This window comes from Nerophis lumbriciformis, linkage group LG09 (assembly GCF_033978685.3).
Source record: "Nerophis lumbriciformis linkage group LG09, RoL_Nlum_v2.1, whole genome shotgun sequence".
Taxonomy (NCBI): Eukaryota; Metazoa; Chordata; class Actinopteri; order Syngnathiformes; family Syngnathidae; genus Nerophis; species Nerophis lumbriciformis.
In genome coordinates, this window is record NC_084556.2 from 37,964,858 (window position 1) to 38,101,909 (window position 137,052).

Below are 137,052 nucleotides of genomic sequence, written 5' to 3' on the forward strand. Positions count from 1 at the left end.
CAACAGTATCAATATTAGTAACAATTTCAACATAGCAGTGATTAAAAATCCCTCATTGACATTATCATTAGATATTTATTAAAAAAATAATAAAAAAAGAACAATAGTGTCAAAGTGGCTTTCACTTGCATCACATCTCATAAGCTTGACAACACACTGTGTCCAATATTTTCACAAAGATAAAATAAGTCATATTTTTGGTTCATTTAATAGTTAAAACACATTTACATTATTGCAATCAGTTGATAAAACATTGTCCTTTACAATTATAAAAGCTTTTTACAAAAATCTACTACTCTACTTGCATGTCAGCAGACTGGGGTAGATCCTGCTTAAATCCTATGTATGAATGAATAGAGAATTGTTTTGAATCGGAAAAATATCGTTTTTGAATCGAGAATCGCGTTGAATCGGAAAAATCGATTTATAATCGAATCGTGACCCCAAGAATCGATATTGAATCGAATCGTGGGACACCCAAAGATTCGCAGCCCTAATACACATGCACATACAGGTAAAAGCCAGTAAATTAGAATATTTTGAAAAACTTGATTTATTTCAGTAATTGCATTCAAAAGGTGTAACTTGTACATTATATTTATTCATTGCACACAGACTGATGCATTCAAATGTTTATTTCATTTAATTTTGATGATTTGAAGTGGCAACAAATGAAAATCCAAAATTCCGTGTGTCACAAAATTTGAATATTACTTAAGGCTAATACAAAAAAGGGATTTTTAGAAATGTTGGCCAACTGAAAAGTATGAAAATGAAAAATATGAGCATGTACAATACTCAATACTTGGTTGGAGCTCCTTTTGCCTCAATTACTGCGTTAATGCGGCGTGGCATGGAGTCGATGAGTTTCTGGCACTGCTCAGGTGTTATGAGAGCCCAGGTTGCTCTGATAGTGGCCTTCAACTCTTCTGCGTTTTTGGGTCTGCCATTCTGCATCTTCCTTTTCACAATACCCCACAGATTTTCTATGGGGCTAAGGTCAGGGGAGTTGGCGGGCCAATTTAGAACAGAAATACCATGGTCCGTAAACCAGACACGGGTAGATTTTGCGCTGTGTGCAGGCGCCAAGTCCTGTTGGAACTTGAAATCTCCATCTCCATAGAGCAGGTCAGCAGCAGGAAGCATGAAGTGCTCTAAAACTTGCTGGTAGACGGCTGCGTTGACCCTGGATCTCAGGAAACAGAGTGGACCGACACCAGCAGATGACATGGCACCCCAAACCATCACCCAACCATGCAAATTTTGCATTTCCTTTGGAAATCGAGGTCCCAGAGTCTGGAGGAAGACAGGAGAGGCACAGGATCCACGTTGCCTGAAGTCTAGTGTAAAGTTTCCACCATCAGTGATGGTTTGGGGTGCCATGTCATCTGCTGGTGTCGGTCCACTCTGTTTCCTGAGATCCAGGGTCAACGCAGCCGTCTACCAGCAAGTTTTAGAGCACTTCATGCTTCCTGCTGCTGACCTGCTCTATGGAGATGGAGATTTCAAGTTCCAACAGGACTTAGCGCCTGCACACAGCGCAAAATCTACCCATGCCTGGTTTACGGACCATGGTATTTCTGTTCTAAATTGGCCCGCCAACTCCCCTGACCATAGCCCCATAGAAAATCTGTGGGGTATTGTGAAAAGGAAGATGCAGAATGCCAGACCCAAAAACGCAGAAGAGTTGAAGGCCACTATCAGAGCAACCTGGGCTCTCATAACACCTGAGCAGTGCCAGAAACTCATCGACTCCATGCCACGCCGCATTAACGCAGTAATTGAGGCAAAAGGAGCTCCAACCAAGTATTGAGTATTGTACATGCTCATATTTTTCATTTTCATACTTTTCAGTTGGCCAACATTTCTAAAAATCCCTTTTTTGTATTAGCCTTAAGTAATATTCTAATTTTGTGACACACGGAATTTTGGATTTTCATTTGTTGCCACTTCAAATCATCAAAATTAAATGAAATAAACATTTGAATGCATCAGTCTGTGTGCAATGAATAAATATAATGTACAAGGTACACCTTTTGAATGCAATTACTGAAATAAATCAAGTTTTTCAAAATATTCTAATTTACTGGCTTTTACCTGTATATACACACTCATGCATACACACATACATACATACATACTCATACAAACAAACAAGCGTCAGGCAACACAAATCATTCAGTCCTGTAGTAGAATATCAACCTTTCTTTATAAAAGCATGTTACATGGTAAAAATGGTGCTGGTTTGGGGATGCCAAGCACCAATTAATTAAATTGCATGGTGCATGTGCGTGCTATCAAAAGACTTATATTGTAATAAATTACAGTATTGGGAGAACTACATTTGGAAAAAAAACAAAAAAAAGTCAGTGGATTTTACGGTAAAAAACTGGCAATTCAGTTGCAAGATTTTGGTAACTGGTACCATTTTTCAATTTACAGTAATTCGGTGTAAAAAACACCATAGATTTTCTGGTAAAATTATGTTGACTGAGCTCCCAGGTTCTTACAGTAAAATCTAGAAATTTATTTTTTAATTTTTTTGGGGAGAGAAGATAACAGAGAATTTTCATATATTTTACTGGGGAGAGACGTTAATGTGTCTTGTCCCTCCATGCTTGCATCTGAAATAGTCAATAGGCTTCACCAGGAGATGAGCATGATCATGACTTTATCAAAGTACAGTAATCAATTAAGGTTTTACGATCATTTTAATTTGAAAGAGTAACACTAACTGAGGGAGGTTTTACCATGGTTTATCAGTCATATCGGTAATCAATACACCTCTAAAGTGGACCAACTAATCAAGTCCTGGTCCACATTACTAAAAAGTGCCCGCTTATGTCGTCATACAATATGAGAGTGAAAGAGGTCCTTGCTATGAAAAAAAGTCTGTTTATGTTGACGTGTTGTAGTATTGTTTACTCCATTTGAGTGTGTAAAAATGTATATTTTTGTATGTTTTAACGGAGAACGACGGTAATGTGTCTCATATTCATGTTAGCATTCAAGCCAGTGGTTCTCAAACTTTTTTCGCCAAGTAACCACCTCAGAAAACACTTGGCTCTCCAAGTACCACCATAGTGACCAACATTGAAATACAGTAGCATAGTAGGCCAAAGTATTCATCAAAAACATGGCAGAGGTTGTATTTAATAAGTATATTGTTGGCCTCTGTAACATTACACACAGTTTGAAGATGTTTGAATATAGGAAAATCAAACACTTAGTCAAGTGTTCCTTGGGCGTACCACTAGATGGAGCCCGCGTACCACTAGTGGGACAGGAACCCCAGTTTGAGAATCACTGATTTCAGCTAGTTAGAGCGCTAGCTTGCTTCATCAGTAGATGAGCAGTATCACTGCTCTGTGAGTTGACCGAAGTGTGCAATAACGGTTTTACGATCATTTGGATTTGAAAGGGTATTACTGTTGCAGGTTTTACCGGATTTGCCATTGATAACGGAAATCTTTACATCCCAAATATGGACCAACTCAAGTCCTGATCCACCATGTTCCTCCCATGACTAAAAAGTGCCCGCTTAAGTCGACATACTGTACATGTTCGGCAGCTTAAGTTGACATACAGCGTGAGAGTCAAAGAGGTCATTTCTATGAAAAATTGTCCATTTATGTTCACGTGCTATTAACTTTATTAACGTGTTTAGGTATGTTTATTTGACACTAATTTGGTGATAAAGCCACCGTAAATTTTACAGTAAAATTCTGGCGAGTGAGCTGTCGCTTTTTTTTTTTACCGTAAAATCGACTGATTTTGTTTACAGTGAAGATAACAGTGAACTTCCATACGTTTGAATGGCAAAAGACGGTAATGTGTCTTGTATTCATTCTAGCTCGTTAACGTATATGTTATAGACATAATATAATATATCTGTATATATATTATTCTGTACACATATTATGTATATATTTGTATATATGTTAGATTTTGTATCGCTATATTAGTCCATTTAGACCTGCATTGTCCTTTCCATCCTTACACTTTCCATCATTGTAACTGAGCTACTATGTTGAACAATTTCCCTTGTGGATCATTAAAGTTTGTATAAGTCTAAGTCTAAGTCTAACGCACTAACCTGTTTCTGCAGGAGATGGGCAGTATCACCGATCCGTGAGTTTATCAAAGTGTGCAATCATGATTTTTATGATCATTTTGAAAGGGTAATACTAAAACTGTTGGAGGTTCTACCGCGGTTTATCATTGATAACGGTAATCGTTACACCATGTTCTTCCTACTAAAAAAATTGCCGGCTCAAATCAAGTCAAAAACTTAATTTCTCTGAAAAACGGTCTATTTACTGTGACGCGTTGTAGTATTGTTGACTTCATTTGAGTGTTCAAATGTTCTAATGAGGAAAGACGTTAATGTGTCTTGTATCCATGCTACAGTAGCATCTAAGCTAGTTAACGTGCTAGCTTGCTACACCAGGGGATAAGCGGTATCACCGCTCTGTGAGTTTAACAAAGTGCGGTTATCAATTAAAACCATACGATAAATGGAATTTTAATGGGTAATACCAACGGTCGGAAGAATTACCGCGGATTGTCGGTAACAACCTGCTCTATTACCTGCTCGGTGGCTTTGTGGTTTGAGTGTCCGCTCTGAGAATGAAAGATCATGAGTTCAAAACGAGTCATACCAAAGACTATAAAAATGGGACCCATTACCTCCCTGCTTGGCACTCAGCATCAAGGGTTGGAATTGGGCGTTAAATCACCAAAATAATTCCCGAGCGCGGCCATCGCTGCTGCTCACTGCTCCCCTCACCTCCCAAGAGCTGGAACAAGGGGATGGGTCAAATGCAGAGGGTAATTTCACCAGACCTCGTGTGTGTGTGACTATCGTTGGTACTTTAACTTTAACGCAATCGTTAGCCTAAGCCGTTTTTTCTGTTAGCATCAAACACTTATTTCACTCAATCAGGTACATTTATAACCTTTATTTCATGTCTTTTTACATTCTTTTCCCTTCGTTAAAATAAAGCCACCATAGTTGATAACGTAAAGCTAATGCCATCAGCAGGGGATGAAATAGTTGCTATGAGCGTACACCGCGAAAAGTCAGTGTTCAAAATCAAGGAAAAAAAATACAAAAATGAGGGGTATTTTATTTGAACTAAGCAAAATGATCTGCCAATAGAACAAGAAAATTTGGCTTGTCAAGACTTTCCAAAACAAGTCAAATTAGCTAACCTCAGTGAACCCAAAAATACCTTAAAATAAGTATATTCTCACTAATAACAAGTTCACTTTTCTTAGTAGAAAAAAAAGAGACCTTTTTGCTCAATATGTTGAAAAATATTCTTAAATTAAGTAAATGCTAGTGCCACTATTTTGACATAATGATATGCGCTCTGCATTATGTAACACGGGTGGGAAATAAGCCATATTTCCTCTTATGGCATCTCCTCATATTACCTGCGCCGTTTCCACGTTTAATCTCGCGAGTTTAACACACGCGCTCACGTGACCCGCTGCAGCCAATCGCGCTCTATAAAATCCAGCATTCCAAGATGGCTGCCAGGTGCGGTGGCTAAGCCTGGGGACATATGAAGCCGGTGCTGAACATCAGGGACGTGTTGCGACGAGAGAGTCTATCGATGATAAGATATTAAGCCGAGTTGGCCAGGTCCCTAAGTCTTGGATGGCGAGCTGTAGATAGGCCTCGAGCCTGAGCCCAAGGATCTCCACCTCTCAACCCCTGAATTCCACCTGCTCTGGTCGGCCCGGTAGGCGGCTTATAGCCGAACCCCTTGCCTCACACCTCATTGCTCTGCGGCCCTTTGCACTATCTCATACACACCGTGCCCATAAACTGAACTCTCACTACAAACTGCCATACCCACAACCCCAAACCGTGTGGCTGTATGAACTCTGAATGCGCATATGGACTGCGATCAGTCTCATATGACCTTTTAAGAACTTTTGATACTACCTGTTATGAATTACCTGAACCCTTGCTGTTTTTTTCTTTTGTTTTGAATGGCCATTCCTATCAATGTATGTCCACTATTTGTTGCACTATACATATTTAAATAACACCAGTATAATTTAAAGCATTTAATAGTGTCTGTCCTACTCTCTCCGAGTCGTAATCTAGACTTCTGATTAGCCCAAATATTGAGAACGTCTACTATAATAGCTAACGTACCTGTTACAATTACATTTCTAGAAACCAGCGAACTTATACTAAAAACTAGTTTATTGTTCTTAATGGAAAGGCAACAAGGCAACCGCTTGTTACTCTCGGGGTCTCCTAGCCGCTCAGGCAAATGACATTGTCTAAAAATGCATTTTTCCATCGATAACATGACATCATCGCGCCAAGTGCATGCTCTTTCAGTCAATTAGTGCACATATATACAGCCCGGCCCCCGGCCAAAACATTTTTAATTGTAATTTTAAAGAATTTATCTGAATGTGCATGAACTATTTCTGTTCAAAATTGTTTGAAATGTTAAATGTTTAAATATTAATTGTCAGTTTACTGTACTGTGCCAACTGTACTACTATATGAGTACGTATGTTCTATTGTTTCATTGAAAATAAAACAGCAAAGTCCATTTGGCTGTCATCTGTTTTAATTATGAGACACAATTGTGTCAAAATCATGTTGTTTTTTTTTAATGCTTGAAATAAGAAATTATTACTTTAAAAAAGTACTTTTATACTTGTGAGTGTTGATGACACAGCTTTGCAACAGTTGATATTCTAGTTTCAAGCATGTTTTACTCAATATAGGTCATAAAATCTCAGCAACAAGCTGTAATATCTTACTGATAAAACAAGTAAAACACTCTAACATAAAATCTGCTTAGTGAGAAAAAGTATCTTATTAGACAGAAAATAAGCAAATATCACCCTTATTTGAGATATTTAATCTTAATTACATTTCAGTTTTTGCAGTGTAGGGAAGTGTAGTGTGAGTATGGTAGAAGTATAAAGCACACACAGGATGTCCTACCAATATCAACGCACCATCACATTAGCATCAGCAAGTTGGGAGGTTTATTCATGTCTTAGCAGCAAGTTTGAATGTCGGTGAACAAAGACATACACTCTTCAGGGATGAAAGAAACAATGTCTGCACATTATTATTATTTTCCTGGGTCACAGTTTGTGCTGTCTCTCCAACTTTTGTTCTCATGGCGGAAAGAGAACAAAAAGTCTCTTGCATGTTGCGTGGAAGCGACGGAGAGCGACCATGTGGCACTGTGGAGTGATCGCATCCGGGGGTGAAAGCGCCGGGCGCTACGGGCCACGTCTTGCAATGGCAGCCTCGCTCTGGCTTCTCCCTGTCAACAACTACTTCCACCGCTCGTTCATGGCACTTATGTTCAAAGAGTGACAGGGAAATAAACATTCACATCACAAAATATGCTCGTTGCGCTCATTTGAAGGCAAGCACAGTCGTTACATTCCTGGTGGAACACAATACCGCGGCATCGGAACGTACCTTTTGGTCTTTTCGAAAGAAAGGAAGACTCTGAATTTGGATGTACAATATTTCCAAGGTGCGATGGGATCAAAGAGAACACTTTGGATGAAGAAGTATGTTTAACCCATAAGAAGCCAACACTTTCAATGTGTTCTGTACAACTTTGTGCTTGACTTGAACTCATCGAGGCAATGAGTGACGTACAGTTGGAACGGAGGATTCATATGGCTCCGTTTGTCGCGGTTTACCCGACACATGAAACGTGACAAATTGGGGGAGCGCACTATCCACTTTAGCCGCCAGATGGCAGTAGAGTGTTGAATGTATTCAAATTTGTTTTGCGGCAATTCCAACGTGGCGATTTCCATCATTTTCAGCTGACTGCATTGCAAAATGATTAACCGCGGACCTTCCTCTCACGCGAGATCCACTGGGAAACGTGGCCATATGAATCCCTTCCATACTGTAGAAGAAACAAAATAACAAACTAGCTTATCTCCTTGCCTACCATCTTTTTAAAACCATTTTAACAATTGAAATTAGGGGCGGGGGAATATGACAGATTATTTGATTAATTACGATTGGGACGAGGCTAAATCCATGGACAAACGTCCAAATATCGATTACTTAAAGGGGCTGTTTGGAATATTTATGCGTCTTCCTACAGGGCGCTAACGCTCCAATGAGTTTTAAGCATTATATACCGCCCTTTTACAGCTTTTAATACATACTGTAGCTAATGAAGTACATTATGTAGATTTGTATTATGATTGTTTGTATAGTCTGTTGCAACAACAAAAACTGCAAATCGTTAGTTACCAAACAAATTCCTAGGGCCAACGATCTATTTTTATTCAGTATATAATTAGCGGTTGCAAAAAATATATAGAGACTGGAAAATTCTGTACTGTATGTTCCGGTAAACCACTAAAGGTAACACAAAGGTGGGGTTATTGTTGTATTTTTTGGTAAATTTCTTTTTTTACTTTGAGCAAGTTGCAAAACAGCTCGTTTCAGTATGTGAAATAAAGTATTATAAAGATTAGGGATGTCCGATAATGGCATTTTTCCGATATCCCGATATTGTCCAACTCTTAATTACCGATACTGATATCGACCGATACCGATATCAACCGATACCGTTATATACAGTCTTGGAATCAACACATTATTATGCCTAATTTGGACAACCAGGTTTTGAAAAAAATAAAAAATAAAATAAGATAAATAAATTAAAAACATTTTCTTAAATAAAAAAGAAAGTAAAACAATATAAAAACAGTTACATAGAAAATAGTAATTTATGAAAATGAGTCAAATTAACTGTTAAAGGTTAGTACTATTAGTGGACCAGCAGCACGCACAATCATGTGTGCTTACGGACTGTATCCCTTGCAGACTGTATTGATATATATTGAAATATAATGTAGGAACCAGAATATTAATAACAGAAAGAAACAACCCTTTTGTGTGAATGAGTGTAAATGAGGGAGGGAGGTTTTTTGGGTTAGTGTACTAATTGTAAGTGTATCTTGTGTTTTTTATGTTGATTTAATAAAAAAAATAAAATAAAAAAATAAAAAACGATACCGATAATTAAAAAAAACGATACCAATAATTTCCGATATTACATTTTAAAGCATTTATTGGCAGGCCGATATTATCGGGACATCTCTAATAAAGATGGTTCTAAAATGTGGAACCAGCACGTAGAGAAAAAACACAGGCAGTAGTAGAGGAGAAATCATCATATATAATACTAATAATACAACTATCCCTCGTTTGTTGCTGTTAATTGGCTCCGGGCCTGACAGTAGTTAATTTCCACAAATTAGAAATTGTTATTTATAAATCGAATACAGCTAGTAGGGTTGTACCGATACCAAAATGTATTTCGATACTTTTCGATGCTTTTCTAAATAAAAAAAATGGCATTATTGGCTTTATTTTAACGAAAAATCTTAGGGTACATTAAACATATGTTTCTTATTGCAATCCAAGAACAATATTGTCCTTAAATAAAATAGTGAACATACAAGACAACTTGTCTTTCAGTAGTAAGTAAGCAAACAAAGGCTCCTAATTTAATCTGCTGACATACGCAGTAACATATTGTGTCATTTATCATTCTATTATTTTGTCAAAATTATGAAGGACAAGCAGTAGAAAATGAATGATTAATCTACTTGATCATTTACTGTTAATATCTGGTTATTTTCTGTTTTAACATGTTCTATCTACACTTCTGTAAAAATGTAATAATCACTTATTCTTCTGTTGTTTGGATAATTTCCATTAGTTTTGGATGATACCACAAATTTAGGTATCGATCCAATACCAAGTAGTTACAGGATCATACATTGGTCATAAAGTCCTCGTGTGTCCAGGGACATATTTACTGAGTTTATAAACATAATATGAATTTTAAAAAAAGGAAAAAATGTTTTTTTATTATAAAAAATATCGTAATCATTGTATTATTGACTGGATACACTCTTGTACGTGGTATCATTATAGTGGATGTCAAGTGTAGATTTACCAATGGCGTTTGTTTACATTGTGAAGCGCCAGCTTGTTTGCGGTGACGCCGGTGAGCTGTTGTATCCTTCTACGGTGTGTAGTGAAGCATGTTTAGCTAGTCCTCATCCTGCAGTGATAATAATACTTGTAAGAAACTTACTTTATTTATCGCCATGGAGGCGAGGATTAGTGATTTAAAAATAGCTAAAACACTGCCGACTAGATAAGCACGTTAGCCGCTAGCTAGCTAGCCATGTCTTAAAGCATCTCTTCCTGAGGGCGTTTCAGTGTTATAACTTCACCTTTATCGTTAGTTTTTAAGCCAAAATGCGTCCGTTCTCACTTTTCTGTCTACACACTGTTTCTGTGTGTAAGTACTCTGTGATTGTGCGCTGCCGAACATGCTCCTCTGCTCGTAAAACCAGCAATGTCACGACGGCGTGCCGTTATGCCCGTTAAAAAAAAAAAAAGAGAGAACCGGTACTTTTTATGATTCATCAGTATCGCAGTACTTTACTATACTGGTATACCGTACAACCCTAATAGCTAGAGCATAAAAACCCTGTTTACGACCTTGTAAATATGTTTCTAACATTATGAGTTCCCTTTAGAGATGAAATAACACCCACATATTCACCTTTACACCCCTTTAATCCAGTACAGTAATGCTGCCTGAGGCTGAGCCAATCAGTGGCCCAGACTCTGAACAACTTGCTCTAATTGGTTTGATTGACTACTTTGGTATTGATATTTTTACTTGTGTGCTTTGAAAATGTTTGATTTAGGTCAACAATACATAGAATATGCTTCAATTTAATCTGCGATAGAGCAAAGCCACAAACTCTGACACATGACGTGGCAATAGACAACATACTAATTCAAGATTCCCTGAATCGTAATCAAATCATGAAATGCCCAAATATTTCCACCTCTATTTGTAATTAATAAGTTGTCAAATATGACAGTTCAACAATCCATCCATCCATTTTCTACAGCTTGTCCCTCTCGGGGTCAAATAAACCATTTTTACTATATCTCAATTTATACAAAACAAGCTACAGTAGTACCTCACTTTTCACAAGGACCACTTTTCCCTGTGATTTGATTTGATAAAATGTTTGCCCGTTTTTTTGTATGTCATCTTGGGTATCGTACGACCAAACATTACGCACGCCAAAGTAATTTGTTTGCCCGTGGAATACAGCGCCCAAACAAAAAATCCCAGTCTTTGTACTTTTACAACTACAAAATAACCCTTATTGAAGCCAAAAAATATAAATATATGCGGGTTGTAAGACACAGTACTGTTGTGGACTTATCGAGTCACGACAGTGTGACGTGTCGTGCTGAAAAGTTCTGCGTTGCATATATGTGATTGCATCAGTTGATGTAAATAAAGCGATGTAACAAATAATAATGGACATAAAAACGCAAGAAGGCGAGAAAGAACTCGTAACAAAGTACAAAGGTCATGAAAAGTAAATGTTCATTCATCCAATTCATTTCTCATTTATATGTATTTCCTTTGTTTCCTGCAAGTACTGTAAAACTATAATTATATCTCCATAAAATGTGTTTTGTCATATTTTTGCATGTCTGGAATAGATAAGTTGTATTTCCATTTTTTATTTTTTATTTTAATTGCTTCAGTTCAGTTTTAGACATACTTTTTTGAGCAGGTTACTGACTAAAAGCCAGTCACCACTGAACAATGTAACATTAGTTTGACGTGAATTGGTAATATTTTAAGAAAAGAAATGTGTAGCCACCATCGTTTCACTTTCAAAGGCTGTGGCTTCTAACGGGTTAAAAGGACGTCTCCATCTGTAACTGCAATTTTTGCCTGAAATTCACAATCATTAGGAAAGACAAGAACACACATCTTTTTGCATTTTTAATGCATTCTAATTTGCAAATAAAAGTCCGCTTACAACAGAGTCAATGAGAGGTCCTCTAAAATAACCATCCAAAAAGCGCCAACAATACTCCATTTACCCAAGCATCAGTGATATTGTTATTAAGCGCTAAAGCAGACAAACTATTTTTTAGTGGCGCCATGATTACAGAGAGCTAATTAGCTTTTGCTGCTGTGTTGGCATCATCAACTGGTGAGCTGCTGCCTTGCCTCGGATTTTGGGGAAAGTTTATTCTAGATTAGAAATGAGGGACATAATCCGACAGGTTGGTTAACTTTGACAGCCAATTTAGACCCGGAGAAGGCGAGATAGACACAAAAAGACGCTTGGTTCCAGCTCCCTTTTTTTTTTCTTTGCAAGGATTATGAGTCATTCTTCCTCTAAACAAGAAGAACATCCTATTAGTCGACATCCTAATGACAGCAGACATTGTACAGTAAGTGATGTTTTATTATGTTTGTTGTCTCTCATGAAGTCTGCAGTGAGTAATAATCAGTGATGATGTTGAAGGAAAAAGCAAACGTTGTGATGCGTTTGTAAAATGATGCTTAAAATGATCAAACTACCTAAATATTAATTATTATGAATGTGCATGTTACTACATTGCATATATACACCTACAGCATGTAAATAAAACTCTAATGGTGTCATGTCTGTTGATCATGTTTTTGTTTTAGTCCTGTTCGGTTTTGTTTTTGGACTCTTTGTGCACTCTTGTTTGTTTTGTCACCATAGCAACCCATTAGTTTTCACCTGTCATGGCACGCACCTGTCTCACGCTTTGCACTCGCACACCTGTCACTAATCATGTCACTGCTATTTAAGACTGTCTGTTTCTGCTGATCGGCCTGGTGACATTATCTATCCATCCATAATACCTCTGCTACCCATGAGATTCTTGTTTATTATAGTTCATGCCATGCCACAGTAAGTGTTTTTGTTTCATGTTCATAGTTAATTGCCTTTGTGCTAGTCTTTTGTTTTCATAAGTCATGTTTGTTCTCCGCCATTGTGTGCGCCTTTTGTTTGCTTCCTTTTTTTGTAGTTTGTTAGTGTTTAAATAAAGATGTACTTACATTCACGCCTTGCCCGCGCCAACTTTCCTTTGCATTCCGGGAAAACAACACCCAAAGGACCACGTACTGACAAATGGAGGTGCTTGGATGTTTTTTTAAGCACTTTATATGCAGAATAGAGGCTCCATTGTAAGCGGACTTTTGCTCACATTTATTTACTATTTAGAATGCATAAAAAAAGAAAAACAAGTGTTCCTGTTTCACATAAGGATGGGCAACATTCCAAAAAAAGTGCAGTTCCCCTTTAGTTTTCTAATGTCCACAAACATGTAAAACAATGAACGGGTCGGTTCGTCTCACAGAATTTAATCATTTATTGATGTGCGCGTGTTCTTAATACGCACATTTAGCACAAGTTCCTATTTGGGCGTGGGGGAAAGAACATAAGAACATAAGAATATAAAAATACAAGCATATTTAAGTATGTCCTGTTGCTCTTCCCTGGTAAAAATGGCTCAATACAACTAGATTTCAGTGTACTTATATATGCTATGTTACTCATTAGTGACTTCTAATTTGCGTATTTCCTTTAAATGTCATAAACATTAATATATCGCAGTGACGGTTGTTTTTAATTGACTTAAAAGTGGATTAATAGTACAAAGGTTTTACTTTTACCCATTTTACGTCAGAGTACTGTTTTATTAGAGCACAGGGTTTCTGGATATACATACAAAGATAAGTATATACAATTCATGACTTGAACCACAGCAGATTTGCATTACAACTCGCTGTTGGTATTTGAGAATCAGGTTGGACTTCAAAATAAAAGACGCAACAGTCGTACAGAACTCTTCAGACGCCATAGTGTGAACATGTCAGCGCTTGGAAAATGAATAATAATAAAGATAGATAAGGGGGGGGTTTGGGGGTCGGGGGGCGTTTTGCTCATGGTTCATCCGGCAGAGAAAAGGAAGATGGAAGACAATCTTTGTGAGTCGTGGACCATGACTGCAAAATGTCTCCTTTGCACTAAATTATTGCAATTCCCCAAAATGATTTTCAGAACATAAAAAAAGGTTCAACAAGTGCACTAATAGACTATTTCATGCAGTGTTCAGCTTCCTGTCGTGTGTACAAAGGCATTGTGTCAAATCGTTTATCTCATCCTTTTCACGGAGAGCTCTCTTTTTTTTTCATTTTCTTTTTTTTTTACATGGATCAAAAGAATGTTGAATGACATCCAAAAAGCTAGGTGGGTAACACCAGCGTTCTGGTACATTAGCCACTTTTCCACCACACAAAATGTTTCTATTTCCTTGGAAAAAAAAAAAAAGCACGTTTCCACCAAAAAAAAAATCACCCAGTGATCACCCACATTTCAGGTAGTAACAACTATATTTTCCAGAAGTTTCCAAAACTTTGGTAGGTAGGGTTGTCAACTTACTAACCGATAAATATGGGACACCAGATTGTCTTCACCTCTATTTTTTTGTTGTCTTTTTTAGTTTGTGACTCAAACCTGAGTGTCATTAATAGTAATGATAATAATAATGGATTTGATTTTTATAGCACTTTTCAAGACACTCAAAACATTTTTACAGTGACTGAAGACCCATTATTCATTCAGTCCACATTCACACATTGTTGGTGGTAAGCTAAATTGACTGCCAATTTGCGCTTACGGCCTCTCTGACCACCACCAAACATTCACTAGTCTACATGGCACAAAGAGCAATGTGGGTGAATGCCTTGCCCAAGGACACAACGACCGCGACTAGGATGGCGGAAGCTGGAATCGAACAAGGAACCCTCAAGTTGCTGGATGGCCACTCAACCATCTGAGCCACGCTGCCCCTAGATGTTAGATGCATGCTTTGGAGTAACACCAATATTTTGTGTTATTTTGTGGGCTTTGTACCGAGGATGTCGTTGTGGCTTGTTCAGCCCTTTGAGACACTTGTGATTTAGGGCTATATAAATAAACATTGATTGATTGATTTTGTATTTGTTATTATGTTTATTTTTTGTTGAATTATTGCAGTGTGCTTAAGTGGAATCCTGATTCTCCCATGCTCTAGAGCAGTGGTTCTTAACCTGGGTTCGATTGAACCCTAGGGGTTCGGTGAGTCGGGCTCAGGGGTTCGGCGGAGGTCAAGACACACCCACAAAACATCTCCCTATCAACGTATTACGGATACGGCAACAGCAGAAGTCACACTAATTTGCAGGTGTGTAATTTGTTGTGAGTTTATGCACTGTGTTGGTTTTGTTCTTTGAACAAGGTGATGTTCATGCACGGTTCATTTTGTGCACCAGTAAAAAAAACATGGTAACACTTAAGTATGGGGAACATATTCACCATTAATTAGTTGCTTATTAACATGCAAATTAGTAACATATTGGCTCTTAACTAGTCATTATTAAGTACTTATGAATGGCCTTATTATAACTCTAACCCTCTAACCCTGGCCCTAACCCTATAACCCTAACCCTAACCAAATAACTCTAAATTAAGTCTTTGTTACTTAGAACATGTTCCCCTAGTGTCCAAAAAACTCTAAATTAAGTCTCCCGAGGGTCCAGCCTTTGACTGATATTTTTTACTCTTCCCCCCTTTCCTAATATCACCTTTTTCCCACCTTTTTAAGGAGCGCCGTAAGTGGCTGATCCGTTGGCGGTCCCGTCTTGTCTCCCTGTAACGTATGTCTGCTCTTAGTGGGACTGTGCCGAAAATGTAATTTCAGTTCTTATGTGTCTTGTACATGTTAAAGAATGGACAATAATAATTAATAAAGCATCCTGAATCCTGTTACTTAGAATATGTTCCCCATACTAAAGTGTTACCAAAAACATATATTCTTGTCTTCCATCCATCCATCCATTTTCTACCGCTTATTCCCTTTGGGGTCGCGGGGGGCGCTGGAGCCTATCTCAACTACAATCGGGCAGAAGGCGGGGTACACCCTGGACAAGTCGCCACCTCTATAACTTTGTCTTGAATTTCAAAAAAACATTTTATTTTTCACTAAAGAAGGGTTCGGTGAATGCACATATGACCTCCAACAAGGTTAAGAACCACTGCTCTAGAGTCATGTAGCTGTCTCCCACCCCTCCGAATCCTCCGGCGGACCTTTACGTGCATCCCCATGAAAAAATATTTTTAGCAGATGAGTGATTTTAAAATAAAAAAATCAATATTCCAAACATGAATAATGTAGATTCTGAAATAAATTAAATGCGGTAAATTGTAGTGAAGTCTGTTTGCTGCTAGTCTGATGTCGTAGTTTACTAGCTACAACTTGTGAGAAGAGCTATTTCCAAATAAAAACAACATTCTAAACATTGCTAATGTAAATTCTAAAAGTAGATTACTTGTCTGATTGTTTATTAACTGTAGTAAATTGTTGTAAAGTCCGATCACTGTTAGTCTGACATGGTAGTTTTGTTGTAGCTACAGCCCGGTTAGCTCGCTCGTATGACAAGCGATTTAGAAAATACTCATTCAAAACATAGCCAATGTAAATTCTGAAAGTAGATTAGTCATCTAATAAGTCATGAAGTGTAGTAAATTGTAGCGTAGTACATTTGTTCCTCATCTTACATCGTACTTTACGAGCTAGAGGTGTGTTAGCTAGCTCGTACAAAGAGATACGTCAAAATAAAGCAACATTCAAATTATGGCTATATTTATGTTGAGTAGCAAGTGATTGAATACCTGATAATACATGAGTGTTATTACTATGACAACCAATAATGCTTATAATGACTTACGTTTATGTGCTTTCCGATAGCCACCTCTTCGTAACATTCCCTTTTGATGGCTATACACCCTTTGGCACTTAGATTTTCCTTTTACCTTAGAAGACACCACTTGTTTGACATGAATGCGCAAAACTCAGGGTGAAGGATTGGTATTTGCTATTAGCATCAATGCTATGAGGCTAAATATCCATCCATCCATCCATTTTCTACCGCTTATTCCCTTCGGGGTCGCGGGGGGCGCTGGAGCCTATCTCAGCTACAATCGGGCGGAAGGCGGGATACACCCTGGACTAGTCGCCACCTCATCGCAGGGCCAACACAGCATTCACACTCACATTCACACACTAGGGCCAATTTTAGTGTTGCCAATCAACCTATCCCCAGGTGCATTTTATTTATTTCTGTACTAAATGAGTCATCTTCGGAACTGAAATGAAATAAACTAGGGGTGTCAACCTTAACGCGTTAACACATGTGATTAATACAAATACATTATCGCGTTATCAAATATGAATGATGATTAATCACTTCCGGGTTGAGGCTTAGGCCATGTCTACACTAAGTCGTTTAACCCCTTAAACTAATAATTATTTAGCCTAAGCCCCGTTTCAGCCACACTAAACCAGCATTTAAGGTCCCCCTCCTCGGACAAATTTTACACGGCTAAAAGCGCTGTGTATTTCTTGAATCTCCGGCACTTAGCTTTGTATGGACTCATTGATGGTTTACAAACTGAGTTCGGAGAGGAAGTGACGCCAGAAAGACTGCGCCCACACAGGAAGTGATGTCAGAAAGAACATTGCCAGCTTCATAATAAAGCGGTTTCGTAACTCGGAGGTAACCACTGGAAATATGGAGGCGAGTCATCCAGACATGCCCGTGTTTCTCCTTATTCTACATGTACAGACGCTTGTGGAAATCACACATGAATACCTTAAGAGAAAGCGATTGCAGCTATTTGGGATACAACACTTCTCAGACAGCAAGAGAACTTTCGAATGTCAGCTGTGATTCTACTTAGCGAAAAACTTTGTCCATTTGTCAAAGGAGTGTCAACGAGAATGCGAGCTCCCGTGGATGTGATAAAAAAGGTAGCGTGTGCTTTGTATTACCTGGCCATCGAGAGAAGACTACGGAAAACGGCGATTGCTTTTGGACTGGCAAAGCAGACTGTATCAGTTATTGTCCACCATGTATGTCGCGGACTCAACGCCTAGGTCCAGAGTATATAAAGTCACCAAAATGAATGGACAATGAAGGTGAAGGCAAAAGAGTGAGGAGTGTCCTGACCAGATATCTAGATCCCTAGTTTGATTGATGTAAAATGTTCTTTATCACATTGTTTACGTGTCTAATAAAGGTTTTATTAATTTATGATGGCTCAGGTGTGATTCACTACAATAGGGCTCCAAAGCACACTGGATTCCAGTTCATTGAAATACCACAACACTGGATATTGTTCAGATAAGTTTAATTTAAGAACTTGCACACAAAGCAACACTGGATGTGACTATGACGTGCGCATTTTCCGCGCATGCGTACTACGTTGTGTTGCGCCGGCGGACGGAGGGGGGGAGGGGGTCTTAAACGGTGGCATTGTTGTGTGTGGACAAGGATAAGGTTAGGTGGGATTTACCTGGATAACCTTATCCGGCTTAGTGTAAACGGGGCCTTAACCCAGAAAACGCACGCATTTGTGACGCAGTCTGTGATCAAAACAGAACTTTGGATAAAACTAAGGTAACTTGTCGGTATTGCAGCTACAAACGTTCTTCTCATCGGCTCACATCAAGTTTAAAATACCATCTTAAAGCGAAACATGCACTCGAAGATGGTGTTGTCAATTCCTCTTGAAAACTTATTTTGTAAACAGCAACTGGCGACAAATCTTGTGACTTTTCCCGGGGATATTGGAGACTTTGTTGTGTCTTGTAGACTCTGAGGTGAAAGCAAGCAGCAGTCAGCATCCTAACTACATGCTAGCATGAATGCTAGTGACCGACAAGAAGCAGAAGAGAACGCAACGCTAGCAAAGTCTGCTGATTCAATGTTGTCAACAAAAGTAGCACAGTTAAGTTAAACACATGCCTTTGCTAAACGGGCAGTCACCGCATGCAGGACATCTAACATCTGTGAAGACCAAGTCCTGCAAGAAGATGTCATTCGTATCACCACGGCCGATCTGTCGTACAATACTTTGGAGAGGCACAATTACAGCAAGGATAAACCAACTGTGCTACACAAACAAGAGCATCAAGTTGCAACTACAGACTGAATGTGAATTTATTTTGCTTCCTGGAGAACGTTGGACATCTGTATGTAATCACAACGAGCTGGAGTTGCATTGAACCAAAATAAACAAATAAAATAAGAGATCAGGATTGTCATCTGAAAAGGTACAAAAACTTGTTTTAAAAACTGCTTAAACTAAAGAAGAGTAAATGGTGCACTATGTTAAGTTGTTTATGAGTGCGTTTGCCACATTATTGATTAGTAACTGTACCTTGTTTGCAAGATTATTGCAAACTGCAAAGACTCCCAAAATGTGCAATTAATTTTTACTACACTTATTTTGAGCAAATCAATGACTTGCAGTTCTGTAAAACATTTAAAAAGCATTCCTGTATGACAATCTGACTAGCAAATAGCATTTGTTTAAATTGTATCTATGCAAGCAAATGATAACCCCTGATTAATGATGATTAATCACAAGTTTAGAGTGTTAATAATCTGATTAAAAAAATGAATCACTTGACAGCTCTAAAATAAACATCCATCCATCCATTTTCTACCACTTGTCCCGTTCGGGGTCACGGGGGATGCTGGAGCCTATCTCAGCTGCATTCGGGCGGAAGGCAGGGTACAATACACCCTGGACAAGTCGCCACCTCATCACAGGGCCAACATAATAATAATAATGGATTAGATTTATACAGCGCTTTTCTATAGACTGGACAATCAAGGCTATCATAGAGAACTGAGAACCCATCATTCATTCACTCCACATTCACATCTTAGTGGTGGTAAGCTACATTTGTAGCCACAGCTGACCTGGGGTGGACTGACAGAAGCGTGACTGCCAATTTGCCACCAAACATTCATACACATTAATACACCACTGGGAGCAAGGGTGAAGCGTCCCAATGCCTGTTCTCTTCCTTGTGTGATAAGACATCTTTCTGAATGTTATGCACATCGTCGAAAGGCTAGCTTTGTGTTTCATTTGCTTCCTTTAGTAAAAAAAAAAAATAGATTACCCAATGTGTTTATATACATTTTGTTGGGGTATGTAGTTTCTTAATGGGGGTAAGATGTTCCCAATAAGCGTACATGTTATTCATGTTAGCATTTAAGCTAGGTAACCAGCCATTCGCAACACTATCTTGCTTCTCCTGTGAGTGTATTAAACTAAGGTGAACAATAACGGTTTTACAATAGCTTTAATATAAAAAGATAATGTGATGTAAAAAAAATGTATGTATCCTTGTGTTTGCCATTACAGACTGCAGTATTACTGTGAAATGCACATTCTGTGAAAAGCAGATGCCCATTGTCTTAAACTTTCCTCTGGTGTTGCGTCATATGCTCTCCCCCCACCAAACTGTGCCTACTCCCCCTCTCCCACCTTGTATTCAATGTAAAAGAGCAAAGCGCTCCTTCCTCAGCGTGCATTTCTTCCATACTTGCTAAGAATGTGACCTGTGCCTTTTGAACTGCTTGAGCTTTTCAAATAAACCTAAACGAGACAATTTGTTTGACTACTTGATTAGAAAATTTCCAATTCATTAATACTAAAAAAAACACCAAAAAAAACACAGTTAATCTTTAATAGCAATAATCATTACATCCCCTATCTTAACCATTAACTGTGTCATGAGTTTAACTTAATGAAATATTGTGGCCAATTGGTGTGACCAAAGAAAAAAATATATCACTCCACTTCAATTTAAAGACACCATAGGCCATTCCAGAAGGTTAATAATAAATAGGTTTGTGCTTTTCCTATTTACCATTATTCTCTTTTTGACTAATTTCCCTTGATCAACCTTTTCTAACATTCAACACAACACAATAATACAACTATGTATGAATACTGCATGCATATATAATATTGTATCGATATCTGTATTGGCCAATACTCTCGGGCATCCCTAATCGGCTGTACTTTCTTAATGGGACAAGACTAATTTGCGTCCTGTCCCTAATATGGGGGTGAGAATGCTTGCTGGTGGAAACGCAAACGACAAAAATGACAAAGATTACACACAAAAAAGTAATCAATGTTTGGTGGAAAAGGGGCTACAAATCTATAATTTCCATGTGGTGGGATTCCAAGTTTTAAAGATTGAGTATTTTTTTATTTATTTTTTTTGACGTTTCTAAGGTGCAAGACAGGGTAAGCTCATGTGCGTGGGAAATCATATCAAATAATTCAGGTTCACATTTGCAACTACTTTGTGTTTTGTTTGCTTTCATCTCTCACTATTAGAGAGAAGAACATAAAAAAGTATATTGCTTCAAAAGTTTTTTTTTTTTTTAAGTCATTATTGTGAACTTCCTTAGACAGACAGACATGGCATCAGTCATTTTAACATACGGAAAGATGGATCCAAGAGAATAGAGGCCACAGCCTCCATCGTTGCCTCCACTTACCAGCAGGTGGCGCAATGCAAGCACTGATGCGCTGCCACAGGTGAAGGGGAGGCGAGACGAGTTAGTCACAGTTCGAATAGTCTCGTCCGTGGACTGTGGCCTCGGTGTGCCTCAACTCTTGGACTGAGGCTCTGCAAACATGCTCCTCATTCATACAACCACGTACAGCAATTGTCAGTAAAACTCAACCCAAGATCTTCATTTGCTCCTCCCAGATGTGCTGGAGCCCCCCGCCCCGCCCTCCAACTTGTCAGCGATTTCTGACGTGTCTAACTTGTCGGAGCCGTCCCCTTTCTCTGACCTCTCCTTTTCAGACCTCTCTTCGCCGACCATCTCCGATCTCTCCGACCTGGCGTCCGCGTCCCCCTCGGACTTTTCTTTCCTCTCCGAGCAGTCGCCATCCATGGCGGAGGTGACGGGCTTATCCCACACGACCATGGCCTCGTGCTCAGCTATGCAGGTAGTGATGCTGGAAGTCCAAGCCTTCAGATCCTCCTACACAGAGCAGCAAGACCCGGTAATGACACAGTACACATGTATGGTTTTACTGGACAGTCTATCACTTTTAAAGTATGGTTTATTGTAACAGAGACAATTTTTATTTAGTTTTTTGGCAAAAATAGCATTACATCAAGGTTATGAATGCATTTGTATTTTAACTCAGTACAAATGTGGCTTACTACTGTAGAATCTATCATTGCGGTGCAAACATCTCATGCCCTGTCTGCATTAAGCCGGATAACTCCTTAAACAAATAATTATTTAGCCTAAGCCCCGTTTCAGCCACACTAAACCATCGTTTAAGGGCCTCCTGTATTTCTTGAATCTCTGGCTCTTAGCTTTGTATGGACTCATCGATCGTTTACAAACTAGAAGTGACGTCAGAAAGGACGCGCCACAGCCAGCTTCATAACAGACGCTTGTAGAAATCACACATGAAAACCTTAAAAGAAAGAAACGTGCGATTGCAGCTATTTTGGATACAACACATCTCATACGGCAACATGGCAATGTTGAGCGACGGTTTTGGATAAGGCCTGGAAGAAGGCAGCCTGGTGGGATATGTTTCTCAACGAGTGTGTTGTGCCACAGGAACGGCAAGAGAACTTTGGAATGTCCAGGTCGGCTGTGATTCTACTCAGCGAAATACGTTGTCTATTTGTCGAAGGGGAGACGACGAGAATGCGGGCTCCCGTGGACGAGGGAAAACTACGGAAAACAGCGAATGCATTTGGACTGGCAAAGCAGGCTATCAGTTATTGTCCGCGATGTATGTCGAGCGATTACTCGACGTCTGGTTTTGTACTCCATAACTATTTGTGAAGCCATGAAGTGGTTGCGACCGTCAAGTACGACCGCCAATTTCAGCCTACAAGCAAAATGTCCTGACCAGATATCTAGAACCCTAGATTGATTGTTGTAAAATGTTCTTTATCACATTGTTTACTTGCACACGTCCATTAAAGATATGATTCATGTATGATGGCTCAGGTGTGATTCACTTCAATAGTCTAACAGCTGCTGATGGTGAGGCAAGCAAGTTTTACTGTTGATAGAAATGTGGCAATAGACTACTTTGAAACACAGGGTAAGGATACACTTCCAGGTCAGAGATAACTATTGAGATAGATAGATATCTACATATATCCATATTTAAGAGTTATTTCTTTCAATAGTCATGTTTGAAATAAGTAGTGTTTTCTCTTTGTGCTCTTTCTATTTTTTCTCCATCTCATGACCGATTGTACACTTTGAATTACCTTGGGCTTGGAATGTGGGAAGTGGAAGTACTCCTTTTTCTTACCTTATCCTGTCTCTTCTCAGAGTAGAACAATTGACTTGTGTATTACTTCTGGAGGGTGGGGGCGAGGGACATATTGAAGAACACAGCTCTTCGGTAAGGTTTTCAGATCAACTTGGCTACGCAATTGAATGTGTTGTCCTAGGCTGGTCTCTTCAAAGCTTTGAAAATAAATTACAAAATACCTATTCTGTTCTGGTGATAATTCAAACTCAGCTTATATGTCATCAAAAGAACTTGGGATTGACCAGTAACTTAAATTCCCTTGGAGGAACATCTGGTCCAAGTGCAACACTACACACGCATTTTTTTTCCCGCATGCGTACGAGGTCATGTTGCGCCTCCGGACGGAGGGGGAGGGAGTCTTAAACGGTGGTATTGTGTGTGTGTGGACAAGGATAGAGTTAGGTGGGATATAGCCTGGATAACCTTAGCGTAGAAGGGGTCTCAGAAACATCCCAAAACAGGAAGTTTACACTTCCATGTTTGACAGTAGGGATGCTGTTGTTGGACTCATATTCACCATTTTGGGTCAGTTACTGTGCTCCAAACTCCTTTGACATCATTAAACATTTCCTCCCATTGAATTCTGGGCTGCTCCCTCACCTTTCTCACAAGCATCCTTACACTCCAGAGCGAGAATTGTTATCTTGTATTTTTTCCATTCATGACTTATTACACGTGGGCTCTTTCTCACCAAGCTTCTTTCTGATTGTCTTATTCCAGTCTTGTGTAGGTCTACAATAGTGTCCCTTTGACAGCTCTTGAAGGAGAGGTTTGATGGGAGGTTTTTGTGACAGGTCTCTTTTATCCACCTGAGTTGAGATGAAGAGCTGCAATGCCCCGATCCAATATTGATATCAAGTTTGATATCAGCAAAAAATCGGATTCTATGGCTCGCATCTAAATATCTCCTATACAATCAGTCCTGCAGCATGTTTACTTGTGCAAAGTTGGACAGCCAGTTAAAATCTAAATGTCCTCCAATAAATACACACGGTTGGTCTTTTTCTTGTATTTTAGTCAAGTCAGTTACAAAAGGTAAACATGGTAGGATATAGGCTACTAGCAGCAAGCAGCTACACGACAGCTAAGCACACAATAGCACACAAGCTAGACATACGTAGTAAGTGTCCTTAGTTGAATAATATTGCTGTCCAAAACAGCACATTTGTTATTACAAAAAAGTATCAAACAATTACAGTTGCATACAATTTACAGATACAAAGTCTCCAGCGCAGAAGTGTTTTAGAAAGTATACTGTAACAAACGTGTCCGCATTATTCAACTTACTGCACCATGAGCTATCCTTAATAAATTGCTATGGTCACAATGTGTCACCACAAAAAAACAACTAATTGCCACTCCACTTTAACTTAAAGACAGCATAAGTCCATTCCAGACGGTTATTAATACATAGCTTAGTGTTGTTCATACCTACCATTAATTGTTCTCTGTTTGACTAATTTCATTTGATCAAGCCTTTTCAACATTCCACACCACAAAATCATAAAAGTCTGTATGATTCTTGCTGATACCGTATCGGATCAATATCGATTCCAGGCTATACTCTAGGACACTCATATTAAGGAGTATTTTCTTATAGGGACAGGACAAATTTCTGTGCTTCATAAACAAATAACGGGTCTGTTGGGGTCCCAATGCTTGCTGGTTCTCAAACTAATACTAATGAATAACTTTGATTTGATTTTATCATCGGGATTTTTTAAAAATAAGATCCTGTCTCATTCTGTTACAATAAACAATCCATACAAGTTATAGACTGTTTATAGCTTCGTAAATAGTTAACTCAACCAAATCAGCATGGGTGCGGATATTTCTTTACAAGTTCATGGAAATGTTGGTGGAAAATAATTAATAATGAAAAAAATACTAAAAACAAATATTAAATATAATAATATATTATAATAATATCTATATTTTTTTATGTTGTAATGCTTGCACAACTCCACTTTGACACTAATTCATAAAATGTTCTTACCTCGTCTTTTGCATGAAATACAAAGTTATTTCCGTCGTTGACTCTGTTCAAGAGAAAATAAGTAGTGCTTAGTTTCTCATGCAATAACAATCATAGAACTAATTCATTTGTCACTCATTTACTACACACTGTAATAATAGGCTGGTGAAGGCACAATCATACAGATCTTACTGAAGAATGAAGACATTCTTCTTCTTCTTGTACCCCAAAGAAGGATCGAATGAGCATTCGGAAAGGTCAACAGAAGGCTCTCCGTTGTATGTTGTGTTGTGGTTTCTGGCGTCCTTATAGAAGGTCAGCTTGCCCTCTTTCAGCACACAATAGACATTCAACCAGGATTTGCTAGAAAGGAAATAATGAAGGTTAGAAGTACAGCTGAAACGATTCCTCGAGTAACTCGAGTAATTCGATTACAAAATATATTCCAGGAATTCTCGCTGCCTTGAGGCGTCGTTAATTTTTTGTTTTTTTTACGGCATTTTGCCTTGTTTAGTAGTCAAAATTCACGTTTCGCACAGACTGTTTAGGTATTGCACAGCGTGTTTACGTCACAGATCATACGCCCTCTGCACTGCACAACACCGCTCCTTTAAATACGCTTGAGTTTAGTAAACTTTTTCGCAGGCATAACTGGTTATGGCAGACGCCGCAGAAAGCAGTGGACAAGAGACATAGCAAAATGAGGGAATTAAGAAGCGTCAAAAGTTGTCTAAGGTGTGGGAACACTTCACACTAAAATGGAAGTAAAACGCGGTCGTATGCAAAGATTGCTAAGTGGCGCTCGCATACCACAATAGCACAAGTTCGATGCTGCAGCACCTGTCAAGAAAGTATCCAATTGAGGGACGTCCAGAAGCGAGGTAAGTCATCTATTATCAAATGTAAACGCAAAAGTTGTGTTGGTAAAATAAATATTATTCATTATGATAACCAGGATGTGTTCTTTCACTCCCGCGAAGTCATCAAATGCCGCCAAAAGGTGTTGAAAACTAACAATGCTATCCGAGCTGTCATGTTCAATTAGCCTTTCATTAGTAACCACGCGAAAGTAGTCGTGCAAAGTTATTCGGGTTATTCAAGTCATGCAATCACATGCTACTTGGATAGCTTGCACTTGCATCCACTATAGTCTTTATAGCATAGGCGCCGATCTACATTTCTGCCAGTGGGTGCTTGCACGGGCGATAAATCTGACGCTACTTTTCTGAGCATGCACAGTTTTTGCTTGGTGGTAAATCACCATTGGTTGCACATTTCAAATGCAGTATTGAAGGCACTACCTAGTCCACTTTTTATGTTTGGTATAATGAAAACTGTTATTATTGTTTTAAGAATATAGTTTTATTTTAACTTTCTCAGGGAATATTAATTTTGAACTAATTTTGTATATATGTGTTTTCATCTCAAACATGATGGCAAAATGAACATTGATTACTATTTTGCATGCAAAAAATACAATAAACTGTATTGCATTCTTAAAACTTAAAACTGTTGTCGTCATTATTAAGTGGTTTGTCTTTTTATATTGTTTATGAAAACATCTCAGCGGATTTGCGTGGAGAAACCACCATTTAATCTGCACTGTATAATAATCATCAAAAACGCACGAGGGACAAGAACTTAGTTAATGCGGTCACACCACACAGCACATAGGGCTGTGAGCGCACCTGTTTTTATTAGCACACACAAATTGGCACAATCAACCACGGACGCATTTCAGCTGTGCGTGTCAGCCTTCAATAATGAAAACAGGCGTTTAGGAAATAAAAGACAATTAGGCCAAACGCAATAATTGAGGGCACATCTTAACATGTATAATTAAACCTTAATTAAGCAAAAAATATTGCTCCGGCCCGGCTGCACCAAATAATAATATAAATCCATTTAATAAAGTCAAAATACAAATAAGGCAACAAGAGAAGTATCCCACACTTCTCTTTTGTAAACTAAATTTGTGCAGCCGATATGGGCATTTACAGCAACAATGTGATTTTCCTGAGAAGCTGGACAGGACCAAAAAAAAGAGAATGAAAGAAAAAGAAAGCAAAAATATGATTTATTCGATTACTCGATTAATCAATCGGGATATTCGATAGAATACTCAATTACTAAAATATTCGATAGCTGCAGCTCTAGTTAGAAGTCAATATGTGTCTTGAGTTAACTTTTTCGGGTTGCAGAGGATCCAGCATTTATTTGCCAATGCAAGGGATGTTCCACCAAGGAAAAACTATACAATGTCGGTAAATATATGCTGAGATATTCAGAACAGCCACAGTTTTGTGTTATAGGTGACAAAGCAGATAGTTATTAATAGTACATAGGAATGTAATGTTACCAAAATCTCACAGTATGATATTATCACGGTATTTAGGCCACGGTACTTTGTGGTATATGTCCAAAAAAGTGTTTAGGATAACACACTTACTGTAATTGAACACAAAAAAAATGCTTAAATGTTATTTATTACTACAAACATGCATTTTTATGTGCAAATAATTGTGCAGGAACAGCCACTGTTTCAAGAAAATATAAAAAAAGAATTACAATTGAGTGATTTTAAAGTGTCAATGTAACATCCAGTGTAAAACAATAATGTTCACTTTAGTGTCTTTCAACTTTTACTTTCTGACAAGCAGTGTCCTCCACAGTGGACATGTTTATATCAGTTTGGAAAATGCTGTTTCTCAGAAAAGTTAACTAACAATTTAACTTTTATTAATGTAAAACCCTGAGAAACTGATGTTTGGCCTCACTGGCTTCAAATATATTTTCTGGGTGACAGTTTATGAGGTGGCGACTTGTCTAAGGTGTACGCTGCCTTGTCCAGGGTGTACGCTGCCTTCTGCCCGAGTGCAGTTTTTTAGTTTCCTCATATTTACCGCAGTGTACAATTTTTTGGGGGGTGTGATTACCTCTGTGTGGTTCAATGTGACCGGCTGGATCTGTGTTGGCTTGGAAACACTCAAAAGGAAAGTGGCATACTTGGCTTTACAGAACGCTGACTTTCTTACCTCCGCCAAAAAGGTTATGTTTTCGCCAGGGTTTGTTCGTTTGTTTGTTGGCAACATAACTTTGTAAGTTATGAATACATTTCGATGACATTTTCAATAAATGTCCAAAAAACTATTTCTCTCATCCTATGAACACACTTCCTGCTTACAGCGTTTCACGCCCGCCACCTTGTATGTACCAGAGGATTCTGGGAGATATATTGTATTTTCAGCGCCCCAAAAAAACGATAAACTAAGTTTTTGTTTGATACCATCACCGATCACTGCAATCCTGTCAATGGGAGAGGACACAAGGAAAAAGGGTAAATGTAAATGTGGAATTTGTGAATGTGAAGTGAATGACTGATGGATGAATTGGTTTTGAGTGTCCAGAAAAGTGCTATTTTAAATAGCACTTTCAAAATCTAATAATATATATGTATATCTATTTTTGGCCATGTTGCCCAGCCCTATGTTAAACCACTAAAGACGTAAGCTTGTGGGTGGTGTTTTTTTGGTTTATAAAATATAACTTTGTGCAATTTGCAATTAGCCCCTTTAACATACTCAGTAGTTCAACTACCTTTGTTCTGGCGCTCCTTTCTGTGGATGTGACGCCCCCAGCAGGTAGTGCAAGGTAACGTATTTGGAAACTGCGCGCAAGGGCAGCATTTCCGTAAAGCGAGTTGATGTTAGTGAATATGCACAAATCAACCGTAAACTGCAGGGGTGCTCACACTTTTTCTGCAGGCGAGCTACTTTTCAATTGATCAAGTCGTGGGGGTCTACCTCATTCATATATATAATTTATATTTACTTATTTATGAAATATATGTTTTTGTTAACAAGTTAAAGGTGTTTAATGATAATGCAAGCATGTTTAACACATATAGTTAATATTGTTAAAAAATTAAAGGTGTTTAATGTTAATACAAGTATGTTTAATACATATAGTTAATATTGTTAACAAGTTAAAGGTGTTTAAAGATAATGCAAGCATGTTTAACACATATAGTTAATATTGTTAACAAGTTAAAGGTGTTTAATGATAATACAAGCATGTTTAACACATAGTTAATATTCTTAATAAATTAAAGGTGTTTAATGATAATACAAGAATGATTAATACATATAGTTAATATTGTTAACAACTTAAAGGTGTTTAAAGATAATACAAGCATGTTTAACACATATAGTTAATATTGTTAACAAGTTAAAGGTGTTTAAAGATAATACAAGCATGTTTAAGACATATAGTTAATATTGTTAACAAGTTAAAGGTGTTTAAAGATAATACAATCATGTTTAACACATATAGATTCTTTCTTTCATGAAGACAAGAATATAAGTTGGTGTATTACCTGATTCTGATGACTTGCATTGATTGGACAGTGGTGCTGATAATGTCCGCATTTTCAAATGGAGGAGAAAAAAAGTCCTCCTTTCTGTCCAATACCACATGAAAGTGGTTGGTTTTTGGCATCTTATTTGTCCAGCTTCCGTACTCCTTTGTATACACTTTACAAGAAATACATTGCCGGCAAACTCCGTAGCTTGCTAGCTTGTGCACGCCAGCTTTCTGAGACTCTTATTTTGTTAGCGCAACTGTGCAACTGTGCAGTCGGTCTTTGGAGTTTTGACGACAGGTACGGCGCCAGAGTGTGTTGAAATAAAGTGTTTCTCGTCTTCCAGTCTGTAATTTTAATTAGCTGGCAGCAGCCAGCGTCATCTCAGAAGACCCTCGGGTGCCGTGAATGTCAATCAAGTGACGAAAGTGACGTCATAGTGAAGATTTATGATGGCTCATTTTTAGGACTATTTTTTTAATGCCTAGCTGGTGATCGACTGACACACCCTCCGAGATCGACCGGTAGCTTGTGATCGACGTAATGAGCACCCCTGGTATACTGTATATATTGGCACAAATATCCAATATCCAACTGCTTCTGGCCCTGGTACCCCACAAATATTTAGAACTGCTCGTCAAAAAGTTTAGCCACCTCTGTTCTAATTCCTAAAACGTTTGTTCTTATTGAGAATGTAAACTAAGCCTGAAAGTTCCTGACTCAGCACGCCAACGTGTATAAGAAATGGGTGTATTGGGGACTGCTGTACCTGGTGGGGCTCCTCTGTTGACCTTCAAGATCAGAGGTTGTAGCCTTTTTGCGGTACAGGAAGCCTTCGTTGTGTGCAGTGTGTGAAGGTGGCTGAGGTGTCGTTGGGGCACCGGTAGCAGGAGCTGAGCGAGAGCGACGATTTTCTTCGGGCTCCTTTGGACGGGGCCTCCTGCGTGGTTTGGGTCGGTCTCGGGCACGAGGGCGTCCATCAAAACGAGTCACCGGTGCAGAGAGGCTGCTTGGAGGCCGATAGGGCTCTCCTCTGGCCTGACGTTTAGAGTTTTAGAAAATGAGACATGACGAAAGTTGCAAATCATTCACTCCAGGTCACTGTGGGAGACAACTTACATGTGCTGCTTCTCTCTCCTGGACTTGTTCCACGATCTCCGCCATAGTAGATCTCTTATCCCTGCAGTGACAGAGGGCATGAGTCACCTATATGAACTGGTTCTTTATTTTCCTTCATTATATACAATTGTTTGATCAAAACAAAATAAATTGTAGACAATGACTAAACAAAAGTAAACACTACTATCCACTACTACAGATCCTCGACTCTCTGCTCCTATACTCTCCAACCGGCCGAGACAGACAACAAAACTTAGGTATTGTTCAAAGCTTCTCCTCGAGAGGGAGTTTTTCCTTGACTCTGTCACCAAATATATCAAATGGAGTAAAGACATTTAGAGGACCAACAAACTTGAGCAGGCTCGATGGAAAATCTTGGTCAAGTTTTTGGGGGACATAAGTGGGATTGGGCAACAAACTGTCCATACCCCATTGAGGGATTGCTATGATTAACACGCATCATGCATCGGGACGGCGTTGCTCAGATGGTAGAGCGGCTGTGCCAGCAACTTGAGGGTTCCAGGTTCGATTCCAGCTTCCGCCATTGGGCAAGACACTTCAACCCCCTTTCTACCAATGCCACTCACATTGGTGAATAAATGTGTATGAATGTTTCGTTGTGGTCGGAGGGGCCGTAGGTGCAAATTGGCTGCCATGCTTCTGTCAGTCTACCCTAGGCTACAAATTTAGCTTACCACCATTACGGATTGAATTAATGATGGGTTCTCAGTTCTCCGTGAAGTGCTTTGAGTGTCTAGAAAAAGTGCCATATAAATCTGATCCGTTTTTATTGGTGGTGTTGTTATTGTGTTTAAAAAATAACAGGGGCAAAAAGAAACACAATTCATGGCAAATTGTTTCTTCATTAAGTAACAAAGTCTACTACTGGCCTGGCATGCATCGATACAGTTAAAGCATTTTGAACCTATCCAGTGTTTAGCTGTATTATGTTAGACATGTTCGCCTACCCTGATCGTTTGTCTGAGCCCTCTTTAACAGAGCCCTCCAGGTCACTCGAGTCCTGTCGTTGAAGTCTCTGCTTGCCATTCCCCTCCTGCTCACTGGATGACTGTCGCTCCAGGCGTCTTCGGTACCGCTCCTGACGCACAATCAGCGGTAGCTCATTTAGCCTGGCTTGGATCTCCTGTTCACTGGAAGTCTGTCTACCCAATTTGTACTCCCTCTCTCGTCGCAGATGGTCCATCTGAGGGTCTGAGCGGCTGCCACGGGGATCCCTCTGGAGACGGCCGTGGAGGAGCTCCAGTCCCGACTCCGGCCCCATCATGTCTGCCTTCGGGATATCGCCATACTGCTCCCGCTGTACTCGACTGGCTTCTAAGAGTGGATTTACAGCCTTGTGGATGTGATTGATCCTGGGTTGCATGAAGTCAGCTTTCAAGTGTTGCCATGCATAGGCCATTTTTGGGTCCATGATTCCACCACTTGGTGCTAGGAAACCAGAACTGCCTAAACTTCCACTGCTATAATGGTTTTGTGCAAGATAGCCTGAGCTACCCATTCCTCCAGTGCTTTGATAATTCTGCGCTAAGAATCCAGAACTCCCTAAATTAGGCTGCGAGGCAAGATATCCTGAACTCCCCAAATTGGGCTGCTGTCCCAAGTACCCAGAACTCCCTATGTTTTGTGGTTGTGTTAAGTACCCCGAACTTCCCATATTTTGTGGATGTGTCAAGTAAGCTGAACCTCCCACGTTTTGTTGCATCAAATAGGCAGAACTTCCCACATTCTGCTGAGGAAGAAACCCAGGATTTCCCATCCCTCCACCACCTTGCTCCTGAGTCAGGTTACCTGAACTTCCTAACCTGCTACTGCCTGGATGGCTTTGCATTGAGTAGCCAGAACCACCCACACAGCCAGCAGACAGTCCAAAGTACCCAGAGCTCTCAGCACTGTCAGTTATTTGATTGTTTATCCCAAGGTAATTTGATGTGTCCGAGCCTCCACCATGGCACGGCAACGCTGAAAAAGCAGAGTCACTTCCACCCCCAATAGCCGGGTGGTTCATCCCAAAATATGAGGAGCTTGCTAACTTTCCACTACACTGTGGCTCCAGGCTGTGATGGCCTGATCCATTTATGATCGGGTTGTAGCTGGAAAGCGTTGAGGACACTCTCTGGGTTACATTGGTGGCACCCAGTTCCACACTGGTCTGTAAGGGTGTGGACTCTATTTGGGCCTGTACCGTCTGCCTCATGAACATTGAAGTGGATGAAGGACTGGATGGAGTCAGACATGATATTGGGAACATCCTTCGACTGGAGAGTGGGGTCTTTTTCTCTTCCTCTTTTTTCTTCTCAGCCTGGAAAAATAAATTCAAAACAATCAAAAGCAAAAAAAAAACATTCAGGAGAACACAGCACAAAAGCAAGCAAGATATGCTTGATGCAGTGCAATTACAGTGGTAGCTCAACTTACGACATATTTGAAATACGAGCTGTCTCTCGACTTGTTGTTATGGTTTAAGTTGTGAGCATAATTTGAGTTTTGAGTATGTTGTCTGCCCCTGCCATTTAGTTAAAATTAAAAAAAAATACAGTTATGATCCACCCCACCACTAGCTAGCACAGCGAATGCCGGGACGAACCCCGCAAGATCTGACCCATAACATCCGGTCTTAAAAGCAAACATCGAACTGAAGAAAGTAACACAATGACTGTGCAGCCAACCTGCGACGGAGCAATGCAGTCAGCATCTACTGAAACACAGCCACCTCCAAAAGGCGGGCATCCCTTAACAAGAGTATGGAGAAGCTACTGTTGGTGTTTGCAAATTTAAAGAGACATCACAGAAAGTCTGTTCTCAAGCACGGATTAAATTGAGTCCAACTAATTTCAATCAGCGAGACTGACTTAAGATACAGGTTTTTTGAGATACGAGCTCGTTCCTTGAACCAATTGACCTGGTAAGTTAAGTCACCATTGTATTGGGTATATTTTGTCAATGCAATCAGTTTTGTTGACAGATGAACATGAACAACAAACAAGGTGCAATGGATAAAACAATCATGAATCATGAGACAGCTTTCAAGCCTCTAATGATGCAAAGAGCTGGTATAGGCCAATGCCTGCTGAGCAACACCAACATCCTAAGATCACTTTTTTTTCCATGGCAGCATGAAAATGCCACTCCAGCAAACTCATTAAACATTTAGCTACAGTCAAGCTTACTGCAGAAAGCTGGCGGAGAGAGCTGAAGCGTTCTTTCCAGGTTACAGCAGCCTTGCGAAAGGCTTCATGGCGAAGGATGAGCTGCTCAACCTCATCAGTTTGGGCCTGGGCTTCTCCTCCCTCTGGCTGCTTGGAGGTGATCAGAGGCTCCTTGCCTTTCAGCCAGGCTTCTGCCTTCACGGTCTCCTGGGCAAACTGGAACCTCTCATGTCCTTAAGAATACAAGAGACCAACAGATGGTTTACACATGATGTATCCACGCATGGCTCTACAACTTAATTGTAGACGTTTGTCACATAGACTATGAAAACAAAAAGGTTACTTTTTTAACAGTAGCTGTGTCTCAATTCGGCGCTGCATCCTTTGCAGTGTGCATTTGTGGGGTTCTGACGTCATCGCGGTGCGCGAAGGCTGTGCCAGTTCAAAAAAGTTCCAAGTGGCCTTCAAATCCGGCCGACAAATGTGTCCTTTTCTCGCTTTAGCAAAAAGGTTGCATCCGTGTACACTTTGTGTCCTTTCATATCCCGAAATCCTTTGTGTGCTCAACTCTAAAAAAATATTTTCAACATGGCGATGCTTTGCAGAGCAACTTTAAAATGTAAGTATAGCTTTATTTATTTATTTATTTAAAATTACTAAAAGCAGACATGTCAAGCTGGGGTGTTAGTAGTGATATGCATTTGTGTACGAGACCTCGGCTATCGTAATGTTGAGCGACCTCCATGCTCTGCCCCTCTCTTTACCCCAAAGGAGATCCAGATATCCGGCCATTGCAGACAGCTTGGTGCCAAGAGCTTGTATTCAACATTCGGAAGTAAAGCCTTACATCTTTTTAGTTTACTTTTTTAGACCGCAAGAAGTTGACTTCATTATGTTGTATAAATGTGTGGCTGAAATAATGAAGTATTGTAAATGTGTGCATCAATGTACCAATATTAGTTATTGCTGTTTTTTGTGTACATTTGCATGTTATTTGAAAAAGTTTACTTCTATTCATGATTATTGTGGTTTTGTGTTTTTTTTTTGTTTTTTTTTGTCCTGCCCAGCTACTCAGGCAAATCATATTGTTCATGTATATGCCCATATTTGCTCTACAGATTTACTTTACAAAAGAGAAGTGTGAGATACTTCTCTTGTTGCCTTAATGGTATTTGACTTTATTAAAGGGCTACTGAAACCCACTACTACCGACCACGCAGTCTGATAGTTTATACATCAATGATGAAATCTTAATATTGCAACACATGCCAATACGGCCGGATTAGCTTACTAAAGTGCAATTTTAAAATTTGCGCGAAATATCCTGCTGAAAACGTCTCGGTATGATGACGCCTGCGCGTGACGTCACGGATTGTAGAGGACATTTTGGGACAGCATGGTAGCCAGCTATTAAGTCGTCTGTTTTCATCGCAAAATTCCACAGTATTTTGGACATCTGTGTTGGTGAATCTTTTGCAATTTGTTCAATGAACAATGGAGACAGCAAAGAAGAAAGCTGTAGGTGGGAAGCGGTGTATTGCGGCAGGTGTTGTGCCGGATAACGCACCCCCGCCGTAGAATGCATCCCTTGACAGTTGTGCCGGATAACACAGCCGGTGTTTCATTGTTTACATTCCCGGAAGATGACAGTCAAGCTTTACCATTGGCCTGTGGAGAACTGGGACAACAGAGACTCTTACCAAGAGGACTTTGAGTTGAATGTGCAGACGCTGTACCGTGAGTACGCATGCAGCTGCGGCTTCCAAACATTTGATCGCTTGCCCGTACGTGCGTGCCGCTAAGTGCATGTCACGTACGTAACTTTGGGGACTTTGGGGAAATATATGTGCTGTATGAACTTTGGGGAGGTGAACGGTACTTTGGGCTGTGGGATTGAGTGTGTTGTGCAGGTGTTTGAGTTGTATTGGCGGGTTATATGGACGGGAAGGGGGAGGTGTTTGTTATGCGGGATTAATTTGTGGCATTTTAAATATAAGCCTGGTTGTGTTGTGGCTAATAGAGTCTTGTGTTTATTTACTGTTTTAGTCATTCCCAGCTGAATATCAGGTCCCACCCGCCTCTCACAGCATCTTCCCTATCTGAATCGCTCCCACTGCTCTCCAGTCCTTCACTCTCACTTTCCTCATCCACGAATCTTTCATCCTCGCTCAAATTAATGGGGAAATCGTCGCTTTCTCAGTCCGAATCGCTCTCGCTGCTGGTGGCCATGATTGTAAACAATGTGCAGATGTGAGGAGCTCCACAACCTGTGACGTCACGCGCATATCGTCTGCTACTTCTGGTACAGGCAAGGCTTTTTTATCAGCGACCAAAAGTTGCGAACTTTATCGTCGATGTTTTCTACTAAATCCTATCAGCAAAAATATGGCAATATCGCAAAATGATCAAGTATGACACATAGAATGGACCTGCTATCCCCGTTTGAATAAGAAAATCGCATTTCAGTAGGCCTTTAAATGGATTTATATTAATGTTTGGCACAGCCGGACCGGAGCAGGAGGGGATAGAAAGAGAAAAAAAGACACAGGGGGACATTTGGGGGACAAAAGGGGGATAAGACAGAGAGACGACAACAACAACAGAACAGCATCAGCAAATACGATATGTACAAATATGATATGCAAAGTCATAGCAAAGAAGCAGTTAGTGAAGTAAATATTAATAACACAGAAATGACAATGAACATTATTGCAATACAAATGGAGCAATGAAAATACCAACAAAAATAGCACTATTGATAATGAATAATAACAATAATTACCTCTATTAGCAACAATACATATATGTAATGATAACTTGAATTACAAAAGAAAGCAGATAAATGGAGGGGAAGAAAGAGAAGCAAACTGTATTAACCTTATAGATTGTAATAGTAACAATAGGTTAAGCTTTGTCAGTGTGTCGTGTTTTACCCAGTTTCCCCTAGGGGAACAACATTAATATATAATTGATGAAACGTGATTATATTCATGAGTGTATGTATGCATATGTGCTTGTATTTGTACAGTATGTGTGTATGTATGTTTGTACAGTGAATGTGTTAATGGATGTATGTACTGTGAGTGTGTATGTATGTACTGTATTTGTGTGTGTATGTATGTGTCTATTAGGGTTTACGGTATACTGGTACTAGTAAAGTACCGCGATATTAATGAACCATAAACGGTACTATACCTCCTCTAAAAAGTACCGGTTCCCCCTTTCTTTTCTTTTTTTATTAACGGGCATAACGGCGCACCATTGTCACGTCCAGACATTGCTGGTTTTACAAGCAGAAGAGCATGTTCCGCAGCACACATTCACGAAATGCTTACAAGTAGATACAGTGTGCAGACAGAAAAGGAGAATGGGCGCATTTTAGCTTAAAAAAATAACGATAAAGGTTAAACTATAACACTGAAACGCTGCTCGGCAAGAGGTGATTTAAAACATGGTTAGTCAGTCGGCAGTGCTTTAGCTTCTGCTAAATCACTAATCCTCGCCTCCATGGCGACAAATAAAGTATGTTTCTTACAAGTATCATCCCTACAGGACGAGGAATAGCTAAACATGCTTCACTACACACCGTAGGATACAATAGCTCACCGGCATCACCGCTAACAAGCTAGAGCTCCTCAATGTAAACAAATGCCATGGGTGGATCTACACCTGACATCCACTGTAATGATACCAAGTACAAGAGCGTATCTAGTCGATACTACAATGATTGCATTTTTTATCATCAAAAAATCTTTTTTCCTTTTTTTTTAAATGTATTTTATGTTTATGAACTCAAGAAATATGTCCCTGGACACAGAAGAACTTTACATATGAACAATGTATGATCCTGTAACTACTTGGTATCGGATTGATACCCAAATTGGTGGTATAATCCAAAAATAATGTCAACCATGTTTATTACATTTTAAAATAAGTGTAGATAGAACAGAAAATAAGCAGATATTAACAGTAAATGACCAAGTAGATTAATAATGCATTTTGTACAGCTTGTCCCTCATAATCCTGACAAAATATATGAATAAGAAATGACCCAATATGTTACTGCAGCCTAATTGGTAGCCTTTATTTGCTTACTTACTACTAAAAGACAAGCTGTTTCGTATGTTTACTATTGGGACGGTATAGCTCGGGTGGTAGAGCGGCCGTGCCAGCAATTTGAGGGTTGCAGGTTCGATCCCCGCTTCTGCCATCCTAGTCACTGCCGTTGTGTCCTTGGACAAGACACTTTACCCAACTGCTCCCACTGCCACCCACACTGGTTTAAATGTAACTTAGATATTGGGTTTCACAATGTAAAGCGCTTTGAATCACTTGAGAAAAAGCGCTATATAAATATAATTCACTTCACTACTATTTTATTTAGGGACAAAATTGTTCTTCAGTTGAAATAACAAATATATGTTTAATGGACCGTAAGATTTTGTGTTAAAATAAAGCCAATAATGCCTTTTTGTATCGAAAAGTATCAAAAAGTACTGGTACCAAAATATTGGTATCGGGACAACTCTTGTACCTATGTATGTAGATAAGTACAAATGTGTGCGTGTATGTAGGTATTAATGAATGAATATATGTATGTGTGTATATATGTATGAATAATTGGGTGTATGTGAGTATGTATGTACAATATATTTGTCTCCTAGTGCGTGCGGGAACCAAAGTACGGCCCCAGCCACCCAGAGAGCCCAACCCAAAACAGCAGGTGCAGTGCCCAAGGAACAAGGGACCACTGGCCCCACACAGCCAGGCCGGCCAGCGACAGGAACCTCAGGGCCAGCGGCAGGCCATAGACAGACGCGCCCAGCAGAGGACAAGGCACGGGAGAAGCAGGGGACAGCCAGCCCCCAAGCCGACGAGAGACCACACCCCACGCAGGCAGAAAGATGGGACGCCTCACCCCGAGGAGCCCAGAGGCTCCTCACAATTAAGATCTTGTGTTAAGCTTTTCTGTTTTTGTTTGTTTTTGTTGCTGTGTAGAATAATCAAAGAGGACTACAGAGTAAAAAGAAATGACACAAAACACGTATATACCAGTTTGGATGATCATTTAAAAACAAAGTACTTTTATAACCTTTTCAAATTAATAAACTCATGTGCTGAAACTGCAGTTGTTGTGATTTATTTCCTATGCCTTCGTTGCAAATATTTATATGATAATAATAATATTATGCTATCCCAATATTTACTGTTACTGGCTATAATGAAAGCAATTTGACGCGATTAGAAAAGTACACCAGTTGTGAATCACATATTATTAAAGTAAGAGCTCAACGGCAGCGGTGACGGTAGATCGTAGCCGCTTCGTCTGAAAGAAGGTAAATGACCAAGTGAACACAAAAAATGATTTGACATTGTTATCTTAAGCTTGTCATTATTTAACCTCGCGCAAGTGAGCAGCAGATACGTGACGTAAATGTAAGGGCGGGGACAACAGACGTAAGCAGGAAGTCTCCCGTAGGCTAGACTGTCCCAATTCGTATCGCTCCAGCCGCTGCTGGAGGACTCTCGCCAGGACCCACATGGGCTGGGTCCTTGGAAGGAAGCAGCCCCCGAATTGAGGCACAGTTAGTGTGTTCTATTAAACTACTCACTGCGTTGTAACTTCTCCTGGTGTTTGTCCCATTTTTCAACCAGATCCTTTTGTTTGGCCAAAAGACTGTCCAATTTATCTCTAATCTGCAGCCATGACCCACCCCAAAAAAACAATTAGATAATTTAAGATTGATTTTCATGTTTTTAAAAATTGTGTCGCTCTTTCGCCAGACCTCCTCTGTTGCAGGGTTCCCAGCAGCTATTAGGATCTTGCCGAGATCTGCACACTGCTGAATGGTCTTGCTGCGGCCATCTATTTTGACTTTCAGCTCGTGGTGTTGCTTATTCATGACCTCCAGAGCAGTCAGATCTCTGAAAAAGATACATAGTGAGTTTCACTTTACACAAATCATTACAAACACAAACTAAATCTGCAATGTATGGACAAACATATCGGGGCCCCTGGAATTTAATGAGTTTCTACCAGAGTTTATAGTCTGAGAAATATTGCATATTTGATAGGAGTGTGCCGTTACAACATTTTCACTTCCGATACAATGCTGATGGAGTATCGGCCGACACCGATATTGCTCCAATACGATATCAGCACAAATCATACCTAATTGTATTATTGTTAGAAACGTATTGAACAAATAAACGGACTCAAACAGAGAAAAATGGTAGGTATGAAAACACTAACCTATTGGGGTGGAAATTGTTTTTTTGACGATACCTCGTGGCCACGATAATTAAGTTAAGAACGTGATGGAGTAAGTTGAATGACACGTACACGTTTGTTACTGGATACTATCCTATACACTTCTGCATCTGTAAGTAACAATGAAGCTTTTCAGCTGTTCAGCAAATATTTCTTGAGTATCTTAAAGAACTGTGGTAGTAAAGCTTTAGGCCTGAAGTTTCCATTTTACACATTTTTATGTTTTTTTTTGTTTTCTTGTTTAACTGTACATTTAGAATGTGCCACGGCCTAAAAAAAGAGTTTACCAGGCCGCACTTTGTACACACCTGGATTGGCTAAAACTGAACATTTTAATAGAAGTTGTCTTTGTACATGTCACTTCACTCAAGTCAAGGCGACAAAGCAGTTGAACTTCACCCTGTGTAATAATCCAAATCTCTACCCCAAAGATTGCCTCATTCCACAGGGAAGAGTGGCCACTAACCAGTTGTTTTGTCACTGGTATTGGTAATAACTATGTTTATGTTTACCCGTCACATCTGGCTACAACAGCAACAACTGTAATATTGTGACCACCACACACACTCACAAACACACACACATGCACACACACACAAAATACTTAAAAAGGGAAGTCCAGTTGCCTATTTTTTTGTGGATTACCACAACCTGGATGAATGAGAATCTACAAGGACCATCCATATCTGTTCACAAGCCTTTTACAGGAGGGCAGGTGTCTTACCTGGGCTCGTCCCATCTGATCTGGCCCATAATGCCTTCCATCCACATGAGGTTTTCACGCACCACTGAGAAGAACTGCACTTTGTCTGTGACTGAGGTGACCTGGACACGACTGGCCTCACAGGAGCTCAGCAGTTCCTTCCAGGCTTCCATCACTTCGTGCTCTTTCAGCATAATTGCCTCGGCCTTCTCACCAGCATAAATAGTACGCAGCTGCGCGGCATTCTCCTGTAGCTGTCGTACCTGCACCGACACAGAATTAAATTGCGTTCACAATCATGGCTAAATGCGTATCAATTAATAACAACTCATTTGGAGCTACAGCTATTACAAGGTTTGACTATCAATATAAACCTAAGTAGTATAATACACCAGTCAGTAAGGGGGCTAGCGGGAGACTGAGGTGGGTAGCAGGGGCTGGGGGGCATCTAAAGGTCAGTGGGCAGGGTGAATACTACCCTCCCAGAAAGGGGGTCAACAAGAGATGTCACACTCAGTGGGCGGTGCCTAACCCAGAAGTTGGTATATGTCAACATCCGGCCGCCATTTTTCTTTGTAGTTTTAATCAAAAGAACCACCGTTTGTTTTGTTGTTCGGAAATATGTCCTGATGATTTACAATTCTCACACCTGGAAGTTGGTAAACACCACTTACTCAGAACTTAGTCTAAAAGTTCACTGCATCCAACACCGTCCCAATTAATCAAAATTATGTTGAGATAGACTCTTGTTTACACAAAAGTAAACAAGAGTCTTGGACCATATTATATTGTTGGTCGACTACTTAAATTCTGTGCAGAAGAACAGAGCTCAGTTTTTACATCTATTTTTAACCATTCTTAAGAAACACAGCAAGTCCCCAAAGTCTGGAAAGATGCTATAATTGTCCCAGTCCCTAAATTCAGTCGTCCTAACATTTTAAATGATTTTAGATTTAAGGCCCTGACCTCTCTGCCAATGCAAACCCTTTAAAGGCTGGTACGATCAGAACCAATCAGAAAAAATATTGAACAAGCTCTTGATCCACTGCAGTTTGCTTCTAGGTCTAAAAGAGGAGTGGAGGACGCCACACTCACTCTGCTTCATTTGCTTTTGAAACACCTGGAGGCAAATGGGTGTCATGCCCATCTTTTATTTTAATGACTTTTCATCTGCTTTTAATACGATTCAACCCCACATTTTAATTAATCGTCTTTTAGAACATTTTAACTTACCGTATTTTTCGGACTATAAGTCACAGTTTTTTTCATAGTTTGGCCGGGGGTGAGACTTATACTCAGGGGCGACTTATGTGTGAAATTATTAACACATTACCGTAAAATATCAAATAATATTATTTAGCTCATTCACGTAGGAGACTAGGCGTATAAGATTTCATGGGATTTAGCGATTAGGAGTGACAGATTGTTTGGTAAACGTATAGCATGTTCTGTATGTTATAGTTATTTGAATGACTCTTACCATAATATGTTACGTTAACATACCAGACACGTTCTCAGTTGGTTATTTATGCCTCATATAACGTACACTTATTCAGCCTGTTGTTCACTATTCTTTATTTATTTTAAATTGCCTTTCAAATGTCTATTCTTAGTGTTGGGTTTTATCAAATACATTTCCCCCAAAAATGCGACTTATACTCCAGTGCGACTTACCGTATATATGTTTTTTTCCTTCTTTATTATGCATTTTCGGCCGGTGCGACTTATACTCCGGAGCGACTTATACTCCGGAGCGACTTATACTCCGAAAAATACGGTAAGTAATAAGCTTGTGGGCTGGATTTTAGACTTTTTAACAAACACAACGCAAGGAGTCAGAGTCGACTGGCTCCCCCCAAGGATGTGTGCTCTCGCCAATGCTTCTTATTCTTTACACAAATGTGTCGGATCACTTTTAGAAATCGGACTATTTTAAAGTATGCAGATGACACAGGAATTGTCAGTCTCCTTCAGGGCCATCAGAACACACATGGGTCTACTGTTGATGATTGTGTCAAGTGGTGTGATGCTTCATGTCTACAAGTGAACAATCTTAAAACACAATTTATGATTATTGATTTTAGAAGGCAGGCAGGAATTACTTATGAGGGAACCAATATTATTGCAATCCTATAAATATATTTGGACCATTATTGACAATACTTAGAATTTTAAGGATAACGGTGATGCTGTATGCAAAAGGTGTCAGGAGCAGCGTATTCAATGGAAATTATAATTTCTTCATGTTGACAAAACCATGATGACTTTGAATTTTTATTGAATCGGCTTTATCTTTTTGTCTGGTGTTATGGTTTGAAGAGCTGCCTCTGATGAACAGAAACCGATTAAGCCAAAAAAATCAAATAATACTTATTTATTTGTATCTATTTATTAACTCATGGTAGTTTTTATCTTTACTGTCTTTTATTAACTTTTACTTTGCTTCTTTTTATTGTTCATGTGACTTTTTCTTTCTTCTTTTCCTGGTCCTGGTTCAAGGCAGCCTGCTGAGTACTTTGTCTTGTTTGTCATGTTGTGATCTGTTTAATGTCAATACCTGTGTTTATTTTAAATATAAAGACATATTCCATTGTCCTGTATCTTACACTACAAAACAAATCTGTCTTTGGGTACAAATAAAGTGACCTCTCTACCTAACCGGTACCCATTTTGATTTGTAGTGTTTAAGGGATCCACCATTTTGTTTGTAGTTCCTATATCTGAAATACAGCTCGGGGTGATTTATAATGCTTAATCCACCCTCTTAAATGCCATCCATCCATCCATTTTCTACCTTTCGGGGTCGCGGGGGGTGTATTTTTAGATTTGATTTAAGTGGTTTATAATTCTTAATTCATTATTTAAGTTAAATAGTACTTCACAGCATTATTTCATAGAATGTGTATGCCAATAACACAGGTCAAAATTAGGGATGTCCGATAATGCCTTTTTGCCGATATCCGATATTCCGATATTGTCCAACTCTTTAATTACCGATACCGATATCAACCGATACCGATATCAACCGATATATGCAGTCGTGGAATTAACACATTATTATGCCTAATTTGGACAACCAGGTATGGTGAAGATAAGGTCCTTTTTAAAAAAATTAATTAAATAAGATAAATAAATTAAAAACATTTTCTTGAATAAAAAAGAAAGTAAAACAAAATAAAAACAGTTACATTGAAACTAGTAATTAATGAAAATTAGTAAAATGAACTGTTAAAGGTTAGTACTATTAGTGGACCAGCAGCACGCACAATCATGTGTGCTTACGGACTGTATCCCTTGCAGACTGTATTGATATATATTGATATATAATGTAGGAACCAGAATATTAATAACAAAAAGAGACAACCCTTTTGTGTGAATGAGTGTAAATGGGGGAGGGGTTTTTTTTGGGTTGGTGCACTAATTGTAAGTGTATCTTGTGTTTTTTATGTTGATTTAATAAAAAACAACAAAACAAAACAAAAAAAAAAACGATACCGATAATTAAAAAAAACCCGATACCGATAATTTCCGATATTACATTTTAACGCATTTATCCGCCGATAATATTGGCAGGCCGATATTATCGGACATCCCTAGTCAAAATAGTTTGCCATGACAAAGCCTGTATTATCTTATTTTAGAGATCTAAAGGGGAACTGCACTTTTTCACAATTTTCGTTCACAATTATTATGAAAGACATAGCGACAATGTATTTTTTATTTTTTTTGGCATTTTCGTCAACAAATGCAATCAAAAGTCCGTTTCCAAAGCTGATTATGGGAGCCGCTCTATTCTGCCTATAAAGCCCTTAAAAACATCCAAACACCTCCATTAAGTATTTATATACCCGCTGTAAGTGTATATGTAATGTAGTAACAGGCACATTTATAATAACATTTCATATTTACGTATTTTGATCATTTTAAGCATACGGCGCAATAATTTTGAAAACGCATCGCGAGGTTTGCTTTTTTTTTTTTAACAACATCACTGATTATTACTCACTGCAGACTTTATGAGAGACAACAAACATAATAAAACATCACTTACTGTACAAGGTCTGCTGTCATTATGATGCCAATTGATAGAATCTTGTTATTTTCCCGTTTAGATGAATGACTCATAATCCTCGCGAAGAAAAGGGGAGTGGAACCAAGCGTCTTTTCGTGTCGTCCTCGCCATTCCCGGGTCTAAATTGGCTGTCAAAGTGTACCAACTTCTCGGATTACATCATCAATCTTCTACTATCCAGGTGAGAGGCATGATTTATGATCTAGAATAAAGTTTGACGAGCAAGGAAACGAGGAAGCAAGTTACCACTCGATGATGCAAACATAGGCACACAAGCTCGTGATCACGACGCTGCTTTAAAAAGTTTGTCTGCGTTAGCTTTTACAACAACAATATTACTAATACTTGGTTAATATTCAAGTCACGAAATTTAAATGGAGTATTGATGTCGGTTTTTGGATAGTTATTTATTGGGTTATATGGAGGGAATAGAGGACCTTTCATTGGCTCCGCTGTAAGCGGACTTTTATTAACGAGTTAGAATGTTTTTTTCTTTTTTTAAAGTCTTTCACATTTATTGTGAACGATAGACAAGATTCCCAAAAAAAAGCAGTTCCCCTTTAGGTTAGCTTTAGCTGCCTTGTATTATTAAGGCTGTTTTTGTAACTAACATATTTGAGTTCTACTAGATGGGCTCCCTTTATTTTAAAAGCATTATTTTGTCTGTTTTAACTTATGTAACAGTTTAGGTACTGTTTTCTTATTTTAAAAGCATTTTGTTGTCTACTTGTGTCTTAAATAATAGTATACTTACTGTTTTCTTTATTTTAAAAGCATTATATTGTTTTGTAGTTCTTTTTTTACCTGCTTTGAATTGAATTTGAATTATAAATATTAATCCAATCTTCTTGAAGAAATTGTTTAATTGTTATTTCTAAATGCACTCCTTTTAAAGTTAGTACTCAGTTTGAATTAATTGACAATATATTAATATTTCTTAGTACACTCCTTTTAGATTCTTACTCTATCTCTTTTAATAGATGTATAACTCAATACGATCCTTCACTATTCACAACATTTGCCGAAAGTTTCATTAAAATTTGTTCATAACCTTTTTGAGTTATTTTGCTAACTAACAGCAATGGCATAACCTCCTGGCATAGGTAACAACAACAACAAAAACAAGAAGAAAAAAATCCTTAAAACTTTGCTACTTTTTGAAAAAGCATGCATTTTAGGCAGCAACAATCACAAAACAGGCAGGGAAATCCTTTTGGGACTGATATACAAATGCTGTCATTTTACTCAAGGACTCACACCGCACTGTCTTTGGCATGATGCCCGACACTTCCACCTCAAGCCTCGCCGGTGGCACGTATCTATTCTCTTTACTTACCTTTTGACCTGACTTTATCATGTGCATTATTGATCATGCCATGTTTTTGACTTGTTCGACTGTCTTTCTATTTAATTGTCATTACAAATTCCCTGTCAACTGTCCTTCCGGGACCTCTTATCAAAAACAGCAGGAACACCACCTTTAGTTTCCATTAAGCAGAAGAAGACAGTTGGTAGTTTAATAATAACGAGCATAATCAGGTGTGTGTTTTATTGAGTACTGCCCTCTGAGAGTACATAGGGAGCTGCATGATTGCGTCTGACTTGCCTGTGTAACTAAGAGTTGAAGGGCATGCTCAAAAGAGTGCATTAGTCTCTGCAGGGTGGCTGGATTGGAGATGTTGGCTTGGCACGCCCTCACTTCTGGCAGCTGCTTTACCTTCCCTGCGATCTGAGCCAAAACCTGCAACACCAGACACTCGTCATCACTTTAAAAATAGAAGCATCACGTTACATCCAGTCCATCAACTATTTCATAAGATACGCCTGAATCTCAGGCGGTTATGTACCACGTACAGTACATTGATAGTTATCTACAGATTGCACCTCTTTGCAGTCAGTGAAGAACTTGTGTAATTGTTTGGAGGCTGTCAGCATCTGTCTGCGGGTCTCCATCAGCTCCAGGAGGTCTGCCCAGGACTCGTTCAGTCCGTCCTTCCACTCGGCGATGGTGGCTGCATCCGAATGACCGCAGTCGATCATTTCATTCACCATTTTGTTCACCTGCTCCATCCGCCGCTGACCAATGTTGTTTGTTTGCGAGGCAAATTTGGTGAATTTCTCCTGGAGAATCTGAAAAAAAAAAATGTTTTAGAAGAGGATATTATTTTAAACCTTGGGTTTCATAACACGGGGATCGTTCTGTGCTATTTGCATCCCCATGTACAGTATAAATGCACAATACAATTAAAGTGTGTTCCATATTTAGGGCCCGAGCAGCAAAACACCCTATTGGGCCCTATTGTAATTAACAATACAATTTAAAAGATCGTTTTTAAATATCTTGAACGCTGGAAAAAAATAGTTTTCCTCTACCCGCTTTTCAGAATGTTGCCATGAAATATAATAAATGTATTTTTTAACATATTTGTGTTACTCCTCATCTCAACTACAACTACTAAGTTTATTTTCCTAAAAAAAAAAACTAACAATCTAGTTAAAATTCCCTGGGTTTTCCCTCAGTCATTTTACCCGATCACAATATAAAAGATATGGAATATTCAACAAGTCACATGTTTCTACAGGAAGTTGCATTGTTCACAGCCTCTGTAGGCTAAAAGTAAGTAGACTCATTTATTTTACTGTATATTCAAGGATATTTCAGCAATGACTTTGGGGGTTAAATGTTTAATTTCCATCCATCCATTTTCTACCGCTTGTCTCGTTCGGGGTCGCGGTTGGTGTTTGATTTGTTTAAGTTTAAAATCCTCTACTGTTACTTTCAATCATTTTACTGAAATGAATAATTTTCTACTTGGGAACCTTGTATAAAAAAAAAAAATCACGTTGCCTGAGGTGGTCCAATACACATTTTGAATAGTTCGATATGTGAATTATTAGATTTAGAGTCAAATATATAAAAAAAAGAAGTTTATTTTGTGAAAATTGTTGGAATAGGTTCCCGCCCAGAATTTGCGTAGTCACAGTCGCACCAATTCAACAAATTCAACCAATCTGTAAGGAACTCGCATGGCTGCAGTTTTTGTGACCCCAAGATGCAAGAACCAGGAGAGCAAAGAGGAGGTAAGATGAGTTTTAATCTCATATAATAGAAAATGAAGCAGTCTTGCATACAAAGGTTCCAAACATAGAATGATCCTCAAGCACTGAGGAGTGCTCGAGACAAGGCATAAATAGAAACCTATGCTGATTGGCAGCAGGTGTGGACCGGCTGCCAATCAACGGCAGGTGAGGAAAAAAACAGTGCTCCGTGGAACAAACAGGAAATAGAACAAAATAAGAGCACTGACGGGAAGTAAATACAAAAACAAGGAAACAAACAGAAATGAAGTGACCGATCGTCACACAATCCCCGAGAATAATGCTCGGCCTCACAACATTTTTGCCAATCATCGTAAATTTTTCCAATCAAATTTGTCTCTGTAATTTAAACTTATGTTTGTTTCTTGTGTAGACAAAGCAGGAACTACAATATAACAATAAATCAATTCTTTATCGCTCAAACGACAGAATTGTTGTCCTGCCGCTTTGCTCAGACTTTCTTCTGGTTCCTGTCTACAGCGTTAAGCCTTCTGGGTAATGTAGTTGTGGAAGGGGTTTGTGATCAGCACACTGTTGGAGTAAAGGTCAGCGCCTCTGTCCAGGGTGCTGAAAACAGAGCACCATCAGACGGCGGCTGGCAGATGATTAGTTTGCGCAGGTGGTACGTGTTAAACTAATCATCTGTTGTCTTTAACAGTGAGCGGCCGGGTGCAGGAAGGGAGGAAGTTGGGAGAGAGACTGAAAAGTCAAAAGAAAAGCAGAGTATTTGATGGTGGTGTTGGAAAACATTAATAAACCTATTGAAAACTCTATGCGCTTGGTCACTTTGACGTGCATCTGTGGAACCGCAAGACAGCGACTTCTACAGTAGTATATAAACATTTACTCATTAGTTTACATGTATTTATGTTATTATTTATTTATTCAGGGTAAGACAGTTAAGAACAGAATTACATTTGCAATGCTGACCTAGTAAAAAGGCGGAATTTACTTGATAGAAATGTTAACGTGTGATGATAATCTCCTTGACTCTCATTTACGGACAAAAATCTGCGCTATAGCGCTAGTTTGTGCTCTCAACAGTTCACAAATGCTCCTAACATGCAGGGGTTAATGTGATGGAACATAAATGAATGTTTAAGATATAAATACGCTTTTTAAGCATAAAACATGTCTGCAACTTGTCGGCAACAGAGCAGACAGCGGACAATAAGGAAGTCTTTGGTGGTGTTTTGTCCAATAATCATAATTATTTATTATTATTATTACTAGTTATGATCAATTAAAACAGTAGAATCATTTGATAATGAGCTCTGAGTATGTGCTTGTACTGCTATCTAGTGTCTACTTTTATATCTGAGTGGTAGAAAATTAGTAAAATATAAATGCGGTATTTGTTTTCGAATATCTTTTTTAATCCTGTGCTTTTTGAGGTTAATGTTACGAAAACCCCTAAAGCCTCGATAAAATAAATCTTGAAATCATAAGTTGATTCAATTTTAAGCCTTAAAACATTGCTAGTTTTGCCTCAACTTTCTGAAAAAGCTGCAACTAATTTAGGTATTTTAGGCAGCAACAATCACAAAAAAATCCATGAAAATCTTGAATTTACTGATCTACCGTATTTTTCGGAGTACAAGTCGCTCCGGAGTATAAGTCGCATCGGCCGAAAATGCATAATAAAGAAGGAAAAAAACATATATAAGTCGCATTTTTGGGGGAAATTTATTTGATAAAACCCAACACCAAGAATAGACATTTGAAAGGCAATTTAAAATAAATAAAGAATAGTGAACAACAGGCTGAATAAGTGTACGTTATATGAGGCATAAATAACCAACTGAGAACGTGCCTGGTATGTTAACGTAAAATATTATGGTAAGAGTCATTCAAATAACTATAACATATAGAACATGCTATACGTTTACCAAACAATCTGTCACTCCTAATCGCTAAATCCCATGAAATCTTATACGTCTAGTCTCTTACGTGAATGAGCTAAATAATATTATTTGATAATTTACGGTAATGTGTTAATAATTTCACACATAAGTCGCTCCTGAGTATAAGTCGTACCCCCGGCCAAACTATGAAAAAAACTGCGACTTATAGTCCGAAAAATACGGTATATTTGCATCACCCTGCTAGTGACGTACAATAGGATATTGGCGTATAACCAATGTGTATAAATGCATTAAACCTATATTCAGTTTTGAAATGTACATCTGTTAACGCAACCACTTGATCACATCAAACAGTGGTGATAACATTGGCCAATGTTTCTCAAACTGTGGTACAGGCTCCATCTCGTGGTACTAAGAATCACTTGATTTAAGTAGTGTTTTATTTTGCTTTATTCAAACACAGTGTTACTGTTCAAACAGTTACAGTGGCCAACAATATTAAATATACTTGTTTTTTAAAACTTTTGCCTTGCTTTTAATGAATACTTAGGCCTACTACACTACTCTAATATCGGCCATTATGGTAGTACTTGGAGAGCCAATTGATTTTCTGAAAAGGTACTTGGTGAAAAAGGTTTGAGAACCACTGACATAGAGGATTAACATCATTAAAGTTGGGAATGGGACGTCTGAAAGGTAATAGTAATGTTATTTGTTTAAAAAAAATTACAATAAAGAATTTGCGCCAGCCAACATGTCTGAAAAGGAGCAGGAAGAGCTTATTTAATCCGATTGCTTTTCCATGTCCCAGCAATCACTGATAATCCGTTCACTTCCTGTCTTTAATAATAGATCAATTAATGAATAGAATAGAATTCCAATGAATAAGGAGATGAAAGATAAATGAACCATGAATAAATAAATAGAGTAGTAAAAACCGACAAACATGGTATAATGTATAATTAAATGCAGGGTAAGGACTAATCAATAACTTTAAAAGCATGCAGGACAAATGAAATCAGAAACTGTGGTTCTCCGCGTTTTATCTTCTTCCATATCTCTTGTAAACATGCATGTTTGTACTGTTTTTTATATTAACTGCCTCATATTAATACAAAATTATTCCAGTTCTTTGCTGAGAGCCTTCCATAAATTTACTCCACATGTTATGCTAAATTTGTCATTCATGTTTTATGTTTTTCTCCATATTGCTCCTTTTTTTGTTGAAAAACAAAACAATGTTCCGCTCTTTTAGTTATTGTACGGTCTCAGTGGATCGCAGATTTTAATATGTATTTTTATATCCAGTCCCTCGCCACGTAGCGCTTGGAATTTTAAGAATTTGACTCTCTTGGTTTTCAAAATGTATTTATCCAAAAAAATAATCTGTTTCACGTTTCACTATAGACTATTATTTGTCTAAAATGTACATATTCAAGCAATCTGCAGTGACGTGCAGTCAGGGGAGGCAGGTGAGGCGGGGCCTCACGTGCCATCATGGAAAGAAAAAAAATGTAAAAAGAAAAAAAAGAAAAGAAAATTGTTATATGTATCCAGTGATTATACTATAAAGTTATTTTCCATTTAACTTCACCAGTTTTAGATTATTTTTATTCAAAATCGCTGAATTTTCACATTTGCCGTTCAAATACTGAGAAGAGACGGTGCGGTGATCAGCAGCCAGTTGAGGCACGTCACTCAGTTGAGCCTCACCATGGATTGCGCAATGACTCGGCTAACTGCTGGCCTGCTGTGCAGTGAGACCGTATTGCTATATGAATTATATTATACATTTCCATAGTTTAGATAGCTAGCTAATGTACAGTGTATTTTGTCAACAACTGTATGTGTGTAACGTATTTCTTGTGCTGAGCAATCATAAAACGGCTGCGAAGATGCACTGGCTGAGGCTCGCAGTAATCCCGCCTCCTGGTGGCAGAGGGCGCTAGTGATCCCAGAGATCATTCTTGCTACTATTCGGCTGCAGAAGAAGTGACAACAAGCAGCAACAGTTAGCAGCGATCGTGTATTTTTTCCTCTCGCCTGGTCTATTAACATGGAGGATTACATATCTAAAATAAAACAGTTTTCTAAACTGGACTTTCAATCGAAGCAGGAGGTAATAATTAAAGGAAGATCTCCATCGAGACAGAGAGAATTTTAAAACTGAAGAAAGATAAGGAAGACTTCTATAAACAAGTTATTGATGCTTTTGTTCAGAAGGAGCGGTGCATGAACTTCATTTATAAGTAAAGGTAAGACCATAATAACGTTGTTTTTTTTATTAAATGCGCTTTTTTGTGTGCTACAGTTTGTATGTGTAAAGTTAAAGTTAAGTTAAAGTACCAATGATTGTCACACACACTAGGTGTGGTGAAATTTGTCCTCTGCATTTGACCCATCCCCTTGATCACCCCCTGGGAGGTGAGGGGAGCAGTGGGCAGCAGCGGCACCGCGCCCGGGAATCATTTTTGGTGATTTAACCCCCAATTCCAACCCTTGATGCTGAGTGCCAAGCAGGGAAGAATGCTGGTATGAGCTTTTAAACATAACCCGTTAACTGCTGCCAATCAAATGGTGAATAAGATACTCTTTAGGGTTCATATGTTAGTAAATCTGACTGTGATGAAGTCAGTGCCTCACCAATCATGAACCTCACCGCACGTCACTGCTGTACTGTATTACACAGCAGACATTTAAAACGTTTCAATATTTTCACAGGGTTAGTGATTGTTTGAGAAGTGTGTATGTGTGTGCGTGCGTGTGTGTGTGTATTTATATCCATGTACAGTAAGGGCCTGATTTACTAAGATCTTTATAACACCAGCTAAACAGCAAGTACAAACTATAAAATGTATTGTACTGTTCGTGAGTGTAACGAGTGTGATCTCCTAAGACTGTGTACAATTGGAAAGTGGTCTAGACAGCCTTTTTTAAATTGAGATTTATACGTGTACTACTGGCCTTATGTGCCCTCCACATGCATGTTATTATGCTCTCCAACATGTGCGCAACGTTGTTGAACTAGCAGCAAATATCTACATGGAATCTGTACACCTTTTCTGCAGTATAGAATCGCCATCCATAGAAAACAGAAACTATTTTTAGCACGCTGCAGGGAGGCTAATGACCATCACAACAACAGCGCATTCATGCGTCTGGAATGATTCAAACGCAAGAAAATGCCTATTGAAATACGACGTCCATTGCACCGGTCGCTCGGGGGGTGGGGGGGGTCCCCCACATCTGCGGTCCCCTCCAAGGTTTCTCATTGTCATCCCATTGGGTTGAGTTTTTTCTTGCTCCGATGTGGGATCTGAGCCGAGGATGTCGTTGTGACTTGTGCAGCCCTTTGAGACACTTGTGATTTAGTGCTATATAAGTGAACTTTGATTGATTGATTAAATGATTATAAATATGTATCCCCCCCCCCCAAAAAAAATAAACGGCATTAAAAAAAAGCCAGCAGACACCAAAACGCATCAATTGAATTTGTTTTAATCACTCCATTAAGTAATTCAGCCGCTATAAAGTTATAAAATGATATTGCTGAATAGACAACACCGCTAATATATTTCAAACATATTGAAATTCAATGATTTGGTGCATTTGCAAACAGCTAAAATTATGCACAAAGCAAACTATAACCTGCTACCTAAGAATATACAACAATTATTCTCAACAAAAGAGGAGAAATGTATCCTTAGAGAGAAATCTAATTTGAAACATGTGTATGCTCGTACAACACTTAAAACCTTTATCATATCAGTACGTGGAATTAAATTATGGAATGGATTAAGCAAAGAAGTTAAACAATGTACTAATATGATCCAATTTAAGAGGCTGTTCAAACTACGAGTGTTTGCAAAGTACAAGGAAGAAACATTTTGATAAACATCTTGAACCTGATCAAAAATTAGATATTATTCATCTCATATATGAACCATTACTGACTTAACTGTTATTAAGCGATCTGTTGTATTCATTGATGTAAAATGTGTTATAAAATGAGGACAGGAAGTGAATATGTGCTAGTAAATTACTATGTAATGGAAAAGGGGTAGGATTAAATAAGCTTGGCTTCTTGCTACTCCTTTTCGAACATGTTGTAAAGAGAAATGTAAATATATATATATATATATATATATATATATATATATATATATATATAAATACCGTATTTTGCGGACTATAAGTCGCAGTTTTTTTCATAGTTTGGCCGGGGGTGCGACTTATACTCAAGAGCGACTTATGTGTAAAATTATTAACACATTACCGTAAAATATCAAATAATATTATTTTGCTCATTCACGTAAGAGACTAGACGTATAAGATTTCATGGGATTTAGTGATTAGGAGTGACAGATTGTTTGGTAAACGTATAGCATGTTCTATATGTTATAGTTATTTGAATGACTCTTACCATAATATGTTACGTTAACATACCAGGCACGTTCTCAGTTGGTTATTTATGCCTCATATAAAGTACACTTATTCAGCCTGTTGTTCACTATTCTTTATTTATTTTAAATTGCCTTTCAAATGTCTATTCTTGGTGTTGGGTTCTATCAAATAAATCTACCCAAAAAATGCGACTTATACTCCAGTGCGACTTATATATGTTTTTTCCCTTCTTTATTATGCATTTTTGGCCGGTGCGACTTATACTCCGGAGCGACTTATACTCTGAAAAATACGGTGTGTGTATATATATATATATATATATATATATATATATATATATATATATATATATATATATATATATATACATATATATATATATATATATATATAACTTGTATTTGCATGCAAGTTTGAAATAAATTTAAACCAAACAACAGCTGGGGCAATTAACAATCAAGCGATGTGATTGGATAAGTGGACTGGGGGTTGCTATTTATACATATACCAGCAGGAGGCAGAGAGAAGGAAAAGGCAGAAAAGGGTGTCGCGATGGAGGAGCAGGGACACGCTGCACGAGAGGACTGGACAAGCGGGAGTGACGTGCAGGGACGCAGAAGGGGTCGAGAGTCTGACGCGGAGCAACGCACTGGAGTGACGACGCACGGCAGACAGACAGCAGGCGGCCTGGACGAGCACATGGCAACGGGAGATGTCGGCTCAACGCTCGCAATACGCTAAGTAAAGGAAAGCAAAATAATTCTGTGCCTGGTGGGCGTGTTTGTTTACGACAAGCTGTCGCCTACTGCTCAGTGAGTGCACCCTTCTGCTCTCCTCACAGCGGCGCAGGAAAGACTGGAGCAGGAGTTGCAGGGCCGTAGCCAGGCTAAAAGAGGTCGAGGAGCACGGCCACCCTCTGGACTCCTCTTCCCCCCCAGCAAAGTAAGGCAGCTGGAACAAATCCGGTGGCTTACATTGGACGGAAAGAGCTGAGAACTATTTTAGGTTGATTTTTGTCTTTTATTGTATATTTTTTAATTGTTTTTATTCATTTTTAACCATCCCGTTAAATCCTGGAATTAAATAATCCAAACATCAGTTTGTATCATTTTCTTAACAGTGGAACTTTGCCTTTTAATTGCTGGTAGACATAAAAACAACTTCGCCTTGCACGACGTGTTTTATGGTGTTTGTGTGTTTTTGGTTGGCATGCTGAAAATACACACGAGAACACAACATCTAAAAGTAAAATAAACACAATTTTAACACCAGGTTGTACAATTACAGTATTAAATAGGAACATTATGATCAGGGTTTTAATAACTCTAGTATCGATCATACCCTTGGTATCGACACCATCAATTTATGAATCGACTCATCCGCCATTATGTGTCCTGCCTTACTTTCGGTGTGTAACATGTTTAACCTTGTCCTCCAGTGATAATGTAACTTGATAATGATACTTAAGATATTAAGAAATACAGTTTATTTGCCGCAATGTAAGCGGCTCCACACTCTATATCAAGACACACAATTAGCTGTTCGCTTGACAGCCGGGTGAGAAAAATGTTGTCAGCCAGAGGGGATCAATGTTTGTTATTAGAATAAAAAGTATCAATTGGATCACATCCTTTTTCAGAAAAATTGGCCGATATTCATCGGTGGTAGATCAATCAACACATCTATTGTTATAAGAATGTAACCTTTTATGGTACCTTTATCTTTTCATTGACTGTATGTACTAATCGTTTTAAAAACACTGGTATATATTAGACTTTTTTTTATGTTTGCCCTGATTTCTAATTACTTTAAAGCAGGGGTCCCCAAACTTTTTGACTCGGGGGCCGCATTGGGTTAAAAAAATTTGGCCGGGGGCTGGGCTGTATATATATGTGTATATATATATATATATATGTATATATATATATATATATTGTCGGAGGCAGATATTTACATATATCCAAATTTAAGTTGTACTTCTTCCATTTCTTTGTCATATTTGAAAACAGCTCGTGTTTTCCATTTCTTCTCTTGATGCTCTGTCAGCAAGTATACTGTGTGTGTTAACCTTGAGTTCTTTGGAATGTGTTTTGACTAGCATTTGTTTTGTCTACAGAGATGGGACGAGAGAGAGGGTGGTGGGATCGGGAGGACAGACCATTTTGGGAGGCGCAATAGAATGTTCTAGGGTTAGACTGGTCTCAATCAATGTATATTGGCAAAGCTTTGAGAATATACAACAAAATACCTATTCTGTCTCTGGTGGTTTTTCAACTCAGCTTTAAGTGTCGGAAAGAACTTGGGAGCGAATTGTGACTTGAATTCCCTGGGAGGAACAACTGGTCCAAAACGCAGCAATATATATATATATATATATATACATTGTCTTTATATTCCAGCGAGTTAATCCGTTTTGTCATTTAACATCAATTAACATTAATGTTCATCAACATTTAACATTGTCCCGTTATCGATGGGAAAATTCATTTTTAGACAATATGATTCGCCTGAGAGTAACAAGCGGTAGAAAATGGATTAGAAAGGAAAGATAAAAATATAATAATAATAATAAAAAAAAATAAAATAAAAATAAATTTACTTGGGACTTCCCGTGGGCCGGATTTTGGATGCTGGGGGGCCGGATCTGGCCCGCATGCCGTAGTTTGAGGACCCCTGCTTTACAGAGTAACAAAATGTGCATTGCTCTGAGCACTGACCGTAACATCCTCCAGGTCATGGCCGAGATCGGTAGAACTTGCCACCGCCTCACATTCAGTGATCCATTTCTCCAATTCCTCCACCTCCTTGTTGAGCTGATAAAGCCAATACTGCTGCTCCAGCTTGGTCTTTCTGTGCTCCACCATGTCCTTCAGGGACACATACAGACGGTCTATGTGGGACTGCTGCTTGGTGATCTGCTCACTGAGAAAAGAAGAGAATAATGTGTACTATACTGTACTGTGTACATACATTGCCACCTCTGTTACCGTATGATTCGATTTTTGAATTAAATATTTATCATAACGTTGCGCTTGTTTTCATATACAGACTTGGTTCTCACACGGAAAAACATAGCACACAACAATCTAGCCCAGGGGTGTCAAACTCAAATACCTAGTGGGCCAAAATTTAAAACTGAACAAAGCCGCGGCCAAGGTTGAATAAATGAACCTTTAACGTACTCTACGAGCTATCGTCACGTCCACTTTTCATCCATTCTAACATCGTTCAGACCGAATCACAAGATATGTGCGGCTTCTGTACGCACACACGAGTGAATGCAACGCATACTTTATCAACAGCGATACAGGTTACACTGAGGGTGCCAGTATAAAAAACTTAACACTGTTAGAAATATACGCCACACTGTGAATCCACACCAAACAAGAATGACAAACACATTTCGGGAGAACATCCGCACCGTAACACAACATAAACACAACAGAACAAATATCCAGAATCCTTTGCAGCACTAACTCTTCCGGGACGCTACAAAATACACCCCCGCTACCACCAAACCCCCCACCACACACACACACACACACACACCTTGTAGCGTCAAGGAAGAGTTAGTGCTGCAAAGGGTTCTGGTTTGGTGTGGATTCACAGTGTAGCGTATATTTCTAACAGTGTTAAAGTTTATTCGGCTCCCCTCAGTGTAACCTGTATCGCTGTTGAAGTATGCGTTGCATTCTAATGTGTGTGCGTGCAGAAGCCACACATGTTATGTGACTGGACCAGCACTCGTTGGGCTGGCTGGCGTTTGGAAGACTCCCGGGAGGATCGGCGGGCCAGCTTTAGTGTTAATTTGATATCGCCTCAAGGGCCAAATGAAATTACACAGCGGGCCAAATTTGGCAAAGAATCCAACGCGTCCGTGATTCAGCTTCTGCACATTTTTTTATCGAATATGACTACAAATTATCTACCATGGGGGCCAAGAAAGTTGAATTACCTGCATTTTGGTAAAGAAGGTGAGAAACACTTTTGAATTAGTGGCCTAGTGGTTAGAGTGTCCGCCCTGAGATCGGTAGGTTGTGAGTTCAAACCCCAGCTGAGTCATACCAAAGACTATAAAAATGGGACCCATTACCTCCCTGCTTGGCACTCAGCATCAAGGGTTGGAATTGGGGGTTAAATCACCAAAAATGACTCCCGTGCGCGGCCACCGCTGCTGCCCACTGCTCCCCTCACCTCCCAGGGGGTGATCAAGGGTGATGGGTCAAATGCAGAGAATAATTTCGCCACACCTAGTGTGTGTGTGACAATCATTAGTACTTTAACTTTAACTTTAACTAGGGGCGGCATAGCTCGGTTGGTAGAGTGGCCGTGCCAGCAACTTGAGGGTTCCAGGTTCGATTCCCGCTTCCGTCATCCTAGTCACTGCCGTTGTGTCCTTGGGCAAGACACTTTACCCACCTGCTACCAGTGCCACCCACACTGGTTTAAATGTAACTTAGATATTGGGTTTCACTATGTAAAAGCGCTTTGAGTCACTAGAGAAAAGCGCTATATAAATATAATTCACTTCACAACTTTAATTCAAGAAAGAACTTGTAGCAAAGTACAAAGATGATGTCTACCCTTCCCTTGTCCCTCTAAGCTCAACGCTGTCTTTGCCAGCAATAGTCTTCAATAAAGGTAAAAGTGAGTCTAAATGTTAATTATTCTATTTTTCAACTTATATCTGTTTCGCATTGTTTACTGTATGTAAACCCACATTAATTCTCGATATAATGTGTTCCTTGTTATATGTTTGGGCGTTTGGAACAGTTTAATTGATTTTGCATATTTTTTGAATCCGAAAATTGTTACGTTTTTTGTACAATTTATTTTTCTGACCTTTTGGAACAGATTACTAACGTAAACCAAGGTAACACTCTATGCCATATAATGTTATCCATATAATTTCCATTGTTTCCCTTATTCTGGGCAAGAGACTATAGCTAGTTTATTTATAGGCTATTTTCTTTAGTAAATGTGTTTTCTATATTGTTTGAATACTTTTTAACATTTTCTGAAGTGAAACTTGCTGAATTTGAAATTGTTTCCCCTTTGAATCCCTCAAAAAACTGAGGAACATGGTGCACGCTTGTTTCTGTTTTAACACACACCACAGCTTTCCTGTAATATTTCTCATTTTTACACGACCATTTTTCTAATCTTGCACCTTTCGCCGTCCCTTGCTGGCCCCAACAGCATTTGTTCAATGTACCCACTTGGTATGACATCAAAGTTAACCTCTTAAACCCTGGGACATTTTGCTTGAAATCTACATAATTAAAATAAATAATATTATACTGACAGTTAGCCTAGCTACTGGGACTCCAAATATGACATTTGTTTTACAATAGTGACATTTTGTTTTCAAAAAATTAATGGAGTTAGTTTGGTGCTCATTTTTGTCTGACACGATGAAGCTATAGGTGCTAAATGCTGACTTAGCAGTAGTTAGGGTTGCCAACCGTCCCTTGAAAAAGAAAATCGGCCGGTATTTAGAAACAACAGTATGGGTCCCGTATGAAACTGAAAAGGGACACACATTGTTTCGTATCACTGTGAGAATCGAAAAAAGTCTATAAAATGTCAAAGGATTCTGTGTACAACAGCTTTCCACAGGCTAAGCCAATTGATATATGTGTGTTTAATTGCTCACCTGTGAAACTCATAGCTGTTCCACTTCCACCTCTGGACTTTTTATAAAGTTAAAGTTAAAAGTTAAAGTACCAATGATTGTCACACACACACTAGGTGTGGCGAGATTATTCTCTGCATTTGACCCATCACCCTTGATCACCCCCTGGGAGGTGAGGGGAGCAGTGGGCAGCAGCGGTGGCCGCGCCCGGGAATCATTTTGGTGATTTAACCACCAATTCCAACCCTTGATGCTGAGTGCCAAGCAGGGAGGTAATGGGTCCCATTTTTATAGTCTTTGGTATGACTCGGCCGTGGTTTGAACTCACAACCTACCGATCTCAGGGCGGACACTCTAACCACTAGGCCACTAATTCAAAAGTGTTTCTCACCTGTATGTATTCCCTTTCGCTTAGCTGTCACTCTGTCTCAACTAGGGGACAGTTAGCTAGCTAAATTACTGGCTAGCTAGGGTTATTCAATGTTAACAACATTAAACATCCACCTAGCTGCTGGTTTTCTAGCTAAAAAATATTATATATATATATATATTTTTTTTTTACCAAAGTGACATTTGTTTGTAGAAAAATAAAGAAATGGAGTTAGTTTGGAGCTGTTTTTGTGCGACAGGGTATACAAGTGACTATCACGTCCACGGGATACAAGCTAACTTAATATTGATGGGAATTCCGGCTTTAAAAGACAATAAAAACACTTTTGATCAGGAGCCGGCCCTCTCCATCGCAAACCGGCTTCTGTCGTTGACTTCAAAGACCCTCTAATCCAGCTGTCCATCACAACCGACCCATCACTATAACTTAGCAGTAGTTAGGGTTTCCAACCGTCCCTTGAAAAACTAAATCGTACCGTAATCGGAAACAGAAGTACACTACAAGAGGACACACTGTGTCCCATATTACAGTTCTAGATCCACTCGACGTCCATTGCACCGGTCACCCGGGAGAGGGCGGTAGGGGGCACATCTGCGGTCCCCTCCAAGGTGTCTCATTGTCATCCCATTGGGTTGAGTTTTTCCTTGCCCTGATGTGGGATCTGAACCGAGGATGTCGTTGTGGCTTGTGCAGCCCTTTGAGACACTCGTGATTTAGGGCTATATAAGTCAACTTTGATTGATTGATTGAAAATAAAAAAAATAGTAAATTGTAAAATATCAATGTATACCATTTACAACAGTCTGCCGCAGGCTAAGCCAATTAATGTCAGTTAAGTAGCTATTAGCTAGAGTTATCCGCCTAGCTGCTGGTCTTTTAACTCCAAATTACTTTTCACCGCAGTAACATTTTTTCTTTTGAAGAAACGATTATTAATTATTATCAAAAGTGAGTTTGCAGCTCTAGACAAAACAATTTTCTAAAGGTTTGTTTGTCATCCTCCTATGCAAAACTACGGCGTCCTGCTTGATAGTTGAACAGAGAGCGTGGTGATGAGTCATGTCACACCTCTCTGGGTGTCCGAGCTCCAGCAGGTGCTGGCATTGCTGGGATAGCATGCCCACAGTCTCTGCATATGTTTCCACAGTTTGCTCCAGAGCCAGGTGGGTTTTCAACAGCTGCAGGGTGCTCGCCTCATCCTAAAAGGGATAAGAAGTGAGTTTCTACTGTGTCTCGGAGTGAACCTTCGCAAGTCAGGATTGTCCCTACCGTGCCTTTTTCTTCATTGACCTGCTGGAGCTTCTGACCTGCCAGCCAGGACTCCACTTTGACTGCCTCGCTGTAGTACTGTTGAGCCTGCAGCGCTGCATCCAGGATCACAGACCGCCTTTCCAGTTCCATCTGAAACACCTCCCACAGCTGCCGCACATGGCCAGCTCCTTCGCGCACAAACTCCACCTCAGGAGTGCGCAGCGATGCGATGATTCCCGCTCTGTCCAGAACCTCCTCAACACGAGCTCGCCGACCTGCCAACTCCCTCTGAAGAGTCTAAAAGACCAACCAAAGTAAGTTCCTGTACTTCGCAAGGTTAGCGTCATTGTTTACTATGTTTTTGCACATACTTACCTGGTTCTTTTTTACATGCTGATGTACACTCTGGAGGTTACTTCCGTATTCTTTGCAAGATGCCAGGGGAAGTCTTTCTTGAATCCACAGCTATAAAGTAATCATAGTTAATGCAGTAAATGTGTGCTGAGGAAATAAGTATTTGATCCCCTGCTAATTGTGTAAGTGTACAGCTCCACTAATGGACATTGGAGTGTTACTTTCAAAGGCAAAATTAAAGTATTGCTAGAAACACAATTTTATATGGGACTTTATTGTATTATATGTATAGTACATGTTCCAAAAAGAAAAAAGCATAAAACACCACCAGAATTAGAGATATTACAAGTCAAAGTGATGAAGCTTAGTGTTACGCTCATGACTTGGTGTAACTAAACATTACCCTATAACAGTGGTTCTCAACCTTTTTTGAGTGATGTACCCCCTGTGAAATTGTTTGTAATTCAAGTACCCCCTAATCAGAGCAAAGCATTTTTGGTTGAAAAAAAGAGATAAAGAAGTAAAATACAGCACTATGTCATCAGTTTCTGATTTATTAAATTGTATGACAGTGCAAAATATTGTTCATTTGTAGTGGTCTTTTTTGAACTATTTGGAAAAAAAGATAGGTTTTTATTTATATTTACAAAGGATTTTTGAATTGTTGCTATTTTTAGAATATTTAAAACAAATCTCACGTACCCCTTGGCATACCTTCAAGTACCCCCAGGGGTACGCGTACCCCCATTTGAGAACCACTGCCCTATAAGATGAAGGCAATTGCATTTTATTGATATTTGAAATGTATTCAATGTTTATAAATGAATATTTAAATATACTAAATGTAAAAAAGGGAATAAACATTCAAAATAAGATCATTAAATGAAATCTAGTTTGGTTACGCCATCATGAGCGCAACACAAGGTTGTAAAAGTTTCAACTACAATTCTAAATAAGATGTCAAAAGCAAACTGAAATCAAATACACACAGCTTAAGGATTGATCAATACCTATATAAATTTAGTAATACATAAATATGATGATTTATCAAAATATAAAATAAATATACCCAAACAGAACGCTCATGGTGGTTACACCAAAAAGTAACGCTATGAATCACGTTTTTCCAAGTTTTTGGGGCATTTTTATGCTATTTCCAAGCATCTCCTTTTTATCATCGTTGATTTTAAATGGTCAAACTAATGCATATTATACAAACCCCGTTTCCATATGAGTTGGGGAATTGTGTTAGATGTAAATATAAACGGAATACAATGATTTGCAAATCATTTTCAAACCATATTCAGTTGAATATGCTACAAAGACAACATATTTGATGTTCAAACTGATAAACATTTTTTTTTTTTGCAAATAATCATTAACTTTAGAATTTGATGCAATAAATGGCAATAAATACTGATAAAGTTGAGGAATGCTCATCAAAGACTTATTTGGAACATCCCACAGGTGAAGAGGCAAATTGGGAACAGGTGGGTGCCATGATAAATGATAAATTAAATGATAAATGGGTTGTACTTGTATAGCGCTTTTCTACCTTCAAGGTACTCAAAGCGCTTTGACACTACTTCCACATTTACCCATTCACACACACATTCACACACTGATGGAGGGAGCTGCCATGCAAGGCGCTACCAGCACCCATCAACAAATAATGTTGATGGGTGGAAAAAAGGAAAAAAAAATCGACAACATTCTTCTCGGGACCATTTTTCAACCTGAGGTAGTTTACCTGGTTGATCCTGCCAGTAGCATATGCTTGTCTCAAAGTTAACTATTGATTGGGTATTTATACCCAATCAATACTATTGATTGGGTATAAAAGTAGATTCCATGAAATGCTCAGTCATTCACAAACAAGGATGGGGCGAGGGTCACCACTTTGTCAAGAAATGCGTGAGCAAATTGTTGAACAGTTTAAGAAAAACCTTTCTCAACCAGCTATTGCAAGGAATTTAGGGATTTCACCATCTACGGTCCGTAATATCATCAAAGGGTTCAGAGAATCTGGAGAAATCACTGCACGTAAGTAGCTAAGCCCGTGACCTTCGATCCCTCAGGCTGTACTGCATCAACAAGCGACATCAGTGTGTAAAGGATATCACTACATGGGATCAGGAACACTTCAGAAAACCACTGTCAGTAACTACAGTTGGTCGCTACATCTGTAAGTGCAAGTTAAAAGTCTCCTATGCAAGGCGAAAACCGTTTATCAACAACACCCAGAAATGCCGTCGGCTTCGCTCATCTAAGATGGACTGATACAAAGTGGAAAAGTGTTCTGTGGTCTGACGAGTCCACATTTCAAATTGTTTTTGGAAACTGTGGACGTCGTGTTCTCCGGACCAAAGAGGAAAAGAACCATCCGGATTGTTATAGGCGCAAAGTTGAAAAGCCAGTATCTGTGATGGTATGGGGGTGTATTAGTGCCCAAGACATGGGTAACTTACACATGTCTGTGAAGGCACCATTAATGCTGAAAAGTACATACAGGTTTTGGAGCAACATATGTTGCCATCCAAGCAACGTTACCATGGACACCCCTGCTTATTTCAGCAAGACAATGCCAAGCCACGTGTTACATCAACATGGCTTCATAGTAGAAGAGTGCGGGTACTAGACTGGCCTGCCTGTAGTCCAGACCTGTCTCCCATTGAAAATGTGTGGCGCATTATGAAGCCTAAAATACCACAACGGAGACCCCCGGACTGTTGAACAACTTAAGCTGTACATCAAGCTAGAATGGGAAAGAATTCCACCTGAGAAGCTTAAAAAATGTGTCTCCTCAGTTCCCAAACGTTCACTGAGTGTTGTTAAAAGGAAAGGCCATGTAACACAGTGGTGAACATGCCCTTTCCCAACTACTTTGGCACGTGTTGCAGCCATGAAATTCTAAGTTAATTATTATTTGCAAAAAAAAAATTAAGTTTATGAGTTTGAACACCAAATATCTTGTCTTTGTAGTGCATTCAATTGAATATGGGTTGAAAAGGATTTGCAAATCATTGTATTCTGTTTATATTTACATCTAACACAATTTCCCAACTCATATGGAAACAGGGTTTGTATATACATGCCCTAGTAAACAAAAAAATATTTATTTTGATTGTTACATTTTGAAGTACATTTGTGCAGGTGGGTGCGAATGTACCCATTACCAGAGCTGTACACGTAACTTTACCCCCTCACAGTAGGGATGGAAGGTACTAGAAGGTCCCCCAAAGCTAATTCTAATCCGTTTTTCTAAGAATCTACCAACTTCAACCCATGCAGGCACTTAAGGGTTCCAGGAAGTTCCCGAAAGAACCCAAGTGGTCTCAATGATAAATTGGGTTACCCAAAAAGGTATGAAAATGTTTAGGGGTAAATCCATTTTGGGGTCATTTGGGACCATTTGGAGTCTTCTGGGACCTTTATGGTAAATAGAGTCCTTTTTGCGGTACTTTTGGGACCTTCACATATGTTAGTCTATTGACTGTTTCCAGTAAAAGGAGACAGGCCCCAATTTCCTTTGGAACAACTTTTAGTAAAAAAAAAAAAAAAAGAAAAAAAAAAGAAAAAAAGAAGTGCCCCTTCTAATTTTAAGTCTGATAGAGTTGTCTTTCCCTCACTTTAAACAGTCAAACATTTTATAGAATGTTTTATTTTAAAATCTGAAAAATAAACATTAAATAAAGTTTGGAAATTAATGGGTATATGATTGAGTGAATTAAAGACCCCCACAGGCCAATTCTAAGCATTTCTCCAACTAAACCATATTTTGTATTCGGATGAAAAACTAATTTCACTCAATCTATCCATCCATCCATCCATTTTCTACCGCTTATCCCTTTCTGGGTCACGGGGGGTGCTGGAGCCTATCTCAGCTGCATTCGGGCAGAAGGCGGGGTACACCCTGAACAAGTCACCACCTCATCTCAGGGCCAACACCGATAGACAACATTCACACTCACATTCACACACTAGGGCCAATTTAGTGTTGTCAATCAACCTATCCCCAGGTGCATGTCTTTGGAGGTGGGAGGAAGCCGGAGTACCCGGAGGGAACCCCCGCAGTCACAGGGAGAACATGCAAACTCCACACAGAAAGATCCCGAGCGCAGGATCGAACCCATGACCTTCGTATTGTGAGGCAGACGCACTAACCCCTCTTCCACCGTGCTGCCTCGCTCAATCTAATAGGAATTCATTCATAAACTTCATGTTTTTTTTGGGGGGGGGTTTGTTTTTAAATCCAGTCTGTTTCTATGTTACTTATTACGCCGTACATTGAACAGGCATATGAGGAAATTGAAGAGAACATTTTAAAACTGGAAGAACACTCCACCAGGCCCTACCTCCCAAAAGTAAAAATGTATGAAATCCAGACTGTGATCCGGATCACCCTCAAAATGTAATCACTTATCCCATTTCTGACATTTCCTGGAATTTTCATCAAAATCTGCCCAGAATTTCTTTAAACTATCTATAGCGGTATGAAAGAAATGGAGTGAAGCCTTTTGTCAGTCGTCCACGGTCTTTTTTCTCTGTGGGTGGAGGCGGGGCTGCAAGCACACACACAGATGTTCAACCTTGTAACATAAACGTAATGATTGTTTCTTATTGCATTTCTGACATTTCCTGAACGTCAGAGTAGACCCTCTTGTCAGTCATCCACTGTCTTTGTCCCTTTGGGTGGAGACGGGGCCACGACCAAACACACACACAGAAGACGAAGCACGTAATGCAAACGTAAGATCATTTAGAATAGATTATCCAGATCAGCCCCAAAATATAGTGATTTGTTCCTTATTTCATTTCAGGCATTTTTTGAAAGGCCGATGAAAATCTGCTCTGAGCTTTTTAAGCGATATGTAGCGGAATGAGAGAAACAGACTGAACTCTCTCGTCAGTCATCCACTCCCATTGTCTATGTGGGACCGCAAGCATACACAGTCGCAGAAATTGAAGATTAAAACATAAACATAAGGTCACGTAGTAGAAATAATCTGGATCACCCACAAAATCCTTAACAGGGGGTCCGTGACCCCTTGGTCGTCCGCAGAGGTACTGCAAATTGTTTTGCTTGATTAGGCTTTTTTTCATTATTTTTCTTTATATTCCCCCACGATATTTCCAAAAATTAAAATGTCTTTAAATCGACATCCACATTGTTCCATGTAGTTTTGAAATGGCAGTGACATGACCACTGTACCTTGCAGGTTTAAAATAAAAACATGAATAAATCATCACATTGTCCTAATCATCTTAGCATTCAAGATAGCTTGTGATTACCGCTCTAGGTCCCAGCTAGCCATTAGCGGCGCTATACTGTATTATTTAGCATTTATTTAGCCTGCTCTGCCTTGTGGTCAGAGTGTCCGCCCGGGCACTCACCATCAAGGGTTGGAATTGGGGGGTTAAATCACCAAAATGATTCCTGAGCACGGCCACCGCTGCTGCTCACTGCTCCCCTCACCTCCCAAGGGGTGGGATGACGGCATGAATCAAATCCAGAGGGTAATTTCACCACACCTAGTGTGTGTGTGACTATCAATGGTACTTTAACTTTACTTTTTTTTAACTTTTATTCGAATGTTTTAGTATTGCACAATAAGGACCAGTTTAATTTAGAACACAATGTATACAGGATATATAAGTAGGGGGTCACCGCTCCATCTTGCCATCAGTTTGGGGGTCCTTAGCCTGAAAAACGTTAAAGACCACTGTAATCAGTTGTTCCTTATCACATTTTCTGAAGATTTCATGAAAATCTGACCATAACATTTTTAGCTATTTTGCTAGCTAGCTAACTAACCAACTAACTGGCAGACAGACAGACAAACCAACGGAAATGACACAACCTCCTGGCGGAGGTATTAGAAGAGAAACTAACCATCTCATCCTCCAGGTCCTGGGCGACTTGGTGCATCTCTTTGGAGGCCAGCAAGATGCGGCGTCTCTCCTTCAGCGGTTCAATCAGGCGCACAATGCGGGTCTCCACCACGCCTGACTGCTCACCACCCTCCTTGTCGCCCGCCATTACACCTCGCTGCTGGGGAAGGCAAACCCCCGGCAAGCTGCCCAGTTCCTCCACATCCTTGTAAAGGTCCCTAAACTGAGACTCCATGGCCTGCATAAGATGGACAGAGGGAGGGTCGTGTCAGAATTATGTCATTAGTGATTAGTTAAACAAGAAACAAGCAGCATGAATATTGTATACATGACCAGTTTATGAAACACTCCCATTGATCTCGGCTTGGGACCAGCACTAGAGAGGTCCAATGGATAGGTATTGAGGACCATGCTGAGAATCGAACCCAACACTGACTGCATGAAAAGCAGCGCTACTCTAGTAATGCAAAAACAGGTTCCTCCTGAGTATTTTTGTGAAGAAGAAACCCTACTTTTAGTTCATTACTGTCATGTCTGTGTGGTCATGTTTTGTTTTAGTCATGTTCGGTTTTGTTTTTGGACTCTTTATGCACTTTTGTTTGTTTTGTCACCATAGCAACCCATTAGTTTTCACCTGTCCTCATGTCACGCTTTGCACTCGCACACCTGTCACTGATCATGTCACTGCTATTAAAGCCTGTCTGTTTCAGTTGATCGTCCTGGTGACATTATCCTTTCATACCGTGCTTCTTCTGACACCCCTGCTACCTTGTTTTGTCTTCATGCTACCATAGTTTCATGCCAAGTAAGTTTTTGTTTATTGTTCATAGTTTCTGACTTTGTGCAATTTATGTTTCATTAGTCAAGTTTGTCCTCCGACATTGTGCGCGCCTTTTGTTTGCTTCCTTTTTTGTAGTTTGTTAGTGTTAAAATAAAAATATGTACTTACATTCACGTCTTGCCCGCGCCAACATTCCTTTGCATTCCGGGAAAACAAACCCCAAGGTCCACGTATTGACAGTTACATGGTTTCTTTCCGATCACTACACTTATTTATACCATCATAATATTTATTCATTTTCTATTGATTACTGCTTGGAAAGACGCATGTATTTGGCTCGTTGAGAGATGTCCAGCGGGCACTCTCACACGACTCTGTTTCAACTTCCCAACGTAAGCACTTGTTACGTTTGACTCCACCAATCAAGTGGAGCGTGGCAGTCACATGACCACACTCAAACTACACTGACGTCAGACGAGGCAGCACAACTCTTCAATGTTCACTTGCAAACTAGTAAAAAGAACATTAATATCATGCGCTGTCATCTGTGTCGGTAGAAATGGTCACATTTTAGCCTACAATGATTCCAACTAGAGAAAACATGTTGCATTAAGTTGTAAATGTTATTTTTTAGGTTTTAGCTGCACATTAGCCCTGTTATAACGTCATAAGTGATTGTCAAATGTGCATCATTCGTAGTGCATTAGTAGCGTCTCTACACAGGGGCGCCGAAAAGGGGGGGTAAAAGAGACGGATTCTAGGGGCCCATGATGGAGGGGGGCCCAGAGAGGCCCCTAATGATGATGAAATTATAAAACAGAAAAAATAATGACACTGCGTTGGGGGCCCTGTAAAGATTCTTTTCATGGGGCCCAAAATCCCTAGCGGCGCCCCTGTCTCTACACACACATCAACTACGGTTGTGGCGTAAGTACCATTAAAAAATACCTACCAAATAAATCAACAATTATTTAGTACTTGAGTAGTTTTTTCACTGAATACTCACTTACTCAAGTACTTAATTGGATGCCTACTTTTAACTTTTCCTTGAGTCATATTACTTTAAAGCAGTGCTTCTCAATTATTTTCTGTGACACCCTGCTAAGAAAAAGAAACATTTTGCGCCCCCTCCCTCCCCATCCCGCCGCTACTATAGATATAATTTGTCTAAAAAATTGTTGTAAGTACACCTCTGCATAACATTGTATCCCTATAGTATTAACATGAAAGAAAACAAAATAAGAAAAAATAAATACATTTAGATGAACTTATAACAAAGACTAACTTCATTAACATTGTTTTAGTCTGTAACAGAAGAGATTTAATGTGCAGCAATTTACCTGGAATAAAATTTTAAAAAATGTATCCTTATTTAAACTATTACATTTATTTGACCGACTTGAACCATTTGATACTAAAATTTTAATGAAATAAAGTCAATAGATAATATTTAATAAATGATCAGCTTCATTATCTCAGGACCACAATTTATAAAACACTTTAACCTACAAGAAAAACAATAAATAAAATACTTTGTGCTGATTTTTCATTTTATTTTTATTTTTATTAAAATGACCGAGTCGGTATTATTGGCTACAATGAGAACGTTTTGTAGTGCACAGCTTTTCAAAGCGGGGATTGAAGCATGCACTATTTGAGAAGAACTGCCCTAAAGTAACGGTACTCTTACTTGTATTTTGGCTACTACACCAAATTGTAATTAATCTGGCAGGGGGTGTACAAAGTGCAAATTGAAGGACACAGCTCTATTTTTATTATTTATTTCTTATTTTGGAATTTTGCCCATCATCCACAATCCCTTTGTGAGGCAAAAACACACGTCTTTCCCTTTTCTGTGCGTTCAAGATAGTGAAAAAACTACGAGCAAAAGGCTGCTAACAATTCCTCTATTCTGCTTACAAGCTGTCTACAAAAACCTTCAACGTTTTATATACAGTAAATGCTGTAACGATGTATCAACAAGTACATGCATGATATGTACAGTATTTTGGTAAATTTAAGATGATAATAATGATGATCCAAAACATTACCTTTTTGAGCCGCAATATATTTTTGACAAAATAGAATCCCTGTTGTTGTCATTTTTAGCTGCCTCTTGCTAGCAGTTTTCACTATTTCGAACACACGGAAAAGGGAAGACGTGTGTTCTTCTCTCACATGGGGATTGTGGATGGCAACATTACAGGGTGGCTACTTGGGCTCAGATCCCGGCTGTTTTCTAAAAAGCCCCAGATCTTAATTTTTCTTTTGAGGGTAGGGGAACCTCGCGAAAGTAACGTGCGGTACCAGAGTCCAACAGAGAGGCAGCGGCTGTGTAGAGAAGAAGCGCCTTAGCCGGTGAGCCGCACACATGGGACGACTGTAATCGTGAATTTTAGGACGTTTTTTGGAAACAAAAAGAATAACGACAGATTGTCAACAACACCAGCTCACAATCAGGCAATGATTCAGGTTTGTGACTTCTATCTGAAAAGTGTTCAACTTTACTCTGCTAGTTTGCTAAATGTTAACTTACTATCTGTAAAGTTATGCTACAAATAAAGTAAATGATAGCAAAACATTTTTACGTACAGTCATGGTCAAAAGTTTACATACACTTGAAAATAACATAATGTCATAGCTGTCTTGAGTTTCCAATAATTTCTTTATTTTTTTGTGATAGAGTGATTGGAGCACATGCTTGTTGGTCACAAAAAACATTCATGAAATTTGGTTCTTTTAAGAATTTATTGTGGGTCTACTGAAAATGTGATCAAATCTGCTGGGTCAAAAGTATACATACAGCAATGTTAATATTTGGTTACATGTCCCTTGGCAAGTTTCACTGCAATAAGGCGCTTTTGGTAGCCATCCACAAGCTTCTGGCAAGCTTCTGGTTGAATTTGTAACGGCTCCTATTGACAAAATTGGTGCAGTTCAGCTAAATGTGTTGGTTTTCTGACATGGACTTGTTTCTTCAGCATTGTCCACACGTTTAAGTCAGGACTTTGGGAAGGCCATTCTAAAACCTTAATTCTAGCCTGATTTAGCCATTCCTTTACCACTTTTGACGTGTGTTTGGGGTCATCAGCCCATCCGGGCTGATGATTTTAGGTTGTCCTGAAGAATTTGGAGGTAATCCTCCTTTTTCATTGTCCCATTTACTCTCTGTAAAGCATCAGTTCCATTGGCAGCAAAACAGGCCCAGAGCACAATACTACCACCACCATGCTTGACGGTGGGAATGGTGTTCCTGGTATTAAAGGCCTTACCTTTTCTCATCCAAACATGTTGCTGTCATGTCCCTGTAATCATGTTTTGTTTTAAGTCATGTTTTGTTTAGTTATAGGACTCTTTAGTTTCTGTCTTTTCACTCCCTTGTCTTGTTTCCATGATTACCCCCATTAGTTTCACCTGTTCCACGTTTGGACTCATTGTGCACTCTTGTTTGTCACCATAGCAACCATTAGTTTTCACCTGTCACGTCACGCACCTGTTTCACGTTTTGAGTCACGCACCTGCTTTCACTAATCATGTCCATAGTATTTAAGTTCATTCATTTTCTGTTGTTCGTCCTGACGACCTCACCACATTTATGCTCTGTCCATTTTTTCATGTCCATCGTTCACGCTGCTCCTTTTTTGTCCATGCCAAGTAAGTTTTCTTTATTCAAGCCATAGTTTGCAAGTTTTGTTTAATTGTTCATAGTTTATTCTCCGCCACTGTGCGCGCTTTTTGTTTGATCCTTTTTTTTGTATTTATAGTTACTAAATAAATCATGTACCTTCATTCCCGTCTCGCCCGTGCCAACTTTCTGTTGCATCCCGGAAAAGCAAACACCCAAGACCAAGCTCTGACAGTTGCTGGGTATTGTGGCCAAACAGCTACATTTTTGTTTCATCTGACCACAGAACTTTCCGGTAGAAGGTCTTATCTTAGTTCATGTGATGTTTTTTGTGACAAACAAGTATGTGCTCCAATCACTCTATCACAAAAAAAACAGAGTTGTAGAAATGATTGGAAACTCAAGACAGCCATGACATTATGTTCTTTACAAGTGTATGTAAACTTTTGACCACAACTGTACGTGCGTATCTGAACAACAAGCTTGGATAATAACCGTGTTAACTTATGTGGTAATTTATATGTGTATTCCAGTGATTTTTGTCTGCTTTAAGGTGGTCAAAATTTGAAATTTGAGATGCCATATCTTTTTTTTAAATCACCATTTTTTAACACATGCTAAACAATCCATTCATCAAAATTCCTTTAATATTTCGTGTTTTCCTGTTAGCATTTAAATGGTAAATGGGTTATACTTGTATCGTGTTTTTCTACCTTCAAGGCACTCAAAGCGCTTTGACAATATTTTCACATTCACCCATTCACACACACATTCACACACTGATGGCGGGAGCTGCCATGCAAGGCGCTAACCACGACCCATCAGGAGCAAGGGTGAAGTGTCTTGCTCAAGGACAGAACGGACGTGACTAGGGTGATAGAAGCCGGGGATCGAACCAGGAACACTCAGGTTGCTAGCACAGCCACTCTCCCAACCGCGCCACACCGTCCCTAGGTAGGTAAACTAAGTAGTGATTAGCGCGCTAGCTTCTTCACCAGGAAATCACAGTGAGTTTTTCAAAATAGTCTAATCAATTACGGTTTGACGATAATGCAAATTTGAAACGGTAAAAAAAAACCAGGGAATTGTACCGCGATTAAAACTTTGTTTTAACTTTGCTTGTTGCCAATGTGCTTGTATAGCATCTTTGCTAGCCGCTGGCGTTTAGAAGGTATTTCAGACTTTGTTGTGCTCTGATGACAATAGAATTTATTGCTGCAATAAATGAAAATGACCTCGCCATAGAAAGCTTCACTGTCACAACGGAGACTTGCCTGGAACTTCTGGAGCTGCTCATTGAAGGTGGGCAGATGGTGAGCTTGTTCCAGTTGTGGGGGCTGCTGCTCCAGGTGGGAGAGCTGGTTGTCGAGGTCCGAATAGTTCTTCACTGCTGGCTCCGGCTTGTTGTTCTCAAAGAGCTGGCGAGCCTTGGCCTTGGTGGTGGTCTCCAAGTCCGACCAGCATTCTCTGATCTCCTCCAGCTTCTGCTGCACTACTGTGCGCAGTTCAGGCTTCTCCTGGATCAGGTCCTGACCCTCCTGAAAAGAGAATAGGAAGAAAAACATTGAAAACAGACTGGAAGAGTGTTACATGCGATTGATACTAGTCACTCTACCAACTTATCAGCGCTCGTCTTACTTTTTACTTTTTTCATTTCTGGCGGTGCCCCTGATTCCAAGATATGGCGGACCCAAACTGGCTGTAAGTGTCATGTCTGTGTGATCATGTTTTGTTTTGGTTATGTTCGGCTTGGTTTTTGGACTCTTTGTGCACTCTTGTTTGTTTTGTTTCCATGACAACCCATTAGTTTTCACCTGTCCTCATGTCACGCACCTGATTCGTGTGGACTCACACACCTGTCATTAATCACATTCAAGACTATTTAAGCCGATAGTTGCCAGGAAGTCAGCCTGGCGACATTAACTCTGTTTGACTTCTGTTACCTCCTTGACACCCATGCTATCTGATATCCTTACTACTCATGCCATTGTCATGCTGCCATAGTTTTCATGCTGCTCGTTTCTTGCCACGTGAGTTTTTTGTATTCTTGTCACAGTAAGTGTTTATTTGTTTCATGTTCATAGTTTTTTGCCCAAGTACTAGTTTTTGTTTCATTAGTCAAGTTTGTTCTCCGCCTTTGTGCGCGCCTTTAGTTTTGTACCTTTTGTTAGTGTTAAAATAAAATCATGTCTTTACCTGCACGTCTTTTCCACTCCAACTGTTCTTGCATCTCAGAAAAACGAACATCCCATAGACCACGTCTTGACAGTAAGCTAGCTCATTGCCAGGTATAGCGAAGCTAGCTCTTTTACAAAAGCTTATTTTTGCCATTAAAGCTGATTTTAAAGCTATTTAAACTATTCTAATGATTTAATAGTGTGTCAAATATTACAATTCAACTGCTATTCTTCATTTTCTTCAATCAATTTATGTAAAATAGGCTATCAAAATATCACTATTGCTAATTGGAATTCCTAATTTCCTTCAAAAACGTCATTGTGCCGTATTAAAATACAAAAGTATGCATCCTGTATTGAGCCTACAAATAGGACACATTGGGCCTGACTCACGAAAGGTTGGCGTGCACTAAAACATGTGCAAACCTGATAGCACACGCAAAACTGATCTTCAAAACGTGCGTCTATGAAGTGAGCAGAATAAGACGTACAAACGTACATTCCATTTTGTGTCTCTGTCTTTATTAATATACAAAATATATGCTGATTTCAAAACGCCCACAATACTGTGAGTAGAAGATGCAAATTTGACTATTTAGCAGGCAAAATGTGATTTATCAACACTCATCACCGTTTACAAGCACTATTTTTTTCGTTTCGTCCATACGCACGGATGCTGTACAGACAGCATCATTATTATTGCTATTAACATGTACGGTAAATGACACACTATCTTATTGCATATGTCAGCAACCAAGGAGAAACCCTATATACATGTTATAATTGTACATATAGTTGAAATGTACAAAAGACATATTCTTTTGTTGTTTCACTACTTCACATTTTAGCTAGCTTAGCGGCTAGCATGCTACTCCTCTCCTTCTGCCCTGTGTCTGTGTCTGCACTAGTTTAGCATTTAACAACTGTCTCTATTACTTTATTTAACATACTTAAATAATCAATATTTAGACGTTTGTCCATCCATTCAGAATCTTCCAGATGCTAAGCGTGAGGCATTTAAGAATCGATCATATCCTCCACCCCTATGCTTTGCTTATACTTAAAGTAAATTGGTGGCTCTCTTCACAAAAAAGTGTCAAGTCGAGTTTACCATGTAACATTTTGGAACAACATCACACATTTTGACGCGAATTAGTAGTATTTTACAAAACAACATCACATTTGTCTTCTGTTTGTTTGACTTGCTCTGTGCAACTGTGTCAAGGAAATTTCAAGTCTGCATTATGTGTTGACTGTCATTTGTTAGTGGAGTGTTTACTCGTTGCTTGTTGGTTACATTAATGTCAGCGACAGCTTCAAGGGATGGTTCTTATAGATCGAGCTAATGCCTCTCTCTGCACCAGGCATAAAGACGACGGCGACCATTACAGCTGCAAAATACTGTTACGAGTAAATGTGATCTTAGGAAGTTTCATTTGGAAATATCCTGCATCTACATTCTTCAATGGATCATCCTTTGTACCAGGGAATTGATGGAAGAACACATTTCCAATAGCAGTGGGCCTTGATCTTGTGTTATACTTATTTTACTACTTGTACTGATACTAATTCCATTCGTTTCAGATAGGAAAAGACAAGAGAACAGGCGACACATAAAGTCGATACTGTGCCCAAATATAACTGCGCAGCTTTTTGCCAAGGCGACAGCCCCCTGCTTGCAAAGAGGTAGGGGACACAGCAAAGTTTGACCTCGGGCTGACCTACAAAGCATGCTAACACACCTTTATTCTATCCTGTGTTTAGCTTTCGCTTTATGCTTTGTTTGGGAGAGGCTCTGAATAAGAAAATAAATATCAACATTATATGTATACTGTATCAATAGGACACTTTTTTAAAAGCATTAATCATGTTCACAAGTTAAACTTTACTGCAATGGAAAAACATGTAATTACTCCTGATATATCATCCAAACTTATTTGACTGAGTGTAGACTGTGATTATAAACAACTCGTGATCGCAATACTATCTTAGAAACCCAAAAAATCAGAGTGCAGACCTCAGCCAAGTTTAAAAATTCTGACTTTAGTGATCCAGATAACTGAACAAAGTTAGCCAGCATCTGCAAAGCCGGGCCTCCCCAAAATGGCTGAAATGAGCAGCAGAATATGACTAGTCCCCTCACAGTGGCTGCACCGCCAAGACCAATAAGGACCAATGGAGAAAATCATGGGAACTGTGATACTCTAAAAATATAATCAATTGTTTTCTAATCCAATTTCGAACATTTCCTGAAAGTTTCCTAAAAATGTGCCCATAACTTTTTGAAATGGTGAATGGTATGTATTTATATTTACTATATAATCCATTATGATCCACTTCAAGAAACTCTTCAAACTTAAAGTGTTTACAAAGTACAAAGAAGAAGAACCATGATAAACATTCTGAATTTATTTAATTCATCCATTCTTTCACTCTCAAAATAATCTTACTTATCTCATCATATGAAATATAACTTACTTCACCAATTATTATTTATTTATTTTTATTGTGATTACTTATGGAGTATATTGTGAATAAATTGAGAACAGGAAGTGAACTAAAGTTTTGGCAACTGTTATGTAAAAGAAAAGGGGTAGGATTAAATAAGTTCTGCTTCTTCCTACTCCTTTTCGAACATGTTGAAAAGAGAAACTGGAAATTGTGATGTTTCATGTTGTATGCTTGCATGTTCGAAATAAACTCAAACTCAACTCAACTATTCCCAGAACAATACCCAATGCGCTTCACATCATACATCACATTCACCCAGTCACACACACAGATGGCGGAAGCTACCATACAAGTGGCTAGCCATGACCCATCAGGAGCAAGGTGGGTGAAGTGTTTTGCCTGAGGACACAACGGCCGTGACTAGGATGGCGGAATCTGGATTCGAACCAGGAACCCTCAAGTTGCTGGCAATGCCGCTCATCTAAGATATGCCGCCCCACACTATCGAGCTGTAGCAGAATGAAAGAAACGGAGTGAACCCTCTTAACAGTCATCCACTGGTTTGTTTGTTTTCTGCGGTGGAGGTGGGTGTGCCAGCACAAAGTTGAACCTTGTTAGGCAAACATAAATTAACGTAACAAAAATGATCAACCTCAAAATGTAATGATTTCTGATATTTCTGAAGGTTTTCATCAAAATCCACCCATAACTTTTTGAGCTGTCTATAGCGGAATGAAGGAAACAGAGTGAACCCTCTTGTCAGTCACCGCCCGTCTTTGTCTCTGTCGGGGGACGTGGGGCCGCGACCATGCACACACACAGAAGTTGAAACTCGTAATGGTAAATGGTAAATGGGTTATACTTGTAAAGCGCTTTTATACCTTCAAGGTACTCAAAGCGCTTTGACACTATTTCCACATTCACCCATTCACACACACATTCACACACTGATGGCCCTAACCACGACCCATCAGGAGCAAGGGTGAAGTGTCTTGTTCAAGGACACAACGGACGTGACGAGGTTGGTAGAAGGTGGGGATCGAACCAGGAACCCTCAGGTTGCTGGCACGGCCACTCTCCCAACTGCGCCATGCCGTCCCCAGACTGTAATGTAAACGCTCAGCTAACATAGAAGAAACGATCCAGATCAGCCCCAAAATGTAATGACTTTCTTGAAAGGTCAATGAAAATCCGCTTGTAACATTTTTAGTTATCTGAACCCTCTTGTCAGTCGTTCAATGTATTTCTCTATGCGGGACCGCTGGTATTGTGGAGATTGCATATATGTTTAAGAGTTCTTTCTTTATTCATAGTCATGTTTAAATCAACTAGTGTTTTTCCATTTGTACTCTTTCTATTTTTTGTAGGAATATGTCCGCAAGTAAACTGTGTGTGTTACCTTGAAGGTTTGCAATGTAGGGGTTGGAGTACTCCCTTATATCTTATCTGTAGTACAACAATGAGCCTGTGTTCCTTTCTGGAGAGGGTGAGGGCTGTTTGCGCATTCAAGAAGTTGTCTCTTCCTGTTTGAATGTTAGACCATCCCGAGATGATGGTATGACTGTATGGATGTGGGCTGGTCTCCTGAAACTTCAGTAAAACATGACAATATTCCTATTTTGTCTTCATGGTCCTTCTTACTCTACATATATGTCATCTGAAAGAATTTGGGATTGTCCTGTGACTTTCATTCCCTGAGAGTTAGACTGGTCAGACGCAACAGTATACACACACAGAAGTTGAAGGTAACGTAAACGTAAGGTCACGTAAACAAATTATCCAAATCACCCTTAAAATCTAATCAGTCAGAGGTCTTTAACAGGGGTCCGCGACCCCACTTTTTAAAGTATGTTGCAAAACAACAAATGGACAGAAGAACAAACAAACCCCAGCAAACACATAACCTATTAGCGCAAGTAGTAGTAATAGAGAAATGGAAAGTGTGCATTCACTATGTGGCCTATGTTATTAAGAGTGTCTTAGAAAAGTTGATTCGATTCGGAGGAGTCTAGTTCATCACGTCAGAAATTGGACCAAGCTTTCCGAGGCCGGGGTATAGCTTTGACCAGTTCGCTCAGACAGGAAGCCTCCCTCACAGCTTCCCTCTGGCAACCCTAATGATCCTTCAGCTGGGTCACCTAAGAAAACCTTGTTGCGACGTTTACTTCCTCTAAATAGTCAAGTTTAATCGTCTTCCCCGCCGATCCAAGGATCTCACTAAACTATATTATCTCTGCCATGTTTCTTTGTTTATCTGAGGGTTTCAGTCTTTTTGAGGTGTAAAAAGTCACAAATGACATTAGTTTATTTGTGTGGATCCTCATTAGCATATGTCGTCTGTGCCGCTTAACTTGTCAAGCGTAACACTACACGACAGTTACTTTGCCTTTAGCTCAATGGATTTGGCTACATTTTGCACCAAAATAAGGTTTGCAGCTAGGTTTTTTCGTCTACAAACCCCAAAATCAGTGAAGTTGGCACGTTGTGTAAATCATAACTAAAAACAAAACACAATGATTTGCAAATCCTGTTCAACCTATATTCAATTGAATAGACTGCAAAGACAAGATACTTAACGTTTGAACTGGAAAATGTTATTTTTTGCAAATATTAGCTCGTTTGGAATTTGATGCCTGCAACATGTTTCAAAAAAGCTGGCACATTTGCAAAAAAGACTGGGAATGCTCATCAAACACTTATTTGGAACATCCCACAAGTGAACAGGCTCATTGGGAACAGGTGGGTTCCATGATTGGGTATAAAATCAGCTTCCGTGAAATGATCAGTCATTCACAAACAAGGAGAGTCACCACTTTGTGAACAAATGCGTGAGCAAATTGTCGAACAATTTAAAAACAACATTGGTCAACGAGCTATTGCAAGGAATTTAGGGATTTCACCATCTACGGTCCATAATATCAGAGAATCTGGAGAAATCACTGCACGTAAGCGATGATATTACGGACCTTGGATCCCTCAGACGGTATTGCATCAAAAAGCAACATCAGTGTGTAAAGGATATCACCACATGGGCTCAGGAACACTTCAGAAAACCACTGTCACTAACTACAGTTCGTGGCTACATCTGTAAGTGCAAGTTAAAACTCTACTATGCAAATCGAAAGCCATTTATCAACAACAACCACAACGGCTGCCGGCTTCGCTGGGCCCCAGCTCAACTAAGATGGACTGATGCAAAGTGGAAAAGTGTTCTGTGGTCTGACAAGTCCACATTTCAAATTGTTTTTGGAAACTGTGGACGTTGTGTCCTCTGGACCAAAGAGGAAAAGAACCATCCGGATTGTTATAGGCGCAAAGTTCAAAAGCCAGCATCTGTGATGGTATGGGGGTGTATTAGTGCCCAGGCTTGGGTAACTTACACATCTGTGAAGGCACTATTAATGCTGAAAGGTACATACAGGTTTTGGAGCAACACATGTTGCCATCCAAGCAATGTTATCATGGACGCCCCTGCTTATTTCAGCAAGACAATGCCAAGCCACGCGTTACAACAGCGTGACTTCATAGTAAAAGAGTGTGGGTATTAGTACTGGCCTGCCTCTAGTCCAGACCTGTCGCCCATTGAAAATGTGTGGCGCAATATGAAGCCTAAAATACCACAATGGAGACTCTGGACTGTTGAATAACTTAAGCTGTACATCAAGCAAGAATGAGAAAGAATTCTACCTGAAAAGCTTCAAAAATTGGTCTCCTCAGTTCCCAAACGTTTACTGAGTGTTGTTAAAAGGAAAGGCCATGTAACACAGTGGTAAAAATGCTCCTGTGCCAACTTTTTTGCAATGTATTGATGCCATTAAATTCTAAGTTAATTATTATTTGCCAAAAAAAAAAATGTTTCTCAGTTCAAACATTAAATATATTGTCTTTGCAGTCCATTTAAATTAATGTAAGTTGAAAAGGATTAGCAAATCATTGTATTCTGTTTTTATTTACGAATTACACAACGTGCCAACTTCACTGGTTTTGAGTTTTGTAGATACAAACGTTTACAACGTTTATGGAACCAAGCTTTAGTACCCATGCTTAATGCTCACTGCTCAAATGGCAAAGGATTGTGGGATTTGATTGCGTCTGGCATGACATGCAATGGAGGCAAAGCAGCGACGTCAGGCTATTCATTGCAATTTAGATTGCGTCAAATACGACTGCAAAATTATACTTTCACAAAACAAAAGCATGTTTTATTGTAAGTTTATGAGCTGAGCTATGTTTAGAGCTATATATAGACATACTATTTTGGTATATTTTGTCAAGAAAAATAACATCAAAAAGACAGCAATCGCATGCATTCGAGCACACGTCCTTGGTAGCAGTCATGGCGCCTGTTGTTTAATTGGCCATTCTCTCTTTATACACAGCTCTAAGTCAATCGCACCCACTTCTCCCAGTGTGGTGAGCCGGAGTACTGCTGAGACTTCGGAGAATCTGAGCCTCTTTCTATTTTAGAGTACGATCATCAAGAATAATGATGCCACACTTACATTAAAAACTTGAACAGACTGTAAATTGTACAGTGTTTAGATTAGAAATTCTTGGTGAAAATATATCTGTTATTTTAGCAACATTGTGCAAGCAGACCAGCAGTAAGCCACGTCTCCTTCCTCATTCTCTGCCACGCACACACAAGTAAGGAGGTGAAGCGGCAACACACGCTGAAGTGTGTAAATTTTGTGATTTTTAACTCAAGTAAATGTTAAAAAGTGATTTGAATCATACAGCAAATTAACACAATTTAAGGGAAAAATCTTGATATTCATTTTATGATCTTATTATGACAAGTGAGGCTCCACCTCCACGCATACTTGCCAACCCTCCCGATTTTCCCGGGAGACTCCCGAATTTCAGTGCCCCTTCCGAAAATTTCCCGGGACAACCATTCTCCCGAATTTTTCACGATTTCCACCCGGACAACAATATTGGGGGCGTGCCTTAAAGGCACTGCCTTTAGCGTCCTCTCTCACCTGAAAAGGAGACTATTATATATGTCTTCGTTATCCATAGGTTTATCTAGACTATAACCCATAAAGTAGGCAGGCACGGAGCTATTTCTCAGCGTGTGATTATTCCAGCCAGCACGTTAATACACTGACACACAACATCCGGATTCCCATCATACATTGCTTCAAAACTACGGCAAGTAGTAATGTCCAAAAACATAACAGAGACGAAACAGAAGAACAAAGAAGAGACATGGCGACGACGAGTAAGAAGAAAAAGTATGCTTGCAAGTTCCAAAATGATTGGAAACAAGAATTTCAGTTCATCCAGGACAGCTCGAAGGGGAAGGGGTATGCTGCCTGCACATTTTGTAGATCAGACTTTTAAGTTTAATTCAAGTATTTATTTTATTTATATATATATATATATATATATATATATATATATATATATATGGTATATATATATATATACATACAGGTAAAAGCCAGTAAATTTGAATATTTTGAAAAACTTGATTTATTTCAGTAATTGCATTCAAAAGGTGTAACTTGTACATTATATTTATTCATTGCACACAGACTGATGCATTCAAATGTTTATTTCATTTAATTTTGATGATTTGAAGTGGCAACAAATGAAAATCCAAAATTCCGTGTGTCACAAAATTAGAATATTGTGTAAGGCTAATACAAAAAAGGGATTTTTAGAAATGTTGGCCAACTGAAAAGTATGAAAATGAAAAATATGAGCATGTACAATACTCAATACTTGGTTGGAGCTCCTTTTGCCTCAATTACTGCGTTAATGCGGCGTGGCATGGAGTCGATGAGTTTCTGGCACTGCTCAGGTGTTATGAGAGCCCAGGTTGCTCTGATAGTGGCCTTCAACTCTTCTGCGTTTTTGGGTCTGGCATTCTGCATCTTCCTTTTCACAATACCCCACAGATTTTCTATGGGGCTAAGGTCAGGGGAGTTGGCGGGCCAATTTAGAACAGAAATACCATGGTCCGTAAACCAGGCACGGGTAGATTTTGCGCTGTGTGCAGGCGCCAAGTCCTGTTGGAACTTGAAATCTCCATCTCCATAGAGCAGGTCAGCAGCAGGAAGCATGAAGTGCTCTAAAACTTGCTGGTAGACGGCTGCGTTGACCCTGGATCTCAGGAAACAGAGTGGACCGACACCAGCTGGACTGCTGCTGAGTGGTCCAAAGTCATGTTTTCTGACGAAAGCAAATTTTGCATTTCCTTTGGAAATCGAGGTCCCAGAGTCTGGAGGAAGACAGGAGAGGCACAGGATCCACGTTGCCTGAAGTCTAGTGTAAAGTTTCCACCATCAGTGATGGTTTGGGGTGCCATGTCATCTGCTGGTGTCGGTCCACTCTGTTTCCTGAGATCCAGGGTCAACGCAGCCGTCTACCAGCAAGTTTTAGAGCACTTTATGCTTCCTGCTGCTGACCTGCTCTATGGAGATGGAGATTTCAAGTTCCAACAGGACTTGGCGCCTGCACACAGCGCAAAATCTACCCGTGCCTGGTTTACGGACCATGGTATTTCTGTTCTAAATTGGCCCGCCAACTCCCCTGACCTTAGCCCCATAGAAAATCTGTGGGGTATAGTGAAAAGGAAGATGCAGAATGCCAGACCCAAAAACGCAGAAGAGTTGAAGGCCACTATCAGAGCAACCTGGGCTCTCATAACACCTGAGCAGTGCCAGAAACTCATCGACTCCATGCCACGCCGCATTAACGCAGTAATTGAGGCAAAAGGAGCTCCAACCAAGTATTGAGTATTGTACATGCTCATATTTTTCATTTTCATACTTTTCAGTTGGCCAACATTTCTAAAAATCCCTTTTTTGTATTAGCCTTATTCTAATTTTGTGACACACGGAATTTTGGATTTTCATTTGTTGCCACTTCAAATCATCAAAATTAAATGAAATAAACATTTGAATGCATCAGTCTGTGTGCAATGAATAAATATAATGTACAAGTTACACCTTTTGAATGCAATTACTGAAATAAATCAAGTTTTTCAAAATATTCTAATTTACTGGTTTTTACCTGTATATATATACATATATAAGACTTTTAAGTTGAATTCAAGTATTTATTTTATTTATATATATATATATATATATATATATATATATATATATATATATATATATATATATATAATACATATATATAATACATATATATATATATATATATATATATATATATATATATATATATATATAATACATATATATATATATATATATATATATATATATATATATATATATATATATATATATATATATAGCTAGATATATATATATATATATATATATATATATATATATATATATATATATATATATATATAAATATACATATATATATATATATATATATATATATATAGCTAGAATTCACTGAAAGTCAAGTATTTATTATATATATATATATATATATATATATATATATATATATATATATATATATATAGCTAGAATTCACTGAAAGTCAAGTATTTATTATAAATATATATATATATATATATATATATATATATATATATATATATATATATATATATATATATATATAAGAAATACTTGAATTTCAGTGAATTCTAGCTATAAATATATACTTAACACCACTCCCCGCCCCTGCCCACCTCAAGGTTGGCAAGTATGCCTTCACGGCCTACCCTGACGGCATGTCTCTGCTATTCTGTACGTACCGTAATAAAATGACAACCACTCTAAAATGAATGCATTACGTCACTTGATTAATGAGCATAAAGCTGTATAGGACACATTTCAACACACAGAAAGTGTTGTTAAAGCGTGTGGCAGCATGGGTTTACGGCCAAATAAAATACCACTAGACGAGTGTGTTTGTATGTGGACATGTGCTGTTTTTCCATGTGGTGCAGCGAGAGAGACATGGTTTCTTTTCTGTGTGCAATGGGTATAAATGTATTTTGTCAGCAGCAGAAAACAAGCGCTCTTATTCCTCCCATTGTCCTGCTGCATCAGCATTACCGGAAAGCCTGCGGAATACGTTACCATAATGCCATGTGGATGCCATTACAACATTGTACCATGTCAGCCATGACTGCTTAGGGGGGATCACTTCACATGACAGACGCTCATTGCATCCAACTGTGCAACGGTTGTGCCACAGCCTGAGTCACCCGGAGCCCAAATTCTGTTCCACAAACTGGCCCACCCTTCCTCCTTTACCCTGCATTTCCTCATCTGCTCTCCTCTCTCCACCACCGCCACCCCCCTCTCTCTCTCATTTCTTCCGCCGTTGCCTCTGTATGTCAGTAAAGTCACGAGAGGGTGGAGGCTGCTTTCTGCTGGCTCTGCATTATGAGAGGGAGAACGAGGCCGAGAGCCTGTGCCAAGAGGAGGAATGCAGCACTGCATTATAGAAGCCGGTTCATCTCTCGCGCGAGTCAAGTAGAGAATCTTTAAATACACTATGTTGATGATTAGCACCCGTATGTGCAGGCTCATCACTACTCTTCAACATGCTTGCCAAATTCTGGGGAATTTCAGTTTCCCTTCGGAATAAACAGGAATGAATGCTTTTGTGTGGGGTATCTATGTATGAAATATTACACAAAATATGAATACATACCTTTAAGAATCAAAATTGAAATTCATAGAAAGCTATACAGGAATCCAACAATCAATTTTACCCAGTGGTGTGCCGTCAGGGCCTAACACGCTGGCCTAACATTACCAGAAATCATGATCATAATTAAAGATAAAAGTAATTTTTTATTTACTTTCCCTACACATCTAAAAGTATTTATATTCTCTTCATGTCATATTACGCTCCTTCCAGCGCTTGTTTTTTTTTAGTTTCTAGACTTGTTATCCAATCAGAATTCAGCTAGCTTATGTCGCCATGCTGTACCAAATCTGCCCGAGGTCTTCAGATTCAGCAATGCAGGCGTCCGTGTGCTTTAAGGGAACAGGGACATACAGTTGATAGACAGTTGCAAGAGCCAATCAGATCACAAGTTGTTGTCAGTAAGGCCCTCTAGATGGCCTAAGGCAGATATATATTGTGATGTTATGAGCCAGGTAACATAAGAACTCCATTACCCAGCATGCCACAGTAGACCATACGCATTAGCCCCGTTTAGTGTGTTTAATGTAGACATGCCGGCAGCGGGATGTTTTTGCTATAGAGTAAACTTTAAGAAGTCAGCCAACACGCCTCATCTGCATCTTTTATGATTAGACAAGACGACACATATATTTTCAAGGCCATTTTCAAAAAGGATATTTAAAGAGAAACTACATCTTGTGAGACCATGTCGGCCAACCCCGGAAGCTAGCTCAGCTGTCGATGAAATGTGAGTCCAGATCATTTATTTCTTTATTTTTTCACGTTTAAAATGTTTTTTGACATTTTAATTTTGACAGTACCACGTAAGATATGTTTTAATTGCTGATGCGGGTTTATTGATTTTTAAATGCGCCAGAAAATAACCCGTTTTGTACAATGCCCAGTAGTGTTTAAATGTGTTTCTGTATAGTATTTCTCCAACAATGGTCATGTGGTGACATAAATTATGGTATTTTGAGAGGTCATCATTGAAGTGGGACATCACTGAAGGCCTAGGTGGGAAATGCAACCCGCCAATTGCGCACTGCTCAAGCGTCCTCTGCGCACAGCAAATATATGCCGCGCACTAAATCAAATCCCATCTGAATTTTAAACAAAATAAACACATTTATTCTGTGTAATTTTGCAATGCAACTCTGAGTGACAGTGACAACAAGCGGCCCTAACGGTGTTCGTCAACACCGTTCAATTATTGTAACGTCTATCGAGATGCTTCGAGGACAGGAATTATATCGATCACTTTATTGAGCAAAACTGTTTATATTCGGCCATAACCACACCAAAAACATGAGTAAAAAACTTCTATCTCGAAAAACTAGTCATTTTCTGCCGTACAAACCAGGCCAAAACCAACTTGTCATCTGTCACCAACACGCATAGCACTAAGCCACTGGTGCGTTTATGGCCACACAAAAAGTCGGACAACTCAAACCACACAAAGTTACACTATGACTCCTCAGTCATACGTGTGCTTATTCTACTATCATTTATTATTAATGTTAATGTATTGATATTAATGATGGAATGCTGTTACTAGAGAAAGTTACAGGAATGCACACTTCATCCTATGCTTACATTTCATTGTGCAACATGAGGATGTTTAAATGTGATCTCTGAAAGGGGTACAAATTATTTCCAAAGCAGGACCCCCACCCAGACATATTGTACAATACTAATCCATAGCTTATGAAAAACAAGATTTCTTTCATTGTCATTACAAGTGGGCCAAATCACTAATATTACAAAATAATCTCATGAAAATGACGTTTTTATAAAAGATTGGTTTGAGACAGGTGTGCTGCTGGTATTGCCACGTGTGATGTTGCTCACATGTGCTCCACTGAATGCTCAGGGAGTTTTTGTGTTTGCTCACACACATGAACAATTAGAGGGAACATTGGTTGGAACTAATGGCAAGTACAGTATATATAGTTTTATTATAAATCTATGCTCTTGTCCTTGTCGATGACATATCACGTATATGCTTCAGACACTTGGCCAAGACCTACTCAGTGGCCTAGTGGTTAGAGTGTCCACCCTGAGATCGGTAGGTCGTGAGTTCAAACCCCGGCCGAGTCATACCAAAGACTATAAAAATGGGACCCATTACCTCCCTGCTTGGCACTCAGCATCAAGGGTTGGAATTGGGGTTTAAATCACCAAAAATGATTCCCGGGCACGGCCACCGCTGCTGCTCACTGCTCCCCTCATCTCCCAGGGGGTGATCAAGGGTGATGGGTCAAATGCAGAGGGTAATTTCGCCACACCTTGTGTGTGTGATACAATAATTGGTACTTTAACGTTTAACTTAAAAAAAAAAAAAAACAAGCTAGCTAAAATGATTAAAAAACTAAAGTCCTTGGAGAGCTTTTTGGCAAAAGGAAAAAGGTCATGCAGGGCTTCCACTAATCCAGTTGTATTTATTTTTACTGTATTTATCTGTGAAAGGCTGGTCCGTAAAAATAACGCCTGCATTTAACTGGTCCAAAAAAGATTGGGGACCCCTGCTCTAAGTGGTTATCGGAAACATCTTGGACTGGTTGTCATGTGGCAGTGATGTGACTATCCCCTATTCGGTACGTCGCTATCCATCCATTCATTTTCTACGACGTATTCCCTTCGGGGTCGCGGGGGGCACTGGAGCCTATCTCAGCTACAATCGGGCGGAAGGCGGGGTACACCCTGGACAAGTCGCCACCTCATCGCAGGGTACGTCGCTACTTTTTCTCTAATTCCGCCAATTCACCTAAAATCATGTGGTACCATATTTACAAAACGCATGTAACATCACGTCCCGCTGCAGAATGGAATCAAGCACTTGGCAGGCAAACAGTCGTATTCATAGCGGACTGATTCTTGTGAAAATGTTGCAATTGTCCATGCCAACAAAGCAAGCGTGCCTCAGGAAAGCGCTCGAAAGTAAAGGAAAGCCTCACTTTTCTAAATGCACTAGCTCGATGCTAATTCACCTTAGCTATGCCATTTATAATTGCACCGAACAATTTCACGTTGCGATCTCAAACACATCCAAAGTTGGAAATGAAAACTCCAACTAAGATACATGTGACAATCAAACAGCTGGTGTGAAGTAAGTACAATACTTACACACGGTTTCCTCTAGATTGCCAAAATATCTGTGTAATGTTGGATTTGCATAATTTGCTATGATGATGTGATTTTCTTTAAAAAGGCACCAAAAATGTGAACACACATTTAAAAATACATCTGTTTTTATTAATAATAATAATAATTAATAATTAATATTAACATAGATATGCAATATCCATACATACAATATCATTTTGCTCTATTTTTAATTGTTGCTGTTCATTGTACGATGTACTTTGTTGAGAATTTTTTAAGTGCCCAGAGACTTAAAGTGACTTTTTCTTTTTTTAAAAACGACTACTGTAGCGGCTCTGCGTTACTGCCGTCGCCTGATTGACAGGTGAGTGGTTTAGCCACTGGGCTAAAAGCCCGATCTGCTGACCGAGCGGCCTGCACACTCTTTAAAGCTGTCAGGGAGTGAGGTATACCAACGTAACGTACACATGGTCCAACCATCCTGGCTGGCCTCCATTTACATCATACTTGCCAACCCTCCCAAATTTTCCGGGAGACTCCCGAAATTCAGCGCCTCTCCCGAAAACCTCCCGGGACAAATATTCTACCGAATATCTCCCGATTTTCAGCCGGAGCTGGAAGCCACGCCCCCTCCAGCTCCATGCGGACCTGACTGAGGACAGCCTTTTTCATGACAGGAGGACAACAGGGTGACAAGAACTAAATCATCCAGACTAGAGATAAATTGTATTATTATGTTTATCTTACCTAAAAAAAAATATATTTATTAATTTAAAAAAAAAAAAAAAAAAAAAAAATACATTTTTACTATATTTTGCTAAAAACATCAAAATTAATTGTATTTTTATTTGTATTTTTCCCTGACTCCTTATTACATCCAGCCATAGAATTATACATTAAAATAAGCATATGTGAAATAATTGATTTTAAATCATCATAATAATTCAATTAAAATGACGATATTTAATTATTGAAATAATTGCTTGTTTATCAACAACTTTAGCATTTTATTCATTACATTTTGAAACTCTCAGAAGCCAAGTTATGTTATATTCCTTAATATTTATTTATGCAAGTTTGAAGTATCAATTATCTAAACACAGTTTTGTTTGCATATTTTCAGGATGTAGATATATATATATATATATATATATATATATATATATATATATATATATATATATATATATATATATATATATATATATATATATATATATACACACATATATATATGTATATATATATATATATATGTATATATATATATATATATATATATATATATATATATATATACATATATATATATATATATATATATGTATGAAATACTTGACTTGGTGAATTCTAGCTGTCAATATACTCCTCCCCTCTTAACCACGCCCCCAATCACGCCCCGCCCCACCCCCGACCACGCCCCCACCCCCCACCTCCCGAAATCGGAGGTCTCAAGGTTGGCAAGTATGCATTACATGGCAACAAATCTAGCAACTCTTTCTGGTGTTATTATAGACTGTACTTGTGTGAGACCAGTTCTGTCCCTTGGTGTACTCGACGAAAAGTGAGCTGCAGCGAGCATGTCACACTTGCTTCGCAGTTAGACTTTTTCTCCCTAAAAGCCACCGCTGTCCTCTTAATATTTGCACTTTTCCTAGCTCGATGTCCGCGGGTATATCTGGGATGTGTTCAAGTCATGGCCACATCGCAGACATGCTGCATACACTCCAGACAATGGCGTGCGTCTTGTTTACGTCACAACGTGGCTCGGATGGTTAAGCTGTCTTGCCAGGAACTTGAGGGTTCCAGGTTTGATCCTAGTCATGTCCGTTGTGTCCTTGAGCAAGATACTTCACCCTTGCTCAAAATGGGTCGTGGATAGGGGCAGCTCCCGCCATCAGTGTGTGAATGTGTGTTTGAATGGGTAAATGTGGAAATAGTGTCAAAGGGCTTTGAGTACCCTGAAGGTATAAAAGTGCTATACAAGTATAACCCATTTACCATTTAACGTTGTTTTCGGTGATCAAAGTCTATTTTCGACGGTCAAATTTCATAAGTCAATAGTGCGCAAATAGTAGGTTATAAATATCCATTCATACTGTAACGACCTGCTAGTGGTAATGTGTCATGTACGTGTGTTTTTTATTTGATGTTTATTTTCCCCATGATCGCAAACACACCATCTGTGCCTGAAGGCGGATTGGCGCAGAGTGAGGAAGTGTAGTCGTGTGTCGGCGGCAGCCCGGAGACAAACGTTTTTGCACAGGAGGTAAAACCTGTAGGAATTGGGACGGTTTTTAGCATAAGCTTTGTAATAAAAGTTAAAAATAGCGAGCGTCTGACTTTTGACTTCTTCTGCAGACCACAATACATTATATCGCTTTAATTTGTTTTCAAGTAAAAAAAAAAAAACACACTTAATTTGAAGGTTTGGTGACTACGATTTTTCTGTGGCTGTGTGCCACGTTTTCTTACATTAAGGGGAAACCCTGTTACAGTACAACCACTTTGTATAGCTCAACAAAAGACAAGATTGGCACATTGATCTTAACGGCAAAGACTACTTCCTGACTACGGCAATACATCGTAGCCTATAAACTGCTGCCATCTAACGTTTTGGAATTGCATCTGCATTCAAAATCTACCATATATTACTTCCAAATGAGACTCAGAAGTGTAAGAAAACAAGACTGGACAGTAGGGCTGTCTTTGACCAAGGATTTTTATAATCAAATCTTATTTGTTTGTTTTTGCCGATAGTCAGCGATCAGTTGACTATTTTTTTCAGTGGCATTTTTTTTAATAGAAAAATAAACAGAAGATCATCTGTAGTAGTGTATACTGACTAGGTGTCAGTAGCATCATAGGGATGCCAGAGTCTTGTACAAAGATAGTATGGCCAAATAAACACCAGGCGCCATGACTGCTACCAACGACGTGAGCGGCCGCAATTGACTTCAGTTATTCTGATGAATTAAAACCAAAATAATATGTCAGAAGAAATGTTCACATTTCAGCCTGCAATTCTACTCCCAACTAGAGAAAACGTTTTGCGATAAGTTGTAGAAGATTTATTTTTATGTTTTAGTTGTGCTATGCTAACATTAGACCTGTTATAACGTCATAAGTGATTGTAAAATGGGCATCATACACAGGTAAACAAACACACATACCAACTAGCGTTGTAGTGCGAGTACCATTAATTTTTTTCCAAAATAAATCAGAAGTTACTCACCAGTTATACAGTATTTGAGTATGTTTTAATGTACCGTATTTTTCGGAGTATAAGTCGCACCGGAGTATAAGTCGCACCTGCCGAAAATGCATAATAAAGAAGGGAAAAAACATATATAAGTCGCACTGGAGTATTAGTCCCATTTTTTGGGGAAATTTATTTGATAAAACCCAACACCAAGAATAGACATTTGAAAGGCAATTTAAAATAAATAAAGATTAGTGAACAACAGGCTGAATAAGTGTACGTTATATGACCCATAAATAACCAACTGAGAATGTGCCTGGTATGTTAACGTAACATATTATGGTAAGAGTCATTCAAATAACTATAACATTTAGAACATGCTATACGTTTACCAAACAATCTGTCACTCCTAATCGCTAAATCCCATGAAATCTTATACGTCTAGTCTCTTACGTGAATGAGCTAAATAATATTATTTGATATTTTACGGTAATGTGTTAATAATTTCACACATAAGTCGCTCCTGAGTATAAGTCGCACCCCCGGCCAAACTATGAAAAAAACTGCGACTTATAGACCGAAAAATACGGTAATACTAATTTTTACTCAGGAATTTATTTGGATGACTATATTTTACTTTTACTTGGTTCATTTTACTCTAAAGTAACTGTATTCTTACTTGAGTACGAATTTTGTACACTCCACCCATCTTTGTTCGTATGAATGAATGACTTGCCGCTTTTTAAGTTTGTCTTGTAGCAGTTGCTTTAAGGACATAATTCACCACACCTGTTTACTTGATTTTGTCATCATTATTCACTGTCATTGTTCGATTGTGCACATAACAATGTTGCTTTTGTTTAGCATTCATATGTGCAGTTAAGAGTGAGTAATTCCTTGGACATCGCGTCACGAAGTGCGGGGCAGTTCCCCTTCCAGCGAAGGTTACTGCCATTGCAAACTCCCCCCGCCCGCTCACGGTTAAGGCTCTTCAGAAGTTCCTTGGCATGGTACATTTTTACCATTGTTTCATCCCCCGGGCAGCTGATCTCATGCAGCTGCTGTATGATGCCCTTAAAGGGGCTGCTCCCAAGCACATGGTGCTTTTTGGGGGGTCAAGTCTGCTCTAGCTAACGCTACCCTCCTTGCACACCCCTTACCTGATGCTCCTATTGCAATCACCACAGACGTGTCAGACTATGCTGTAGGTGCAGTGCATGAGCAGTGGGTGGGTGGCACTTGGCAACCTTTGGCTTTCTTTAGCTGGCAGTTGCGCCCGTGCAAGCGGAAATATAGCACATTTGACCCTGAGCTCCTCAGCCTCTATCTGGCCATATGTCATTTCCGTTCGCTGCTTGAAGAAAGGCCTTTCACAGCTTTTGTGGACCACAAACCCCTCACTTTCAAGATGGTCAAGACGGCCGAACCGTGGTCAGCTCGGCAACAGAGGCACCTCTCCTACGTTTCCGAGTTTACGACAGACATCCAGCACCTTGCTGGTAAGAGCAACGTCGTTGCTGACTGCCTCTCCCGAGCCGTCACGGGCGCTGTCCATGTGGGGCTCGATTTTGCACAGATGGCAGTCGACCAGGCCGACGACCCAGACGTCCGAGCTCTGAAGGCTGCAGCCACAGGGCTATGGTTGTCTGAGGTTCCATTTGAGGACACAGGTGTTACGCTCCTTTGTGACGTCGTTACGGGTCGGCCACGACCCCTTGTGCCCGCCATTTGGAGGCGGCGTGTGTTCGACTCGATACACAGCCTTTCTCACCCTGGGAGGAAACCTTCCCAGCGGCTGGTAGCTGCAAAATTCGTCTGGAGTGGACTGAAAAAGGACGTTAGGGACTGGGCTTCCACATGTGCGGCATGCCAGCGCTCAAAAGTGCACTGCCACACGCTGGCTCCACTGGCACCGTTTACGGTTCCTGAGCGCCGTTTTGACTATGTCAACGTGGACATGGTTGGGCCTCTCCCATCTTCACGCAGCTGCACATACCTCCTCACGATGGTCGACAGGACCACCCGCTGACCGGAGGCAGTACCTCTGACGTCAGACGTCATTGGTACGTGGGTTGCCCGTTTCGGTACCTCGTCAGACATATCATCCGACCGGGGCTCTCAGTTCACTTCTGAGCTCTGGGCCGCTGTGGCGAAGAGCTTGAGAGTGAAACTCCACCACACGATGGCGTATAACCCACAGGCCAATGGTATGTGTGAGCGGATTCACCGATCCATGAAGGCAGCGCTCAGGGCGTCCCTAAAAGACAGCGCTTGGGTAGACAAACTCCCTTGGGTGATGCTGGGAAGACCTGCGATCTTCCTCGGCAGAGTTGGTGTATGGCCAGCCTTTGCGAGTGCCAGGTGCTTTATTCCTAGCACTACGGCACCTTGGTCCGCCGGTGATCTCCTCGATGCCGTCAAGGGTTTTTCCCCCCTCCCCACTTCTCAACATGGCCTTAAGCCGTCTCATGTTACTGCTTCGTTACAAAGAGCGGCATTTGTTTTTGTTCGCCACAACGCCCACCGCGTCCCCCTTCAGCCTCCTTACGATGGGCCATTTCGCGTCCTGGAGAGCAGAGACAAGCATTTCCTGTTGGATATCGGGGGTCGGTCTAAAAGAATCACGGTGGACCGGCTTAAAGCGGATCTTAGTCAGCCGGTTACCACGGTCGTACCCCCGCACCGGGGTCATCCGCCCGCTCTACCTAGGCCCGATGATAATGTTTTGCATCCTTCTACGCAGGCCCCCGGGACCTAAGACAGTGCAGATACCCTGCCGGCCCCCCCTGCTGACTCCCTGGCGTTAGTACCAGTCCGGCGCACCCGGTCTGGTCGACCCATCCGTGTCCCTGTTCATTGACTGTTTAGTTGTTTTTTTTGTGTGATGGCGAATTCTGGGGGGACGTGCGTAGCGGTTGCTTTAAAGGGGAACATTATCACCAGACCTATGTAAGCGTCAATATATACCTTGATGTTGCAGAAAAAAGACCATATATTTTTTAACCGATTTCCGAACTCTAAATGGGTGAATTTTGGCGAATTAAACGCCTTTCTATTATTCGCTCTCGGAGCGATGACGTCACAACGTGACGTCACATCGGGAAGCAATCCGCCATTTTCTCAAACACCGAGTCAAATCAGCTCTGTTAATTTCAGTTTTTTCGACTGTTTTTCGTACCTTGGAGACATCATGCCTCGTCGGTGTGTTTTCGGAGGGTGTAACAACACGAACAGGGACGAATTCAAGTTGCACCAGTGGCCCAAAGATGCGAAAGTGGCAAGAAATTGGACGTTTGTTCCGCACACTTTACCGACGAAAGCTATGCTACGACAGAGATGGCAAGAAGGTGTGGATATCCTGCGACACTCAAAGCAGATGCATTTTCAACGATAAAGTCAAAGAAATCTGCCGCCAGACCCCCATTGACTCTGCCGGAGTGTGTGAGCAATTCAGGGACAAAGAACCTCGGTAGCACGGCAAGCAATGGCGGCAGTTTGTTCCCGCAGACGAGCGAGCTAAACCCCCTGGATGTCTTGGCTCACACCGTCCCTTATGCCACCGAAGATGATCAAGAGAAGAATATCGACCCTAGCTTCCCTGGCCTGCTGACATCAACTCCAAAACTGGACATATCAGCTTTCAGGAAAAGAGAGTGGATGAGTGTATGTCTACAGAATATATTAATTGATGAAAATTGGGCTGTCTGCACTCTCAAAGTGCATGTTGTTGCCAAATGTATTTTATATCCTGTAAACCTAGTTCATAGTTGTTAGTTTCCTTTAATGCCAAACAAACACATACCAATCATTGGTTAGAAGGCGATCGCCGAATTCGTCCTCGCTTTCTCCCGTGTCGCTGGCTGTCGTGTCGTTTTCGTCGGTTTCGCTTGCATACGGTTCAAACCGATATGGCTCAATAGCTTCAGTTTCTTCTTCAATTTCGTTTTCGCTACCTGCCTCCACACTACAACCATCCGTTTCAATACATGCGTAATCTGTTGAATCGCTTAAGCCGCTGAAATCCGAGTCTGAATCCGAGCTAATGTCGCTATAGCTTGCTGTTCTATGCGCCATGTTTGTTTGTGTTGGCATCACTATGTGACGTCACAGGAAAATGGACGGGTGTATATAACGATGGTTAAAATCAGGCACTTTGAAGCTTTTTTTAGGGATATTGCGTGATGGGTAAAATTTGGAAAAAAACTTTGAAAAATAAAATAAGCCACTGGGAACTGATTTTAATGGTTTTAACCCTTCTGAAATTGTGGTAATGTTCCCCTTTAAGGACATAATTCACCACACCTGTTTACTTTAATTTGTCATCATTATTCACTGTCATTGTTCTATTGTGCACATAACAATGTTGTTCTTATTTAGCATTCATATATGCAGTTAAGAGTGAGTAATTCTGAGCGGCCCCTTTAAGAGACCGTCAGGAGATTTTCCCAAAGGTGGGGGTTTGTTGTTACCACCATTTTTGAGTCGTGTGATTTAAAAAGTCAGTCATTCTCGTCTTTGATGAATAAACGACGCACACGTTTTTGTATGTCAAAAGATACTTCAAGTTGTCTTGCTTTTGCATTACAAGCACAACAGTGTATTTTTTGGGGTAACACTGAAATGATTCGCACCATGGTGTGGACATAAAGTGGACACTTCCTGTGATTTCAATCAACCATTAAATCAAAGTTTATTTATATAGCCCTTAATCACAAATGCCTCAAAGGGCTGCACAGAAACCACCTCTAGGTAAATGTTTGATCAATCAATAGGCCAGTTCTATATTTGGAGGTCGAGTCTTGTTTCTGTTGGAATGTAAATCACTTAGTTAAGACATTGCATTCGGGGCCCAGCCAGTCATACACACGCATCTTTGTGAAATATCACATTCACATACTGTATATCATTTTCAGGATTGTAACTACAGAGAATGATATCACTGCATCACGCCATTAATACTGGAAATCAAAGCTGACCAGCGTCATTACAAAATCCTCATGTTGTTTTCAACTAGTTGACATCATAATGCTGCTTTTTAATCGCATGCAGAGAGCATGATAGAAACCACACCTGATACACTTTAACTTTAGCATTCTCCATATATCTCTCAAAAACATTAGACTATACAAAAAACATAATTGGGGACTTTGAGCCACTGAATGACATGCTTCTGGTTCTTTACGCAGTCTTTTATAATAGACAAAGATTCAGAATACCAATTAACACCATTTTGCATAATATTCCCAAAACAGTAGTGCCACTAAGAAAACAGCGTGGACGCAACTAAACTGAATTTAGTAGTTTACCCCATCTAAATAAAAACTTCAAGAGAGACACGCAATCATACAGCACTGAACATAAGCCACTACTAGCATTTTGTTTTAATTAACATTTGACAGGCGTTCCCTGTAGCAGACAGTCTGGTAGGGTGCGGCTTGACAACAGATTGTAATACATAATCACTCGAGTCAAAATCTGATAGAAACGTGTAATTCATAAATAAATGCAGGTAAAAATCAAGCAAAATCTATTAATAATGATCAATGATTGAAATGCATTGCTGAAAGAGGCTGTTTGCAACCTGGTCACGGTTACATTTTTTTAACCAGACAGTACCACGCGCTTATGTTGATTGATTGATTGAGACTTTTTCCCGTAGATTGCACAGTACAGTACATATTACGTACAATTGACCACTAAATGGTAATACCCGAATACGTTTTTCAACTTGTTTAAGTCGGGGTCCACTTAAATTGATTCATGATACAGATATATACTATCATCATAATACAGTCATCACACAAGATAATCATCAGAGTATATACATTGAAGTGGAACAGTGTAGGACTGACTTGGTAGGATATGTACAGCAAGTACTGGACATAGAGAGAGAGAGAGATCAGAAAGCATAAGAATAAGTATCTACATTTGATTATTTACATTTGATTATTTACAAACCGGGGAGGTAGGATGTGGAAGGGAGGGTGTTAGTTTAGGGTTGAAGTTGCCTGGAGTTGTTCTTTTAGTGCAGTTTTGAAGGAGGATAGAGATGCCCTTTCTTTTACATCTGTTGGGAGTGCATTCCATATTGATGTGGCATAGAAAGAGAATGAGTTAAGACCTTTGTTAGATCAGAATCTGGGTTTAACGTGGTTAGTGGAGCTCCCCCTGGTGTTGTGGTTATGGCGGTCATTTACGTTAAGGAAATAGTTTGACATGTACTTCGGTATCAGGGAGGTGTAGCGGTTTTTCACAATTACTACCGTAATCATATTGGAATAAAATGCCTGTCAGTCCAAAAAATGTGTCTCGTCCACACAAATATGCAGGGGTTGCGTTCATGAACATAAAAGCATTCCAAGAGAAGCAACTAACAATTTGCAGTCATGTTGTTGTTACGATAGAATATACATTCAATGATAGATAGTGTTAGCTATCCAAACTACACACAAAGCTAGTGTGTGTACTTGTTAGGTATGGCCGTAGTTATGTCATTATGTGCTGAAAGAGGGTGGGATATAAAGCTTAAAACACATCAGAAAGTTGGCGCCCTCTAGGTAGCTCGGTAAAGATCGCATAAAGCCCCTTTAACATTGTTATGATTGACATACAGTGTTCCCTCGATTATTAACAAAACTGTTTTTCAATTTATATATATGGTATACAGTGTTCCCTTGATAATTAACAAAACTGTTTTTCAATTTACAGTAATACATCGTAAAAAAAAACTATTTTAGATTTTACGGTTGAAAAAAAATGGCAGCTCGGTTGCCAGAACTTAAAATAAATGAATTAATTTTTTTCATTTACAGTAATGTGCTGTAAAAATATTGATTTTATGGTAAAAAAAAAAACAACAACCTGGCAGCTCAGTCGACAGAATTTTACAGAAAATAAATGTTGTACCGTTTTTCCATTTACAGTAAGACACTTTTAAAACAACTATAGATTTTACGGTAAAAAACCGGCAGCTCAGTTGGCAGAATTTTAGCTTTAAAAAAAACAGTGGCGCTCTTTTTCCATTTACAGTAATACACCATAAAAACAACGACAACTGTAGATTTTACGGTAAAAAAAACTGGCAGTTCAGTCGCCAAAATTAAAAAAAAAAATGTTACTTTATTTCCATTTACATTTATACACCGTAAAAATAATAACTGTAGCGTTGACTGTATAAAACTAGCTGCTCAGTTGCCAGAATTTTATCATTAGAATTTCTTTTTTTATTTTATTTACAGTAATACACTGTAAAACAGACAAAATGTTATCGTAAATAAACAGTGGCAACATTTTAACATTCACAGTACAATGCTAAAAAAACAACAACAAAAAACATCACTTTTACTGTAAAATTCTGGTAATTGAGATGTCAGGTGTTTACTATAAAATGTAAAGATTTTGTTTCACTGTGCCCCTAATAAAACATACAATATTCAGATGCATAGGTAATTGTGTCATGATATAGGCAAATCGTTACACATTCAAATTCATCATTTTAAAAGGGATTTCAGGTCTAAATTCACATGTCTTTGGATGAAAATGCACACCTCAGATTTTACTGACCCATTGTCAAAAATAATTTGCATAATATATTATACAGTACATCAATCCATCGAAATCTACTTCATATTTTTTTTCCAACAACATCTGTGTCGAGGGGGCATAAGAGGTTTTCATAAAAATATAAACACCAAGTACATGTTGCCAGTTTACGACTGCAGAATTAAATAATGTATTATCTCAGTCTTGTGGTAGAGTGGTGAATTCTAGAATAAAGGTGAAGCATGGGTTCTATGTGTACGTATCCTAAGTATGTGGGTATTTTGGTCCGTCGGATGTGTGACAGCCAGCGAGATGCAACATATTTTGTTTGTGTGTTTGTTAATTGTATTCGAAATTCTTGACCCCTGCACTCGAGGTGAGGCTTGGCACGAGTCAGTGGCGAACGCTCACACTGTAACAGAGAAGCACGTTTCATTCAACGTACTCAAGCCGACGTGCTGTGCGTGCTGAATAAAGAGTGAAATAATGGCGGTATGGTACAGACAATACAATCATGGCGGCTTCATAGGTTGCTAAGAATGCTTTTCAGAACTACGAACTGAACAGGAAGTGACTGGGCGCATGTTTTAATGGTAACTAGACAGTAATTATGTTACGTTGTCGCTTCACGCTTCATTAACTTTATGCTGTATGTATGAAGTTAACAAAACTCCGACACATGTCGACGTAAACTGACCCATTTTACATAAAATTACCACTTTGGCTGTCATATTGTATGTCGACAAAAGCGTTTGACCATGTAAGTCGGGTCCTTTTTTCTTAAAGGTACAATACCAATATTGGAGCCTTGAGTATTGGCCGACAACGATATTGATCCGATACGACAGACCTGGGCAAATTAAGGCCCGGGGGCCACATGCAGCCCGTTAAGCTTTTCAATCTGGCCCGCCGGACATACCCCCAAAATGTATTTTAGATGTTTAAAATGGAAAGTGTAGCCATACTTGCCAACCCTCCCGGATTTTCCGGGAGACTCCCGAAATTCAGCGCCTCTCCCGAAAACCTCCCGGGACAAATTTTCTCCCGAAAATCTCCCGAAATGCAGGCGGAGCTGGAGGCCACGCCCCTCCAGCTCCATGCGGACCTGAGTCCGCTTTCCCACAATATAAAGAACGTCTACAGTAAAGCAGTCCGTCTGCCGTAAACAGCAATGTTGTGACACTCTTAAACAGGACAATACTGCCATCTAGTGCATTTGATGAAAGCACTTTTGTGCGTGCCACACAGCAATGCATAATCAGAGAGGGTGTTCAGCATGGTTAGAAAGATAGTGACAGAGAATAGAACAAGGATGGACAATTCAACCCTTAACTCAACAATGAGTAGATGAGTGTTATGTGTGTATATGTGTAAATAAATGAACACTGAAATTCAAGTATTTCTTTTATTTATATATATATATATATATATATATATATATATATATATATATATATATATATATATATATATATATATATATATATATATATATATGAAATACTTGACTTGGTGAATTATAGCTGTAAATATACTCATCCCCTCTTAACCACGCCCCCAACCACGCCCCCCGCACCCACCCCCCACCCCCACCTCCCGAAATTGGAGGTCTCAAGGTTGGCAAGTATGAGTGTAGCTGCCATTATGATGTGCAATGATGTTTTCTAATGACCGTAAGTCTTGAACTATACTAAGTATTTCAATGGTTGGAATCTGCGCTTTTGAATGATATACCAGTTTCTATGGTAATCAAATTAGTTACTATGGTAATCTAATTAGTTACTATGGTCATCTAATTAGTTACTATGGTAATCGACGTCACAGCAGCTCAGACGAGGCACCAAGCAGTGTGGGTGGGAAGCGTTTCCACAGACGCGGAAGGAGATATTCACAACAAAGTTATATATTGATATATCAGATTGTAGGTTGGTTTATTTTGTACCCTTCGCGTTCATATTTCACTGTTTGTTGCATTTTTGTTGCTCAGTTATTATACGTAATCGCACGGAAATCTGAAGAAGATGAAACATTACCAGAAGTACAAAGATGACTTATCATGCTGAATGGCAAAGTGCTCTGAAATGGCGAAGCTCACACGTTCCGCACAGTTTGTGTGGATATTTGATATTTGATATGATAAATGGCTTGATTAAACATAAGGACACCGCAAACATCACAGGCAACAGGAAGGAACTTTCATTAACTACACTGATATTTACTGATTTTATCGTCTTATCAAATATATAAACTGATTCGCTAGTTTGTTTTCAAACACGCTGTGCAACATTAGCCCTGAGTCTTTACAAAGCAAATAGAAAATTGAATATAACATTTCCCATGTGCCATCAAACGAGCACCAAATTAATAACGATATGTTAGAAGTGCATATGATTACAGTTAATACATCCGTTTTCATTTGCCGCACTTTTCGTATGAATAAATCATGACCGTCTTAGTTATCGTACGACCAAACATTGACTAGTCCATTTGCTCGCGTATCATTCTGCGGAATGGAGTACTTGGATTCATTCATCCGATTTACATTTTTCCTATAGAAACGTGATTGTTTTTTTCCGACCATTTGAAACGAATTACTTAAGAAATTGAGGTAATAATTTATCATCTAAAAATGTTAAAATTTAGTCAGAAATGTAAATGCTTATAATTACAATTTCAACCACATCATATTTGAATGTAAATGCTGACAATGACATCAGAAATCTTATTTAATGATGTTTCAAATTTCAGTCCTACTTTTCAATTATATAATTTTGTTTAATTGTGGTTAGGAATTGTGCAAAAATGAGTTTAAAAATGTCTAAACCAGGAGCTCTGGATTCTGGGTCTGGAAATGCTTGCTCTCTACATTCGCTCCGATCTAACCAAAGACTATAAAAATGGGACCCATTACCTCCCTTCTTGACACTCAGCATCAAGGGTTAGAATTGGGGGTTAAATCACCAAAAATGATTCCCGGGCGCGGCCACCACTGCTGGTCACTGCTCCCCTCGCCTCCCAGGGGGTGATGGGTCAAATGCAGAGAATAATTTCGCCACACCTAGCGTGTGTGTGACAATCATTGGTACTTTTAACTTTAGCTTAAACGCTCGCAAAGCTCGTCTTGGAAACAATAAATATTGGCAGCCATGTAATTTTAAATGTTCATGCTCAAACATGTGTGCCAAAATCCAAATGAATGTGTGGTCAAAACCTTGATTTCTAACCCCCAAAACCTTACCCAATAGTACCCTAATAGATTAGTACAATCATTTCTATCAGTTCTATCTTCGAACCGTTAAAGAAAGTTAGAAATGTAAAAAATCAGGCCTACAAAGTAGATTTTTTTTCTGGGAATCAGTATAGAAGATTCATCATCAGTTGTTTTAAACCGTAAAATAGCCACACTTTAAACAAATAATGTGTTAAAATGTGTCCTGCAGCTTCCTAAGTGAGTACGGTCTTAGAAATATTTTAGAGTGGTTGTCATGTGACACTCATGTGGATATGGCTTCCCCAATTTATTTATTTTTTACAATTAAAGCTCATTATAAAACCATTTAACAATATGGTGTCAAATATTATGATTCAACTGTTACTATATTTCTTTAATCAATTCATTTATAACAAGCTAGTAAAATATCGCTATCAGGATGTTAGCCTTAAAATTCCGATGGAAAGTCGGTATTTGTCACAAAAGTCACTCGATAAATGTCACTTTTTCAAATATTTTAAGTGAACATATGTGATCTTGGCTTCAATTCAAAGTAGATTTGTCTTTTTCAAATTAGTAGTATGTTTACCATGAACCATGAATTACAACATCACACGTCTTCTATGTCTTACATCCACTTGAAATGGAGCTGGATTCATTATGGACTAAGTATGCAAAGAGTTATGTTAGGTACGTAAACCTCGAGAATAAGAGAAAACGGGGTTATTTGTCACACTCGTCATATCTCGCTACTACAGGGCGCTGAATTTGAACTTGAGGTAAGAGAACTTTTTGTGTTTTTCATGTCAAATTGTAAATATTCAGCTTGTTAGTATTAATCTCCTGGGATTTTACACAATGACTTTATCACAAAACACTAGTTTTCCTTAAAAGTGTGGCGGGAAAGCTATAGTTTAGTTATTAGCTACTTAGCTAACTAGTTTGACACGGTTGTTAGCGCTTATGCAAGCGAGAAATTTAATTTGGGGTTGCTTTCACATTCTCTTTGGCTCGGTTATCAATGTATAACATATACTGTTATACTGTTGGCTGGCAAACTGATGTGTTTATAGTTCCCGTTCGATTTTCAATTAGTGATGCTTTAATTTACGCATTGGTAAACTGGTCAATGCAAATAAACTTTTATATTTAATTCTGCCTTCTTTTTAAAAATATTTTTTCACATTGTGACAAGCAACCTCACAGCGTGTGACAATGTTTGTTACAATGAGTTGGAGAATGAAAGGGGCGGACATTTCAAGACGACACCTTAAAGGGTCTGTTTGCTATATTTACGCAGAGTCTTTGAGTGCGCTAATTTTCCAGAGTGTTGTCACCATTAAACCCTGCCCTCTTTCGGCTTTTTGTGCGCAATGACGTAAACTACACCCGTACGCAACACATACGCATGCACATTAGTTTTGCGTGTGGTCAGCTAATGATAGCGATTTAACAAAGTTTAGCCACTAACGCTAGCTCTCATTGAATGTATATTGTACGTAACAGCAACATGCAAATTGTTAGTTGCCTCTCTTGGACTGCTTCTGTGTGTGTGTGTGTGTGTGTGTGTGTGTGTGTGTGTGTGTGTGTGTGTGTGTGTGTGTGTGTGTGTGTGTGTGTGTGTGTGTGTGTGTGTGTGTGTGTGTGTGTGTGTGTTTTTGTATTTCTACCCTTCTTGAGACATCAACAAGGAAAAGTACCTTCCATATGAGGACCGGTGAACAAGTTAGGACCGAAATCATGGTCCTAATACGGAAAACCATTGCATCGAATAGAGAATGTCTCATGTGCACCCCGAGTGGTGAAATTCATCAAAATTAGGGTAGTCCCAAAAAAGAGGGATTTTTCAAAATGACTGTGTGTCGCTTTTTAAAAGTGCTCAGCCTCTGGTCAACATATGAAATAACAAGTGTGTGTAAAAATTTGAAGTGCTCCTCCTCTGGCTAACATATGTAATAACAAGGAGCTCCGTAGAAAACTGACTGTGCAGAAAGTCGGCGACCTCTTTGCACTATTCGCTTCAGCAGCCACTGACCCCTCTCTGTCAGTTTACGTGGCCTACCACTTGGTGGCTGAGTTGCTGTTGTTCCAAACTCTTCCATTTTCTTATAATAAAGCCGACAGTTGACTTTGGAATATTTAGGAGCGAAGAAATTTCACGACTGGATTTGTTGCACAGGTGGCATCCTATGACAGTTCCACGCTGGAAATCACTGAGCTCCTGAGAGCGGCCCATTCTTTCACAAATGTTTGTAGAAACAGTCTCCATGCCTAAGTGCTTGATTTTATACACCTGTGGTGATTAGGACACCTGATTCTCATCATTTGGATGGGTGACCAAATACTTTTGGCAATATAGTGTATTTCATGCGTGTGTCTGAGACTGGAAATGAGTGTTTGTGTCCATTTTGTGTTGAGTCGTTAAAAAAGAAACATTAGCATAAAGCAAACCACTTATCCAGTCTCATGTTGGGTGCACGTTTTAACAGGGTTCACTTGTCAAAGATTAAAAGAAACGATTAGTGCTGACGAAATGACAAATAAACTCGTGTCATTACTTACAAAAACATTATTGCAATAGAAATGTTGACAAGCAGATTAATTACACAATTTATTTTGACTGCACGTGCTCCTTTACCGTAACAGTGGATGGTTATCTGCCCACTGCTCCCCTCACCTCCCAGGGGGTGATCGAGGGTGATGGGTCAAATGCAGAGAATAATAACTTTAACTTTAACTTTAAGTGAGCAGAATAAGGCGTGCTATCCATTCAGAATGTCTGCCTTCATGAATATGCTAAATATATGCTGATCGTCACAACGCCCAAAATGCTGCAAGGAGAAAGTGCACATATGTTATACAGCACTCGCAATGTGATTTAGTAACACTCATCATCGTTTTGCAGGCACTATTTTGCGTTGTATTTAGCACGTCTTAAAAGTACGTGCAAACAGACACACACTCGGTGCTTGCGCTGCAAAGACAGAGGATTTACAGAGAATCCTCCGCCATACGTGTGCATCAATATACTTGCATGGTCCATCAGAAATAAAAAATCAACATCCTTTTATAATCAAGGGTCTGATAAAAACAAATTAAATTGATGCGTTTTGGTGTCTGTTGGCGTTTTATTATAATGGCGTTCCTTTTTTCATTCATATTATTGACACATCTCCTGGACCTTTTCTAAAATTACCATAAAAAGTAGGGATGTCCGATAATGGCTTTTTGCCGATATCCGATATTCCGATATTGTCCAACTCTTTAATTACCGAAACCGATGTCAACCGATACCGATATCAACCGATATATACAGTCGTGGAATTAACACATTATTATGCCTAATTTGGACAACCAGGTATGGTGAAGATAAGGTACTTTTAAAAAAAATGTATAAATAAAATAAGATAAATAAATTAAAAACATTTTCTTGAATAAAAAAGAAAGTAAAAACAGTTACATTGAAACTAGTAATTAATGAAAATGAGTAAAATTAACTGTTAAAGGTTAGTACTATTAGTGGACCAGCAGCACACACAATCATGTGTGCTTACGGACTGTATCCCTTGCAGACTGTTTTGATATATATTGATATATAATGTAGGAACCAGAATATTAATAACAGAAAGAAACAACTCTTTTGTGTGAATGAGTGTGAATGAGTGTAAATGGGGGAGGGAGGTTTTTTGGGTTGGTGCACTAATTGCAAGTGTATCTTGTGTATTTTATGTTGATTTAGTAAGAATCACGCACGCCGTGGCAGTTTGAAGTGAAATGCACTTTACTCACGACGAGTCACGACCGCGTTTTATCAACCGTCGTCATAGCGATCAATTAATCCACAGGCCAATATTAATCCACTCAACAACACAAAAAAATGGAGGTAATAAAATAATTCATAAAGTTGCTTTGAAGCAAGATAGCATCCACTGTGACTGACAGGTCTGTGGTTGCCGTCTGACGTCACTCCAATTGCGCCGCGTTTGCTTGGCATTAAAAGACATCTGGCTTTAATGTGTTTCAGTTTGTTCTGTCTCTTGACTACAAACTGGACGATCGAGCATTACATTTGCTCACTGAGTCTTTTTATTAAAACAAATATCAAAATATTATAATAATATAATACACACTACACACACACATACATCGGTAGCGCCACACTCAATATGGCTTCCGGTCCGTCACTCAAATACGTCTGTGTACAACATAAACACAAATAACAATTCCTATTGTTACAAAATGCACAACCACACAACATGCTAAGTGATTGTATTGCAACTTGTACAGGGTGTAGCCAGCCTTCCGCCCGGGTGCAGCTGGGATGGGACAAGCGGTAAAAAAAGGATGGAGGATGGATTGATGTGATACATTTGATAAGATATATACCGTATTTTTCGGAGTATAAGTCGCACCGGAGTATAAGTCGCACCGGCCGAAAATGCATAATAAAGAAGGAAAAAAAACATATATAAGTCGCACTGGAGTATAAGTCGCATTTTTTGGGGAAATGTATTTGATAAAACCCAACACCAAGAATAGACATTTGAAAGGCAATTTAAAATAAATAAAGAATAGTGAACAACAGGCTGAATAAGTGTACGTTATATGACGCATAAATAACCAACTGAGAACGTGTCTGGTATGTTAACGTAACATATTATGGTAAGAGTCATTCAAATAACTATAACATATAAAACATGCTATACGTTTACCAAACAATCTGTCACTCCTAATTGTTAAATCCCATGAAATCGTATATGTCTAGTCTCTTACGTGAATGAGCTAAATAATATTATTTGATATTTTACGGTAATGTGTTAATAATTTCACACATAAGTCGCTCCTGAGTATAAGTCGCACCCCCGGCCAAACTATGAAAAAAAACTGCGACTTATAGTCCGAAAAATACGGTAATCCAAATTCAAAAGTGTGATTAATCTGATTTAAAAATGTAGTCATTTGACAGCACTATTTGCAATTAATCGTGATTAATTATGAACAAAATGCACTCAATCGCAATTAAATATAGTTATCTTTCGACAGCTCTAATATTTTGGTTCGAGCAAGTTGAAAGCAGTTCCTTTAAGCTTCAGTTAAACAATAGAATGAAAATTGAAAGATGTTTTTAAGATGGTGAGTGTGACTACCACCTTTTATCCTCATCTTCAAGATATTTGGATATATTGTCCATAGAGTAAATACAACAACACAATACAATTACCTCAAAATACTGTAAAGTCTAAATCAATATTGCATTATTGCATATTTCATCTATGCAGAAATCCCTTGTTTATCCCTATTCATCAATTCTGGACATAACCGCGATTACTGAAATTCCGAGAAGTTGGAATAATTTATTATGAATCTACTATTTTCATAGCTAGAGCATAACAAAATTGGTCACTACTTTTTAAATATATTTTTTTTAATATTATGAGAGCCCTTCAGACATGAAATAACATTCATTAATCACCTTTACACTATTTTAATCCAATATAATAATGCTTCCTGAGGCTGAGCCAATCAATGGACACAATACTGAACAGCGCGCTCTGATTGGTTTGGTCTAATCTAGTGGCAGATACTACTCTAATATTGATATTTTTAGTTTATTTAGCTATTTGTATGCTTGAAAATGTTCAATTATATTAGAATTTTGTTAAATTAATCAGCAATGTGGTGTATACCCACACATTCTTCTGTCAGAGATAAAAGCAGCAAAGTTTCAACATAAACGGCACACCTGAGCATCATTCGGGATCAAAGCATGGTGGGAACTCAGTTCTTGTCGTATAAAACAGACAAGGCAAAAAAGAAATGTACATTATTTGTACACTGCTGCAAAGGTTTACGTGCCCTCTGCCGCTCGCGGCGAGCTTGGTGACGTTCCAGAACCATTGTAACAGCTGTGAGGATGGTGACAGGGATCCTGTCACCTGGGCGGAGGGGATGGGGGGGCGTGAAAAGCTCATAGCATTCATAACCTTGAGAATGTTTTTCAGGATGCTACTGTAAGTGATAATCGGACGGCCCAGTGAGTGAGTCATATTAGACTCACCTGCTCCATCCATCTGACCTCCACTCACCTGTTCTATCTTGGCCAGCCATTCCTTGTTGCGGGCCAGTTCTGCCATGAAGGCCTGGTGCTTCAGCCACTTCCTGTGCAGCTTTTGAGCCTCATCTCGTGCCGTGTCCCGGGCCATAAGCATCTTCTCTTGCACCTGCTGTCCCAGTCACTCAGCTAGGGGAGACAAAAATAGCCACCATCAGGAGGCCAAGGCTGGTGCTGCTCCTTTCCCACAGGACGTCCTGCTTCCTTCTTCTGCACACCAGACCACCCGGCTCTGCTCTGCAGGGGCCCGGATACCTGTGCTCGCGCTCCCCGCCACCCCCCACCGCCAGACACCCTATTCTGGAGGAGAAAAAAAATGAAGATAAGCACCTCAGCAGTGGTAGCAAAGGAAGCACTCAAGCCTGCTCGGATCGCCTCTGGGTCCTCATGCCCTACTATTTCATGCGGTCCTGATGCTGCAGTGCCTGCTAGCCAGGAAAGGCCAAAACACCCAGCAAAAATCAAAACGAGCCAATGACAACGCTGGTCAGCGGGCACACGGGCATCCGATATATCTGGCAAGTGGGGTGTTATCTTCTCCGCTCGATTAAAATCCAGGCGAGAAGAGGAGAAGATGCGGTCTTAGCATCGCCGCAGCCGGAGCAAACCTGTTCATCCGCCGCTTGCTAGTCCCGGTCAATCTATAGTCCTGTCTAGCGAGGCAGTAGGCGGCAGGAGGAGGCGGAGGAGGAAGAGTTAGAGTGGGAGGAGCGATAGGAACGGGATGCAGAGGCAGTGCAGAGGAGGCCGGATAACATAAGCTATCTGCTCTTGGAATGCAACACTCCACCCGCTGCAAAGACGCACCGGGTTTCTCTGTCCTCGCGGTGACGAGTACCTCAACCACACTTGCTGCTGCAGTCCTTGCCTCTCGGCAGCACTCCTGTGCGGGTGCGTGTGTGTGTGTGTGTGTGTGTGTGTGTGTGTGTGTGTGTGTGTATGTGTGTGTGCAATCACAATCAGCACTGCAGTGCCGGAGCAGAGCAAGAGAGAGAGAGAGAGAGAAAAAGAGAGAGAGAGAAAGAGGAGGAGGAGAGAGAGGGAGGCAGGGATGGGGAATAAAGACAAACAGAGGAAATGAGGGAAAATGTTGTAAAAGATGTTGGAGAGGAGGCGAAACGTATAGCATGGAAGAAAGAGCCTGCGTCATCCTACAGTGTCAGCAGGAACGTTTCTCTGCACTTGCAAGGACTGCACCCAGTAGCAGGAGCGGGATTTGGCAAGGAAGGAGGGGCGGCGGTGCGGGGGATGGGGTTGGGTGGTGTGGTGTTGGGGGGCGGCGGGGGGGGGTCATTGTAAAGCAGCTTGAATGAGAGGAAAGGAGGTTACGTGCACACGGCAGCAACAGTGCTGCTTTACCACGACCCGCATGAGCGCCTCCTGCCACAAAAACTGTATCAGTGTTTCCTTGCCGCCACATCATATTGTTGTCTATGTAGCGCCAGATCACCACCAATAACTGAAGCATAACTTTAATAAAAAAAACTAATCTACACTATACTCTTAGGGATGGGTATCAAATTCTGTACTTTTACAGGCACCGACCGACTTCTACCGGGTATTGTAAAATCAAACGGTGCCGTATTTTTGTTATCTTTGTTGCTCTTGACGTCACGTCTGGTTGCAGACTAAACACCGGCTCAAACACTTGGGGAGGGATCAAGCACTCAAGCAGCAGTCAGAGTGGACTCAGCCAAACTGCTTTTGGGGATTTTTTTGTTTGTTTTTGGAATGCTGCTTATGGCACAGGGGTGGGACCCGACAAGCTTTGCTTCTTACTAGGGATGTCCGATAATGGCTTTTTGCCGATATCCGATATTCCGATATTGTTCAACTCTTTAATTACCGATACCGATATCAACCGATACCGATATCAACCGATATATGCAGTCGTGGAATTAACACATTATTATACCTAATTTGGACAACCAGGTATGGTGAAGATAAGGTCATTTTTTTTTAAATTAATAAAATAAGATAAATAAATTAAAAACATGTTCTTGAATAAAAAAGAAAGTAAAACAATATAAAAACAGTTACATAGAAACTAGTAATTAATGAAAATTAGTAAAATTAGCTGTTAAAGGTTAGTACTATTAGTGGACCAGCAGCACGCACAATCATGTGTGCTTACGGACTGTATCCCTTGCAGACTGTATTGATATATATTGATATATAATGTAGGAACCAGAATATTAATAACAGAAAGAAACAACCCTTTTGTGTGAATGAGTGTAAATGGGGGAGGGAAGTTTTTTGGGTTGGTGTACTAATTGTAAGTGTATCTTGTGTTTTTTATGTTAATTTAATAAAAAAAATTTAAAAAAATAAAATAAAAAATAAAAAAACGATACCGATAATAAAAAAAAACGATACCGAAAATTTCCGATATTACATTTTAAGGCATTTATCGGCCGATAATATCGGCAGGCCGATATTATCGGACGGCCGATATTATCGGACATCTCTACTTCTTACCACTTCTTTTGGACAGTTGATCACTTGGGCAAAAATGTGTGCTTGTGAAGTGTCAACATGTTCTAAATAAAATAAATTGATTGATTGAAAGGTCAGTGGTTGCCAAACTTTTTTGCCTCGCCTCTTTATGGCACATAAAAATGATAAATGCCGACAAAGAAAGTATTTATTAGAGATGTCCGATAATTGCTTTAAAATGTAATATTGGAAATTATCGGTATCGGTTTCAACCTCCCGATATTCCCGGGATACTCCCGAATTTCACAGTGCCCCTCCCGAAATCTCCCGGGGCAACCATTCTCCTGAATTTCTCCCGATTTCCACTTGGACAACATTATTGGGGGCGTGCCTTAAAGGCACTGCCTTTAGCGTCCTCTACAACATGTCGTCACGTCCGCTTTTCCTCCATACAAACAGCGTGCCGGCCCAGTCAGATAATATATGTGGCTTTTACACACACATAAGTGAATGCATAGCATACTTGATCAACAGCCATACAGGTCACACTGAGGGTGGCCGTATAAACAACTTTAACACTGCTACAAATATGCCCCACACTGTGAACCCACACCAAACAAGAATGGCAAACACATTTTGGGAGAACATCTGCACCGTAACACAACATAAACACAACAGAACAAATACCCAGAACCCCGTGCAGCACTAACTCTTCCGGGACGCTACAATATACACTCCCCCGCTACCACCAAACCCCGACCCACCAACCCCGCCCACTTCAACCCCGCACCCCCTCCACCTGGCAAGTATGGTAGTGGGTATCAGGATTGTCTCAGGGAGAGCATGTCCCAAATTCCAAGCTGTTTTGAGGCATGTTAAAAAAAAATAATGCACTTTGTGACTTCAATAAATATGGCAGTGCCATGTTGGCACTTTTTTCCATAACTGGAGTTGAAGTTGTTCTCTTATTTTGGAAAACCTTGTTTTTGATTGATTGATTGATTGAAACCTGTATTAGTAGATTGCACAGTACAGTACATATTCCGTACAATGGACCACTAAATGGGAACACCCGAATAAGTTTTTCAACTTGTTTAAGTCGGGGTCCACGTTAATCAATTCATGGTAAAGTTACATTGTTTAATGCATCCAGCGGGGCATCACAACAAAATTAGGCATAATAATGTGTTAATTCCACGACTGTATATATCGGTATCGGTTGATATCGGAATCGGTAATTAAGAGTTGGACAATATCGGAATATCGGCAAAAAAGCCATTATCGGACATCTCTAGTATTTATGATTAAAAAAGCTCTAGCAGAAAGTATGACTATACTTTTATAAAATGTGCTAAGGCAATGCTAATTTATATTGTATATGGCATTGACATGCTACTGATTAGCAATATCGATTTTACATGGCGATTTCAACACCTCCAGATTAGGTAATGAAAATGGAAATGTTCTCACACTTGACATGTTATCACTGACGATGTTTTTGCGAGTGGCGGTGCGGACCTGCTTGCGCCCGGAAAAACACGAGTGATGACGTCACGAATATTGTCGACAAATATAATTGTCGGCAACAAATAGGGACTAATCCTTGCAGCCCTATAATACAACACTTGCAAATGAGACTCAGAAGTGTAAGAAAAGAAGATGCAACAACTGGACAGTACAGTTATCGTTATCAGCTCATGTGTAAATGTTACATTAATATCATTAAAGAGTTAACATTTATCAACACACCTATCTCCAAATATTGTTAGTGGTATCTCAGTTTTCGCTTCGTTTTTTTGTTCCAAAAGGTTTGATGGAAACCAAATCAAATGAAAACCAAAGCAAATGTTCCCATTAAAAATCGTGTAAATTGAATGAATCTTATCCAGACATCCAAAAATATAATCACAAAACATTTTATGCTTTTATAAATGGTAAATAGGTTATACTTGTATAGTGCTTTTCTACCTTCAAGGTACTCAAAGCGCTTTGACACTATTTCCACATTCACACACACATTCACACACTGATGGTGGGAGCTGCAATGCAAGGCCCTAATCACGACCCATCAGGAGCAAGGGTGAAGCGTCTTGCTCAAGGACACAACGGACGTAACGAAGTCGGTAGAAGGTGGGGATTGAACCAGGAACCCTCAGGTTGCTGGCACGGCCACTCTTCCATCCGCGCCACGCTGCCCCCAATACTACATTTTATTCACATAAGTATGTTATTCAAGAAATAAGTTTTAAATTTGCACTTTATTAATCTCAATTTTGGAGATTATTATTTATTTGCATATATAAGTATTTTATTCAAGACAGAAGTATTGCCTCCCAGAAGAAGCTTTTTAATTTAACTATTTGAAAATTATTCTATAAAAAGTCAAATTTTTATCTGGTCTAAAAAGAACATTATTCAAATGAGAATCTTGATAAGAGTAAGATGTAGTGTTATTTCATACTACTAATGTGTGATCAAATAAAATAAAAACATGTTTTGAATAGCTCTGTCATGGTTTCTCTAAAAAGTGGGGGGGGGAAAAAATCACATTTTAGGCCATATCGCCCAGGCTCACTTATAGAGAACCATAATAGTTTTACATGCATAAATAAATAGCTAAATTGGGGCCAAAGCTGAATTCTATTTAGATGCCCCCCTTGTAATATTTTTTTCCACACATTTTTTATTTTTAATGTGAAATCATTTTACACGTTTTCAATTATTTTATACATATTTTTTACTTAAACAAATGCATTGGAAATGATTTCTTCAAATATTGTTTTTGTGTGGGGAATAACAGATTCAGCATTATCAAAATAAAATGTGTAAATCATAATAAGACAACTCTGACCTGTGATCAAACCTACTAGGTCTACCGTCCAAGACCAGCACTAATACGATGCGCCATGGGAGACAGTGAGAAGGCTCAGGGAAATTTGCCATTATATTCTTATCGGTGATTGAGCAGGAAAGGGCTAGAAATACACTTGCGGTAAAAGTTCATATGACGCACCCTGTCATTCATTAGACATTTTACATGCGCTGGCCCCCCACGGAGCGCGACGCCCTACCCACTGCACGTAATCTGTGTACACAGAGTGAGGACTTTTGTTGTCAAAGACGGCAGACCTTCTTCTCACCTTCTTTGTCAAAGTTTTGACAGTCACGTTTTTTTGGTCGCACTGTGGATTATTTTGCAGTCGTACTCAAAATAACCAAAGTACAAATATTACGTCACCAACGCATAGAACTCTTTTTTGGGGCTCTGGATTCTGAGGAATGATATGCTGGAAAAATGGACTAAATTGGTATGTGCAATCAGTCTTTCCAGGAGTTTGCCAGACTTTTTGTCGCGGCCTAAAATGCCTGAACTTACTTTTTCAGAATGTTGCGACTAAAGATGCCATGTTTTGAAGCTTTTTTTTAAATAATATTGTGTGATCTTGTGATTTTATGAAGTTGTTACAAATGTTTTAAGTGTTCCTTGTAGGCTTAACCTCAAAAAGCACACCGTTTCTACCAAAAATGGAAACCGAATACTGTATTGATGTTTTGCTCGTTTTACACCACACTGGACAAAGACTTAAATTAAACACTCGACGGCAGGAAAAGCACATACTCAGCGCTCATTGTCAAATTACTGTACTGTTTTAATTTAATCATAACTATAGAAAGAAACACGAAACGTTGTCTTTTCTGTCGTCCACAAGTTGCAGACATTCTCCGTGTATGTTTTACGCTTGAAAAGTGTTTGTCCTTCTTAAACATCCATTTATGTTCCAACACATTTACCCCCACACATTAAGAGCTTTGTGAACTGTTGAGAGTGATCTATAGCAGTGATCCCCAACCACCGGGCCGCGGCCCGGTACCGGTCCGTGGATCGATTGGTACCGGGCCGCACAAGAAAAAAAAATAAAATATATATATATATATATATATATATATATTTTTTTTTTTTTTAAATGTATTTTATTTTATTTTTTTAAATTAAATCAACATAAAAAAAACACAAGATACACTTACAATTAGTGCACCAACCCCCAAAAAAAACCTCCACTCATTCACACTCATTCGCACAAAAGGGTTGTTTCTTTCTGTTATTAATATCTCTGGTTCCTACATTATATATCAATATATATCAATACAGTCTGCAGGGTAAGCACACATGATTGTATTTTTTTATGACAAAAAATATATATATATATATATATATATATATGTATATATATATATATATATATATATATATATATATATATATATATATATATATATATATATATATATATCCCCCCACCCAGGTCCGTTGGACAAATTTTCAAGCGTTGACCGGTCCGCAGTTACAAAAACGTTGGGGACCACTGATCTATAGTGTAATCTTTTATTGGTAAAAGGGAGATGATTAGAGATTATTATCACACTTCAACATTTCTAACATGGAAATGCTGACCCTTTGCTAGGTCAGCATTGCAAATGAAAATCTGTTCTTAACTGTCTTACCCTGGATAAATAAAGTTGAAATAAATATATAAAAGTAACGCTGGTAATTCGGCCCTCCTTTCAATACTGCTCCGCGCCAAGCGCAAACGATGGTTGCACGTGTGAGAGACGAGTGTGCTAGCCACTACGCTAAAAGCCTGAGTTGATAGTCTAGCGGTCAGCCCTACTCTTGAAGTCTTTGTGGAGTTAGAGTAATTTACTCGCCTTTGTTGCATAAATACATGTAAACTAGGAAGTTAATGTTTACATAATACATTACCCAGAAGGCTTAGCACTGTAAACTGGAACAGAAAGTAGTTCCGAGCTCAGCGGGAGTACGACAATAGTGTCATTTTGGCAATAAAGTCTTGGTATATTGTTAGATTTTGTTGTTACTGCTTTAAGTTGACCGTTGACGTGTGTGATTGAGCGCCGGTCAAAGGCAAATTTGATTGGCAAAAATGATGGATCAGAATATGCTGGAAAGTTGCAGGCATTGGAAAAAAGTTGTGAGGCCGCACACAATTTGTGGGGGATGGTTGAATTTGAGCTTGCGACACATAACGAGCTGTTCCAAGTAGGGACCCAGGTGGACCACTCATCTGTGCATCAGTTGGTGACGTCTCTGCGCTGCTGACATGTCTCTGGCCCCACTATGGACTGGACTCTCACATTATTAACTAGATCCACTCGACATCCATTGCACCGGTCACCAAAGAGCGGGGGGGGGGGGGGGTCCCTACATCTGCAGTCCCTTCCAAGGTTTCTCGTTGTTCCCATTGGGTTGAGTTTTTTCTTGCCCTGATGTGGGATCTGAGCCGAGAATGTCATTGTGACTTGTGCAGCCCTTTGAGACACTAGTGAATAAGGGCTAAATAAATCAACTTTGATTGATTGAAGCCCTGTGATGAGGTGGCGACTTGTCCAGGGTGTACACTGCCTTCCGCCCGAATGCAGCTGACATAGGCTCCAGCACCCCCCGCCACCCCAAAAGGGACAAGCGGTAGAAAATGGATGGATGGATGATTGAAACTTGGGTTGTTTGATTTATTTTCAAAACAAAATCTCTCTGTTCAAGGCAGATCATATTTTATATTTTGAAAAGTGGGCTGAGATCACCCTGAAGTCAACTTAGCAAAGGTTTTCAGACGTAATTTCACCTCATTGACACACATGGACAAGGACATGCTGATTCTGGAGACCCGAAATCGATGAATCATGTTACAGGCATATCCTGGACAGCTATTTGGGGTCCTGTGTTAAATAGCAACTGATCCAGGGGCCGGGTGTGTGTGTGTGTGTGTGTGTGTGTGTGTGTGTGTGTGTGTGTGTGTGTGTGTACGCTAATCAAATACAAGCGGCCACGAAAGTATTCACCGCGTGAGTGAGACCGGAGATCCGCAACCACAAGCCCAGGGAGCATGCTTAGAGACACTCTTCTGTTGTTTGGCAACACATTAAAACACAACTGCTTTACTTATTTCACCAGTAAGGCCAAATGTGGCCTGCGGGCCACTTGCTGAACATACCACTTGTTTAGAGCAAAAAGGCATAACATGATGAGAAAAAGCCTGACATGTTGATACTGATAAGGAATAAAAACACAAAAAAGTTTGTCTTTGAATGTGTTTTCGTCTTTTTATGAGCCAATTTCATTATAAATGACATGACGTCACGCTTACACCAGTTTGAACGAATAACAATAACAATATTTGTTTAATGTACTTGAAAAATAGTTGATTATTGTTGTTATTTACGATCATATTTATAAGCACAGTATAGTTTTGATATACTTGGAGGTAGAGATGTCCGATAAAATGCTTTAAAATGTAATATCGGAAATTATCGGTATCGTTTTTTTTTATTATCGGTATCGTTTTTTTTGTTTAGTTTTTTTTATTAAATTAACATAAAAAACACAAGATACACTTACAATTAGTACACCAACCCAAAAAACCTCCCTCCCCCATTTACACTCAATCACACAAAAGTGTTGTTTCTTTCTGTTATTAATATTCTGGTTCCTACATTATACATCAATATATATCAATACAGTCTGCAAGGGATACAGTCCGTAAGCACACATGATTGTGCGTGCTGCTGGTCCACTAATAGTACTAACCTTTAACAGTTAATTTTACTCATTTTCATTAATTACTAGTTTCTATGTAACTGTTTTTATATTGTTTTACTTTCTTTTTTATTCAAGAAAATGTTTTTAATTTATTTATCTTATTTTATTTTTTATTTTTTTCAAAAAGGACCTTATCTTCACCGTACATGGTTGTCCAAATTAGGCATAATAATGTGTTAATTCCACAACTGTATATATCGGTATCGGTTGATATCGGTATCGGTTGATATCGGTTTCGGTAATTAAGGGTTTGGTCATTATCGGAATATCGGCAAAAAGCTATTATCGGACATCCCTACTTGGAGGCTATATAACACTACTGTTCTTTTTAGAATGTATAGTCATTGTACTCCTTGCTAGCTGATAAAGCAATTTAAATCCTGTGAAAAAAAGATGTTGAATCTCAGTGATCCTAAACAGGGGCGCCGCTAGGGATTTTGAGCCCCATGAAAAGAATCTTTACAGGGCCCCCAACACAGTGTCATTATATTTTCTGTATTATAATTTCATCATCATTAGGGGCCTCTCTGGGCCCCCCTCCATCATGGGCCCCTAGAATCCGTCTCCTTTACCCCCCTTTTTCAGTTCCCCTGATCCTAAATACTTGGTAGATTGAAATAGAGTAGTGAATTTAAACAAAAGTTTCAAAAACAATACACAAGCTCTTTTGTTTTAAATTGTGGTATCCAATAAATATTGAGAATAATGTAAATTCATAAGTATCGGTATCGGCTACTAAAGTTCCTGGTATTGTTACAAACCCTTCCTTGTCTGTAGCCGGTAAAGTTAGGCCTTCAAAATAAAAGCATGACAGCACAATAACCCAGGGGCCCTGGCCAGAAAATGTTTCTTGCATCAACATATTGGTGGCAGAAATGCACTTATTTTTATTATTATAATTAATTTTGAGTGTGTGAATGGGTGAATGTAAAGCGCTGTATCATTCCAGATATATACTGTAAATACAGACCATTTTGTTTGTGCTGATGCCCCCAACTCCAAAAATGAGTAGAGGATACAGCGCAAAATGTGTCATACTGTAGTTTGAAGTCATTAGGTACACGCTGTCGTCCTTCACTTCCTCTGTACGTCCATAATAATAACAGCAATGATCTACGTTAAAATGAGTTTATTCTCATTTTCACATTATGTTAAAATGCCCAAAACAGTGTAATACAAGATTAACTGAACTCAGCACATAAATCTGCTAAATTTGTACGTATGCAATTTGCTGTCATTAAGCATGCTTGTATTGATAACAATACCATCATTTCCTGTTTTACACTTTGACCTGTGGATGACAAAAAAAATAAAAATTCATTCAGTTCATAAATAAACAACTGACAGATGACTTAACGATGTGAGCATAAATGAACGACAGGCTTGGCTACACACTTGCAGCGCCAATCATTTACAGCTTTGTTTGTCATAAATGATGCAGAAGAGTTGATGTGTTTATGTGCTATCAATCAATGCGAGCGCAGTAGCAGAGCCGGTGTAATTTCCATCTTTAATATTCCCTGTCTACTGTTAGATTGACAAAAAGTTAAACGTCTCGGAAAGATGCGATGAAGCGCTCATATTTGACTAATTGTGTAACCGTGCTGATGGTCACTCAACAAAAATACCAGCCTTCACTTTTGTTTTTGTAAAAATCTGTCTCCTCCTTTGCTAAAATAAACCATCCACATGTCAGCAATAGTTAGCTTATCTTGCTAGCAATTCTTAGCAGTCATAACTATTTTATTTTGACAAGTCGATTCCTTACGCCTGATGTTGTTCCAGCCAATAGTGGATCATAAAATATATATACAATATTGGAGCTCATAAAAAAGAAAAACCAGTCCAAATCAGCATGTGTCAGTTCCGTTGTTTTCCAAATGCCGTAAGTCATTAGAGTGTTGAGAAGATGGTTGTTGAAATGTACTCACTTGATGCCGTCATGGTTGTTGTGGTTTAGGCGGCTGGTGTCAAGTTCAGTGGTACCTTCGACAGGGCTCAAGAAAAGTTTCAATTTCCGTTATTATCTGCGTGCGTCACTAGATCAGCGACAAACTCTGAAAATTCACTGATAAAGTCCAAATAGGGCCCAGGGGGGTGATAGATAACAGCTAGATGGAGAGGTAGCGGTGAGACAGACCTCATAGTAAGCACCTCAAATGATTTATATTTATTACTTAGGTTAGGGCTAAGGTTAAGGGTTTCATTGGATATTAGTGCGAACCTTCCACCCCTTTTAAGGGGACGGGCAGTATGTGCACTCGTATAGTTAGGAAGAGATGCCTCGTTAAGCGGAAAAAATTCATCTGGTTTTAGCCAAGTCTCACTGAGACCAATGACGTTAAGATTGTTGTCTCTACACTCTTAGAAATAAGGGTTCCAAAAGGGTTCTTCTACAAGGGCTGAGGTTCTAACTGGAACCATTTGCTTCTGAAAAACCCTTTCCCGAAGAAAGGGTTTTTCAAGGGTTCTTGGTAATGCTAATGGTTCCAGTAAGAACCATTTTGATCCAGACAACCCTTTAAAACCCCTTTTCTGAATAATTGGTTTTAAAAGGGTTCTCACTAACACTAGGGTTCCAGCAAGAACTATTTTGGTTCAGAGAACCGTTTTTGGAAGAAAGAGTTCTTCAGGGATTGTTGAAAGCATGGGTAAGATCCTGTGTCACCAGGGACATACTTCCTGATAACATTTGCCAATAATGGTGCAAAATACATTTCCTTGTGACTACTGATACAAATACTTTTCATATACAATTGTTTTGTTTATTTTAAAGCAAACTCTTCTTCCCCAGATCCTGTTGATCAAACTGTAACATAATTGCCCATCTTGGGATTTGAACACCTGCCACCCAGTCTAAAGTCACTGGCAATAGTAACTGAGCTAACCAGCTGGCTGCCTTCAGTCATCAGGTCCACCATACTAGTCTACTACCTTACACCTTCTGATCAGCCATACAAATAATGGCAGTCCTATAACTGAAATGTTCTGTTACCAATTTATTTCCACAACCATTAATTATAAGAAAGCAAGATCTTCATCAGCAAATCTTGTTGACTCAGGCAAAGATTAGCTGTGCCTGGGAGGACCATTTTTGAAATCTGCCTTGACAACTTCTGTCTGGCTGGTGATTCCGTTTGAGAAATAGCTCAGTGATTTAGGAGCTGAGTTCAAGCCCTGACAAAGGTGGTGATGACAGCTCATGAAAATGCCAGATGGTCTTTGTGAAGCAAACATATACATTTTAGAGTCATGATAGATTAAACATCAGTTATTAACTTATGGAGCAAATCGAATCAATTAAAAAATCAAATTACCAATATCTCCATTCTGTCTGGATGCAATATGTGTATTTTCAGATTTTTGTCTTGATAACTGATATATTTACAGTGGTTTCAAATCTGCATGCACAACAGTGAATGGCTTAATCAATTTGTGAATCCACTGTTGAATTGTCACTTGCCAATTAGCTCAGCATGATAGACCACTGTCTTTGGTTCTATTGTTGTGGATTTTAGCCTCAATTGGTGCAAAAGGAACATTATAATGTCAACTGTCTTGCCTTCCTGTTCTCCTGTTTGTTGCTCAGAATTGCCTTAATTTGCCAAAAATCGCCCAGACCCGACCCATCGCTGCGCAGCAGTTATAATTGTGTTTATTTAGTTTAATTACACTACTCCCTTCTTCAGGAGGAAATGACACACAGCAAAGAACTAGCAAGATGGTCCCTACAGCAAGGATATAACCCCTCTTTCTGGGGCATCTAAGTGAGCTATATGACTCACTGGACAAAGGCTTTTGGAAGTTTGTTACAAGTCAGGTGATCTAGGGATACAGTTTGAAGTTGTGAGTTCAAGGCCTGGTTGATGCAGAGTGACCATGTTAATGCATACTGAGGTGATGTGTGGATTAGTGACAGACAATTTAAAAAATATTAAACACATATTTTACAGACAATTTTACTCATGTATTTGTCTCCTCCTCATACTTTTCCATGATCGGCCTCATCCCATGGTTGCTGTACCCTGCTGACTGGCTTAGTCCAGTTGTGAAGCTGCACATACGTTCATTGATAGACAACGGTCTTTGATGTCAGAGGCCAAGCCTTAACTGATGCAAAAATCACACTGTAATGCTGACTTTTAGGCTACTACATCAGGGTGTGTTGATGCTGGGAATTGAACCCTGATCTCCCAGGGGAAAGGGCAAAGTTTGGTGTGTTGGGCCAGGGAGCTGGCATGATGGTGGCTGTCATGTGTGAGTTAAGAGCTGGTTGCCCCATGGATTGCACCACATGGTCTGGTCTTCCCTGCCTACAAACCAGGTGTGACATACCAATAGTGATTACTGTGAACAGAACAGAACAAAGAAGAACAGGAGAGAGAACAGAAGAAACTTCCGTGAATCAAGGTGAGCTAAATACAATATCTTACTTCAGCATGCTTGACCCTAGCTGAGGACTTTTATGGTAAAAGGTGGACTAAGCATTTGTTTCTTGTTATGTTTTGTTCGTTTGCTTATTTGTTTGTTTTCTTGTAGAAAACAAACAAACAAATTGTATTGTGGTCAAACAATACAATACCTGACAAAGCTCTGCTGAGAGCTGCCATAACAAAATAGGTTACAATATATCTGTACAATTAATCTTAAATCATTCTAAAAAGGTTATCGTAGTTGGTATTTTAATGAAATATTATAGTATAAATTGTCAATGTTAGAAGGAGCTTTAACGTTGTCGGTAGCGGCGTTGCGGTCGCCATCTAGCTCGTCTTTGGAGGGATGGATGGGCTGGTGAGCCCCATGGATCTAATACATCCATGTTGAGCACACACTAATGTGCGGGTAGGAGAAGCAGGGGGACTGGGCTTGAGCTTGGTCTCCAACATAGTGGTAGCAGAAAGATAACACAAGACGAAGGTTACAGAGAGGATGATTCTTCCATAGTATATAACTTTTTAAAAAACATGTACACCTCATATTAATAGTTACCTCTTACTATATTGCTTGTCATTTTTCTTGAATGCATACAGGCTCAGGAGAGTGAAGAATGTAGAGAGGATGAAAGGAGCATTGAAGCTCATATCAATGAAATGTCTACAGAGATGCTTAAGGTACACCCAGATCTGAACTCTTTTAAAGGAGAGAATGAGACGAACCTATGCATACCGAAAGACTTTCATGGCAACTGCCAAGGCAGAGGAAATCATCGAAAAGTTTCCCGCACTGAAGCTTCCTAAAATAGTTGGTATCTTCAAGCATTGAATTGACCATATTTAATTGTATGTGTATTATTTCATTCATGATCATCAAGTATTTTGAGATGACACTTTTTATCCCTCCTTACAGCTTCTGTGGGAGATGAAGGAGCAATTCCTTGTAGAAGCTGATCGTAGAATGGTCACAGAGCTGGATCGAATGGCAACGAAGATGGTTCAAAGAGCATCTATGTGTGACTTAAAGGACTGCTGCCAGAGGGCAATCAATGCCTGCCTGGATGATTCAGTAAGACGAGGTATCTAGGCCTATATGTGTATCTATAGGAGCCACAATCTGTATTTCTGAAAACAAAAAATATTACAGAATAATTTTATTTCCTCAGGACTCATTAGGGATATAGCAATTCTACTGCTGCCTTCCATTTTCAGAGAGGACTCATCCTTTCTATACACTCTACTGGAGGTAAATACTGCATTTAAGGTCAAGATTTAGGAATTGGCATTATCCATATTATGGCAACATTGAGTCATTTTGCTGTTTTCACAGCAGGTTTTATTTACTGACATGTATCTGTTTTTATTGCATAGGAGCCAAGCGTGCCTACTCCAGCAATCATGCTCCATAACACACATGAGGGGAACCCTTTGCAGGCACAAAGGATAACCCTATACCTGGATGGTATACAGGTTTTGACTGAGGACAGCAGCATGGACATATCATATGCTATGAGTGCATTAATGTCACTCTATATTGTTTTTGCTGTCCAGTACCCAAAGGAACTGAGGAAAAACTCTTATTTTCATTGAAAGATTTGTGTTGGGGATCAAGGACCACAGTATTGTACCCATTTCAGTGAAGAGACTATACAACTGTGTCGGAAGTGGGGAGTAGTGAGTAGATGTGTTGCAGCATGGGATTTCATGCGTTATGTTCTTGTTAATGGTCAAATTCCTGCTGCTGCCCTTTGTGTGTATATATTGATAAAAAAAAATATCCCTTATTAATACATATTTTGGACCAATACATTTTGTTTGATTTTGGCATAGTGACGTCTCTAGATTTCCATTATTGTTACAATATGTAACATTTTGAGTACTTGTTACATAACACTGAAAAGTATTTCAACATTATTTGAATCAATGTGAAAACTTTGTGGGATTCCCTCACTTTCTCATGATTCTGTTCCACTGTCAAAATTAGTACATACAGTGTGTGCACTGATTCTTTTCATTGGACCATGCATTCTTTTATTGTTTGTAGATAGCTTACAATAAGGCGCAGTAAATGCAGTAAGTGCACCTTGGATTGATTGAACTAAAACTATTTTGTGTCTCTTTCTGCCATGTCACCATTGCTGGAGATTTATTTACACAAATTCACCTACTGAGGACAGCATGATGTGTCTGGCCTGTCATGTTGCTGATTCCACTGGACCTATGCTGACTTTTGACCTGTTCTCCCCTGGGACCTACACAGCCTTTCCTGTTTTGTTGGACTATCTTTAGATAAATGTTTTTCTCATTAAAATGTTTTGAATGTTTGTTCAATTTCAACATGATAAATGACCACAACATAATATGAACTAAACTGATCTGTAGAATACAATATGGTTCTTTATAGAACCCTCAGAAGACAAGACGGTTATCGGTGAAAACCTTTGAAAAGGTATGTTTTTAGAACCCCCTGTGTCAGGTCTAGATGAAACCCTTGAAACATGAAAGAGTTCTTAGTGGAACTCCCTGTGTGGGTTCTAGATGAAACCTTTGAAATACAAAAGGGTTCTTAGTGGAACTCCCTGCATGGGTTCTAGATGAAACCCTTGAAATACGAAAGGGTTCTGAGTGGAGCTCCATGTGTGGGTTCTAGATGAAACCCTTGAAATACAAAAGGGTTCTCAGTGGAACTCACTGTGTGGGTTCTAGATGAAACCCTTGAAATACGAAAGGGTTCTTAGTGGAACTCCCTGTGTGGGTTCTAGATGAAACCCTTGAAACATGAAAGGGTTCGTAGTGGAACTCCCTGCGTGGGTTCTTTGTAGAACCTCTCATGGGGGGTTCTGGGTGGAACCTTACACACACAGTTCTAGGTATAACCCTTCATGTTGGGTTCTAGGTAGAACCCTCCAAAAGAGTTCCAGGTGGAACCTTTATAAAAAGGTTCTACCTGGAGCCAAAAAGGGTTCTCCTATGAGGACGAGCCAAAGAACCTTATATGGTTCTACTTAGCACTTTTATTTCTAAGAGTGTAATGACCTCATTAACTACCGTATTTTCGGACTATAAGTCGCAGTTTTTTTCATAGTGCAACTTATACTCAGGAGCGACTTATGTGTGAAATTATTAACACATTACCGTAAAATATCAAATAATATTATTTAGCTCATTCACGTAAGAGACTAGACGTATAAGATTTCATGGGATTTAGCGATTAGGAGTGACAGATTGTTTGGTAAATGTATAACATGTTCTATATGTTATAGTTATTTGAATGACTCTTACCATAATATGTTACGTTAACATACCAGGCACGTTCTCAGTTAGTTATTTATGCCTCATATAACGTACACTTATTCAGCCTGTTGTTCACTATTCTTTATTTATTTTAAATTGCCTTTCAGATGTCTATTCTTGGTGTTGGGTTTTATTAAATAAATTTCCCCCCAAAAATGCAACTTATACTCCAGTGCGACTTATATATGTTTTTTTCCTTCTTTATTATGCATTTTCGGCCGGTGCGATTTATACTCCGAAAAATACGGTAATAGTGTCTTGGGAGACAATAATCTGATCTTTCAAAAACCCAGATTATAGGTAATGTTTTGAGGCATTGTTGTTAATGGTACCCGTAGTACTGATATTTATAACATTACGTCTATTTCGCGTGGAGTGCCTTAAATATTTTCTATCACATCTAGGAGTTGATATGGTGGGGATCTTGAGTTTATTTGCTAGGTGCTGAGATAGATCTAACGTTTAATAATTTGCCACCACAGTAGAATGCGTGTCTACCTCTGGCACAGTCCCTGCAGAAAAAAAAGTTGTGAGTATGTATTATTCTACGAGAAATGCTATGTGTGCAGGAATTTTCCAGCCTGGCTCTGGTTAGTTCTAGCTCGGGGTCGGCAACACGTGGCTCTAGAGCCGCATACGGCTCTTTAGCGCCGCCCTAGTAACTCCCTGGAAGCTTTTTCACAAATGTGTGAAAATGGAAAAAGATGAGGGAAAAAATATATTTTCTGGTTTTAATATAGTTTCTGTCGGAAGACAAACATGACACAAACCTTCCTAAGTGTTAGAAATCCCACTGTTCATGTTATACATGCGTCTCTGATGAGAGTATTTGGCAAGCGCCATTTTGTCTTAATAATTTTAGCGGCCCTTGAACTCTCCGTAGTTTGTTTACTTGTACAACGCTGCCACAGTAAGACTCATTTTGTCCATCAAACTCTTTATACTGTGTGTGAAGGCACAAACATGAGCTTTGTTGATGTTATTGACTTCTTGGAGTGCTAATCAGGCATATTTGGTCACTGCATGAGTGCAAGCTAATCGCTGCTTACATGCTTTTTAGGCTAGCTGTAAGTACATATTGCACCATTATGCCTAGTTTGTATATTTGAGATCATTTAATTTCCTTTACTTATGTCCTTTGTGTATTTATATTATTATGTTATTATATTATATATGCATGTCTCATGACACATTATCTGTATGTAATACTGGCTGCATTTCTGATAGTTGTTTGTGTGCCATGTTGTTCCAGACCACAGCAAAGGTTACCCAGCTTGCAAAGATTGTAATAAATCCGTTAGAAGAAGACAGCCTGCCGTTTCCTTTAAGATGGACACAGACATTATTACCAAATCTCATCCTGTGAGAAGCCTCCGTTTTACTAATGATTTACAATGTTGTAAAAATGTGTAGAATAAATATTAAAATGTCAACATTTCAGGGAACAAAGATTTACGTCAGCCTGCGACACTTTGTCATTTTGATAGTAGGCTAATATAGCTAATATAGACACTTACATCATGTGTTGCCTTCATTAATAAGGCTTTTAATTTTTTGCGGCTCCAGACATATTTGTTTGTGTGTTTTTGGTCCAATATGGCTCTTTCGACAATTTGGGTTGCCGACCCCTGTTCTAGCTTAACTGACTCCTCACCCGGACTAACAGGCACAGTGATTGCCTGTGTCCGAGCTTGCTCTAGTGTAGTTAGTCAAGTGTGACTCAAACGGTAATCTATGTTCCTAGTTAGAGTGATGGCGCCTTAGGTAAAGGTCGTCCCTCATCAGCAAGTCCGGTTTGCCCCAGGAAGTTAATACTAAAAATGATCAATAAACGTAAGTGTATGTTCTCTACAAAAACTAGCCAGTCACTTGTTAAGCGAGACTAATCTACTATACCTCTCTTCATTGCCTCCTGCAGGCAGGGGGCCCAAGACATGTACTGATTGAGAGACATCTTTCTAGCGAGATTACAAGTCCTGTTAGCCTGTCGTACGTGTTTACTTGGCCTGTTGCGAGTCAGCGCCCTAAGATTAGCTTCAATGTCGGGTGCTCGGGCCCTGACAATACACTTTATTATGGCTGGTTTACTAAGCTCTATGTTCTGGGTGATGGAGTCCCCTATGACTAATGTGTGGTGTCCGGTAGACTGGGATGTAGGACTAGCTAAAGGGATAAAGCTATTATGCGTCTTAACCGATACACCGTGATTTGTAGGCCGCTTAGCGCTGTTACTAACTAGGCTTGTCAGCTCGCTACAGCTAACGATAACAAACATGTCCGTGGCACCTAAAGTTAGCAAATTACGCCGCTCTAACTGGGGGACACGTTCTTGCTGTTTTCAGAGCACAGTGGCTTCGGACCGGGACTAGCTTAGCTTTGCTAGCTTAGCAACTAGCTAGCTGAAAGTGAGGCGCTTTGTAAGTTTGATAAGACTACTAAATGTGTTGGAGAAGGATTAAAGAAAACTGTAAAACAATTAGAAACACAGATAGAAAGATAGCACTTAGCTTTGAACGGGAAAATGCAGCAGCAGGAACAATTAGCAGCAGCTGGGCAACTGGACTCTGTTGTTTCTTTCACCGAGTCGAGTGGCTTCGGACTGGGACTAGCTTAGCTTTGCTTGCTTAGCAGCTCGCTAGATGAAAGTGCGGCGGTGAAACAGAGAGTGGGCGTTTTTTACGTTTGATAAGACTACTAAATATGTTGGCGAAGGAATAAAGAAAGCTGTAAAACAATTAGAAGCACACAGATAGAAAGCTCTCAATTTACCGGTCGATCTACGTTCCCATCCTCACCTATGGTCATGAGCTTTGGGTTATGACCGAAAGGACAAGATCACGGGTACAAGCAGCCGAAATGAGTTTCCTCCGCCGGGTGGCGAGGCTCTCCCTTAGAGATAGGGTGAGAAGCTCTGTCATCCGGGGGGAACTCAGAGTAAAGCCACTGCTCCTCCACATCGAGAGGAGCTAGATGAGGTGGTTCAGGCATCTGGTCAGGATGCCACCCGAACGCCTCCCTAGGGAGGTGTTTAGGGCACGTCCGACCGGTAGGAGGCCACGGGGAAGACCCAGGACACGTTGGGAAGACTATGTCTCCCGGCTGGCCTGGGAACGCCTCGGGATCCCCCAAGGAGCTGGACGAAGTGGCTGGGGAGAGGGAAGTCTGGGCTTCCCTGCTTAGGCTGCTGCCCCGGTGACCCGACCTCGGATAAGCGGAAGAAGATGGATGGATGGATGGACAGATAGAAAGATAGCACTTAACTTTTGAGCAGCGATCAGCGAGTTGAGCAGACTTCCGGATGTAAGGTCATTGTAGAACAATAGCCAAGGCTACATGGTTTACTTATGATGTCTTGCAGGCCAAATTGAAGACTCCGGCGGGCTGCACATGGCCTGCGGGCCGGGGTTTGGACACCCCTGCTCTAAGTTGCGCCCACAGGGGTGACGGCAATGGAAGTGAACCGTGTCCAAGAAGGCTAATGCAACGCACCATCGTTGTTATTTTGGTTGTTGAATGTATTGCTTTTTCGGCTGATTATACACAAACCTAACCTTAACCTACTCTCAGCAGTATTTAAAAAATGTTTTATTTCTGATTTCCGTGTTAATTATTGTCTCTCCAGCTTCACTTCCGTTGTCATCACCCCTGTGGGCACGTCTTTAAGTGGACGCGAATTCGAGTGTCTGTGGCCGCAGATGTACTTGGATTACATACAACAATAACATATAACCCCACTGTTTATTATTTACTTTTTAAATGATATCTCAAGTCTGTACACTGCTGCTGGAATTTAAATTTTCCTGAGGGAACTCTCCTGAAGGAATCAATAAAGTAATATCTATCCACCTATCTATTAGTGGACCTGTGCTTCTTGGCCACTTGCTATCTCGTCTGCTCCTGCTTGATACTCCTGCGTTTCCAGCAGCCCATCCGACTCACCTGCCATCATTTTTCGACCTTTTATAAGTTTTACTAGTTTTTTCGCAGTGCAAGTTAGTTTTCTTTTTGTCCTACTGGCACCGTACACTGCAAAAACTCAAATCTAAGAAAGGTTAAATATCTCAAATAAGGGTGAAATTTGCTTTTTTTCTGTCTGATAAGATAATTCTTCTCACTAAGCAGATTTTATGTTAGAGTGTTTTACTTGTTTTAAGGGTTTTGGTCCTAAATTATCTCAGTAAGATATTACAGCTTGTCGCTGAGATGTTATGACCTATATTGAGTAAAACATGCTTGAAACTAGAATATCAGCTGATGCAAAGCTGTGTCATCAACACTCAAGTATAAAACTACTTTTTAAAGTAATAATTTCTTACGTCAAGCATGAAAAAAAATATATCATGATGCCGAGTGCATATCATTATGTCAAAATAATTGCACTGCATTTACTAAATTTAAGAATATTTTCAACATATTGAGCAAAAAGGTCTCTCTCTCTTTTTTTTTTTACCAAGAAAAGTGCACTCGTTATTAGTGAGAATATTCTTATTTTAAGGTATTTTTGGGTTCATTGAGGTTAGCTAATTTGACTTGTTTTGGAAAGTCTTGACAAGCCGAATTTTCTTGTTCTATTGGCAGATCATTTTGCTTAGTTCAAATAAAATACCCCTAATTTTTGTTTTTTGTTTTTCTTGTTTTTGAACACTAACTTTTTGCAGTGTAGTTGTTTTTGTTGTTGAAACAATTAGTTGTGTAATAAATTACACTAAATTTGCCACCTGTTTCTTTTCTGGATTTTGGGATTCATTTACCTTGTTTACTTGGCCTCAGCCTGACAGTAATGTAATAATAATGTACATCTTTACCTTGGAAAGTGGTTTTGTACAATATTTCCTTCTAAACTGCTTCTCTCGCAACCCACATTTTTAAATGTGTTTTATTCATCTATTATGCACATCAGAAATTCTCAAACTATGGTACGTGTACCACTCGTGCTCCATCTAGTGGTACTTTAAAATTGATGTGCAATTAATTTAATTTGATTCATTATTTCATTAAGTACAGCGTTTTATTGTCCTATATTCAAACACAGTGTTACTGTTCAAACTGTGTGTAATGTTATGGTGGCCAAAATATCAAATATACTTGTTAAATAAAACATTGGCCTTGTTTTTAATGAATACTTAGGCCTACTACGCTACTCTATTTTAATGTTGGTGATTATGCTGGTACTTGGAGAAAAAAGGTTTTGAGAACCACTGATTTTCATCATTATCGTATTTTTGTTAAAGCGTGGCAACTTGACGGTTCCAGATTTGATCCCCATTTCCGCCATCCTAGTGATTGCCATTGTGTCCTTGGGCAAGGCACTTTACCCATCTGCTCCCAGTGCCAGCCACACTGGTTCAAATATAGCTTAAAGATTTAAATAATGGGTTTCACCTTGCAAAGTGTTTTAAGTCTCTAGAGAAAAGTGCTATATAAAAATAATTCACTTCACTAATTCACAATTTGCCTATGTAGCTAATACCACCGCCAGGAGGTTATGTATTCGCTGGGGTTTGTCTGTAATAGGAATGTAACAATATAAATATTTCAAAGCATGGTTATTGTACACATAATGGCGGTATTGTTGAATGTGCTCAAAAAGTGCGTAAACACACTGAAACCATTAGTTTTTTTTTAAATAACTAAAATAAACAGACCCATCGTTAGAAAGCCTACTATTTTGCATATTGTGTCTTTCCTATGCTTCACTGGAGTGTTTTCTGGCGGACGTTGTGGCGTCCTATTTTGTTCAGCGGTCCTTGAATGCACCGTAAAAACACCTCCATCTCGCATTACTCTCAGTACAGAACAATGACTTGCTTCTAAGAGAGCACAGCTTGGAGGTCTAATGTGCACAAATGAATATCTTACTTGCTCAAACAGCAATGTGTTTATATAAGTTTAGCGTATGTAGTTTCCTAATGAGTAAAATGGTAAATGGGTTGTACTCACTTTTCTACCTTCAAGGTACTCGAAGCGCTTTGACACTATTTCCACATTCACCCATTCACACACACATTCACACACTGATGGCGGGAGCTGCCATGCAAGGCCCTAACCACCACCCATCAGGAGCAAGGGTGAAGTGTCTTGCTCAAGGACACAACGGACGTGACCAGGTTGGTAGAAGCTGGGCATCGAACTAGGAACCTTCAGGTTGCTGGCACGGTCACTCTCCCAACATCACCACGCCGTCCCCTAAAGACATTAATGTTTCTTGTTTTCATGTTAGCATTTAAGCAAGTGAGCTAGCACCAGTCTTTCCATTAGTTTATCAAAGTGCAGTTATTTAAAAGTTATTTAAGTTCATTTAAAAGCGGTTGTACTAACCAATGACTTGTACCGTGGTTATCAATACTGTTTATTGTTAGATCCCTAGTTTGTAGTTGGCAACATAGTTCAAAAAGTTATGGACTGATTTTGATGACACTTTCAGGAAATGTCAGAACTGGGATAAGGGACAAGTGATTATATTTTGGAGCTAAACTTACAGTATAGGCTGAACTTCTCTGTGTGTATGCCAGCCTTCTCGCTTCCACCCAAAGACAAAACAAGAGAGTAGATAAGTGATAAGATGGTTCACTTTATTTTAGCCACACAACTCAAAATGTTATGGACGGATTCAGGACTTTTAAAAAGATTGTTGAATATTACAAAATAGGGCCTGACAGATGTCTTTCCTAATTTTACGAAATTTTAGTTATACGTCTGTCCAGTATAAGAGTGATTTTTGTATAAAAAAAAAAAAGACTGTCACGGCTGTGCATGGTAGCGGTAGTTGTGACCCCAAGAAGCAGACACAGGAAATGTTGTGCAGGTAATACATTTATTTAATATACAAATGAAAGGCTAAGGGCAGCACAGTAGTGCACAAAAAGCATGGGGAAAGCTTAGAAATATTAACCATGAAGCACAAAACAAACAGACAAAGATCCAGCAGTGAGACGCAGGTGAAGCTGGCATATAAACTCTCCTAATTATGATAGGTGACATTTTGCAACATAATGTAATAAATATAAGAGGCATACCGTATTTTTCGGACTATAAGCTGCACTGGAAATCTTTTCTTTTCTGGAAACCTTTTCTTTTAATCAAAAACCGATAGTCCGCCTTATAACCTGGTGGGCCAAATGTATGCATTCATTCCGGTTGTGCTTATCAACCTCGAAGGAATTTTATTTGGTACACGGTGTGATGATAAGTGTGCCCAGTAGATGGTGGTCACACATACGTGTGGACTGCAGGTTGACACATGTTCAATAAATGACGCTGATACATATTGGTAAGCAAGCAACACCGAAACTGAAGTTCCATTGAGAATATAGGACATTATACACACCGCTCAAAAATCTGTCAAAATGTTTTAGTACGACTTTGGTAAACTACGCGGAGCATTACGGCTGTCGTAGTCAGACGTACTGTGCTTCAACATGCTGTTATTGTTATGGTGTGTGTTTAAGGACCCTAAAATGGCCCCTATTAGATGACATTATCTGCCGTTTTGTTTCGCAATATTATGCAAAACCAACTTTTCTTACCTATTGGATCCTGCTGATGTGTATTTGGGATCTGCATAAATCCAGAAAATTTGCAAATTGCCATGGTCAATAGGCTACTTCTTTTTCTCCATCATCTTGTTGTGGGGAATTCATCCTCCGCTGTTGCCATTTCTAATAGAAAGTAGCATACAGTTCTAATTAGGGATGTCCGATAATATCGGCCTGCCGATATTAACGGCCGATAAATGCGTTAAAATGTAATATCGGAAATGATCGGTATCGGTTTTTTTATTATCAGTATCGGGGTTTTTTTTATTTTATTTTTTATTTTTTATTAAATCAACATAAAAAACACAAGATACACTTACAATTAGTGCACCAACCCAAAAAACCTCCCTTCCCCATTTACACTCATTCACACAAAAGGGTTGTTTCTTTCTGTTATTAATATTCTGGTTCCTACATTATATATCAATATATATCAATACAGTCTGCAAGGGATACAGTCCGTAAGCACACATGATTGTGCGTGCTGCTGGTCCACTAATAGTACTAACCTTTAACAGTTAATTTTACTAATTTTCATTAATTACTAGTTTCTATGTAACTGTTTTTATATTGTTTTACTTTCTTTTTTATTCAAGAAAATGTTTTTAATTTATTTATCTTATTTTATTTTTATTTTTTTTTAAAGTACCTTATCTTCACCATACCTGGTTGTCCAAATTAGGCATAATAATGTGTTAATTCCACGACTGCATATATCGGTTGATATCGGTATCGGTAATTAAAGAGTTGGACAATATCGGAATATCGGATATCGGCAAAAAGCCATTATCGGACATCCCTAGTTCTAATTTATTTGTCAGTAGACTCGCTATGGAAATGCTAAAAACCAGCGGTACAACGAAGATGCCAGTGAGATGACGCTGTTGAGCCACGTAAATAAGACTGCCCACAAAACGGCGCATCCTAAAGAAACGGTCAGAAAGCAGCTGGAAGATGGTCTGTATAACATAAGTTATGCAACATTTTGACCAATTAACCACTATTACATGTTATGTAGACCACAAGTAAGTCTTTTAAATAGGGCTGTCAAACGATAAAAATGTGTAATCGCAATTAATCGCATTTTGTCCGTAGTTAACTCAAAATTATCACGATTAATCGTAGAAAGATATAATTTTTCGTAATTAACAAGTGGACTCTAGACATATAATTTTTAAAGTTTTTAATACCATGACTGGACAATTAGTTTGCTTTAATTAGATGTGGGTTTTTTTAACATTATGCTTTTTGAAACAGCTTAACACGAAAAGGATATGAACATAATAAAAATACTTGCAGTAAGTTGGCGTCTTGCCAGATTTTCTATTTTGTAGGAATACATCATTTGTATTCTTGCTTTAAAGTAGAAGCACTTGCACTTAGAGAGGAGCTATACTTCCATGTTTCGATAGTTTCATGCATTAACAACATAAAATGTGGATTGTTACGATCATGCTTTGATCGTCAAAGATGTTAGGTGATATTTTTTTCTTCATGAAAACATTTTTCTGATATTATGTACTTTACATGTTGCACGAGTTAGTAGTGGTAGTTGTTTTTTTGACATGCCCGAATGCAGCTGAGATAGGCTCCAGCACACCCCGCGACCCCAAAAGGGACAAGCGGTAGAAAATGGATGGATGGATGTTAAAAACAAAGCAAAAGTAGAAATAATGGAAAAAATGAAATAACCTTGATAACATTACAGTAAGGTGCAGAAATAGAAACAAATATTTCACAATAAAAACACATAAAAATGAAAACAATACATAATGGTTAGGTGTTTTCATATCCAAAAAGGAGTGGGAAGAAGTGAAACATATTTACTCCCAACCTGTATTTATAAACAAAATAACTAGCTTTATTATCATCATTATTATTATATACAGATACATTTACCGGTCATAATAATATATATTATCAATAATCTTTTACCCACTTTACACTTTATCTTGCTTTAAATGTAATTTGTACTGATTGTAGTTTCACACGATTTATACATTTCAGTAGTTTTGAATGTAAGAAAAAAGTATTTTTGTGATCCCTATATCCTGCCTTATGAATGACCCTTGATGCTTTCTTCTGCAGGGTGATGAGTGGATATAGTGTGCTTATGGAATTATTGGCCCAAATTTATGCACAGTAGTGCAAGTTAATGGCAATCATATCTCTGCATGACAATGTTTTAACATTCTCTACCTACTTATTGATAAAATGTAATATTTATTCAATTGCCGACTATCAATCAGAACAGGTTATATACCATAGCGATGGTAATATTGTGTAGTCAACTGTAATTACCCGATGTGGGCTGCAGAGGGCAGTATTAAACCTAGTCTCAGTAGTAGCGAAGAACAAGACAAGTTTGTTCAAAGACAGAAAGTCTTCCTTCTTCACATCGCCGCTGCCATTACAATACATTTAACTTCAATCTGCCAAAAAACATTTATTTAGGCAGAAATATCACAGAATAGCACAGAGTAACAGAATAGCATGATCGGGTGCGATGGTATGAGAAAAGATTTGACATGTTTTGAGGAAAATGTCCGATAAAAGTGACTTTAGACTTCCTTTCTAGTCTTTGTTTCTGCTGAGGTTGTATTCCATCTTACTAAAGCAGTTCGAGTAATTATCTACATTTTATGTTTTCAATGCACTTTAACTGTAATTCAAACATGGACGTGAAGCTTCTCCTCACTCCAAGCAGCAATGCACGCTCAGTGTTCGCTCCAATTATGTTTTTCCATGGCGAATTAAGGTAAAATTGACTTGCCATGGCTTTGGATCTAAAATTTCCAAAAGGTCCCCCTTCCTTTGTGGAGTTCTGCTAGCTATTTTCGAGCCTGAGGCTCAACAGTAACTAGATTCCATTACACAAATATCCACAATTTACGGAACGGGCTGAGGGTCAAAAATGTTAATCGCGCGTTGAAATAATTATCGCTGTTAAAGGAACGTATATTTAACGCGTTATAATGTTACCTTTGCCAGCATATGTTTTAAATATTAAAAAATGTCATCTTAATATCACCATTTTAATGCGCCTTATAATCCGGTGTGCCTTTTGTATGAAAATAGACCTGAATAGACCCGCTAATCGGCAATGCGCCTTAAAATCCGGTGCGCCCTATGGTCTGAAAAATGCGGTACTTTGAATGTGTTTAAATGAAAAGGTATTATATACACGACTTCCTGGTGTACAGTCACAAATTTTACATCAATTCACCAAGTATGAATGTCATTAAATTGGGTTTTCTAAATTTTTGGAACCATTTTTTGCACGGTGAACCAAGTAAAGACATACACATCAGATGAGTTTTAAAAACAAGAAATAAATGCAAATTTGAATTTATTTTTAATCCACTCAGTGTCAAAACTGTACATGAAGTCTCAAATATATACATATATTTACCTAAATCCTTTATTAAGCTGTGCTAAATGTTCTAGAACAGTGTTTCTTGGGTCGGGAAGACCTCCTAGAGGGCCGTCTAAAAAGATATTTTCTCAGCTGTAGTCCGTATGGGCCGCAGCGGTACTCAGTTGTAATAACCGTTTCTACCACTTGTGGCAGTATTGTCAATATCAAACAAACCAAAGAAGTCTGAAACTAAGTCATTGATAAGTTTAAGCACAAAAAATATGACTAAAGTGGTGAAGCTGTATTTTCATGTGCACTTTAATTTTAATATTAATTTAGGTAGAAAGTATGTATTTAAAACTCTGTAACTGCATGTAAATGTCTTGTTTTGCAGTATAATTGACTAGTACTTATTTGTGTAATCAGCCTGACCTAAGCCTTGATAAAAAATCTTTGTGATTAACACATGCTTTCATATCATTTGACAAGGTTTAACCTGTTAAACTGTAAGTACATTGGATACAATTGTTGAAAAAGATTAAAATCAAGAGTAAGATTACTACTTAAGTGTTAATATTTGAGTGGGCCCCAAGCCCTTCTGTAGTCGAAAAGTTGAGCCCCTATATTAAAAAGGTCAAGAACTGTTGTTTTAGTGTGAAATTGATGAGACCTGTAACAACTTCTCATGAGTGACTTGGGGGATGAAAGTAGCTCAGTGTGCCCCCCAAAGTTTACAGTTTTGGGTTGTGGTGGGTGGGAGCTTTACGAACATGGACACAAACTGCATCGCAATCACTCCTCCACAGTTACAATTCACACTTTCATAATAGACAGCAAAAAACACAAGTACCAACAAGTATCGGATTACATCGGCTTGCATGTAAAATGTCCAATACA

The 137,052-nt window shown here is 39.2% G+C and overlaps 1 protein-coding gene and 2 long non-coding RNA genes across 3 annotated transcripts; 2 read left to right on the plus strand and 1 right to left on the minus strand.

The window, feature by feature from the left end:
* Positions 1-7,012: 7,012 nt before the first annotated feature.
* Positions 7,013-109,318, minus strand: sptbn4a (spectrin, beta, non-erythrocytic 4a). The gene is made up of 19 exons (XM_061963218.2): positions 108,458-109,318; positions 73,375-73,638; positions 67,696-67,932; positions 61,824-61,913; positions 61,467-61,745; positions 61,266-61,396; positions 56,889-57,093; positions 46,688-46,933; positions 46,410-46,544; positions 40,753-40,994; positions 39,544-39,682; positions 39,370-39,454; positions 33,779-33,990; positions 31,559-32,910; positions 30,591-30,651; positions 30,241-30,509; positions 25,304-25,474; positions 25,133-25,175; positions 7,013-21,824 (listed from the first exon to the last, which is right to left on the minus strand). The coding sequence occupies exons 1-19, from the start codon at positions 108,578-108,580 to the stop codon at positions 21,528-21,530; spliced, it is 4,581 nt and encodes a 1,526-aa protein (XP_061819202.1). The 5' UTR covers positions 108,581-109,318; the 3' UTR covers positions 7,013-21,527.
* Positions 54,699-55,269, plus strand: LOC133607086 (uncharacterized). The gene is made up of 2 exons (XR_009815372.2): positions 54,699-54,912; positions 55,013-55,269. It is a non-coding gene; the product is annotated as an uncharacterized lncRNA (long non-coding RNA).
* A 13,110-nt stretch (positions 109,319-122,428) lies between the features above and the next one.
* On the plus strand, positions 122,429-124,242 carry LOC140679012 (uncharacterized). The gene is made up of 4 exons (XR_012050595.1): positions 122,429-122,776; positions 122,882-123,047; positions 123,135-123,214; positions 123,340-124,242. It is a non-coding gene; the product is annotated as an uncharacterized lncRNA (long non-coding RNA).
* The last annotated feature ends 12,810 nt before the right edge of the window (positions 124,243-137,052 follow it).

Bases quoted from the DNA above. Each gene is read 5' to 3' on its own strand.
- sptbn4a (XM_061963218.2), bottom strand. From the start codon at position 108,580: ATGCTTATGGCCCGGGACACGGCACGAGATGAGGCTCAAAAGCTGCAC. The intron at 73,639-108,457 runs GTGAGTGGAGGT...TTCTCTTTTCAG, and splicing joins GGCTGGCCAAGATAGAACAG to GAGGGTCAGGACCTGATCCA. The intron at 57,094-61,265 runs GTGTGACATGAC...TTCTTTTCTCAG, and splicing joins GAGCTCGGACACCCAGAGAG to TGAGCAGATCACCAAGCAGC.